The sequence below is a fragment of the Eublepharis macularius genome, chromosome 14 (genome assembly GCF_028583425.1).
Source record: "Eublepharis macularius isolate TG4126 chromosome 14, MPM_Emac_v1.0, whole genome shotgun sequence".
NCBI lineage: Eukaryota > Metazoa > Chordata > Lepidosauria > Squamata > Eublepharidae > Eublepharis > Eublepharis macularius.
The window spans coordinates 18,558,411-18,701,441 of record NC_072803.1 but is presented as its reverse complement, the minus strand read 5'-3'; the positions used below and the strand labels follow the sequence as shown (position 1 = coordinate 18,701,441).

At 42.1% G+C, this 143,031-nt stretch overlaps 8 protein-coding genes across 9 annotated transcripts in view; 2 read left to right on the top strand and 6 right to left on the bottom strand.

The window, feature by feature from the left end:
* Positions 1–677, bottom strand: part of NPM2 (nucleophosmin/nucleoplasmin 2) — a 4,009-nt gene extending 3,332 nt beyond the window's left edge. The window contains exons 1-2 of the mRNA XM_054998026.1: positions 614–677; positions 428–513 (exon numbers count right to left, since the gene is read on the bottom strand). Coding sequence (XP_054854001.1) covers positions 428–513; positions 614–677 — 150 coding nt within the window. The remainder of the gene's footprint in view (positions 1–427; positions 514–613) is intronic.
* Positions 678–28,362: 27,685 nt separating this feature from the next.
* Positions 28,363–32,358, bottom strand: LOC129342694 (prostate stem cell antigen-like). The gene is made up of 3 exons (XM_054998592.1): positions 32,295–32,358; positions 30,623–30,742; positions 28,363–29,364 (listed from the first exon to the last, which is right to left on the bottom strand). The coding sequence occupies exons 1-3, from the start codon at positions 32,356–32,358 to the stop codon at positions 29,231–29,233; spliced, it is 318 nt and encodes a 105-aa protein (XP_054854567.1). The 3' UTR covers positions 28,363–29,230.
* Positions 32,359–35,397: 3,039 nt separating this feature from the next.
* On the bottom strand, positions 35,398–49,083 carry CHEK1 (checkpoint kinase 1). The gene is made up of 13 exons (XM_054997753.1): positions 48,932–49,083; positions 45,895–45,979; positions 45,375–45,598; positions 43,789–43,853; positions 43,636–43,705; positions 43,059–43,247; positions 41,877–41,981; positions 41,415–41,510; positions 40,210–40,318; positions 37,720–37,897; positions 37,157–37,288; positions 36,886–36,987; positions 35,398–36,278 (listed from the first exon to the last, which is right to left on the bottom strand). The coding sequence occupies exons 2-13, from the start codon at positions 45,957–45,959 to the stop codon at positions 36,183–36,185; spliced, it is 1,431 nt and encodes a 476-aa protein (XP_054853728.1). The 5' UTR covers positions 45,960–45,979; positions 48,932–49,083; the 3' UTR covers positions 35,398–36,182.
* A 4,581-nt stretch (positions 49,084–53,664) lies between these two features.
* STT3A (STT3 oligosaccharyltransferase complex catalytic subunit A) lies at positions 53,665–73,117 on the bottom strand. Of its 2 annotated transcripts, none has more exons than XM_054997956.1 (18): positions 73,034–73,117; positions 68,017–68,138; positions 67,709–67,769; positions 66,805–66,926; positions 66,308–66,453; positions 65,206–65,296; positions 63,807–63,913; positions 62,386–62,550; positions 61,663–61,843; positions 60,630–60,785; positions 60,133–60,224; positions 59,526–59,681; positions 59,093–59,281; positions 57,545–57,661; positions 56,444–56,546; positions 55,903–56,091; positions 55,488–55,603; positions 53,665–53,932 (listed from the first exon to the last, which is right to left on the bottom strand). In XM_054997956.1, exons 2-18 carry the CDS (start codon positions 68,102–68,104, stop codon positions 53,894–53,896), a joined length of 2,118 nt encoding a protein of 705 aa, XP_054853931.1. In that variant the 5' UTR covers positions 68,105–68,138; positions 73,034–73,117; the 3' UTR covers positions 53,665–53,893. The 2 variants fall into 2 exon arrangements, with proteins under 2 accessions (XP_054853931.1, XP_054853929.1); XM_054997954.1 differs by lacking the exon at positions 73,034–73,117 and adding an exon at positions 72,895–72,973.
* Positions 73,118–76,478: 3,361 nt separating this feature from the next.
* Positions 76,479–103,341, bottom strand: EI24 (EI24 autophagy associated transmembrane protein). The gene is made up of 11 exons (XM_054998138.1): positions 103,198–103,341; positions 92,405–92,552; positions 89,985–90,130; positions 89,256–89,316; positions 87,461–87,527; positions 86,119–86,243; positions 84,425–84,544; positions 83,297–83,408; positions 81,479–81,590; positions 79,623–79,697; positions 76,479–78,780 (listed from the first exon to the last, which is right to left on the bottom strand). The coding sequence occupies exons 2-11, from the start codon at positions 92,444–92,446 to the stop codon at positions 78,618–78,620; spliced, it is 1,023 nt and encodes a 340-aa protein (XP_054854113.1). The 5' UTR covers positions 92,447–92,552; positions 103,198–103,341; the 3' UTR covers positions 76,479–78,617.
* Positions 103,342–107,958: 4,617 nt separating this feature from the next.
* On the top strand, positions 107,959–111,788 carry LOC129342579 (PI-actitoxin-Aeq3a-like). The gene is made up of 3 exons (XM_054998419.1): positions 107,959–108,065; positions 108,939–109,115; positions 111,609–111,788. The coding sequence occupies exons 1-3, from the start codon at positions 107,984–107,986 to the stop codon at positions 111,617–111,619; spliced, it is 270 nt and encodes an 89-aa protein (XP_054854394.1). The 5' UTR covers positions 107,959–107,983; the 3' UTR covers positions 111,620–111,788.
* Positions 111,789–119,385: 7,597 nt separating this feature from the next.
* On the bottom strand, positions 119,386–122,932 carry LOC129342246 (actinia tenebrosa protease inhibitors-like). The gene is made up of 2 exons (XM_054997919.1): positions 122,855–122,932; positions 119,386–120,830 (listed from the first exon to the last, which is right to left on the bottom strand). The coding sequence occupies exons 1-2, from the start codon at positions 122,919–122,921 to the stop codon at positions 119,809–119,811; spliced, it is 1,089 nt and encodes a 362-aa protein (XP_054853894.1). The 5' UTR covers positions 122,922–122,932; the 3' UTR covers positions 119,386–119,808.
* A 4,350-nt stretch (positions 122,933–127,282) lies between these two features.
* Positions 127,283–135,519, top strand: LOC129342050 (pulmonary surfactant-associated protein C-like). The gene is made up of 5 exons (XM_054997522.1): positions 127,283–127,330; positions 128,493–128,630; positions 131,053–131,190; positions 131,735–131,851; positions 135,397–135,519. The coding sequence occupies exons 1-5, from the start codon at positions 127,283–127,285 to the stop codon at positions 135,517–135,519; spliced, it is 564 nt and encodes a 187-aa protein (XP_054853497.1).
* Positions 135,520–143,031: the final 7,512 nt, after the last annotated feature.

Genomic DNA, 143,031 nt, shown 5'->3' with positions numbered 1-143,031 from the left:
GCCCAGCATGAAAGTGAAACTACATCAGATATTCTTTTCTCATTCAAAACTAGGAATAAGCAAGGGTTCCCCTGTTCCTTTGTTTTATTTGTTGAAAGTTTTCAGTTCTCTGCCTTTTGCTATTAGTTTTATAGAATCCCCTGCAATTAAATATGCACATTGTATATGCATTTTTTTTAAAAAAAACAACAACAGTTAACTGGGTATACTATGCAAAGTATACATTATTGGCACATGTGCAGCACCAATATATTAATGCATCAATGTTGGAAAATGTATACATTTCACAGAATTCAGAGGAATAAAAAATTACAGGTTCAATTTGCATGAGAGATTAGCAAAATCAAAACATGGGTTCTCAGGCTAAAACAGGGATGAGAAATTCAGAGTCCATCTTACTCAATATTGGCCAACCCCATACACATACCGTCCTTAAAGCCAACTGCTGCTCATAGGACCACTCTTCTGGGACATCAAATGTGTAGGTTGGTGTCTCCCTAGTTAGCTCACACCCTGTATATAAAACAGATGTTACAAGTGGCTACTTAGCCTTCTCACCCCACCCTGCTGTATTTCATAGCAAAAACCAACACCCAGAGATGAAGTCTCTTACCCCAGACCAAAGAAACAGTTTTCTCTGATCTACAGCTGTCATTGGTGCTGCTTTCCAAGGCCATTGTTTTCAGGGACACTCCTTCCTAACAAGAAAAAAAGGCAGACACTTCCATAAAGCCCATATGTTCTCGCCTAAGGACTTTAAGCACCGTTCTAATACATTTAGTATATACACACACGTCCCTCCTGGCTCTGAACACATCTTTATTCACTGTTCAGTCTTTATAGCCACAAATGAGGAAATTACAAGTATTCCAGATGAATACTTTACATTCTTTTAGTTTTATATCTACTTCTCTATACAGAGAGAAACTAGAGACAACCAAAAAAGCAGGGCTGGGATTTTTGTTTTAAACTATTGCTACGGAACTAAGCATAACCCTTCACTTCCACATAATACAATATTGAAAAGTAAGTGGTATTTGAAAATAAGAATATGAAACTCACCAGTTGGTCTTGAACAACTTACTCCCACAATTTCCCCACCTGAGTACAAAGGGTTGTTGTTAATTTTTACCCCACTTATTTTTTCTGAGGAACTCAAAAAAGTACATACAGGCTTCCCCGATCCGTTTTATCTTCATACCATTCCTGTGAAACAGAATAGCTAGATGTGGAGGGGGGGGGGATAAAGAGCCCCTCTCTTAATAAGCATCAGAATATGGAGAAATTTTAATTTGATGTGGCAGTTATATAACACTTGGTCTCACACTTAGACTAGCCTTTTAAGTTACAGCTCATAATATAATTTCTTCCCAAAATACTGTTCTCATTAAAACTGATGAACTTGCTTCCAAGTAAGTTATTCAAAAACACAAATAAGGCTGCATGCATCCAATAACAAAACACAAGCAAAATAAATGGTAGTACAGCTTAAATAATACTTTATCAGTTTCCTCTAAAACCACTACTTTTATATATGCAAAACAACCATGAACTAGAGAAATCCCCTTAGCCCAAGTTACAACTTACCAAACTCACTCTCAAAGGGGGAGAAAAAGGCTAATCAAAAGTTCATACACTAGAAGTGCTATATAAGGGATAAACAGGTGAGTTAGGCCCAATTAACTCAGAGACAAAATGTGGATCTTAAAGAGGAAGAACTTTGGCAAAAAAAAAAAAAAGGAAAAGACATCTGTGCTGGATCACATATTTTGGCCTATAAGAGGGAACAGCCCTGATCTTCTTGGGTTCTAGAGTTAAGGGGCAAAAAAGTCATTTATTAAAATAAAAGATGGCATGTGATGTAATGTACACTAACTGGTAAGTAGTGGCTCCCCCCACCCCACCCCCGCATCACTAGCCCCAACAGTGATTTGCAGAAACTGGATTTAATAAAAATCTGCCTTACAGACCAGTTGTATGTCTGTTTACTCAGAAATAAGAGTTCAATAAGATTGGGCCAATACATCTCAAGCATAGGCAAGTTACTTTCAAGTAAGAGAATGTACTCCCCTCACACTAGTTATACTCTTCAGACAAGACTTCTACTTGTAGTGCCTTCTATTAGGCAACAGCTAATTTATAGGCTCTCTCAGGGGTGGCTCCAGTTCTTGGCATGGCCTACCAGACTGGATGCAGAGGGCACCTTCACGGACTCCATTTAGGAAGGTATGCCAGTAGAAAAATACCCTGCCCCTTTAATAGAGATTTAATTGTGTAAATGGGCAGGTGAATTTTCTTGGCATGGAGGTAAATAACATCCCATTAAGCCTCTATTCAAGGGACAGTAGTCTTTTTTTCCTCACGGCCGCTGGCAACACTACATGTGAGACAGTTTTATCTCACAGGGCATTCAGTAGAAGATAAACTGCTTAGGCAGATCTGGCTGCGGTTTGCATGTTTGTGTAGTTATTTTAATCTGTGTGTTTTAATCCTTGTTTGTAATTCATAGTTTCTTTTAAAAGTTTTGTTTGTGTTGTTTGTTTTCATCTTGTTCATTAAGTTATAGCATGTTTTTCTGTTCTTGTAACTTGTTTCTGCATTGTAACTTGCCTTGAGTCTTAGCAGATAGATAAACAAACAAACTCTGCTTAGCTTACCAGATCTGATAAAATTGGATACCGTGCCACCTTTCCTCCTGAGCTCAAGAATGGTGTCTGGCAAAAGCAGAGAATGAAGCCTAGAGAGAGGCAGCTTGTTTACTGTTGCCTCTTGCACATTTTCTAGTTGAAAAGAGCAAGAGTCCAGTAGCACCTATAAGACTAACAAAATGTATGGTAGGATATGAGCTTTTGTGAGCCACAGCTCACTTCTGCAGCTGTAGCTCACGGAAGTTCATACCCTACCACAAATTTTGTTAGTCTTATAGGTGCTAATGGACTCTTGCTCTTTTCTACTGCTACAGACTAACATGGCTACCCATCTTGATCCATTTTCCAGTTGTAGGCTTTTATAAGTTTTCCAGCACTGCTTTTCAGCCTGTGTAGCTGCTGCTGCTTCCAGGCAGGGTTGCTAACAGACTTGGAGAAAAATCTCCTATCCCTTTAAGGTAGACTTAATATGTAGAAGTGAGTAGCTGAAAGAAAAATAGCAGCATGGAGAAAAATAGCAACACCAAGTAAATAACATCCCATTAAGTCTCTATTAAAAGGATAGGATATTTTTCTTTCTCCAGACAGCTGGCAACCCTATTTCTAGGGCCAGATTCAGTCATGTTGATACACTAAGCTATGACAAGTCTAAGAGGACCCATAATGCATTTTTTAAAAATTTTAATTTAGTAATTTTTAATTGTGCATGGAGGAGGGATTGGATTTAGAAGCACATTTAATGGATAGCCCAGGTGAGCCTGATCTTGTCAGATCTCAGAAGCTAAGCAGGGTCAGCCTTGGTTAGTAGTTGGCTGGGAGACCTCCAGTGAAGACCAGGGTTGCAGAGGCAGGCAATGGCAAACCACTTCTGTTAGCCTCTTGCCATGAAAGCTCCACGAGGGATTGCTACAAGTCAGCTATGACTTGAGGGCACTCTCAACCACCATAATGTGAAGGTCCTAAACTGTAGTTCACTTAGTTTGTGCATAAATCCATCTCTGGCTGTTTCACTAACTTGGGAGTAAGTCTCATTGAACTGAATAGAGCTTATTTCTGAGTAACCCTGAATAGAATTCATTTTACCAAGTTAAATTTTGCCCTGAGAATCTGCCTGTTAGTTTAAAAAAAGGAGAAATTTGGATGGGCTTAACTTTTCAAACCACTGACAATTTTCTTATCTACATCCAATTTTCTTATCTACATCTTTCTTCATATGTCTCCATGTACCAGTGGTTGCTTGCCACATCCGAGTTGTTCCCTTGCTTGAGGTGCCCCCTTTGACATCTACTAAAGCCATCTTTAAGTGTTCTCATGGAGACGAAGGGTGCCATTTGGAGATTTTAGGAGGTGCAGTAAGGCCATTTTATTTAAGATGTGGGCTTTTAATAGGATATAAGATCATTGTTATGAGGAAGAGAATTAACAAGCTTTTACTGCATTCTGTATCCTTTTTATACTAGAATTATATGCTGCCCTGAGGGAAAAGTGGAGTATAAATATTATTATAATTTACAATTATAATAATAATTGTGCAACTTGTAAAGCACAGAAATCTACTGGACAGAGCAAACCTTAGGGCACAAAGAGAAATCTTATCACACTTCTATCCTGTGCTTCTTCTAAGGAATTTTCGGAGGAATACATTTTATTCTCACATGGCACCTGAGAAATAGGTTAGCCTAAGAGAGAGAGTTTGACTGGCTGAAGGTCATAAGAACATAAAGAAGGGTCTCTGCTGGACCACACTACTAGTGGTCTATCTAGTCCAGCTTCCTGTGGTGTGAGGGGATCATCTTCATTAGTGAAGCCATGGGCCCATCACTTTTACCTCCTGTTACCTCATAACATTCTCTCCTCAGACTTGTTGACCCTGACCAGGCATATTCCCTGCCTCAGTTCTCAGTGTTCCTCATCCCTGCAATTTTTCAGGGTTGCCAACTGATGTGGATAAAAGCATCCTGTCCCTTTAACAGAGGATTAATAGGATTTGCCAGGTGATGTTATTTACCTCCATGTCAAGAAAAGCTTCAACTGCCCGGTCCCACACATTTAACCTTTATTAAAGGGATGGGACTCCCCCCCCCCCCCCGCCCCACACACCAGCCCTGTTGGTAAGCTTCCTTTCCCCACAGCTCTGCCTCCTAGTCTGAAATAATTGGCTCTTTTCATTTGTATGTTTTATTTTATATCATTTATACTCCACTTTTCACCCCAGTGGAGACCCAAAGTGGCTTTTAACATCTCCATTTTATCTTACAACCATTCTGTGAGGTAGATTAGGATGACGGTATGTGACTGGCTCAAGGTTACCCAGCAAGTTTCCAGGGCACAGGAAGGATATTGAGATATTGATAAAATGGTAATTGAACTGTGTCGAGTCTAAGCTCCAGTGATGCCTTTGGCTCTCTTCTTCCATCAGAGAACAACCCAAGAGTCAGCATTTCTGTTATTACCAATCATGCACCCCAATGCACTTCCGTAAGGGGCAATTTGGTGCATCAAAGGCTATATCATCAGTGCAAGGAATTAGTTCTGTACAAATTGTGGAAGCATCTGGTGCAGTGATACCCTTTGTATAGAGATTTAATGGGTCATGGTGGAAATGGTTTCCAGAAGGAACCAGATGATAACTCTTATGCTTTGTGTCAGGTCAATGATGGACATTTTTCAGTCAATCGGTTCACAACCAGCAGTATGCTCTTAGAATACAGGGATGTAGGCATCTGAGCATGAGGCACTGAAGGCAGACCGTGCTGTGAAGAAAATAGCAGAGAGATTGTCACAAAGAATAAGGCCTCCACCCACTACTGCCCCCCCCCCGCAAGACAAAATTCTAGCTGCTTATTTCCAGATGCTGATAGAAATGATTGAATTAGAAAGCTCTCTGCTGAGAGAGAGAAGATGGTTGGACTTCTTTGCACCTCCTCCAAAACAATGCCTTAAACACCCATACATTCTCACATTGTAAATTAACACCACCACCATGTAGCAGAGACTACTTTTAATAGGCAATTGTTGTTAATTAACATGTCCCACTAAGAAACTCATTCTTCAGAAAAGAGCAAGAGTCCAGTAGCACCTATAAGAATAACACCTGAAGAAGTGAGCTGTGACTCATGCAAACTCATACCCTACCACAAATTTTGTTAGTCTTATAGGTGCTACTGGACTCTTGCTCTTTTCTACTGCTACAGACAGACTAACACGGCTACCCATCTTGATCATTCTTCAGAGAGTGATAACAATTAAGTCATCAGGAGCCAATGGCTGACTTTTCTAATAAGTGACAGAAACTATCATTAAAAAGTTGTAACTGTGATTTCTTCAGTACCAATTTTTTCCTCCAAAAATACAGTTCCTCAAAGCACATAAGCAGTTAATTTTTCACAAAAATTACTACAGCTACAGTAATACAAAATTTAACCAACCTTAACTTCGTAGATGCTCTGCCAGAGGCTGAATGGTTTTAATTCCAAGAGTTTTGGTTTTAATTGGTTTCCAATGGTTTTAATTCCTAATGCTCCAAAGGGAAGGAAGCATACTTTCTAAACAATACCTAATGTGTGGGAGTGTTTTAAAAAATAATTCTCACAAGGAACCAGGAGTCATGAAGAAATGTATCCTGATGCTGATAGCTGACCTGCCCTCTGGACGTCCCAGAAAGTAGCTCCAGCAATAAGAGGTCAATACAAAAGCACCCACACAGGAGGGGGTGTGATGAGGGCTTTTTCCTTAACCATTAGCTGACCCAACAAATAGCTCACAGATCCCAGAGTATTCCTCCTGTTTGTGGGCTCTCCTTTATTCAAGCAGCTCCAGGAAGAACACGTGGGATCGTCGATCACTTCAAACTTCTGCAAAACTTTCCAAAAACCTGAAAGAAATTGTTACTGTCTCTACAGAAGAGCAGCTATTCACAGACCTTCTTGTCTCATTTTATCTTCCCAACATTCTTATGAAGTATACCAAAGAAGTACCAAAGACTAGTGATGGTTTGAGTGGGAGGCTGAATGTGGGTCTCCTTGATCAAAGACTAGCACATCTATTAAAAAATTCCATACAATGCAAGTGAAGCAGAAATGCATCAAGAGGCCAAAACACAACATGAACTGCTGGGGCAGAGATAGGTTCACAATTCTTGTTTTGTGACCATCCTGACCTCCAATCTTGAAAAGGTAGCAATGATTGCTCCAAGAGTAACCCAAAAGACAAGTGAGTTTGCCATTGCCAATGATGCACACCAATGTGCTATGCTCAGGGACAGCTGGGTGCATTGAAGGTTACACTGTTAGCCCAGACAGAAAATACTTCTGCATGAAACACCAAAGCACATGGTAGAATAATCATGTGTTTCTTACAGAACCCTGAAAGGAGCTTTGGGTCATGTCAGTTATTGAGTGGCAAGTTTTTCAATCAAACAGTTCACAACCAGCAGAATATCAGGAAAAACAGATGTTGGCATCTGGGCATGATGAACTGACAGGGGGACTATGCTTGTGAGGGACAGCAGAGATAAATTCATAAGGGACAAGGTCCGACTCCCCAGTACTTCCAATGACCTGTTGGTCTTCTTCTACCCACTCCCAGATTGATGCAACATGCATTTCAAAATTCCAACACCATGGCTTTATTATGTAAATGAACAAACTCTAGTTTAGCAAGCATAACAGTTTTCATTGCAGTCTTTGGATTTCCTTTCTTTAGTATTTGATTATTTTAAATTCAGAATCCTGATTTAACATGTTTTAAAATGCTAAGCTTTTAACATCTTAAAATGGGTCCAACAATTTCTCAAGCAATGAAAGACTAGCCCTTTGCATACACTCTGCTTTATTACTCCTGTAGTCTCCCCTCCACCATAAATCCTCACCCTGCTGCAGGGTAAGATTAAGCTGAGTAACTTCTGCATGGCTGAACTGGGACTTGAAACAAGGTCTCCTGATCTCCTTCAGGCTTCCTAACCACTATATCACCACTAGCCCACAAAAGCAGAAGAGCGTTCTCACATGTTGGACTGGGCAAGACTAATTTCAAGCAGGTCTTATTAAAAGTTCCAGGGGTCACATCAGCCCTGGTCCTGAGGATATAAAAGAGGAGTTGGTTAGCTGTTTCAGAAGATCCATTTTCTAGCAAAAATCTAAGAGAAAAAGGAGGAGCAGTTGCATCCAAAGCTGCTCCTTCCATCCAGGACAGAGCTATCTGGGCAAAAGTTCCAGATTGGTCCCAAGGGTGGACATGTTTGAAATGATGGACAACACCCTTAAAGGGACAGTCCACTCACTGAACACTGCTGGCTTTCCCCCTTCACTCCACACAATGCCGATTTCAAAACAGTAGCAGGCTGTTTGGCTTCCATTTTGTTGGCACCTTTTTGGAGTCCACAGGAAAATGCATTCACAGAAAAGGCTCCAAGAAAACAAAAGCCAAAAAGCCTGCTACTGTTTTGAAATCTACATGTGGAATGAAGGGGGAAAGCCAGCAGCATTCAGTGAGGGGGCTGTCCCTTTAAGGACGTATGGCAACGACTGATACCTGAGCATCCACCAAAGAATCCTCTCTCATCTGACCTTGATTCTAGTAGCAAACAAAAAACAAAAAACTGGTGGGCCTGGCAGATTGCGCTTACAGAGAGAAAGGGAGGAAAGGGGACAAGAACATATTTGCATCTGCTGACTTCCAGCCTTTTTGTTTCCAACTTCTCACAAACCTATTCATTGCAATAGTCACTGTAACAGCAAATCGTCTCTTGCCACATGAAGAAATCGGGCTGATGACTGTCCTGACAGCTTGAAGTACAGCCAACTTCAGATTTTATACATGTATCTCCTGCAAACAGAAAAAAGTCAGCTGTCACAGACCCGGTATAGTGCATAACATTCTATCCTCCCTATCCTTTCATCTGCTTCTAACCCATCTGGCCTCATTCCTATCAGCCTTCAATTATCTGTCTGGTGGCAGTAGGCAATGTTTCATCATGCATCCAAAATGTATCACAAAAGCTGCCATTTTGAATGCTTTGATAAACTGAATTGATTGACTGATAGTTGTCATTAGCAAATTTGGCAAAAAAAATTTTTTTAACTTATTTTTGTCTTCTTGTTAGCAGGTTTGAGCCACATGGGAAAAGGCAGAACACAATAGCTTTAAGGCTTTTGTGATTCCCTCAGTCATTTAGTTAAAGATTTGTTGAACTGGTCCTTGGGGATGCTATGCAAAAAGGGCATTTGCACAACAGATGGGATGTTTTAGAACTGTAAGTCCAATCTGGATGTACCCTTGCTGTGTTAAAATCAAAGGTATCTTTCCTCCCCATGGTACAAAGTAAATGTCAATGTGTGTGTAAAGAACTTTTTATCACTTGTGGCTCAGAGTGGTAAGCTGCAGTACTGCAACGCAAGCTCTGCTCATGACTTGAGTTCGATCCTGGCGGAAGCCGGGTTCAAGTAGCCAGCTCAAGGTTGACGCAGCCTTCCATCTTTCCAAGGTGGGTAAAATGAGTACCCAGTTTCCTGGGGGTAAAGTGTAGATGACTGGGGAAGGAAATGGCAAACCACCCCATAACAAAAAGTCTGCCAAGAAAACATCATGATGCAACATCCCCCAATGACTCGGTGTTTGGACAGGGAACTACCTTTACCTTTGCTATGGAAATATGCAAAGTGCTACAGAAATAAGGGGGGTGTTACAAGCATGTGTCTGTTTTTATTTGGGAAGTGTGAGGGATATGTAATTTGCAAAAACAAAGCATGTTTAACATAGGGTAGAAAGAAGCTTGCAGTCCAGGTGTCCTTTATGATGTGTGCTTACCAATATAGAGATTCTGTGTATAGCAGCCTCCTCCTTCACTTGCCAAGCAAAATTCATGAAAAATAGGACAAGCTGCATCTGGAAATGGCTTCTCACAGTTAAAACACCAGATTGTGCTGGCTGAAAAGGAGGGGTGGTTTAAATCAGTGTATTTATTTAAAAGATTCATATCCCACTTTCTCCAGAATCTGCCCAAGGAGGCTATCCTAGGCTGTGCAACCGCATACTGCTGGATACAGTGTTATCATTGCACTATAGCAGTTGTTTGCAACTGGATTTTCTTGTATGGACAAGCCAATCAGCAACTTCTGTTTTTTTGTTTAAACTGGACCAGATTCTTTTGAAGCATCCATATGATGTTGTCCCATGATCATCCAAGCTGCAATCATTCCCAAACCTAATTTGGAAGAATAGTTCAGGAAAGACCACAGTCAAAGCACATTTGCATGCTGCATATATAGGAAGCCCTGCATGTATGCGGGTTGCATAATTTTCCTTGTTCAGTCCCCCCACAGCCACCACCCTTAAGAATTTTCATTTTTTTAAAAAAAAATCAGCCTTGAAATATAACTACAGTGAAATAAAATTACAGTCATGGTGGTCTATCAGTTACCAGTTTTAACCTCCAGTGCGCTCAATGACAATTTGTGACATTTAACCACCCAAGTCTACCTTTCCTTCCCTCTCCTTAGATTCATTCTAATCTAGTACCATCCAGAAAAATGACTGGATAAACTAACCGCTGCATTGAAAGGCATTAAGCCATTTATGCCACACTCATCATATATCTACATATGACATTAGAATTCACAACTTCTACTGGCACATGAATGGAGGACAGAACACCATTTTAAATTCAGTGCAATTTTCACATTTGTTCTGCAGACTTAGAAATATGAAATCAGATTCAAATCAGGCATGTGAATAATAGTGCTCTGATTCACTGATGAATTTTGGCCCTAATTTTTAAACTTCTATTGCCCTTTCTAGGGTTTTTTTTTCAAGACTTACCAGGGGAAAGATTGAGAAGCATCCACAGTCCATATGCCAGAAACTTGTTCATAGCTCATATGCCAGAAGCTTGTTTAGTCTAGGTTTTATGAAACGCAGGAGGCTTCCAAGCTGGTTCATAGAATGGTCTCTATGAACATACAAAAGAGGAGTTTGGATGGGTCTTTGCCAACCCTTGCTACATACAAGCTTCTGGGACAGTCGATCGTCAGGTAAGCAGATGATTTTCAGGCTAACAGAGACAGCCTGAGCACAATCGGCACTGTCCAAGTTACGTGCCTGAATTTTTCCTGTGCCTCTGTAGTATAGCCCTAAAGCAGAAAAACAGCAACATGGAAATGCCCCACAAAAATGCCACAGAATTAATCTATTTGAACGATTTAAGGATAGCAGCTAGCCATGCAAACATTCTGCCTTCATTGCCCACACTGGGTACACAGGGTGCCCGTGCCACCCACAGATCACATTGTGCATACAGCGGCATGCATGAAAGCGGGCGATAACATCAGTGCCCATAAACTGAAGAACACCATGGATGGGACGGTTTGGGAAACAACCCCCTGCCCTCGCTGAAAACGGAATTTAAATAGGAGTTAGGACTTGCTTAAATCCATTTGTGATGGGGATTAATCACTTATTGATTTTAAAGTTTGTATCCTGCACTTTCCAGAATCTGTGGCATGCAGTTTAACCTACTGGCCAGAATGGTGGTAGAGAGTGTCCTCAAGTCATAGCTGACTTATGGCAACCCCTGGTGGAGTTTTCATGGCAAGAGACTAGCAGAGGTGGTTTGCCATTGCCTGCCTCTGCAACCCTGGTCTTCACTGAAGGTCTCCCATCCAATAACTCCCATCCAATAAGGCCAACCCTGTTTAGCTTCTAAGATCTGACGAAATTCAAGTTTACCTGGGCTATTCAGGTCAGGGCACTGGCCAGAATAATCACTTAAATTACACATGTAGCTAGCACAAAGTCCAAGGTATTTTGCCTCCTGAACCCCAATATGCCTTCTCTTTTGGCAAGTGCCTGGATTAATAAATAGTATATTTCTAAAGCAGCCAAAAAAAAAGAAAAAAAGGAATGGTGGTGATAGAAATGGTCACCAAAGGAACAACCCACTAAATTAACGTGTGGGTCTTTTAATGAGAGGAATTAGTTGTGCAAACATCCTAGCTCTCTTTCCCACATTTAGCACATTGTGATGAGTATACAAGTTGCTATCCACAGATCACATTAAGGAGTGTGATAATAATCCTAGCCAGCAGACAGAAAAACACCATGGACTGGAGTTTGCTTAACAAAGACAACAATCCTAAACACAAATCCTACCTGGGTTTATTCTGTGGGACTGACTTCCAGGAAAATGTCATTGATTGCCCTGAAAGCCTGTTATCTGGAAACAACCACTGACATTTTTTAAAAGACAGTGCCTGGATTTCCCTTCTTGATTAGTAAAGCCAAGACACCCTGCATCTTTCTAACAACGTAGCACTGAGGATAGATGTTGATTTCATGACATTTTAAGGCCCATTCTTTATGACAACTTGAAAAGAATCACACCATTTGGTGACAGCTAAAAAGAAATTCTTGGGGAGCTCAGCTACACATTTCAGAGTACACAGGATGGGTTCCTACCCCATATAAGAGTCGGGTCTGAGTTGCGGATTCTCCTCAATTTCCACACATGTAGTTTCCAATGGGGACTGTGATGCACATGGAGAAGGGGCTCCTGCTGCAACCTCCTCTCCCGGTTCCCCAGCTTTAAATGGTCCGGGCTTGCTAGCCATTAACCGCCATTCCTATATAATCCATGGAATACTGAAACTATGTAGAATTCAGTAACAAAAACAGAGCCTGAAAAGTTGCCCCCAAATCTTGCCCATTCAAAACAGCAAAATAGGCTACCTGCCGCTACCCTCCACCATAACATAGCTGCCTACACTCGAGCTTCAATCGCATTGCTCATGCTTCAAAGCACACGGCCTAAAACCTCTCATTTCTCTTCCGCTCTCCTTCCTGCTCATTTTTTTCTTCTCTGCCTGAGTCCCAGAATTCCTCTCTCTGAAATCTGTCCCATTTCCCACATCCAGGCCACCAACCACATTCCTTCTCTCTCTTCTGACCCAGCAACTCTCCCCTGTCCTCTTTTCCATCCACTCCCCTCTCCACAGCAAGTCTTCTCATCTCAGTACCACATCCCCAAATCCTTCTATGGATTCTCGGCACTTGTCACTCCCACTCTTACTCTTTCCACTATCGTATCCCCCAACTTCTCAGCTAGTGTCTCCCCCACCACCACCCTGAACCCCACCAGTGCTTCTCTGCTTGGGGACATTTTTCATCCAACACCACATAGGTAAAACCAGGGGTCATTTCGTAGAAAAAGAGCTGGAGGAACTCATTAGCTTAACTCATTAGCATATGCCACACCCCTTGACATCATCGGAAGTGTGTCGTTAGCATAACTGATTTGCATACACCACACCTCCTAGCATCACCTATCCTGGCTGTTTTGGACCCAATCCTGGCCATTCAGGGCCGAAATTGGGCCCAAAATGGCAAAAAGGGGCTGAAAATGGGCGAAAAGGGGCCCCAAATGGTTAGGATTGGGCTGCTGCTGAGTGGGAGAGTGATCCACCACCTGTCAGAGGCCCGATCCGGGCCGTTTCGGCCCCAGTTCAGGCTGAAATGGGCCCATAATGGCCGAGGGTCAGGTGGGCGGGGCCACCTGACATGTGACCTCTTTGGGGAACTGCCAGAACTGCGTTCCTGCGCGTTCCCCCTCGAAATGAGCCCTGGGTAAAACATGTGGTGTGGGTTGTACACCTACCACCATACTGTTTTATGTGGCACTGCACTCAAATTGCCTCTTTTCCTATATCTCTATTTCCATTGTAGCCTCTTCCCCCATAAACACTCCAAAATCTGAAATAATAATCCACAGTTTTGCTATCTTATTTTTTTTCTTCCATGCAAATGTACAAAGGACAACAGAGACATTAGAGTATTCAGCAAAATTATTATCACAAGTGTAGAGTTTAGAATTTATCAAATGTGTCAGGTTGAAGCAGCTTGCTGGTAGCTGGAATGCCAAACTGTAGGACACAGAGGCCCTTATAAGGGCAACAGTTTCTAAGCCAAGGCTATTTAAATCACACAAGACAGCATAATCAAGAACAAATCTACACATTGCATACTGGACAGTTCATACTGTTAGTGGCTATAATTTTTAAAAATCTTTCTCCCATGTTAAATACAACAAAAAATCTCCTCAGGTACAGAAAACCAGCACATTAGAAAGAAAGGGGAAGAAATGAAGTTGTCCTACTGAATCAGGCAATTCATCTTCAATGTTAGTATTGCCCACCATAACTAGCCGCAGCGCTCAGGCAGAGGCCTTTCACATTATCTGCTTCCTACTCCTTTTAACTGGAAGTGCTGGTGATTAAACCTGGGGCTTTTAACATGCAAAGCAAATGTGCTGCCAGTGAGACCGGGACCCTTCTCAAAGGTATAGCTCGATTTTCTTCCAAAAATGCCAGTTTATGATATGTAGCGGTGACACCACAGAATCAGAAACGACAAGAGTCCAAAATTCTGCTGCCTCACTCTGCAAAACATGTAGTGCAGGTTCTGTTCACAACATCAGATGGTTCTTCTTGCAGACTCTGGGTTCATGTGCGTGCAAAGAATCGTTCCATACGGGTCCATGAGAATGATTTCAAGGGGAGTGCCTGGTTGGTCTTAGACAAAAGATAGACAGTGTTTTCCCATGGAGAACTGGTTTGAAAGAGGAATTGTTGTTCAAGGTGTGTCCATCCATTCATTCCACTTTTGCCTCTGGTAAGGAGGTTTGCAGACGCCTGGTTCCGTCACTCCCAGTTGCAGAGCTCCCTTTTACAGCAAATGACTTCATGTGATAGGAGAGCAGTAGCACTATTGAGGGGTAAGCTTTCATTCTCGCATTGGTGAGTGCAGATTCTTTGAACATAGATAAGTGTATCAGCTAGGAACCATAAGATAAGATGTCAGAATATGAAAGACATCTTCCACTCCAGTATAGAAGTTTTCATTAATGTAAGCTAGCCTTCATGCACAAGACTACAGGCCTCTTAGCTTGTAGCTCCAAGCCTGCCATCTTGAGTGGCTGATAGTATGCATATAGGATCAGCTCAGGTTATAATCTATTTTACTTTTATTCTCTTTGTACATTTTATTGCTCTTTATTGTACTTTGCATTTTTCTGCTTATTTAAATTTCATTTTTGTAAGCTGTAATAAGTTACACTGGGAGGGAGGGAAACAGGGCAAGAAGTTACTCAATAAACAAACAAATAAATATGGCTAAGTAGCTAATATTCATAAAGGCTCCTTGGCAAACTAATCTATATGGAAAGGGGCTTCACCTCAAGGTTGGAATTTTGAAAAACACTTTTAAGAATAACAGGATCCAGATACAGGAGACCCAAATACAAATCCCCACTCTGCCGTGGAAGCTCGCTGGGTGACCTCGGGCCAGTCACACACACTCAGCCTAACCTACCTCACAGGGTTGTTGTGAGGATAAAATGGAGCAGAGGAGAATGAGGTAAGCTGCTTTGGGTCCCCAGTAAAATTTTAAAAATAAAATTAAGGGTCCATCTAATTCACTGGTCAGTTTTCTGGTCAGGCACCTCCCAGCAAGTCACAACAAGCACAGCAAAAAGGCAGTGGCCCTTCCTCACTGTTTCCCCTGTCAACTAGTAATTCAAGGCACCATTTAACTGTCCCAGGTAGTAGCCCTTACTAGATCCCCCCCCTTCATGAATGTGCCTAATTTCTTTCTAAAGCTACCAAACCAGTGACCACTGCCACCATGTCTTCAGATCTTAATGGTATGAAGTACTTTTTCCCTGTAAAGTGTGAACAGGGTCAAGTAGAAACTTAATCCAAACAAGGTAGGGATATTGTTTACTTAATAGATTTCCCTTCCACAGCGCAGGAGGAAGAGAATATTCAACAATTTGCTTTTCATTAGTAATAGCCCCCGCTTCTACCACTTGAAGTAGGCCACCTTATCTGCCCCCAATAACAAGTGAATCTTTTCAACGTATCTGAGGAGAAAACATGAGAAAGACAAAAAGAAAAAAAATGGAGAGGGAGGGAAAGGAAAGGGACACTTCTTCCTATCACTACTAAAACAAATTAAAAAAATAACAGATATTTCCCTGAGGCAGAAATCAAATCACGATAGTTTTGCCATGTCGAATATACAGGCCAATATCAGGCTTAAGAATCTGTTTGTCTGCTGGCATGCCCTTAAAATATGGGCACTTACCACTATAAAGTCGTCCGGTACTGCAACTTGTGTTTATACCAGCCCAGCAGAATTTCATCTGGCCAGGCGGGCATTTTGGTTTTGGCATCAGCATGTCACACTTGTAACACCAAATAGCTGTTGCTAAAAGGAATAGGAGAAAAAGCCTCATAGTCTTTTCACAGTTAAATACAAGTAAAAGTTCCCTCTTTTTAAATATATTCATATACAAGCCAAACCTTTCAGTACTCTGATTTTCATTCTTGCTTCTGTTGGTTGGTTTGCATTGTGTATACATGCTGTATTTTTTTATATAAGCAGGTACAAAATATCTGCCCAGGCAAGCCTGATCTCCTCAGATCTCAGAAGCTAAGCAAGGTCAGTCTTAGGTAGTAATTGGATGGGAGACCTCCAAAGAAGACCAGGCTTGCAGAGGCAGGCAATGGCAAGCCACCTCTCTGAGAGCCAAGCTACAAGAGACACCTGACACAGGTTGGACACTTGTCAGCTTCCCTCAAGTTTTGATGAGAAATGTAGGCAGCTTGGCAGAATGTTGGACAAGTGACAGTTGAAAAGTCCATTGGACAGCAGTCGGAGAGCCAAGCTGCAAGACCAGGATGCCTACATTTCCCATCAAAACTTGAGGGAAGCTGACAAGTGTCCAACCTGTGTCAGGCGTGACTTGTAGCTTCGCTCTTAGTCTCTTGCCATGAAAACCCACCAGGGGTTACCATAAACCAGCTATGACCTGACGGCACTCTCTACCACACAAGGTATATCTCATACGCATGTAATGTAAGTGGATGATGCGAGGCTCAACCAATATCGAAAAAATGAGTACATTTTACAAGAAACAGAATGTCAAGCACATGAATCTGCCTTTTACTGAATTAGGCCATCGGTCCGTTTAATCAGACTGGCTCTCCAGCATATTGGTCAGAGAGGTCTTTCACATCGTGCCTGGAAATGTCAGGGACTGAACCTAGGACATTCTGGATGCCAAAAAGATGCTCTCCCATTGAGTCATGGGCCCTCCCCAAAGGCTGTTGTGAAAGAACAGAAAATGGTTCAAAAGTAACCACAAATTCAATTCATGCAAGATAGACAGCAAATCCAAACAGGGATTTTGGCATCAAAAGAGCAAGGACAAGTGGTGTGAGTTTTGAATTGTCACCTCATGAAATCAAAATTTCTGATACTAGCACAGAATCTGGAACAAAGTTCTCTGGGCTGAAGGAAGAACTTACAGCATACCAGGGATACAGATCAAGGGTCTGAACAAAAGCTTTCTGTTTACTGGAAGTACAGAGTGTAAAAGATGATGGAGAGAGATAGACACAGCCTTGTTCCTTGCTACCCTGGAAACTGGGCCAAACCATTTGGGGCAGCAGGTAATGAACCCTTCATCCACTACGTTCCAGGCTTCTTTATTGTATACACGTCAAACTGTAAATCATCATCTGCCAAAAATACCAGTCCTCTGAGCTTTCAATGTTTAAACAGCTTAACCTCCTCTCATATTGTTTTAGGGACTTACCAGTTGAAATAAAGAGCAGAATCCACAAGCCACAAATCAAAAGCCTGTTCATCGTCAGTTTAGTTTTCTTAAACAATGGGCAAAATTCTTCCGTAGGGTCATATATTGGGTCTCTAAATAAAGCAAAAGGTGGGTGATACTTGAAAGCACTTCCTACTATCTGAGCCTCTTGAAGGACTGTAGGAAGAACTAGTAGCTGAACATAATGGAAATTCTACTTAACTGTGCGGGGGAAAGAAGGCTGTGTGGCTAAAAAGGACACAGTATATACCTGATTAAAGAAAAGAATGTTCCTCCTTCAAAGGCCAGGTGCGGGTGACTCTTTTCACCACCTTCTCTTCCTGCAAATCTACTCCAGCAACTGCAGAAATACAGACTGCCTTACATTTAATCATACGGTAGGGTTTGGGTGCCATGCTGTTGTTGGAAAGGATTAAAGTTTGGTCCTGGGTCTGTAAAGACTGAGGGCCATTGCTGAAGTAGGATCATGTATCTAACCAAGGAGAAGGCTTGTGGACAAGCTAGTCATGCCCCTGGGAGACCTGTGAACAGGACTTCCATTTTAAAAATGGAAGGGCAGGTTTGCAGAATTGTATGTAAGGGGATTCACCTTTTTTTACTCTCCACCCTTCACTCCGCACTGATAAACTCTAGAAAGGAAAAAAGGTAGATACCTTTCTCTCTGCTTCAGCTCCAAGACTCCCTGAAAGCATCCTTTTATGTTCTCCAATGTAAGTGAACCTTTTCCATACACTTATACACCCCCCCATCATTTCTTCAATCTGTATAGATGTTTTTGAGTTTTCTTCTCAATTACTTAGAAGGAGTCTGTTGCAATGGTTTTGCCTGAAGTGATGCCTGTTGGAAGTCAGGAGTCTGGCATGTATTAATATTCCTTTAACATGGGTAAAAGAAGTAAAAACCTGGGAATTCAAGCGCTCCCAATGTTGTCATTTATTACAATCAACTGCACAGCTTGATGTAGTGGTCCAGGTGTTGGAGTAGAATCTGAGAGACCCAGGTTTGAATCAACACACTACTGTGGAAGCTTGCTAGATGACCTTGGGCCAAGCACACACTGGCAAGCCTAACTTGCCTCAGAGAGCTGTTGTGAGGATAAAGTAGAGAGAACCATGTAAACCGCTATGGGTTTCCACTGGGGAGAAAGGCAAGGTATAAATAATAAAGGCATGTCTAGCAATGAGGCAGAGACCAATACCTGGATTGTGTGTGGAACTGTCAGGTGGGGGAGCTGGACTAGCTAGAAAGGCAAGAAGGACATTTAAACTGGAGTTATCTGAAACAGAGAGGGGGGTGGTATTTGCTACCAAAAAAGTGCCAACAAGGGAAAAGACACTTATGAATTGGAGAGGGGTGTGCACGCGCGCATGTATACACACATGGACATATCTTCTTCCCCAGCTGATCACTTGCCTTTGCAAACCCTTCCAAATTTTGACTTGTGAACAAATCTGATTCTACTGATCCAGAAAACATTAGGTGAAGGAGGCTGCGGAAGAAAAGCATGAGGAGGGGTAATCAAATCTCAATCCAACACCATCAGTTCTCTGTAAATGCTCCACGGCCACCGCCATTTGCAGGTTGGCAGAAAGCTCAAGAACTGGAATCCACCAAATTTCATTTCACTTTCTATTTACCATCCATAGAAACCAGGAAAATCTGCCACTTTATCATATGCACACTGGATTCAGATCAAACTCGCTCGTAGTTTTCAGGCTATTTGATCAGGAGTTTGTAGCCTCTGGCACAGATGTTATCAATTCCTCACATGTCTAATATCTTGCTCGTACATAGTGGCCGCATGACCTGTTGGATGATGCCGTGTATATCTGTTTTTATTCCACTTTGTATGTTCATTTATTTCTGTCACGTCATTCCATCTTTAACTGGCTAGAAAAATGTTTCTGTGGGTATATAACATTTCTGCAGGGCTCATTGCAGTATTTTTAGTTCCTTACTTTACAGTCTATTCAAAAATAAGGTATTGTGGTCCACAGGTTCAAACTATACATTACACTTACCATGTGATTTACTACCAGCCACAAGTTCCCTATGGGAGCTAAATTCAAGAGTTCCACGAAAATCTGATGTGGATTGGGATTTTTTTTAAATTTATTTTTTATTTATCTTCAATTTCTATTCCGCCCTCTCCGCACCAGTCGATTCAGGGAGGATCACATTCATAAAATTTTAAAAATTACATTCCACAATTTAAAACCACTATAAATACAATATAAATATTTAAATGGCACCAGGAGAGGGGCACCTCCCCCTGCGGAGTTTTCCAACCCAAACACTTTATCCTCGGCTGTCAAAGTTACCACATTCAAGCATAAGTTATGTTGTCACCTTTTAGACTTAACGGATTTACAGTGGTCAGAGCTTTGATGGTCCGCAGGACACTTCAGATTCACGACGCAAATCAGCAGAGGATATAATTACACATGCAAACCACTGCTAGACACATTGTGATGAGACTAATTTAATATTTGTAGTGGATAAAAAGTGTCCCTGTTTGATCCCTTGTTGATACAATTACAAATTCTAATGCAGAAATTTCACACTGGAGTTTCTCTTCAAAGGATGGGGTCCATCAGGCTGCCGGATGCTGTAAGACCAAAGCTACTCTAACACAGGCAGCAATGTTCACTTCAAGATACTCATTGAGTTACAGTATTCTGAAGTGCAGCACCAAGTATAAACCCTGTATTTCCTTTTAACCCAGACCTGAGTTTTGCAGAACGTGGCACAACCTCTTGCAACATTCACAGACGTTCCCACTATGAAAGAGAGAAAAAGCAATTAGTATAAAGGTCCTGTACTGCAAATCATTTATTTTTCTGATGTATGTTCATGCTTCAAGAGTTCTGCCCAATATAAATAGAGCAATTATTATGAACTTTTTCCACAAGCCCAAGAACAAATGCATCAAGGGAGCTGGATTGCAATCTCTTGGACTGTTTTTGTATGTATTATCTAGGTTTAGCTGTCTTGTTTTCTACTTTTGTAACTTATTTTCTGTATTGTATATAGTATATCATGATGTGATATACTGATCTGTTTTTTCCTTCCTGCACTGTCTTCTACCATTGTAAACCTAGTTCTATTGCATTGTTCACTGGATTTCTCATGCATGCGGTCTGATTGCATTGTTTTAATATTTTGTAATCCACCAGGGCCGATTCCAGACTGCCCTCCGCATCCCGAAACGTCACGCGTCGTTGCGTGGAAAACGTGAAATATCGCATTTTCTCGCGCGAGTTTTGCACGAGGTCGCACAAAACTTGCGCAAGAAAACGTGATATTTCGCGTTTTCTGCACGACGACGCGCAACGTTTCGGGATGCGGAGGGCTGTCTGGAATCGGCCCTGGACTATCAGTGAAAAAGATGGGCTAGAAATGAAGCAAATAAATAAAGACAGAATTTTTACTCTCAACAGTTTTCATATTTGCCCTGCCTTCACATCCCAAAGGTACAGACTGAGAAACATTTCTGGAAGCAGCAAAGAACAGCTTTAAAAATAAAGTTAAGAATAAGTAGTTCAGTTATGCTAATGAAGATCTGACTATCAGAATGAACTGCAATAGTCCTCACATGGAGACACAGACTGGCCCACCACTTAATCCTGTCGTTCCAGAACAGACATTTAACTTCCACAGGAAAAGATGCACCAGACTTGGAAACAGCGCCCTCTGTTCGAGAAGCCCCTCCCGCACCGATCCCTGATGTGTGGATAATGTAGTTTCCAGTCTCCATTCCTGGTATATTACCCCAATTTTTGCCTGTAGGTTATGCCTCGTTAGAAATTTTAGCATGAGATGTTTATGTTCTCATATCCTAGGGTTCCGTTGCCTCACCAAAATCTATGGACATTCCATTTCAGAATTAGTGAATACATCTCATTTCAGTTCATGTATGTAAAGAAGACACCATGAATCAGACATGCTGCCCTTTTACGTACAAAGGCAGATTTTATGACCAGCAAGGGGAGTAGAGAAGCACTCAGGCAGTGATCCTTGGAATTAGGGTATTGCAACATCTCCCAATTTTCATCTGTGATATGAAAGAGGAGACTGGATTCCCTAAATTGACAGGCTGTGGTTTGTAAATGCATTCTGTACCTCCTCAAGAGCTCTTCCATCCACTTTTACTTCACAAGGTATGATCTAGCAATCAAAGCAAATATTATGGCTGAATCCTCCTGCAAATTAAGCCCTGTATTATGTATCTGCTTTGGCCAGTGTAAGAAGGAAGACAGGCTTAACTTGCTGTTTAAGACTATTGTGAAAGGAACAGCAGCCATGCCTTCAGGTAGACCTGGTCATCCTACCCAAGAGACATTTGTCTACATGAAGCTTGCCTGCAGGACTCACTTTTAAAACGTTTTCGAATGAAGCAGAATCGCCCTTTGCCTATGGTGCACTCATATGACTTTGTTTTACACCTGTTATCAGGTCCAACATTAGAACAGCCAAAGCATTTGACACCTCCAACTGCAGGAGACAAATGGGGAAAAAAAGTGTATCAGAGAGATAACCTAGCCCTAGTCAAAGGTGTCACGCACAGCGGAGCTTAATGTCTTGTTCCTCAGAAGAACAGGCAGAAGCAGCAAAGATTTAAGGTGCATTTCTGTTTTAAAGGAAGAGACCATAACACCAACCCCATAATGTTTCCACAAAGCATCCCCTCCCCCCGTCACCAAAAACAAATCCAGCTGCGAACAAGTACCATAGAAAACCTACACATTATGCAGGTCAGTTATGGAAATCCTGAAGATCAGACAAGACAGTCTGGGAGGACAAGATCTTCACTAGCAGAAGCAGATCAATAAGCTAATTTTATCAATCCACATTTAATTCTTTTTTCCCCCTCCACCTCTTTGCGGATTTCCCATTAAAGAAGACACAGGAATGTACGTGCCATTCCTACCAGCCCCATAACACTGCAGGATCACTTGTTATGACCCTTTCTTTGAGTAGATTTTTCCTTTAATCTTTCTCTTATACCCTCTAAGTAGATTGCTGCCACCAGGAATATTATATTCCAAGATATTTTATTTAAATTTCCCTTTTGGTAATGTGCCCAAGGGTCAGGCTTTTCATAGTACTATGTGATATAGGGATATAGGAATAACTCTGGGATTAAATAATAATAATAATAATAATAAACTTTTATTTTTTTAAGAAGCACATCAGCTTCATATTATTTCTAAAACTTGATGGTTTCAAAAAAGTAGTTCTCAATTCTTAAAGCTACTGTACTTAAACTCGGTCACACAGATCTTCTCTCAGGCTTCACACACAGTTTGCCTGCTTTTGATAGTAATTTCTCTCTCAGTTACAGGTAAGACCTTTTCTCAGGTGCACACAGTTTGCCTGCTTTTCCCTTACTGAATGTTCTTTCACAAACACACAGTTCAGGCCAGGGCTGACATGTCCGTGGAGGTGGGTCTGGCAGCCGCCTCAAGTGCTAAGGCACCAGAGGGGGCGGGGGTGCACACCGCAGAGCTGGTGGTGGCAGCACTGGCGGTTGAGCGGAAGAGCTGGGAAGCCACCCGCGCACCGCCCCGGCCACCTGCCGCACTTGGCCTGCAGCTGCTGCGCCCGGCCGGGAGCATGTGCTGGCGGTGGCAGCGTAGGGCAGTCTGAGCAGGCAGCCTCCCAGCTCTCCCACTCAGTTGCCCCATGCGGCTACTGCTACCTGCACACAGCTGGGAGGCCACCCGCGTGCCATCCCAACTGCCTGCCGCACCAATGGGGCTGGCTCACAGCAGCATGCTGTGTGATGACATCACACGCAGTGCTGTCATCACACAGTTCGGGGGGGTGCACGCATATGCGTGCTTTGCGTGCACACATGGGGGCAGCAACAACCCTGAAGCTGCCCCCAGCCTCAGGTGCCAGAAACTCTGGCACCGGCCCTGGTTCAGGCTACCACACAGGTTATATTTCTTTTAGACAACATACACAAGCTCAGGCTGCACACAGCTTTCCTGCTTTCTCCTGACTAAATATTTCTCTCAGAACTGCTTAAAAGTACTAAGGCTCCACACAGCTTGCCTCTCTTTCCCTGACTGACTCTTTTTTCTCCACTGCATTCACTCCGCCCACACTCTCAGTCTTCAGCCAATCATATCACTCACTTATCCCTCTTTCACCCCCACACTTCATCTATACACCAAGCATTTAAAAACACACACACACATTTACTTAAAATCATTAGTCACATTTTCTCTGTTTACTGTGCACAATTGCTGGACCAGACAACATGCAATTGAGAATGGAAGCAGAAGTTGGCTCTCTAAATTACTATGTAATACAGTGGAGTGCTGGATCAGGATTCAGGAAGTCTCAGGTTAAACTGCATGAGACTAAGAGACAATTTACATATTACAAGCAAGTGCATGGAACTAAGCCCCATATTTTTTTTAAAAAGAAGAGCAATCTCAGCAAGATTAAACTCTCTCTTGCCAACAGAAAAAGACAGGAATGTGGATTCTATTAGCTTCTAAGAATCACTTTATATTAACTCCATTTTAACATTTGCTGGATCATTAGATGTTTGTGGTTAGATAACCTTACTTGGATAATTTCCATATTGGAGTCAAACTAGGTGTGATGGCGGTCATAGGATCTCCACTGGTCATTGCACTGGGAGATTGCCGAATAGTTGGGATATCTGCAAGACAACCTGCTAGGAGTATTTTCATACACTATCCCAAAACTGGCATATGAAACCATTCTATTTCCTACCCCCGTATCTTCACTAATCTCTGGTTTAGGCACCATCATTACAGAGTTCTCCTGTCCTTAAGATAATGCCAACATTGCCCATCAAAATTCATGTTCCTCTTGCTAAAATCCTCCCCGATAACTTGCATTGCAACAGTTTCATCTTTCTTCCCTCCTTTAATGACCTACCTATTTCTAAGAAGAGTATCATTAAGAAACAAAGTGCCAAAATATTGTTCATCTGAATTTTCATTCTGAAAAATGGAAAGAACAAGAGCACGTAAAATATTCAAAGCTTCTGACAACAGATTATTGCAAAGATGGTCTATTTTCATTTTTGGTTACATTGATATTAATATTGCAATGGATCAGGTATAATTGCAAGCTTGAGAAGCCAATATTGCGCTAAATGGACCAACAATTAGACTCTATGTACAGTAGCTGGGGGAGGGGGGACAGGTACACAACTAAAGCATATTACACTGATCAGATAGCTGATCCAAGCATTGACTACCATTAAGTATTTTCTTAGATTTATGTCTCAGACTTCATACAGCGCTTCGGAAACTACCTGTTTTAGATTGTTAGCCTTGCAGATTTCTGGTTCAGCAACATCCGTAAAACTGCAAATAAATGAAGCTAGACTGACTGAAGAGAGGGGAGGGGAGAGAGAAAATGTGTCATGGTTCTTTCATTCTTTAAAACTGCAGTGATCCTTAACTTCGGGTTGACCCAACAGTTGTTAATGCCTGAAAACTACAAACTAAGAAAAGAATGGGAGTTTCTCCCTTGGATAAAACAAATAAAGGAATGTTATCCAACGACGTGGTGTTGGACTACTCAGCAGTGTTCCCATTCTGTACTGGAGTTACTGTGCAGATTTTGTACCACAGTCTTCTGTATGTTTAGCTTTATTCCAGCTGTACAGACTTTTAAAGCAGCATTACAATTTGAATTAGAAAGGCAGCCATGATTGTCAGGAGTGTTAATCCTACAAAATAGGAGTTTGTGATATTTACCTTCCATTGACTCCCAAACAGAGTTTTCAGATTTAGCCATCAATGATTTACAGTGCAATCCTATGCGGAGTTGATCCAGAGTTACTGGGCCTTCTAAATTAATGGGCTTGGGCTGGAATAGGGCTTCATAGGAGTGCGTTGTTAGTGATCAAATAGATTAAGACAATATTTACATGTACATTTAGAATCCACCTGTGAGTTTTTTAAGCACAGAAGAACTAGCTTGGGCTTCTTTCCTGTCTGTACCTGAACAGATTAGTATACGATCTACCTACTGTATTTTGATATATACTCTTAGTCTTGTTTCTTTTATCATTACTGAACAACATATACAACTGCTCATGATGTCCTTCCCAACCCTTGCATGAGAAAGATCTCCTTATAATACTGGAACCATTTTATAGAACAATCTACAAATTTGATTTCAATGCGAATTACTTCTTGGGCTGCCTTAAGACATAGATGTATTTCCCCTCAATACTTCTCTTTTTAATGTGAGGCTTGAACTTTGTACATTTCCTTTCGCTGTAATGCAATTCTCATTCCATGCCGGTTTGCTTATCTAGGAAATGCAAGTCTTCTTCCCACCAGGCTTCCTCAAATAAGCAAGCAGGACAGAAAGAAATCAACCATCTTTGACAGGCAACAGCAATGGGTACCTGCCAAGCAACTCCCACGACGAGCTGGTCCGAACATCAGTAGATGCAGTCTGTACTGCTACCTTGAAGAATATGAAACAAAACACTGCTTCCATTCCATAAATTATGAAACATTCAGCCAGTGGTCAAACAGGCTGATCACCTGAAAAAGGTCACTGTGTGGGCAATCAATGCAAGTGGGAATGTCTGTAACAAATCACCCTGGCAACATTACTATCTCATTCTGATATTATTATTAGCCAAACTCAATAAACTACAGGCGCTCATCTCAGTAATCGCGTGGGCTTGCTTAGCATACCTTAGTACATCTGGTAATAACAAACCAACAGCAGTCAATCTGTACTTTAGGTTAATTAGATGCTAAGGTGGTCCAGTAAATACACCACCAGTTTTTGATCTGCAGACTTACAGTCGCACCCCTCCTCAGCCACTTGGTTTCAAGCAAGTTCTTTTTCATTTCCCTTCTGAAAAACTGGAATGAATTGCACAGGCTTGTTATCAGGAAGAAAAATAAATATTGTAACCAGCACCCACTATATTAACAACTATTTAAAATGTTTAGCAATGCTATTTTTATAGTGCTAATTTTAACAATTGATTAACTTTGGACCAGACCAACCATTGTACTTATTCATGCTTCTATATTCTTCAGCTTCTTCCCCACGCCACTTTTAATGCTAAAAATTATACATTTTGACAGTACTAAATTCTACGTTATGCTTTTCAACCTATGGTTCTAATATATTTGTCACTGTGTGGTCTTCCACAAGAGTTGAAGTTTAAGACTGAGAGCCAAAGGTTGCATGCCACTTAGCTCTATAAGAAACGCAAACAAGTAAGCATAACAATAAACTTTTAGCACAAACAGTGTGTTCTCTAGGCCAAAATCAATTCAGACTGAACTCATGCAGATATCGATAGTCAGCTAGGTGATGGTGGGCGTCTATGTAATTGGTCACAATTCTTGCCTGTGATACTTGAATGCAAAGAACAGGATAAATCTGAAGGCAACAGAGTACTTTGGGATGGCTTAAAAGTTAAAAAGTTCTCTTAAAGCAAAGGTTCCTATCCTTTCCCTAGAGGACCAGATTTATAATGTTCCAGCCTCAAGTAGACTCAAAACTTGCTGAGAGTGGAAGGGATTAAAAGGGGGCTGCCGTCGAGATCCATTCCCGTCTAAATAGAAAAAAGCACCCAATGTACACGTTATACGCTCTGGTGGTATGATTCTATAACCATTTCAATTAAAGATGGCTTAACAGAATCATCATGTTGTCAAGACACACAGGCATCTCCCACTTTACCCCAGATTGGAGGTACTTCTCCTGCCTCTGTGCCCCAAATATCCACATGCAATTCCCCCTGCCCCAAATATTCTGATTACATGATATTGCAACAGGAAAAAATGACCTGGGTCTTCCACATTTTTGTTCAAATTATATAAAATTCCAGCAGTGGAAAGAAGCAGAATTCTATGCAAGATAATTTGACTGACATTTCAAGTAGAAACATCCCATATTATATAAAGTGTTTGTTTGGGTGTGTGTGTGTTTCTTCCATATTCACATTTACAAATGTACCTTGTTGTACTTTTAATATGGTCAGTCAGAAGCATGGTTCCTGTCTGAGGATGAGAAGAGGCTTGCAACACCATTAAACTGACCCTGAGATTTCTACCTAAAATATACTAGAAGCAACAGAAAGAAATCAGAGTGATATTCAACTCACCCCAGACTGTTCACGTTTCTGTTATAGATGCTCAACGGGCTTTAACAGATTTTAAGCACAACTGCAGACTATTATGAATTAGTAGAAATGTTAAGGAGGACCTATAGCATTAATTGTAGCAATTGTTTTATGTTTTTCTTAGGGTGAATGAAAAAGAAAAAAAACCCCTCCAGGAGTATAGTTTTAGTCAGATCCCCACAATCTGTTTCTGCTTGACAGCCACTGTGTTGTGATTATCATCAGACTGGCATCCGAGCAACGCAGGTTCGAATCCTCAATCTGCCTTGGAAGCTTGCTGGGTGTCTTTGGGCCAGTCTTACAGAGATGCAGCCTAACCTACCTCACAGGGTTCTTGTAAGAATAAACTGGAGGAGAGAAGAACAATGTAAGCCACTTTGAGTCTTCATTGGGGAGAAAGGTGGAATATAAATGAAGTATACAAATAAAAATCCATCCATGGTGTTCGTAACCTCATCCTTGAAAGTATTTTTGATAGGAAAGATTTATCTTGATGGACATTTAATTCTCTCTTATTTTTGCTGTGGCTTTTTGCTAATGCAATAAAGATTGATGATGATCAAAGCTGTCATGAAATCGACTCTTTTCACTATTCACTTCATTTTTGTTGATTCCTAAATGACTGTGGGGGAAATCATTTTTATCATTTTACTATATTTTTATTCCATTTTAGATGTTCATTTTTGTTTAAGTCGCTATGTAAGTAACTAGCTAGAAAAACAGGTTTCGTCTGTGCATGTGTTTGTGAACATAAAAGTATATTTTTGCATGGGACGTGACAGTATTTTTCATTTTCTACATTAGAGTCTATTAAAAAACAATGGACTATGACTCCAATCAACCAGAACTCAACATTTTAATAAAGGGATAATGCACACCTGTGGACAGCGAAGCGGAGTTTTTCCAGATACCAGCCCATTCAGATACCAGCTCACCAGAAGTGCGCACGCTAACACTGCACTAGATGAACAGGTACAATTTCTTTGGCAATCTATTTTTATTGAATTCAATCAACTAGAGAATACGCAGGTTTTTTTGAGGGAAGGCAGCGTTGCCGGTCCATTGCTAGATATCAACAATGACAAACTGGACTTTATTCCATTACTAATAGCATTTTAAAAAAATTATTATTCACTTTTTTGCCTGCACATGGCTCACTGAAAAGCATGCTTGTATTTGCCTACTATTAAACAGGTAAGAACTGAAAGACAGTAGCATAGGTGAGAACAAATTTGCCTAAAACCAACATTTCCCTCCCCACTGGCCCAGGCTGCTGATTGAGATACAGTCACAAACAGACCACTGGAATGACAATATACACCAGCATGTTCCAAAATTATCATGAAACCTATATTTACTCCAATGCAAATAGCCACTATTTCATCCTTCGCTGCCAATATAATAATGTTCAGGCATAAAATCTTGTTGCTTCTTAGGCTAACAGATTCTTTGTGGAAAAAGCTTTGATGGCCTGTAAGATGCTTCATCAGATCCATGAACTCAATCAACAGACACACACCCATAGATACGAAGCAAAAAATACTGTGAATGGTGAGGTTAAAAGGCTACAAGTGAAAGAGACAATCACCTTTCTATGATAAAACTAGACACATTTGTAACACCGGTGGTTAATCTAATTTAACAATGAGTAACACAATTAACATTTACTGAGGAATTCCAATTTAGCAATTTCATATTGGAGACTGTTTGAAGGACGAGGTCATTACACTGCCACATGTTATGAATAACACATGTTTAGTACCAGACATTTAGTTTGTTACAGTAATCTCTATAGCAGCACCAGGTATTAACTATGTAGCCGTATTTAATCCGGGACTCACTTCTGCAAAATGAGGTGCAACCTCTTTGGATTTTCACAATTTTTTGCACTAGGGATAAAAAAAAAAATGAGAAGGAAGTCAACATGAAGGCTCTGGGATGACCATCTCTTGCATCATTTTTCGGTTGATGTTTGTATTCTCTGTTCAGGTTTTGAGAATTCTGCCCATAGTTAACAGAAAAATTATTGTGCACAAGAGTAAATGCATCAAGACTCCCTAAAACTATGATATAGATCTGTGGTAAACTGGAAGCATATAATTCCTCTATATCTCCACTACTAGTTACACACATCCACTTCCACATGCTCAGATACAACAGCACATAACAGGATGGATATTCAATACAGATATAATTGCTAAATGATTGCATATGAACTGTAAATATATGTTATTTAGGATTGTATGAATGTATAATAATTTAGAAAACATACTGAATGTAACAATTGTTTATAGATACTTATTTTTGTAGAAGTTGTTGGTGATTTTGAAAACAAACAATTTTGGGGGGAAAAGACTCCCAATAACTATCACATCTGCCCTGTCTTTAAGTCCAAAGGTACAGATTTGAGGGGGGAAATTGTTTTAAAAAATTATATCCTATTTTACAAGACAGCTAACAATGCAACAGCAACTTACAAGGGCACAAAAACATAGAAGCCCATTAGCAAAATAAAAAATCACGAAGATTAAAACATGTAGCCAGATCTGCCAAAGCAATTCACCTACCACTAAACGCCCTCTGAAACAGAATGGTCTTGTACACCTTCCTAAGTGCAATCAGTGAAGGCTCGCTCCACACAGGAAAAGATGCACCAGTCCAGAAACAACACCCTTTACTCTAGAAGCCCCTCATCCATTACTTAATGTGTGGATAGTGTAATTTTCAGTTCTCTGTTCCTGGTAAATAACTATCCTGGATTTTGCCTGTTGTCCATGCCTCATTACAAGTTTTAGAATGAGGTATCAAATATTATCATATTCTAGGGTTCCGCTGTGTCACCCAAAATCCCAGAAGTCCAGTTTCAGAATGGGTAATGAGTGCATCTCATATCTGCACATGGATATAAATATGACACCATGGAGCAGATGCCCTGCCATCTACACAAAGTAGCTTGTAGGACTGAGTGTAGAGGAAGTGCTTAGGAAATGATCCTTCGAATTAGAGTGGTGGAAGTGTGACTTGATTTTCATCTGTGAAAAGATGGAAGCTAGGCTTATTTCCCTGCCAAAAACAATAGTGAAAGGAACATTTGATCATCCGACCAAAGAATCATTTGTCTAAATCAAGTCTTCCTTCAGGACTCACATTTAGAAATTTTTTTTGTGAAGCAGAATCGCTGTTTGCTAGCACTGCACTCGTATGGCTTTGTTTTACACTTGTTATCAGGTCCAACGTTAGCACATCCAAGGCATTTAATACCTCCAACTGTTCAAGACAAAAGGGAAAGAGGAATATCAGAGATATTTAGCCCTAGTCAAACATGTAACATGCTTAATATCTGGTTCAGATTCCTCAGAAGAACAGGCAGAAGCACCAAAGAGATAAGGTATCAAGGTATCAAAGAGTTATGGCACTTTTCCGCTTTAAAAGATAGCTTCAAGAAGTTGCTGTGTTGGTCTGCAGTAGAACAGCAGAATTTGAATCCACTTTAGAGACCAACAAGATTTTCAGGATAAAGCTCCTTTCTTCACATACTACTGAAGTCGTATAGTGAAAAGTTTCTCACTCACAATAATATGCTTCCCAACACAGACACAGACTCTGGGACTAGGGCTGGAATAAACCAAGATGCTAACTCTGTCCCCATATTCACTCCAACTACACAATCACCAGACCTAACAACATCAATTAGACCATCTCAGGTTCATTCACTTGTTCATCTTCCAATGTTATACATGCTACCAAGTGTCAGCAATGCTCTTCCACTCTCTACACGAGACAAACAGGTCAGAATGGGCATAAATCTGACATTAAAAATTGTAACTCAAAAACCAGTGGGAGAACATTTTAATCTTCCAGGATATTCCACTGCTGACCTAAAAATGGCTATCTTCAAAGAAAGAAGCTTCAAAGGCAGATTACAATGTGATATTGGTGAACTTCAGTTCATTCACAAGTTCGGAACAACGGAACTCTCAGGCTGAATAGAGACATAGGATTCTTATCTCACTACAGAAGCTAATTTCTGCTGAAATCCAGCTGCTTTGTCCTTTTACATACTGAATCCTTTCTGTGCTTCTCCCCTGCCACCTCCTGACTGGGACATAAAGGCTCAAGGATTTCAACTCCAACTTGTATCTTAAGGAGGGAGCTTTGACTCTCGAAAGCTTATACCCTGAAAATCCTGTTGGTCTCTAAGGTGCCACTGGATTGAAATCCTACTGCTTTAGAAGAGACCATAACACCAATCCAGAAATGTTTCCATAAAGTTCCCCATAACTTCCCCAATCCAGTTTTGAACCTAAGTACCACAGGAAGTCAACCTTTTGATGCACATTATAATGCAGAACAGCTTGTGGAAATCCTCCAGTTCTAAAGATTAGTCCAGGAAAACAAGATCTTCACTAGCAGAAGCAGATGTCTGGGCCGGTTTTATCAATCCACATGTGTGGATTCCCAAATATATAAGGCAGAGTAATGGAGATGACACTCCCACCAGCACCAAACGTACAATACTGCAGAACCAGTTTCCCATAAACTATGCAAAATAGCTAGATCAGGTTAATACACAAGCAGGTATGGCAGATACCACTGGATATCTTAATTGGATGCTGCCACACTTGGGGGTCAAAACAGGTAAGATGGAAATCACAGATCTCCATTTTACATCGAACTGTAACTCAAGCACCATCAGTTATTTCCTGTTCGTAAGATAAAGCCAATGTTGCCCTTCTGATCTCATGATTCTCTTGCTGAAATCCTCCTGATCAGTTATGTTGCCACAGTTTCACTTTTCTTCCCTCCTTTAACAACCTACCTATTCCTAAGAAGAGCATCGTGAAGAAACAAAGCACCAGGATATCGTTCATCTGAATTTTCATTCTGAAAATGTGAGTTCAAAAAACAGAAAGAAGCATACATTTAAAAAGCACATGTACCATTCAGAGAATCCAACAGATTATGGACAAATATGATCTACCTTCAGTCTTGGCTATACCAATATTAATGCTGCAATGGAACAGGAAGAACAGTCAGCCAGAGAAGCCAATAATGAGCTAAATGGACCAACAATCAGGCTGTGTGTGGTGGAGTCTATAGCGCAGCGATCAGACAGCTGATCCAATCACTGCCATTATTATCAAACATTTTCTTACATATACAAGCTCAAGATTTCACATGGGACTTCATGAGCACCCTTTTTAAGATTAGGATTTAGCCTTACTGTTTTCTGTATCAGCAACATCTCTCAAACTACCAATAAAATCAAGTCAGACTGATTTATGAGAGGATGAAAAATACGGCAGGGCAGAAAAAAGACAATTCTTTCATTCTTCAAAACTACAGAAATCTTTGACCCAACAGAGCAGCTGATGCCTGCAAAATGGTAATCATGAAATTATGAGAGTTTCTCTCTTATGTAAAATAGTTCCATGCATGTTATTCTTACTTGATGCGCAACTGCCAAGTAGTAGCCTCATTCTGAACAGAAGTCACAAAGCAAAATAAAACTATATTTTCTGCTTTTTTCAGTATACTTTTAGTTTTATTCCAGCTGCAACTTTTAAGACAGCCTTGCAGGTTGGATTAGGAGGGCAGCCAAGGCAGCCAAGTGGCTAATCTTATAGAACTGGACATCCTGGTATTTACTTTCTATTGACTCATGAGCATATTTTACAGATTTTGTGACCAACACCGTTATGCAGAGAAAGAATAAAACAATACTGACATGGACATTTAGAATAGATAGACTTTATTAAATCTAGAACTAATTTTGGTTTGTCTATAACAACACACAAAAATGCAAAGCAATTAATATAAGCTGTTATAGAATCTCATTTCTTAAGTCATGTTAATTTTAGCATTATTGTATATAAAACATAACAATCACTGATTATGAAGTACTTTTTTCCAACATTTGCACAACACAAAAACCATATGCTAATTTAAACATCTATTTTTTTTTTTACTTTAGGGGAAATTACTTCTGGGTATACCCTAAGACACAGCTAGGTCTACCCTCAGTATTTTTGTTTTTAATCCAAGGCTTGAAGTTCATACTTTTCCTTTAGCTAAAACAACTCTCATTCACCTGAGTTTGTATTCAAAGTACCTAGGATATAGTTGCTTTCTTCCCATCAGGCTTCCTTAGATAAGACAGCAGGACAGAAAGGAACCAACCATCTGATAGCAGCAACATCAAGTACCTGCTAAGCAACTCCCACAACGGGCAGGTCCAAATCTCAGCAGATGCGGTCTGTACTGCTGCTTTGAAGAATGTGCAACAAAATGCTGATTCCATTCCATAAATTATGAACATTCAGTCAGTGGTCAAATCAGCTGATCACCTGAAAAAGGTCACTGCGTAGGCAATCAAAGCAGGTGAGAATGTCTGTAACAACTCACCCTGGTAGCATTACCTTCTCATTCTGATATTATTATTAGCCAAATTCAATGTACTACAGGCACTAATCAACTGTGATCCTGTGATCTGGCTTAGCATACCTTAGTATATCTGGTCATAATCAACCAACAGCGGTCAATCTGCACTTCAGGTTAACTAGATTCTAGGGTGGTCCAGTAAATAAGCCACCGAGTTTTGATCTGCAGACTTATAGCCATGCCCCTCCTCAGGCAGTCTTGGGCAAGTTCTTTTCATTGTCCCCGTCTGAAAAACTGAAATGGATTGCACAGGCTAGTTATAAGGATGGAAAATAATTATTGTAACCAGCACCCACTACATTAATAACTATTTAAATGCCAAATGTTAGCTCTCCGGGAAATGCAAAAAACAAACATATAAAAATCCTAGCACTTAAAATTATTTGTTGTCGAAGGCAAAATCAATTCAGACTAAACTAATGCAGGTATTAAAACACCACTAGAAGGGCTACATAATTGGACACCGTGATACTTGAACATAAGGCATCAACAGGATGATATGAATGCAAGCAATACAGAGCAGTTTGGGATGGTTTGAAGCGAAAAGCTCTCTTAAAGCTTCAGCAAATGTATCAATTTCTATCCTTTCCCTAAAGAGGACTAGATGTACAATATTCCAGCCTCAAGCATAAAAACGGCTCATTGATCTAAAGTGCATGCCTTGCTTAAAACACAAAGCATCCTAGAATCAAAAATTTCCAGTGTGGAAAGGATTAATGGGGACTTCCACTGAGATCCCATCTAAACAGAAAAAGCATTCGGCATACATATTATACCCTCTGGTGGCAAGATTTCATAATAACTTCAGTTAGAAGAGGTGGCCAAACAGAATTAGTCCACTGTCAAGACCTGCAGGCCTCTCTCTCTTTACCCAATATGGGAGGAGGTGCTTCCCTGTCCCTCTGTGCCTGAAATATGTCCCTTCGCAATTTTTCCCCAAATATTTCTCTGATCACCTGATATTAAAACAGGAAGAAATTACCTGTGTCTTCCTCATATAAGGTAGAATTCCAACAGCAGAGGGAACAAAAACCAGAAGAATTATATGCAAAATAATCCGACACCCGTTTCAAGTTGAAACATTCTTTATTAAGTGTTTGTTTTCTTTCAAGATTATTTTCGTTCACACACACATTTTAAAAAATTCACATTATTGTACATTTAATATGGTCAGTCTCTGAGGGGAGGGGGACAAGGCATCATTATAGTATCCCTGAAACATCTACCTGAAATACACTCAGAGTAAAGAAAATGATGGAATGATAACTCATCCCACCTCAGACAGTTTTATTGCAGAGGCTCAACAGTTTCTCTCAGATTTGAGTATGGGGGTGGGTGATGCAGATGAATATGAACTGAAGGTAGAAAATTTAAGGAAGACCTGTATTACTCATTATTGCAGTTCTGATTCATGTTCTTATTAGGGCAGAACTAGATAATATGGCAAGCAGAGTCTGTACAGGAGCATGGCATTATTTTCGGAACACGGTGGGTGCACTGATTCATCTGGGGCACGGGAGATGAGGGTCTCCTTCCCCCGCACACATACAGTTTTTTCAAGAGCCAGAATGGCCAGCCACACTAGCTTTTGAAAATCGGTGGGGGAGGGGGACAGAAGCTGCTTACCACCCCCACCCCACCCCCCGAGCTGCTGCATGTCCTTGCAACAAACTCAGGAATACAGTATTGTTTAGTTTGGCTCTTAGAGAGAATGAATAAAAAAAGTGAAGAATTAGAAGTATAGCTTCATTCAGATATTCACATTATTATACACCAAAACATGTCATATTAAAGACTTCATTCTACATTTCAAAAATTTTGTATATTTTGGGATTATGAAATTTATAAAAAAGTGAACTTTTGCAAAAATTTAAAAAAAAGAATGCTGCAGCTTGTCCCCAAACTTCAGTTGGGCAGTATTTTGTGACTGCAGCAGTTTGGAGAAAGAAGGGAACAGAGATATTTGGGTCTTGACTGACATACAAAAATAATTCAAGCTAAGAACTTCCCATAAACTAAGGCACTGGCAACTTTGTCATGATCACAGTCAGATGTGAGATACAGTAGCAAACTTTCCCCCCATCACAGCAGTCAATGCTTGGTATTATATGCAGATTACTTATATACCTGACACAACTAAGCGAGTTAACCAAGTAAACCACTGAACATCTGGGTTCAGACTGTGGCAGGCATAATTGTCTCTCAGCAGAAGACACCAAGTCACTGTGACAAGATCCAACACTGATCAGATCTCAACTCGACACAATCATGTGGGTGGAAGCCACAGCTTCTGTATGCTGACAACATCACTAAGTTTCCCCTTGATTTTCAGGAAATGCCTCTTGAACTCCAAACCATCACCCTATAGAGGAAAAACACAACACCACAGCATCAGTGAATGAGTGCAGGTGTATATATTACGGGCAGTCAAGATGGGGGGACCAGGGGGGACAAAACTTCAGAGGCCTTGATCATCCCAGGAGCCCCACATTTTGGGTTGGATATGGATGATGTGAGCCAGGGGACAGAATGACTCTCTCAGGGCCCAACATGGCTTTCAGCAGTCCTACAAGTATTTGGTGGAGTTTCTATAAACTGGGAGAAAGCAACTCTGAGATAACATTTTATACTATCCCACACCAAAAGAGCACTTTCTTAATTGGAAATTATTTCAAATTTTTATCAGTTGTGTTTACACTGCTGAAGATCTGCCATTGCTTGAAACACTATTCATAGCTTTCTCCAGCAAAGAAAGATTAGCATCCACTTTTCCTCAATCTGTAGAATTTCTAAGCAATTTTGAGGAACAAAGACTGGTCAGGTCAAATGAAATACCAGCTTTATGTTGTACCACATAAGATGTTACTTTCCTGTGATTTCACTACATTTTGTTTGATAGATAACCTCCAGTGTCAAGAGCCAAAACTTTCCCATCCTTAGAATTAAGGCTACTGTTTAATTTGGCATACCTTCGACAGACGGAAATCCACAAGAATTTTGTCTTCCATTTCCACCAGATTTGCCTTGAAAATTAGTTTGTTGTTTCTTCTATCCATGGTTGAAATAGTGACCTTGCAAAGGAAAATAATTATTGGTTTATTAGGAGGAGGGAAAGACTGATGAGCAAATACTGAAGACATTGAGCAATGACTGAAGACGTTGACTGAAGGTCTCCTTGCCATTCAATATTGTGTGTAACCATCTCTCAGCCAAAAGATGTAAATTTCAAAGTGTCTTTACCTGGTTTGTGCAGCCTTTCTTCCAAATATAGCCCATCTTTTCACAAACTTCCTTCAAGATGCTGTAGGACTGAGCAGCATCCAGCTTTAGAAAGAAACGGGTCATTCTCTTCACCAACCGTTGCCATGGGTTCTGCAAGGAAGACCAGGATTCCGCAAAGCCAGTTAGAGGCTGAGTAATTAAAATATTCTTCTCAAATCAATTTTTTTTTTTAAAAAATGAAATATGTATATCAAGTTTTAATCACAACTGCACTCTCACCCGCCACCCCCTCCCGCAAGGTTTCAAGAAAAACTTTTTGAAACAAAAAGTAGTTTGTGCAGGCAACATGTTGGGTGATTAAATGAAACAAAACTATGGCTAAGAAGTGAAATACAGACACCCGTAAAAGCGTCAGCAACATCATTAGCCAGCTGGCTAGCAGTACCATTCTAAGCCCATATACTCAAAGTAAATCCAAGGGAGTTCAATAGGACTTACTCTCTAGTAAGTGTGCTTAGGATTGCTGCCTATGTTACTGGATTCTGCATAAAGCTAGAGCGAGATACTACAGGCAAACTTACCTGTGAAGAACTCGGTGTGCCAAGCAACTGGCTATTCAGTAGCATGTGTTCAGGGCAGGCTGGTTGGGAGAAGCTGATCCCTTGAACTAGCTTGTCAATACTGGCTGGACTGCTGTCCCACAAGGAGAACCCAGTGCCCAGTTCTGGCTGGGAATTGGAACATGTCATTCTTTCCTCACTGCAGCAATTTAAAAACACACACACAGACAAGCAATGACATAAACACAATGGTACATTTTCTAAGGCTATTGACTCTGAAGATCACTGCCATATGGTTATCATCAGATTTCTATCCTGTTCTACTTCCAAGGAGTTCACCACTCCTTTTCAAAAAGTCCTCACAACTCTGTGAGGTAGATTAGTTTGAAGAAAGCCACCATTGCAATATATGTAACTTTAAAGCTCAGCTGTCTTATGCCAAGGAGAGAGGGGGCTTTTTATTCAACTTATACCCTACTAATCCAGAGTCAAGTCCAGAAAGCAGCTACACATTTAGAAGCACAATAAAATTCAGCTACATCATTAATAAATGTGCCCGGTACCAACAACACAATGTCACCTCACTATTTTATTCAACCTATAAACTATTAATTCTCAGCTGTTTGTAGCTCAACAACCTAGCTTGTCCCCAAAGCTGCTGTAAACAGAAAAATTCACAAGGCACCCAGCTCCTTCCTTAACGGGACAGAAAATTTCCAGGCCACCCCAATTCTTCCAGATTATCCCTTTCATCAGTCACCACCACCACCCACTTATTAGGTAGAGTATAACTGGCTGAAGGAGAGCATTTCCCTTTCAGAGCAAAGAATGTATAACTCGTGCCGCCCCTCTCTCCCCTAGGTTGGGACGATTGTTTATTTCTTCCAGTTTTGACAAAAGAAGATCTTGAACCCCTTCCCCCAAAGAAGAGGGATTTCTTCCTCCTTTGATCTTCCTATGGCAGAGCCTATTTGCATGCCCCCTGGATTGATTGCCCTTAGCTGGGTGTCATCTTACAGCCTATTAGTTTGTTCCCAGCATTTTTCTAGCCACGAGGTGGACATTGCTTTCTTACAACAAACCTGCAAGGTAAGCCAAGCACAGTTAACTCTAAGAAAACTGTGGGGGTCAAGGGCCATTCTCTACAGCACGATTAAAAAGTTAAACATATATCCATTCTGATACTGAATGCAAAATTGACAGCTATAGATCTGATCTCTAAACTCATTTACTTTTACTGAAGATGAGTGGGCACATTAGCCAACTTTTCTTGTTTTGTACATATGGCACATTATAAAGAGTCACACACATTGTAGCCAAGTCTGACTATGCTGTGTGCCAAAAACATTCTGTGGCAAGGACAGCCACATTATGCACCTATATACATTAGTAGAAAATGAAGTCATTTTATTTTACCTCTGCTACTTAGGAAGAGCAAACAGCTATATAACCCATCCCTGAGATCACAACACACTGCCCCCATACTTATCTATAAAGTCTAGAGACTGACACAAATTGACACAAATTAATTCTGCATCAACAAGAATAAAACCTGACATAAAACACAAAATAAATAGGACTTATAAAAATTCTAAAAATACAAGGGACCACTCCGAGTTTAAAGAAAAACTAAATTTTAAATCTGCTTTTCTGTTAAAAGAAGAACAGAGGTATGAATTCTGAAATCAAAGAAAAGGCAAAAGCTCTGTATTACAAACAGCAGATGTTCTGGAGTAAGACTGGGTAGTAAAAATCCATTATTTAGTTGCATATATGTTTTCTTGCTTATATTAACCAATAAGTGTTCAAGTTTGTTCAAGTGTATGGAATAAAGAGCTAAACATTTAATCCGCATTTTAAATTGGTCTTTCTTCCTTAATGGTTTTATGCTACGTTGATTTAGAACCAATCTGTCCTATTCTGTATTGCATACACATGGTTATCACACATAGCATTTCCATACATTTTAAGGGAGGATAGACTGTAACTTTGTTAATACAGTATTTAAATATTAAAGCTAGTAAACCTCTCTCAACTAAAAGCCTCAGAAAGTAGAATTGTAAGATATTACAGCCCGCATTAAACTCTTACAAGTGGCCCAACCCTAGAATTTGCTAAAAGTAAAATGGGGGGAATACTTTCTGATACAAGACATATGGATTCATTCATCTTTGAGGTACTGACGGGAAGTCTTTTGGGGAAGTATTTCAGGAGCACTTCGTAGCATGCACAGCAGTGTTTATGCTGTCCATCCTTTAGGGATGTCAAGTCAGGGAGGAAGGCAAGAGCACAGCATGACAGGAGAAACAAGAAGCATCCTGGCCTGGCTAAGCCACAGCCCAGGTCCATTAGACCTTTCAGGTCCAGTATGTCACAAGCTTATCTCTGCTTTTGCCACAGATGGCATTTGCAAGTCAGCCACATATGCCTTAAAGAACTTTAGGCAGCTAAAATGATTAATTGTGAAATATTAACCAGACCCTACAAACAAACAAACAAACAAACATTCACCTGTGTGCACTTTTCACGGGTGAGAAGTCCATATCAGATCGAATGTGCTTAGAAAAACCTCCTGGAGAATCTGAAAGTCCCCCAGAGGAGACCCGAGGTCGCTTTATACCTAAAAGGCAAAAATCAGTATTCAGAAATTATTTTTCATTCCTCCTTTTTAAGGGCTGAGCAAGCAAATCATCATTACTTTTTGATGTTGGGCAACAGGCTGCAAACTCTACTAATATCAAGGAGGTAGAGACTCTCTGTGGCTATGTGCAAGCTAATTTCTGTCTCTCTTGCTACGTGCCAGAAGGAGCTAAACACAGGTCTTGCCATTATTTGTACACAACTCATGTCAAATGAGCCATGCTGAACTCTCTCAGCCTCACCCATCTCACAGGGCGATTGTTGTGAGGATAATGATAACACACTTTGTAAACTGCTCTGAGTGGGCATTAAGTTGTCCTGACGGGTGGTATATAAATCGAATGTTGTTGTTAATAGTGATGGGACCAGCTCTGCAGGCCAAACAGAAAGGAGGATAATGACAGTAGGGTTATCACATTGGTCTTCTTTCAGTTGTTAAGAGCTAATAAGCCTGTAGACACAAACTGCGTAAGCAGAGACTGAAAACCAATCCATGTCATAATTTTCCTTCAGAGAAGTATTGCCAAAAATCACTTATGGGTGGGGGTGGGGGGTTGTAACATGGGAAGGATTTACACTTTGACCTTCTCTCAAGCCAAACAGTGTATCAGGGACCCAAGAGGAGCCCTTGGTAATAGTCATTGAGAAATTAGTCCAATCAACAAAGAAATGAGTGAACTAAGAAAATCTTAGAAACGAACTAACCTTGATGGAAGTTAAACTGGATTCAGAATCCAGTTTCTAGACTTTATTTAAAAATCTTGAAAATATTTTCTGAATCTGGTTGGATCCAGACTAGATTTTCCATCAGAGGAAAGAACTTTCCTGCCTCTCCCCTCCCTCTAATCCCTACAAAATATGGCTCTTGGGGGGATAAAGGACCTTGATGAATGACAGGGGTGGGGTCTGCAGCAAGAAAAGGGAACTGGTGGAAATTGCCAGTTTAGTCTGGATCCAACCTGTAATGTATTTCTTTCCATGATACACGCTAGAATGCTAAGCAGAATAAGAAATCCGTTCAACTGTTTCCAGACTTGTCATAAGATATATACTGACGGATGTTTCAAGATGCTTACCTTTCTTTAGAGGTTTTGTATACCATCTGTCCTTTTTTATGTCTGCAATAGTAAGCCTTGATGCAGGATTCTCAGTTAGTATTTTGAGAAGTAAAGCTACAAAAGAAAAAAATATGGTCATATATGACCCACAAGTAGTCCTAACAGATTCCACAATAGCTGTCAACAAAATTAGTATCTCAAGTTTCAGTGAATTTCTATTTACCACACTACTACAATTAAACATTTTAAAAGGTTCCAATAATCAGGCTCTTTTGTTCTCAGTGCTGCCTGAAGGATATGATCTACATTAAAAAACAATCGTGTGGCATAATACTTAACATTTGTTTAGTGCTTTTAATGACTGAAGCACTTTCCATATATCATCACATAAGGAGAGAGAAACACCACTCCAGTGACTCCACTTCCCTAAGAGAGCCACCAACTCAAATCAATCAGATCGCAATTAGTCAAATGAGATACCCAAGGGCAATGAATCAATCTTCTTCCATGGTGTAAGGTATGTTTTCTTTTCTTTCCAATCACAGTACTCTTGACAAGTGTCACTAGGCTGATCCCATGGCAATTCTGCAAGAAAAGAAGCCACATTTCTTAACAAACCAGTAAGCAGTCTGGGAGAAAAGCATATTTAGAATGCTGACTTTCTGCAATAAGGGATTTTATCCTATCAGAAAAAGGTACTCTAGGGCTTTTAAAAAGAGTCATTAACATCTACCATATATTAGCTTGAAACGAAGTCACCAACTTCAAGTCACCTCAGACAAGGAAATCTGCATGAACACAAAAGCTGATAGTAATATAAGCCCCTGGCCAGGTTAAGTGGGCAGTTAAAACTTTTACAGCCTATCAGAGGATGTGGTTATTTCACAGTAATCATGTTTGTGGGCATTTCTCATACGTAGCAGGATAAAAGGAGGGAAGATTCCTTCTCCCCTCCCTCTGCCCTACCATTATTCATCCCCCGACTCTGTTTCTCCAAGTCTCTACTGATCCATTTGTTTAAGAGTAACTATGCAGCAGTAAGAAAGACGGTTTAAATTAACATTCTGCTTTGGATATATATCAGATGGGGAAACTGCGCCCAGTTTTACTGACTATTCCCTCAAAAAACAAATAAATAAAAGATAAGGTATACTGAAGAAGGTAGATTAGCTATTATGAGTTTATGGGGTTGCTACTAAGAGAGAAAGATATGGGGTTGGATCTCCAGACTGAAATTTTCAACAGGGGAGTGGAACTGTCTTGCCTCCTCCTCCCATGGAAGACCACTTATCTCCACAAAATGATGACAGGGGACCTTGGGGAATGACATGGGATCAGGGAGCAGAGGGAAGGAGGAATTGGTGGAAATAGACAATTTGTTCTGGATCCAACCTGCTGTCTAGTGTTAGATCTGGAAACAAGCTACATTGAATAGCCCAGTCCTCTAGAAAAAGAAGTCTTTTGGTCCAATGCAATACTACAACCTACCTAGGAAACTGAGAATATGGCTTTGATAAGAATTTTAAATTTACAGACATCCTGAAAATCCAGATGATAATACAAAAATTTTACTGCTAATCTGTACCACTGTTATGAAAACCAATTAAGTGCATTACACAGTTAAATCCACGTCAGGAAAACTAAAACTTGAGCATCCCTTACCTCCTGCCAACATAGCAGTGAGTACTATTCCACAGGACCAGACATCAACTGGCTCAGCATTAAATTCTTTTCTTTTAAGGACCTCTGGAGCAATATATGGGAGTGTGCCACACATCTTGTTCAACAATCGCTCATGACCATTATATTTAAATACAGTTGCTAGGCCAAAGTCAGAAATTTTGAGGTTATCTAGGTAAACAGAAGGAGAGAATTGGTGTATCATGTACCATCTTACTGCTTTATTAACTTTTGCTCCAAATGCAGCAAGGTTCTAATGAAATCATCTGTCTAAAGAGCCTCAGAAATGGAAAGGTAGCATGGCTCCCTGCGCTGGACACTGGGGTAAAAGAACAGGCAAGAATTGTTGTACTGTTTGTGAGGTATCAATTTGGCTGGTGATTGATGAAGACAGAAGGATGGCCTGAATGATCTGATCTAGTAAAACGTTAAATTCCTCCATCTAAAATCTGGAATAAATTTATCTAAATAAAACTCAAAGGTAAGCTCATCATTTCCTATTTTCCCAACAGTGCATATTTTCAGGCCATTAGTTTAGAACTGTTTTTTTTTCTCTTACCTCTTTCATCTAGCAAGAGATTCTCTGGCTTAATATCCCTGTGGGTTACTCCTATACTATGGAGGTAGACCTTTAAAAACAATACAAACTTATTAATTTCATGTTCTTCCTGGAGAGAAAAAAAGTTTAGAAAAGAAGCATGAAGAAACTTACCACACCAGCTATAAGTTGGTGGAAAAACTTTTGGGCATCTGGTTCAGGCATTCCTATATCAGGCTCTGTTGGAAAATACCTTATCAGGAAGAAGCTGAAAGTTGTTGGGTTTTTTAAAGTTTTATAAAGACATAATGTATTAAAACATTCTATTTTTCCCCGAAGCAGCTGTGTTTGTAGGTTCCAGAGCATCATGTACAATAACAAAGATTTCAACTGAAAGATCCAACTGGAACTTAAACATTCATAAGTAAGAGCAGTTTGCTTTGGATGCATTTACATAGCCAATTTCAGCTTTCCCCAGCTGTTCCGTGATCATGGGGACACTGACTACTGCAAAGCACCTGGATGTCAATTTGCATCATACCATAGGTGGTGGCTGATGGTATACAAGTGCCTTGCTTATGTGACATCAGTATCTTCCCAGGTCAGAAAAGAGAGAAGGAAACCACCAATACAGGAAGCTAAGAGAAAGACAATTCCAGAGGTAGACACAGGAATTCATTTGTCAGAGCCCAGTGAATTTGAATCAAGCACAACTGAACCAGCATTTTCAGAGAAACTGCTTGAATAAAAAAGCAGCTCAGCTAAGAGTACAACTGGAGATCACAGTTTCCATCCTCTCCCCCAACTCTTGCTTTCATTTCTGGTGATCGCTAGTCAGGAACGAGAAAATTCAATCCTCATTCACTCCTCACTCTCCAAGTGGCTTTAAATACTATGTAGCTGTCTCCTGGATGAGGGATGAGATTACGATAACAGACCAAGGCAGTATTGGAGGCCACTGCCACCCCAATCGTCTGCCCAAGGCCAGCACCTCACTTTATTAGAGATGGCCATGTTGACTAATAAGGATTCACACAGCTTGTAGGAAAGGCTGTTTAAGCATATCCTTTGAAAACACTGGTTCACTGCTGCGGAAGAAACGCCTTCCTCAAAACACACTGGGCCCTAACAAATGAATTCTTGAGACCTGGATTGTTATAACTGCTTTCAAGTCCACTCACACACAATTAATTGCAGCATCTTCATTTCCTAAACATTTCCATTGTAGATATTAATTGCATGCAATAAGTGACACTGAAAAATGCAGGCCCATTCTTTAAATTACTTGTGGCAACATTAAATGGTTACAGCACCTGAGCTACTCACAATATTCACAACATTCCAGATACAGAATAGTTTAGCGATTGTGCACATAACCAAGGCACAGCCTGTCTATGGAGCTTACACAAGACATGGAGAAAGATGAATTTATTTTAATGTTTTATTTGCCACATTCCTAAACTTTAGGGGAGAGTTGCAATCTAAATACAACACAAATAATACACAGATAAGAATCTCAGACCCAAGTAATGAAGCAATGCCAGAAAGAGCCCAAGTTTTGAAAATATGAGCTTCACTACCGCAATACCGTCACTGAGAATGCTTCTTTTTCTGCTTTGCAACCAGGACTTCGTGAACAGATGGGAGTATCAACAGGTAAATCTGAGCAGATTTAACAGTAACTCTCTACATAGGAACTGAACCCAAAATTTCACCATCACTACAAGCATCACCTTGTAAGCCCACAAAATACCCTGTACCTATTCGGTCGAAGAGTTCTCCTCCACTGCAGTACTCCAAGAAGAGATACTGAATAGTGCCTTCTCGCCGGTGCCCATAGAATTTTACAATGTTCTCATGATTCAACATTTTGTTAATGCAGATTTCCTTCTTAATCTGATCTGGGCACTCCGCTGCACGTTTCATGTCAACAATTTTCACTGCAACTGCCTCTTCAGTGCGTCTGTTCACAGCTAGCTGAACTCTAAAACGACAAAAAGCATGATCACAAAGGAGAAAGACAGGATAACTTGTTAATCCCTGCTACAATTATGCATTAGTCTAAACCCCATCCACCACCCACAGCCCATCCTTTATCTCTTAAAATGGAAAATTGGCTCCACAATCTGAATTCAATTTCTTCAATATTTTTATTTTCCTTGAAAAAAAGAATTTAATTGTACTAAGAATCCACCGCTCACAGTATCTGTTTATTCTGCAGACATACAAATGTTTTCTGCCTCTGAGAGCCATGCACAGTATTTTGCTGATTATACTCACTCTCCATAGGCCCCTTCTCCAAGGGTCTGCACTAGGTCCCAGTCCTCCACAAAGGGCACTGCCATTTTTACAAACACCACATATGCTACAAAAATTAAAGAAACAATGGATTAAATGACTCTCACAAGAGCAGTCTCTTGTGTCCCCGCATATAAATGTTCCTGAATCAGCACTAAATAACCTAACAGACACCTCCAGGATGTTACAGCTGTAGTCCTATACAGAATTTCTTGAGAGTAAATTGTTCTTAATCAACTGGGACACTGGATCAGATTGCAAGTCTGCCTTCACATGCATGTTTAAGAAAAAATGATCAACCTGGGCCCATTAAGCCCGCATGCAGCCCAAAATTTTACTGGTGCTTTTGAAGGTAGCTTTGCCTCCAGTATATCTGTGTTGTGGTCCACTGGATCCACCTGTGAGTGGGCATTACTTTTAAACAGTAATGCAGATGGAGATTAAAACCTCTTTGACTGAAATAAAGCAGTACATGTATCACACTACTGCTTGGTAACTGAATAGTCTCTTAAAACATTCAATCTTTGCAGGGCTTATCCCTCAATCTGTAAGGGAGATGTTAAGATTTTATTTATTTGTTCCAGGTTCAGAGTGAAGTATTCCCCGGCCAATAAATGGCCAAGCTACACACAATAAAAAAATCTAGCGTTAAAAAACAAACCGCTAAGTTTGCCACATAATCACTAAAACAATTGTATTAACTATCAGCCTCAGAACTTTAAAAAATGTGTTGCTTAATGGGCAGTCTTTTAAAAAAGAAGCAGAGCTCCAGGAATGCAATGCTATTACAGAGAAGGTCTCGCACTTTGCACTAACAGACCTTTCATGGGAGCAGAATCAGGAGTGTGGCCTTACCTAGAAATCTGACTTAGTGAGGAATATAGTTCTTTTCACATATTTGAAGCGAATAAATATACAATGAACATCTGTAAGCACTGCAGGGGGGGGGCTAGGTCAGTGGCAGCAGGCTGTACCCCTGATCTGCATGAGCTGATGGTAAAACAAGGTGTATGTATGTGTGTATGGCATACATACACTCTCTACACTTTTTGAAATGCTGCTTTTAAAAAAAAAAGTATTCCCTTTAAATTTATTTATTTAAAACATGTTAAGCCACCTTTCCACCCAGCTAAGATTTCCCGCGGCAGTGAATAAAAATATTAAAACAAGTTTAAAAACACACAAATATATAGAAAGTTAAAAGCAATTACAAGAACACATGACAGACACATGAATAAGAAGAGGCAACAGGAATCAGTGAGGGAATGCCAGACAAAACAGAGAAGTCTTCATCCACAGGTAGAAGACAATTAACAGAAGTAGTCAGATACATCTCTCTGGGAATTCCACAATTCTGGAGCCAAGACCAAGAAAGACCTTTCTTTAGTTGCCATTTGTCTAGCCACACATATGCAAACAGAATTCTTCTTGCTGTACAGACAACAGGTGTGCATACAGGGCAAGCATACAGAAAGGGAACAGGAGTGAACGCAGTAGCCTTCATAGGCACAGAGCTCATGCACACAAACTGTACAAGCTCAACCTCATGATCAGGATTGCTTCTCCCAATCACAGAGCACAGTTTGTGCCCACATGAAGGCCAGGGGACAGGGACAAAAGTATCTTCTTCAGGTATCTAAAGAAGTGAGCTGTGACTCACGGAAGATCATACCCTACCACAAGTTTTGTTAGTCTTATAGGTGCCACTAGACTCCTGCTCTTTTCTACTGCATGCTTAATTGTATTCCCCCTCTCTATACAATGATCCTATACACACAACTGTACAGAGCAATAGCTTGTTTACAGCAGATCCTAAAATAAAAGATTAAGATTCAGGCCCTGTAGCACCTTAAAGACCAACTAGATTTCCAGGGTATGACCTTTCAAGAGTAAAAGCTTTGACTCTCAAAAGCTCATACCCTGGAAACTTTGCGCTTCTATACTGTTTTTGTAGACAGATTAGTGCCCCACTCAGAGCAATGAACAAAGTCAGAGTTATTATTGCTCCATGACAGAGCTGGGGCTGAGACTAGTGGCTTACCCAAGACCACCTGCTGAGCTCATGGCAATAGCAGGATCTGAATCAGGAAAATGCTACACAATTTAGTTGGCCTTTAAGGTGCTATTGGACCCAGTCTTGCTCTTCTACTGCAGACCAACATGGCTACCCACCTGAAACCAAAGTAAGAGCTTATTACCCTAATCAATAAAGGATGCCACACCCTCCAGTTTGCAAGATCTGAGCAAGGCTATTGATGATAGGAAGGTTTGGAGGTTTTTCATTCATAGGGTTACAATAAGTTGGAAACGACCTGATGGCACACAACACACAATCCCTAATCAAGTAACAGGGACCCCGTGCAAGCAATTTACTGTTCTCACCCTCCCTCCCCTTACACACACACACACCTTGTACAAGTAGGTGGAGAATTAACTCAATAAAATCACGTTTTCCCAGGCCTGCTCAATGCAACAACCAGGGAAAGTGCAACACTTGAAGCGAAATATCTTGAACAAGCACAGGGCTGTGAACCATCTATGGGGGGGGGGTTAAAACCCCTATCTAAAATTTTCAGTTTGCGAATTTACCACCGCAAATTGAACCCTAGGATCTGCCATTGCGAACAAAAACCGCAGGTATTACTGGGGTTCTCAGATTGCAAGTCAGGGCCCCAAAGTTTGGAAGCCACTGCCCCATGGGGGGGGGGCGTAAAGTTCGACCCTCCCACCCTCACCCCCCCCCCCGCGCCGCTATTCTCCCCCTCAAAGCCCCTCTTAACGACCCCAACACCAACAGGACAGAATTCGTATCCGACAAAAGGGGCGTAAAATAACACCCGAGGGCCCGAGTCAATAAGAAAGGAAGATAATGGGGGGAAATACGGGAAGGGGAGAGAACGGGGAAAGCGAGCAGCGGGGCCAGGCTTCGGGCCGGGCCTCGGACGCTTGTGAGGGATGAGGCGCGGCCGAGTTCTCTCCCCGCCGAGACCCGCACACGCCACCGCTCCCCGCGTCTCACCCGCCCGGCGCTCCTTCAGCGAGCGGCGCTTCCCGCCCAGCAGCACCAGCCGCCGCGGCGACCAAGCCAACCAGAGCCGGGCAGGAGGTCGAGGAGGAGGAGAAGGGGAAGGCGGCAGGGAAGAAGAAGAAGAAGAAGCCGCCGCGTCGGGATTCCGGCGCCAGCCCCGCCTCCTGCCCGCCGCTCCCCCTGGCCGGCCAGGCGTCATGGCGGCCCGCCAGCCCAGGAAGTCTCTCAGACCCGCCAGCCTCGTCTTGTCCCCTCGCCGCGCGCGCCAAACGGGCAGAGAAGCCACGAAATGGCGGCATAGAAATCTTAGAGAGATCGCGCTCGCATCTATATGTGTGTGTTTAAAAATCCCGCCTTTCCGCTGAGCGGCATTATGGCTCGTCTCTCTCTCCGGCTTTCTTCTCAAAATAACTCAGTTTAGAGTAAGTGCGATGGACGGACTATTACTGTTATTACAGCTAGTTTCCTCACTCTTACTTTGCAATACCCCGCTAGGGTTGCCAGCCTCCAGGTAGTGGCTGGAGATCTCCCAGAATTATAACTGGTCTCCAGGCCACAGAGATCATTTCACCTGGAGAAAATGGCTACTTTGGCGGGTGGACTCTATGGAATTATGCCATGCCAAGGTCATTTCCCTCCCCAAACCCCACTTTCTCCAGGTTTCTCTCTCCAGCTCTCCAGGAATTTCCCAACTTGGAGCTGGCAATCCTATACCCTGCCCTCCGCCTGGATAAGAACCGTTTCCTTTTCCCACTTTTTGTATCTGAGGAAAGGAGCTCTGACTCTCTAAAGCTCATACCCTGGAAATCTGGTTGGTCTTTAACTTGCTACAGGAACCAGATCTTGCTCTTTTATTGCAGACCTATACAGCTACTCCTCTGAAACAGTGCAATCCTAAAACGTTGCCCCACTCTAAGCCCTATTATCCATGGGCTTGGACCAGAGTAACTCTTGTTTAGGGTTGTACTATGAATGGAGGATCTGAATAAAGATTTTCACAGCACCAGCGCAGAGCGGTAAACTGCAGTCGAAGCTCTGCTCACCACCTGAGTTAGATCCTGGCAGAAGCCAGATTCAGGTAGCCGGCTCAAGGTTGACTCAGCCTTCAATCCTTCTGAGATCGGTAAAATGAGTACCCAGTTTCTTCGGGGAAAAATGTAGGTGACTGGGGAAGGCAGTGGCAAACCACCCCATAACAAAAGTCTGCCAAGAAAACGTCATGATGCGACATGCCCCCCTGGGTCAGTAATGATTCGGTGCTTGCACTTTAACCTTTTTTTAACCCAATAGTAGCTTTTCACATTGTTCCACCAAAGAGAAAACATGCCAGGGAGACTTTTTTAAAGAAGCCCAGGCTTCTACCATTGGTTGCCAGATGGAACCTGAAAGTACAACTGATCTCCAGCTGAGAGATCCTTTCTCCTGGAGAAAACGGCTGCTTTAGAGGGTGAACCCTACTGCATTGTACCCTGCTGTCCCCCCAACCCCACCCTCCCCACCCCAAATCTCCCAGAATTTCCCACAGTTGGCAGCAACCCTGCTTCCACCAGCAGGATTCAAGTCTTTGCAGACTAACAAGCTTTCAGAATATAAGCTTTCTAAATTCAAAGCTTCTCTCTTCTCCCTGTATCTGAAGAAGGGAGCTTTGACTCTCCAAAGCTTAAACCCTGGAAATCTTGTTGGTGTCTCAGGTGCCACTGGAATCAAAGCCAGCTGTTCTACTGGAGACTAATACACCTACCTGAAACCGCTCCTACCAGACCTGCTAGTTTTCTGTGAAGGAATTTTTGTGCCTGCTTCCAGTGTTTAACCAGAGTTCTAGTCCATTCTACCTCACGTACTAATAGTGTAAAGCGATTTTTGTGCTTGTGAGTGTTCATGAGTGGCCTAGACTTCTGCCTGACATGCTAGGGTGGTTTTTTTTTGGCAGGGGTAGGGGAACCCACTTGTCATCTGAAATACTGTGGGTTATTTTTTATCCCCTGCTGAGGAGCTTAGGGCAGCACCACCCATGGTTACCCACATAACAAGCCTTTGAGGTAGGTTAGGCCAAAAGAGCAGAGACAGACTGGCCCAAATTGAGCCAATGGACTTCTTCACAGAGTAGCAGGGGGCTGAAGATGCTTACCAGAGACACTTTCTAATTACAGGTGTCTCAAATAAAAGCTCCCTTGTTGACACCACTGCACATTGGTTCCCCAACAAATGTCTTCCAAACCTTGCCAGCAGCTTTTTTATTGAACAGTCTTATTAATCAGGATAATGAAAGGGAAAAGCATCTCCCTCAGAGAGATGGAGATGCAGCCCAATTAAAGGCCACCCCTCTTTTCACAGAGCTTGCTAAACACTTCAGAAAGCCCTGTTAACTAAGGGTACTTTCTGTTTTCTGGTAGTCATACCTTGTATACCTCTACCCCTTATTTGTCATTCCGGACTGCTTTTTAGCAATGTTGGCCTGCACACTTAGAAAATTGCCAGTTTTTAGATTTCAGCTCCCAAGAAGTTACATCTTCAATTACATATATCTTGCCTCTAGGATATATGGAGGTAAGTGCATGTGCGCAAACAATAAAGCTGCAGAATTATGACTTACTGCTAGTATGATTCATTGAATTCAGAGCAACTCTAGGAACAGGCTGCCATTGCTTTGTAATAAACACTAATACACATAAAGCACAAAATTAAACCTAGGGATGCAGGTCAGGCAGGCACTTGAATCCAGCACTTCATCCAGATGGGGGCAATAGCCAGCTGACCCTTTCCTGGAAGAGTATGACTCGGCCACAAGTCACTGATGCCTGTTCAGTCCTGATCAGTTTACTGTAGTATGTGCTGCCTCTGAAAAGCATCTGGAAACAACTGGCACACAGTGGAGTGGCCGTTATCATTAACAGGGACAGAGGGATGGAGCATGTCATGCCACTATGCCAACTTCACTGGCTACCAGTTTGATTTCAGCCCATAGTTTTTACCTTAAAGGGCTGACAGTATGAGACCAGGGCATTTATAAGGCTGCCAACTTCCACATGAACCTCCTGCGTATTAGAATTTGCTTCAGACCATTCTCTGTGTATCAGTGATTTGATAGATAGCCATAACGATCCAAGTCTTCCTTTCAGAGTTATCAAAACTGCAGGATTTCTTACTCAGGAAACTTTCCCTGGTACTATTAGTGTAAAGTTAAAGCTGTTAGTCATTGCAAAGCATTTAGGATCCTCCTTTACCTATTTCTTTCTACTCAATATTATCCAAATGTTCTTGCAGTTACATTAATTGAATAGCTTTCTCGTTTTGCTCTGTTACACTTCTTGTGGCTATTCAAATTCTGCTGGTCTTGTTAAGTCTGTTCTAAGTTCTTTCTTACATAGCTTGAAGCTTATAAACCAAAAGGCAGAACCGACTACCATAAATATCTTGAGACTTTCCTCTAAGTTAACATTTATAGAATTGGGCTATGCAGTATTACATTCAGCAGAACAGCACCTACCGGTTTTATTTTGAACCATTAGGAGGAGAACTGTAATAAAGTATTTCTTCACCCAGAAGTACATTTACAGACACATACTTTGCTTTTGGAGCACGAGACTAGATCACTCTGCCTAGATCACTCCTTTCCTGGTTGTCTGAATGCAACCATCACTGCACTTCTTCCTTCCGCTCAAATGCAACTATGAATTGGCGTTGAAAAATAAAGCTTTTCTGCAAAGTGTCTCTTTATTTTTCTCTTTTGTGATCACACACACCTAAATCTGTAAACATACTTTTAGGTTCAGAGCAAGATTTTAATGTACAGGGAATTTCTTTATGACATTTTATATTCAAGCAGCACCAGGCCCCTTATACAAAAGATAATGAAGGGGAATCAGGCCTTTTACTTCTACCATAAAAAACTGATCTAGCTTTATTTAAATATTCAACCCATAGAGGTAGAAAGGTTAGATGTGAATGCAGTCATAAAACTTCCAAGTGTGAGCTCTGAAACCAGTTAAATAACCGAAGCTAGAGGTTTGAGAACAGATAAGCTAGGTGGTAAGTTTAAGTGAAAATTTACAGATACTGTTACAGTCCAGGCTATAATTTTATACTGGTGACTGAAAATGTTCACTTAAACTTATCACCTTGCTTATCTATTTGAACTTCTGACCTCTTTATTTGTAACTGCTATTCAGTTTCTTCAGATACACAGAAGTCACACTTGGAAGTTTTATGACTGCATTCACACCTAATCTCTACCTCTCCCCCCACCCACCCACAGATTTACACTTGAAAGTTTCATTATGGAATTCACATTGACTTAACTCCTCCTTCTCTCCTAACCTTCTCCCTTAAGCATGAGCTCCACATATCCGAAGTAGTGAGATGTGAATCAGAAAAGCTCATCCATAAATGTTAGTCTTTAATTCATCACTGGACTTCCATTGCCCAACCTACTTAACAGGGACCCTATCTGGGAGAAAAGTGGAGTATTAATGAAGTAAATTAATTTATTCTTTGGATGGCCATGACAGCAGGGAAATTTGCTTCTTAGTATGGCATGTAAATATTCACACAGTATAAAATTTAAAAAGCAAGAGCCCAGACAATTTACATAGGTGAAAGTGAGCGAAGGGGACAGAAAATGAGAGGGCTCAATTGTGACAGATCTTCCCTTTAAATTATAGATATTCGGACTACTCTTGTTACAAACCGTCATGTGAAAAGGGAGAATGAACGAGAACACACACTTTTCCATACCCTTTTTTAATTATACCCATCACAAAAGGTACTAATTCTGATTGGGTAGCCAGTTCATATTTATAAAAATCATTCCCTCTAATACAGACTCATTGCATGAGGATGGGATTTCCTGGGCAACTGAATCCCCGACTCCTTACTGACAAACAGTATAAAAAAAACCATCTGCTTCACAGGCAAAGGCTCCATCAGTGCTCATTCTGGTATAGCAGAAACAAATTACGTTCTTGACAATCCTCGATTATCCAAGTCCTTTACCTGTTAAGACAAAATTGAATTTTTCAGCTTTCTGCAGTCCAGTATCTTTGGGGAAAAGTCCCCAAGAAAACACAACCAAAAGTCTCCTGTGAATATTAGTTGTGATTATTAACCAAGCTTATATTTATGTTAGGCTCTGTTGAGAAACCTATTCCTCTAACATACTCCTCAATGTTGCCCTCCTCGCTTTCTCCATGTTGTCCTGAATGGCTAACTTCAACTGGAAGAACCCACACTGGTATAGCAAGTAGTACAGTTTACACTCAAAGCTTTCTCTCAGGAGGTAGTGATAAGAATGATATTTTTGTTCAAATGTTTATTCAACTTCTGCCTTTCATGGTCTCAACCTCCCTTCAAATGCTCTCACATTTAATGCTTCAATTCACTGTTCATCTTCTGCATAGTTAGGCAAATCTCAGTCCTCTAGTTTTAAGTGACTTAGGCACGCTTAACTACCTAGGACTGAATTCTATCTTGTAACTGACCATCTTGTAACTGTAACTGTGCAGGGAACTGTACACTTTTCCCTCAGCATGTTTAAATACTTTCTCAGGTCTAATACAACAGTACTTTTTATACAACTATCAACAGTTTGTGTGCCCCCTGGTCCTAAGATATGATTGGAAGGCACAAGACAGTAGTCTTGCCAAACTAAGTAAGGAGGATGAAATTCACCCAACCCTTCAAGATCCCATGGAGGTGGGACAATAGGGTACAATACGGAAATGGCCCAGAAAAGCCCTGTGGAGAACACATCAGACAGACCAAATCAGCCCGCCAGGAAGGGATAGGATCTGCCTGCTGACATCATGCAACTGGTCAGGATGGTAGTGTGGTCCAGCCCTGCAGTTTCTGGATGCTGGGCCTGACAACCAGAGAGGGTGAGTAAAAAGTCAGGAAGAAAGACCAGCAGACTGCGGAAGGGACAGAGTCAAGAGGCAAAAGGAGATATAAGAGAGAAGAAAGCTGATAGAAGTAGATGGAAGATAGTGTGGAGATGGGGAGAAAACAAGGCACAGGAAAGTCAAGACAGGAGAGAGAAGGGGGAAAGGTCAGACCACAGGAAGAGAGAGGAAGGAAGACTTTGTGGGCAAAAGGAGCCCAAGCCACTTGGGGTGGACAACTGAAGACCGTGACAGTAGCGGCCTTTCCTTAGTCAGACCAGGATGCTGCGAACCATCCTTGGCTGCAAAATAAAGCTCTTCAAAACAGGCAACAGATCAGGAAGTCTTGGGGCAACACAGTAAGAAGGTTCATGTGTGTCCCTCGCAGTAGATCCCACTGCCGTCAGTTCCTGGATGAGAAGACCTCCTGGAAGCCCTATGTACCATGTCTTGAGTTTTATGATGAAAGAACGGCAGAACATACATTAAATAAATGCCCAACTCAAAATATGCAGGCTTTGCTAAAAGCAAGGACATTTCTAGGACTTCAGCACTGTGCAAAAAGACACAGAACGTATCTTATGCTAGCTGCTTGGAGAGAATTTCCATCTCCCAGTTGCCTTCACCTCTCCTCCTCTTTAAGCAGGTGATACCGCTCAGATCTTGCTTACCTTGTATATTCGGACCAACCAGTGTTCTGTGGTGTACGCTTCTTCCAGTACATCAAGTTCAAAGTCTTTGTTACCAATCTCAGCATTTCTCACTCTGTCATAACCTGGAGGACGCTCTAGAAAAAGAGAGAGAAAAAGCAACAACTCAGCTTCTGTCAGATCTTGGTACCCTCCACCACCCAATATTAACTCCATTTTTTTACACTATTTTCTAGCCAGTCTTTCACCACTTAACAGCAAAGTCAAAGGTAAAAGTTAGGAAAGCAAAGGAAATCCAGTTATGCTATAAACTCTGCAAGGTGACTGTGTGTTCAACAAAAGATCAGATACATGGGAAATCAGAGATTTGGTCCCAAAATTCAATTTCTAAGACAACTCTTCCCTCTTCTTCCATTTTCAGATAAAAGTCACTTACTGGCTTCTGTGTAGACCTGTCCAAAGCGGTAATAGCACATTTTGTACATAAGGCAATTGAGTAGCACAGGAGAGCCTTCCCTATCCACACGGAACTCTCCTGTGGGTGTGTAGTAATCATGCTCCTTTATATGCTTGCCAGTGTCTGTGCTCCCACCAATTCGCACCATCCACAGAAATTTGTTGATATCTAAGGAAAATAAAAGCAATATGATTGGAATCCTCCTCCAACTGGCCAACACTGCAGAGCAAAACAGTGAGGATGTTCACTCTGCTGGCTTATAAGAGAGGGGAAAGATAAAGACTCAGTCGGCAAACTAACCACAGGGGTCAGGAACAGGAAAAAAAATCCTGTGTCTACGACATTGCTGGGCTCGTTATGCATAAAGGAGGTATTTCTTAGTATCTGCATTGTGCTAGTACATGCAAGCTATGTATTTGTGCTCCCAAATCAACAGGGAACATCAGTAAATCAGTGAAGACACACAATTGTTCTTTTAGTGGAAAATATACAATTTGTATACGCGGAGGTACAAGATTACCGTCTGAGGAATATCCAGTGAGTCCTCCAAATATTACCAACACATAACTGACATCTAGCTCCCTCATAATCTCATACGCTCGCTCTTCTGTGGATGCCATAGCCTGAAAATGAAAATAAGACAGCATTTTGTAAGTTTACAGTTATGTTAATTACCACACCTGCTGAATGATGACTAATTTAAACGGAGGGGCTACACCTTTCATTCATTATAGGAATAAAAAACACAGTGTATCTCCATTAATTTCTCAGGACTACACTGAAGAAAAACTGAGACTCACAGAGAAGCAGCAACAATGAGATGTAAAATTTCCAGAATTTTTGAAGCTACAGGAAAAGCTTTTTTCTCTTCTTTCCAGGAGAGGAAAAACCCAGAAATTTGGGGAGGAAATAGAAATATATGCCATATTTGCTTTCCTATCAAACCGAAACCTGTTTTATTAATTTAACAATGTAAAATGCAGCATTTATTAACATATAAAATGTTGCTATTTGGCGTACTCATGGAATTTCGAAGTATAAATGCCTTCATTTTCTGTAAAAAAAAAAAATGTAAGTCTACCCAATACTTGAGAGAGAGTGCTATCATAGCACATAAATTTTAATTTTTGCCATCTCAATGGTAAGGTGGAGAGGAGCTGAAGGAAAAAGAAGCAAGTTCTGTACTAAAAGAAAGCATTATTTGGACAGAAGCACAGTCCCAACAGGTAGGACTACTGACATATGTGGATACTGTTAAACTTTACAACAGGAAGAAGGGTGAACTCTTGAGAAAGTTCTGATTTTTTTCATGCTATGAAATGAGTCAAATGCTTTTTAAGAGAACATTTTCTCACTCAAAAAGAGAAAATATAGGAGTTTTTTGCCAGTACTTCCCAAAATCTCTTCAGACTTTTTAATGCTATACATTTCGAGTGTGAAAAGCCATGCCTCAAGAAGCATTTCACTTATTCTAAAAGAGAAAATATTTCATAGGTTTTTTCCAGTGCTCGCAAAAATTTCTAAATTTTTTCAATAGAAAAACTGAAAAAAGAACCTGGGGGGAAACCCCCCTCAACTTTTCCAATTCCCCCCCCCCAGGCCTTCACATCTCTACACCTACCTGACCAACTCGGGAAATGTGAGTGTTATTCCAAGTGTTGTTGTCCACAAGAATTGTTCTGTTTGCCATGGCTGTTATTTGATATCCATAATCCCACCAGGACATAACTTTTGCATCCTTAAGTCAAAACACAAAGAGGCAAATCAACATACAGTACTTCCAATAAATGAACAGACACACATTTGAGTTAATATATGAAAGGGGAGGTGATACAACTGCTAGAAGAACTGTTTTTTCTGTGACAGTATTACAGGCTTGCTGGCATCCAATGCATTAAAACCAACACCATAAGAACTTTACAGTAACATTTTATGTCAGGTCTCGACAATTCCAGGCACCAGGGTACAACTGCAACCTGCAGTTTGCTCTTAACTCCTTGAGCTCCAGTGGCCCTCAGCCTGTAAAGTGTGTTACAGAATTTAAAAGAAGAGGGGTGAGAAATGGGGGGAGTCAGCCCTTAAAAGAAATGCTCTGCAAAACTTTTTAACATACAGCTAATTTGTTGCTAGGATACAAGCACTGCTGCAGAGCTAAATCTCTGCTGGCGCTCCTTTGCCTTTGTTGGGAACTTCTGCTCTCTTCTGCCTCAACAGGGGGAAAGCTGAAGGAAGCAGGCACATGCCCGCATGAGCAAAAGTAAGACCCCCCCACCCCACCCAGGGGTTGAGAGCAGGGGACAGAGAAACTGTCCTGGAGAGTCTTCAAGCCAACTTTTCAGTGGTATTTGAATCATTCAGAGCACAGATAATAAAGTAGGTTGTGAGCAGATTCAGGTTTGGTGTATGATCCAAATTTATTCAAGTCACTGAAGTGCGGGCTCCTGTTTGAAATCTATTCACACCCCCACACCCAAAGGATTCCATGCTTGAACTGAAAAGAAAGTAATTCTTGGGTATTTGTCTTCCTTTACTTCCATTCTAGTTAAGACAGCTGTCTAGTGAGACTACTAGCCCTGTCTTACAACATTAACTTAAAGAGAAAACACTTATGCTACAATACAGGTCTTTTAGGGGTTTTTTGACGCAGTTAAGATGGCTATCCCACTAGTTTAGGCCCTGTAAGTATATTAAAAAACTAGGAAAAAATCCAGAGGTGATGCTGACAGCAAGCAAGCGTGTTTCCCCCTTCAATCTGAAGGTCCCCCAATTAAGTAAGTGACGCCACACATTCCAATAAAGTTCCATAACAGGCAGCATAAAGAACATTAACCAAACTTCACAATAGGGAATTATCCCTTCAGATAACAGCAATATGAATTTACAATGGATTTAAGCAGTAGGGGGAAAGCCACGCAATTGCTCATCTTCTGCTACCTCCTGAAATTAAAAAGTAATATATACGGATGTCCTTAGAATAAGCTTAAGAGGTATCCAGGTATTGGCTTCAACCTCTCTGACCACTATGAAGGATAACAATGACTTTGTGAGGGGAGCACTAACCTGCCTAGGAGAGCGATATATAAACACAGTTGTTGTTTCAATGCCTGCTCCTTCAAGATTAACAGCACTCTTGCCTCTTCGTTGCACCTAAAACTCTGAAGAGATTTACCTCTGGTGTGTTATGACGAAGCCAGTAATAAGCCTCCCTGAAGTCATCAAAGATGATTCTGCTACCATCACCACCGCGAGCAGAGAGCACAATGGAGGGAGAAGAATAGGCTTCACTGGTTACCCAAGTAGAATGAAAAGTGTAGGTGATCAGAAAGAAAGCCATGACGAGAATCATGCCACTGGCAACCTGAGGAAGCAACGGGGGCTATCAAAACACATGGAGGCTGAAATTACGAAAGCAACAAAAACCATCATCATGTAGAAGGAAAGCCCTTCAAGAAGTACTCAGAAGCTGCCCAGCTGATAAACAAAACAAGGCCGCTACAAAAGATATTCAGTAAAGCCCACCCTAATGTACACGATACCCCTGCTGTGCTCCTCTTATTCCTGCATCCTCTCCCTCTTTAAGTCATCCTCATGCAGTCACTCACTTCATTTTTGATCGGATAAGTGGAATCCTGTTGCTTTTTTGACTTCTTGTCCGGTCGGCTAATATCCAGGTTTTTCATGTAGGTTGACAGCACCTGGGAGACTCCAATACCAGAGAGAATACACATAACTGGAGCTAATACCAGCATAAGACGAACCTGTAAAGGAAGCACCACACTTTGTAGATAAAAACAAAAACTGGAGGAGTCAAAGAAGATCAAAACATTTCCCCAAAGTAATGAAGTTGGGCCTCTTTCCTTTTCACCATCGAGTCCCCAAGTTACTCAGCCACAGACTGATGCTCAGCTAAACAAAATGGAAATTGAACGAGTGGTGCTGGAGTAGCAGTCTTTACCTCCTTTCACCATATGATGATACTATCCTTTCAACTTGGGTAATGCTCTCAAAATAATATGGCTGGGTTAAAATGGAAGCATGTTTAATTTTGTATTGATGCATTTGTGCAAACACTTGCTATACGAACAAAGTCTCTATAAGTTACAAATTGCTGAATCAAGCAAAATGAGAAGAACTAGTTTCTAATAGTTTCCTCTACTGACTCACTCCCAAACTGGCAAACCCCCCGATAAGTCCACATTCAGTCCTCACCATCACTGCAGAAAAGTACATGCTGGTCACACCATACATGATGATAAAAATGCGGGCGTCAGATAGGTTACTGAAACAGTAATACAGACCAACTGTAAGAAAGGGAGAGAGAGGTCAGCTGTCAGCCCCATTGTTCCCACACAAGCAGAAAGGAAGGCACAAGACACCAGAGTACATTCTATTATACACTTATGCAGGGAAGACAGAAGAATTACAAAATCAGATTCTCAACATTTCTAAGTACTAGCACCTTCTAGCCCACTCTGCATTTCTCTGACCCAAGCCTAAACCTCTTTCTACAGCAAGATCTTCAACCCTGCTGTCGCTATCAATTAACTTTCCTCTTACACTATTTTCTCCTGGATTAGTCTTGGAGGAAGAGAGAGAATTTTCTTTTTAAAAAGTCATTGGGTTCCTATCGCTCTTGAAAAAGATCAGCTATTGAAAAGACAGAATATAATACAAAAGCATTTATTGAATAGCTATACTATACTCACCCGGGAACATGAAAACAAGAAGTTGTAGGTCAAAGTAGTAAGATGACCATGTGGTTGGCTGATGCTCAGAGACTGAGGCAATGATAGGAATATTATTCTTTGCATAGGAAGGATCCAGCAGTGAGTAGAAGCGACCAGTCCATGGAGAAATTTTTCCTGGCAGAGTCAAGAGATCCACATTTTCATACAGATAACTGAAGTTTTATTACAGGGAATGAAGCTCTCTCACACCAACTCCATTTCAAATCACACACAGAACTTAACAAATAAAAAGTGATGGAGCCCTGCTAACATTTTTTTTCCTCAAAAAATTCCAAGTAACATTCAGTTTGTATCAAACAGATGTTTTTTCTCAACCCATCGATGAGCGAGGAAATCAATAAAGGCTGGCACAACAACAGATTCTGCAGCTAATATGTAGCCATTCAGGTATGGCACCTTCAGGCCTTCGTTTCTCTAAACTGAAATTATTTCAGTTTATATAGCTTAATGCAACATTTCTCAAACTGAAGGCTCCTATGTATCTGGACGTTCTATCTATGTAAGGACAGAGGGTGTGCCCTTCTCATGCCCATCCTACTAACATGAAAGAAAGTGGGCAAGGACCGTCCACCTCAGGGAAAGGGGACAGAACCAGCTTCTCCCTCTTTCAAAGGTGCAGATCCAAATTGCCTCCATGTGCAGTCACCTAGCTTCCAGATCACTGGCCAGAAAACATGCTCATTGACTGCTGGAAATCACTAGTTCAGCCTCAGGGACTCTAAACTGGCACCCAGGAAGTACAGTCCTAATGCAGCCATCATCATTATTTCTGGTATAGGACTGAACTAGTTAGTTCAGTTATCTGCTCACATATACATGCAGCTCCAAGCAAAGTCACTTTTAAACAAAGACTTGATACCACAAAATATTCCTAAGGTTGAGAAACTCTTCTTGTTAAGAGGAAAATGGTTCCTAGTCGAGCATTCCTTGTTAAAAACATAGAGCAAGTATGAAACTAGAGTGTGTTTTAGGAGCAACAAGACCACCGCACCTGTCAGCATCAGAACAGCTCCTATTGTTAGAAGGGCAAAGCCAACCAGGGAAATCACACTTCTGAAGAGAATCTCAAACTGCTGAGGGTTGAGTTTGCTGCGCAGGTAATCCACAAAGGCATGGATCTGACATAGGCCAAAGACACCCAATGCAGCCATGTGTTCAGATGACAGGACAGGCTGAAGGGGGAAAAAAATGAGCAGGCCCAGTTAAGCTGTATTTTGCAACACTACAACAGTTTCTCTTTTGCCAACAGTCTCACACAGAAATCACAAGCTATACCTTCAGCCTCTGCCATAAAATATTTATCACTAAACAGCTGGGTAAAAGGACAACTAGATCAACACTGGTGCAAGTTTACCCACTAGTCCCATCTATTCCTGCCTGCTACAAACATGATGTCCTTTCCTTCTTTGCCACCACAACTCCCTATTCCAGGGCAACAGAATTTATCACACCATGGCTGGCAGTCCAAACTCATGATGAAGCCGAAAAAGAACATGTAGATCTGTTGCTTAGTAGAAAGGAAAAATATCGCCAGAATTGTGGTGTTTGGGAAAGAGATGTACTTTATGAAAGAATTCTAGACAAAGCAATAGCCCTCTATTGAACAGGAAGCTTTATCTGGAAGCTGACTCAAATGCACCAGCTTGTATTTCCCCTTCCTACAGATGCTAGAGAAGTCACTTGCACAAAATCAGTGCCGATTATTTCCCCTCACCTGGAAGCCGACAAAAGAGATCTGCATTGATAAGATGGTTCCTAGACAATATACAGTGCAGTAAGCCACGTATATCCGATGGGAGAACCGACCAGTCAGCATCAGCACCAGGACATGGAGAGGGATGAGGTTAATCAAGAACACATAGCCACCCCATGAAGAGACCTGTGGGGGGAAAGACAAGAGCGGCCCAAGTAATCACTCCTCCAGATGCAATAAGGGCCACTGAATTATGGCAGTGACCAACACAACACTGTTCAACAAAATCATTTTTAACATCTCAGAAGTGCAGAACAGCCCGCTGCCTTCCATGCTAAAATATTACAGATGGGACGCTGGGACAGACATAAGAGAGCACTACCGGATCACATCAATGGTCCACGTAGCCCAGCATCCTATTCCCCCACCACAGCCAAACAGATGTCTCAAAATGCCCCAAAGCAGGGTACAGAGTACACACTTCTCCATGCTGTTGCCTCCCAGTGTGTGTTCAAAAAAGCTCCATTTAACCCTAAAGGGTAACAGACACCTGATCTCCAGAATTTATCTAATATCCTAAGGCCATCTAAGTTACTAAGCCACAGTATATTCTGTGCCTGTGAGTTCCACAAACTAACAACGCTTTATATGAAATCCTTCATTTTGTCAGTTCTGAGTGTACAGCCCATCAGCCACTTTCTCTATTCTATGCACAGTTTCGTAAACCCCTGTCATGTTTCACCCTTTTTGAACTGAAGTACCTCAAACTCCTCAGCCTTCCCTTACAAGAAAAGAGCACCTGCCCCTTGTTCATTTTAGGTGCTCTTTTCTGTACATTTCCCAGCTCCAAGATTCTCTTTTTGAGATGGGATGACCAGAACTGTACCCAATATTCTAGAGACAGCTGTACCATAGATCTACTCAAAGGCATTATAACACTGGATGTTTTTATTTTCAACACTTCTTAATAATAATACCTGGCATGGAATTTGCCTTTCAATACTGTCGCATACAGAATTTTCATTGATCTATCCACCCCGACCTCAAGATCTCTTTCTTGGCCAGCCATAACTAATCAAGTTAAGTGGCTTGTCTAGCAAGTTCGGAGTTCAGGTGAGAATGGAATGTACTGGTTCAGAAGTCAGTTTAAGTCTCATAGCACCACCCCTACCAGCACAAGAAATGTAGTAAGAACAATAAATATGACAATGCAGAGGGTTCTTTATAATTAATCTACAGCCCACTTATAAAACTAACTCCCTGGATAATTTGAGGAAAGTGGAAGTCATGACAGCTCAGCCAATCCACACTGGTTCCAGGAGTGCAAGACACAGGCTACTCGAGCGGCACTTAACCTAGCCCTTCCTCGTGGTATCACAGCAACACCAAGCCAGGTGCAACTCTTCAAGAAACTCGGAATATTATAGAAAACTCTCACTCACCATGTAGAAATAGGCTAGTGCACACATGGCTGCCCAATAAATTGAGCCTGTCTTCACTGCTTTGATCCACATGTAGTATGTCAGAAGCATACAGAATATGGCAATGCCTGTAAATTAAACAAATACAGGAGTCAAACTTGAAAGATTATACCAAACAATATGTACACAAGTCATCTCCAAAACTTGTAACATAGTAAGGCATGCTATTCCAAGCAAAGTTGTTTGGGTTATCCCCTGTTCTCCCTGACAATTTAGTTTATACTTTTCTCTTTAAAAAAATAGTTTTACAATATATTACACCAAATATTATACTATTATTTAAAACATGACAAAACTACTTGATTTACCATATATAAAAAGCATAAAAATAATGTAGCAAATCTTGTTATTTACATTCTTGGTAGGAAGCTCAGTGAGTTAGTTATTAGAGGAAATGCCCATCTTAGAAAGGGTTATGCTTTCCTTAAAAGACCAGGTCACACAGTCTGTGGATCTCCCTGGACCTAGCTTTGCTTCTGGAATACAAATTAGTGCTGTCACCATGGATGCCTTTATCATCTGAGGCTGAACCAACAGATGTGCCTGCTACTGGAACAAAATTGCATTGCTGTCATTTCTGCCTTGGAGACCTCTATATTAGACTACTGCAACTACTGCAACACACTCCACATGGAGCTGCCTGTGACCCTCTGGAAACTTCAAGTGATCTAAAATACTGACGTTTGTTTACTACCAGCCATGTGCAAGAGAAAGCAAATTACACCAGTGCTCCATCACAATTCAAGATGCAGTCTTGTCCTTTTCAACCCTAAAATATATGGGTAACCACCCAAGAGAATTTCTACTCCAATATGAACCCTCCTGATCTCTAAGATTTACAAATCAGACCCTGTTCAAGATACTTCCCTGAGTGGATGTAAGATTGGCATCCACCATGGAGAAGTCCTGTTCAGCGGTTGCCTTAACACAGTCCCTGTCTACATTCATCAGTTCACCCCCAGGCAGATGAAGAATACACTTTCACCAGTCATCTGGACAGACTTCTATTGTCTGTTTTTACGAGTCTATAAACTAAATTATGTTATATATTGCTAGTTTTGTTATTCTATTGTATTACTTTTAATATGATTAATGTAAAAACACTGTGGCTGTGAACCACTCTGAAAATTTTATCTAATACAGCAGCATGACGGACTGTAAGCATACATTCATCATTTAAAGGTAACAGGTATATTGCTACATGTTTTATTCATGGGGATAATCACACACATGGATGAAGATCTGAGGACCAATCCACCAGCTTTATCTAGGTTCCAATTCTTATTATGGTTAATCACATTTGATCTCCATCATGGAATCTGCAGTTGTTGGCATGAAGAGCACTCTCAAATTCACTCACCTTCATTGTCGTAGGACCCAGCAACAGAACGAGAGATATATCCTGGCACCACAGCGATCATTGCAGCAGCTAAGAGACCTGCCCCAGCATCCTAGTTCGGAGACAAAAGAAAAATAAACATATCAACATTTCAATCATTACCAAGATCTGTAACCACAGATATTAAATGACCATGAATGTTATTACACACAAGAAAGGATTAACCAAATCAGTAAGTTTCCCTTAACTCTTTTACTCTAACCTGAGGGAGAAAATACCCAGAAGGAATAAAAATGTATGTCCCAAGGGGATCCAGTATGGGAAGAAGTTCTAAGATAAAAGGTGTTTTATTTCTAACTTTTGACCAACAATCAAAATAGAAGGCTTTCCTACTTCAGCATCCATAATATGCCTTACTTTAGTATGCTGCAAAGAACAAGCAACTGCCCATGACAACCTAACATATACAATTGCTGGGACAAACCTGTCACTCAGTTTTTGAGTCCAAGGGTTAAATTGGAAGCAATGATGACAAATTTGTAAAAATGTTTTTCTAAAAAAAGTGTTGAGTGCTCAGGCTGTCCTTCAATGTACACCAACAAAAAGCTTCTCCCCTCCCCCCTCCCCTGCCACAAACACAACTGATGTGCCCATTTAAAATCTATAGAGGCCCAAAGTTATTTCCTTCATTCACATAGCCTTTGGATTTGAAAATGGTTGCAATATGAAGACCCACATTAAGCAAAGTAAATGCAGATCTCTTCTGGAACAGGAGTCATATCACAATATGTGATGTGGCTCTCGAAAGCCTATGCTACAATAAAGTTGGTTAATCTTAAAGGTGCTACTGGACTCGACTATTTTGTTACTACAGGCTAACACGGCTAACTCCTTTGGATCTATCACAATATATAGATTTGAGGCCATGGGCATAAAATGAACTGCCAGATAAATCTTATTTCAGCAGCAAACCTTCAGCAGCAAGTAATCAATAGATGGCAAAGTAGCAAACATTAGAGAGCAACAATTATAGCCTCAGCTCTTTTGCAATGACATGCAAATAAATCAAGCAATGGAAACCACTGCTTTAAAACCAGAAATTAAGCTCCACCCTTGTTTTTACCTTGAGTTCTTTGGTGAGATGATACGTTACGATGGTTGTGAAAGAAGAAAAAAGGGGAGCCAGGAACACACAAACGTTTCGAATGTCAATTGTTATATGGAAGAAGTGTAGAACGTGGTAAATTGCTGCAGATGTGATCATTAAGCCTGAGACAAAAGTAAACAGAAGAAATGCCATTGGCAAAGAGGAACTAGCAGCAGAAGTTTATTATTAAGATTAGAGCAAAGCTGAGCAGCTGTACAGGTCATACGGAACCAAGTTAGAATGGAATCACTGCCCCCTCAAGTGTCTGATACAAATACTTTGATTAGGCTTTTTGCTTTTTTACTAGAACCAGTATATCACTAGTAGAGTACCCAGGGCAGCATTTCCCTAATGTCTCAAGTAGCTTAGCAAAGGAAGATAGTCAAAAGACGGAATGAAAAGATCTATGCTGTCTCATGCCTTAAATAGACATGCCTTATGCCCCTTCCTTCAAAATATATTCTGACTTTTACCTGGGTAGATAGTTCCACCGATGATCCTCCCCAGGGGGTACCATGCTCGGTCATCAAACCAGTTATGGAATTTGTAGAAACCCTCTTCTGCCAGGAAGCGAGTTGTGCGGTAATTAAAATACCTGCGATATTGACAGAGAACTGAGGCTCTTTCCAGCTGGACATTAGAAACACCATTCACTGCTCCTCATATTACAATCTCAGCCTTCAGCTAAGGTGCTTATGTAGAAGCTCTGCCAAGTCGAACATGCAATCAGCACAATGCTGAAACAACTTCCTCTTTCAGGAAATGAAATCCTTGCTGGATCTAAGCAAACACACACTCCAGATGCATAAACAAACACTTCACTAACGATCAGTTCTTCACACCAGGCAACCAGAAGCACCCACTTCAGTTCATTTCTCAGCAGCTTGTTCTGCAACATGTACGACCACATGCCAAAGAGTGCACTGCCTTATGCAAGCTTCCCTTAGTCTTTCTGGACATCGACAGTGAAAGCACCATCACCTCCCTGAAGCATTTTTCTGTATTTCACTGATTTTGAAGCCATTCCTTGAAGAATGGGATTTCAATCGGCCTTTGGACATTACTTTTGAAAATACTATTTCAACTATGTTTTCATCTTTTAAGTTCCTAAATCCACTCTCTATTAGATCCACGTGGAACTGACTAGAATTGATACTACCTCTACCACTGAACCCTCTGAGGCAAACGCTATTACAATTTCCTCAAGAAGAAATTCTCCATCACTGACACATTTTGAATCCCTACGATTATGATATCTGCTCTATTCTTTTTTTACGTTTAGCTCTACAGGAGGAAGATACAATCAATACCTTAACACAGAGAGGCAACTGATCTCACAAATCAAAGAAGACTAACAGAGGAAACTGGGATACTTACGGATCAAATTCATGAATGACACTCTCAAATCTTAGGACAGAGAACAGTCTGGTAGAGAAAGCTGCAATACAAAAGAAAGGAAAATTAATGCACTATTATCACAAATAAAATGATTATCTTGTTGTCTGTGACCCAGAAGCTTAACAGCTAGAAAACTTTAGGGCCATCAAATAAGCATCTAGTTAAGAGGCAGGAAAATTGAGGTCCAAGCATCCAAGGACCACCATGTAGCTTAAGCCAGAAGGATGCAATAATACCAGGCACATGCCATGCACCATTACTTCAACATCTCAAAAACCCAAACTTACACAGCACAGCTGCCATCGACAGGATGAGGAGCTTGAGGAGAGTGTCTTGTTTTTCATAGGACAAACGAAGGAAACCTAACTTGGTCATTTTGGCAAAGGCAACAAAAGGCAATACTTAATACCTGGAAGGAAAACAAAAAAGACAGATGAGCAAGGTCAAGAAAAGCTGAACTATAGCAACCAATTGTTCAAGCTCTCCAAACTGGATAATTACAAGCAAATGTGTTTTCTAAGCACACCGCATGTGGTCTGGGAGATAAATGCCTCTTTTTCCAACAGTGCCAACCTAAAAGGTCGTCAGTTTAGCCACTTATACCAATGACACTTCCACACAAAGACTTGCCTGTCTTAGCAACTGATCCAGTACCATCATTCATCCCTTTAAATAACCAAGTCCCCATCAACTGTTCCAATTGCTTTACCTTCCTTTCATCACTCATCAGCATAGCTGCCTTCAAATTATACACAATAAACCTGCCAGGTTATGTTTTTAAAATCTGTAAAGGCAGCCTGAATGAAGATTTTCTTTTTAAATTCTGTGCACACATGTACTAAAAGCAGACAATGCATCTACAACGTTTCCAAATTAGCGTTAGGACAGACAGTTTTTAAAAGAAAGCAAAATATCACACATACTATTCATAATAATTGCTTTCACAATATTGCTTCAATTATATTTTCCCCCACCCAGTGTCTTGTGGAGGAATGCCAGTTGTCATAAAAATCATCATCTAAGCAAGGCCTTTCTTGTAGGAACTTGACAGCCTATAATTTTCAAAAGGACATGATAACAGAACATACCTAAACCAAGATGAAATAACTGGATGCAATTTTTTAAATACAGCAGATGTGCATGTCAATGTTTAGGAGACCGTTAACATTACGTAAATATGTGCTGAATAGCCAAACAGGGAATTGGAGTAAGATACACGTTCAGAAAATGAAATCAAAGTAGAAAAAAATAAATGTTCCTAAAAGGGCTTTTTGTTGTCAACAGACGCTTTATAAAAGCCTAAAAAACTTAGGCAGCCTTCTGCCTGCTGTTACAATCTGAAACCCCCAAGTAAACACACCAAGTACTGTAATTATTTTGTCCCTGAAGATTTTTTTAAAATACAGCCACAGTCTAAGATTTTAAACTGGGCACTGGTATGAGGGGGGAGGGAAAAAGTACTATCAGGGCTTTTTTCTGGGAAGAGGTGGTGGAACTCAAGACCGCACAATGACGTCACTTTGGGTCAGCTGGAACATAGGGGTTGTTTTTTAAAGTTTAAACTGCCCTGGGCAAAAATGGTCACATGGCTGGTAGCCCCGCCCCTGATCTCCAGACAGAGGGGAGTTTACATTGCCCTCCGCGCGGAAGGGCAATCTAAACTCCCCTCTGTCTGGAGATCAGGGGGCAGGGCCACCACCATGTGACCATTTTTAAGAGGTGCTGGAACTCCGTTCCACCGTGTTCCTGCTGAAAAAAACCTGTGGGTATTATTTAACTCTTTATGCTTGTGGCATTTTCCACTGAAGAACACCACCTATTCCAACTGCTTTCACTCTCTCAAATCATTTGGAAAAATAATCACTGAACTACATGGAATGGGCCCTCTAGGGTTCCTAATCAGCAAGCCCAGATGGAACCACCCGGCTTAGCTGCTGGAGAAAAAAGGGAATTAAAAGGAGACAATTCTTCCACTAAAATTTACAAATGCTAAGTGGTCTAGCAGCATTTTCTAGTAAATGGTAAACAGAGAAAGCTCTGCAGCACCACTAGAAACTGGTTAACTAAAAATGCAAAATTTAACCAAGTGTCAATACACAATGCGCCAGACAAAGTCAAACTGCCCTGCAGTACACTCTGCAAACACAATGATTTTTGTGCTCCTTTTGGTCACAACTATACCAGGAGGTTAGAGAGTACAGTAACTGCAAGACCTCAGAGAATGCAGAATAGGGAAATTCCTGGGCTTCCAGCTCCTCTGGGAACAATGATAGCATCAGCATCATTCAGAAGAGATGGCCCACCATGCTAAGTTTGTATTAGATGTACCCCCAACTCAGCAGCAGAACTCCACGGAACTGCCCTGTTTTTCAGAGTGCTCTCTAAGTCAAACAATGAAGCCACTAGGCAGAAAGTTAAGCAAGTCAGGTCTGGTCTATATCTGGATAGGCAACCTCCTGGGCAACCAGCTAACCCATTTTAAGTTCAAAGATGGAAGAAAGGTGGGACATAATTGTACTCAACGCATCTAGTATGTATGGGAAGTCAGTGAACCAGTATGAGACAAAGTATGCTGACCATTCGAGTCATCCAAATATTCACTTCCCTCTCCCAGGGAAGGGAACTTTTGATAAAATACAAAACTCTGTTCAACACAAGCAGCCATCTTTGGACCTAACCTACCCCATGTGTTGTTGCATATAGGATCTACCTTAACATCCTTGAAGAAGGATGAACAAGATGTAGCAACTCCAATACTATTTTTAAATGTGCAACAAAAACCACTGCAACTCCTAATATCCTCAAGCTGACACAACTGAATTATACTGGAAATTCAAGTAGTGAGACTATGCAGCATGCTCTAATCTCACAAGTAATATCAAGCAAGATACAATCAATCATGCTACTACGTACCACCCAGTCTGGCTGCAAGCTTTTGTCCATTATCACCCAGGGAAAATAATCAAGGAAGACCAATTGACAAAAGTCTACCTCTGCAAACAAAAAAATTTAACAACTCTTATCACACCCCAAGTAGAACTCTTCTTTATCTACATTTATAAACTAGCATTCTCCCCATTTTATCCTTACAACAACCCATGAGGTAGGTAAGGCTGAGATTGCGTGACTGGCCCAAGGTCACCCAGCAAGCTTCCATGGCAGAGCGGAAATTTAAACCTGGGTCTCCCGAGTAGGGGGGATTCTACAGTCTGTAGGGTTCTGATCTCCGGCAACAAAAAAGGGCACATCTAGCGCATGTGATGCTAGAGCTAGCCCACCCTTGAGACAGCAAGAGTGAAAGAAATAACATTTGAGACACTGTGGAGCAACATCACAGAAATAAATTTTACACACCAAGATATGTATTTTTAATCTTCTTATGAAATTGTAAGTCCTATTACAGGGAGCTGCTGGTGCCACATGCTGTAAAAGCATAGAACTATTTCTTTTGAGCATGGATTTGTTACTGATGGCAGTACAGTACACTGACTAACACACAACAGAGAAATGTGTGTGCAGTAATTATAAATGCTGATCTACACACAGAAATGTTACATACGCAGGAATTTTCTCATGAGAGTTCTTACATAGTTCAAGGATGAAAAAGAAATATAGGCTGTGTAGCTATACAAAACAGGGAGGTGGAAAAAGGGGAAATCTTTGCAGAAAGAGGACATGGGAATGTGTAATAAGAGCATATAAAAATGTCAAACTGCCTTACAATGAACTACATCATCGATCCATCTAGCCCAAAAGCATCACCTCTGACTGGAAGCATCTCTTCGGGACCTCAAAGCAGATATCCTTTCCAGGCCTTACAGAAGCCTTTTCAACGAGGAGACTGAATCTGGGATCTCCTACATACTTTTCATGACTGAGCTGTGGACCCTCCAACAGTTCACAGAGCTGATAGACTGGCAGCGCGATGCTAAAAAGCAACATCACTCTATACCCATTGACTTAAAAGAGTATAAACTCGGGTCAGGAAATGAGACTAAAAAAAATTATTTCAGCATAAGCGTTCAATAAACTAGAGCTTACTTTTTAAGATGCAACGAGAGAATCCTTACTATACCACACTATTATGTAGTGGAGTCAGCAAAACAGATGCTAGTCTCTGCATTTTTGTTCATTAGATGAGAATTTTACATGATTACATTTCCATCCTGTAGTCCCTACGTTTCATGGCTCCGTGATTCTGCTTTTTTTCTCTCAGTAACCACTCATACAAAGTCTTTAAAGTGCCAGGAGGTTTTACAGTATTGGTTTTTGCTGCAATAGAATAGCAGGGCTACCTCTCCAGAATTATTACTATGGAAGACAGGAGTTATTCCCTTTCTAACGGCATTAGAGGGAATCTAAACTAAGGCTAGGGAATAAAGTCCTGAAACCACAGGACACACTGCACCATTTCACTGTTGCATTTTTCACACTGATGCTCTGCCTTTCTTCCATCAGGAAACTCAAAAGCAGTTCCTGTCGGGTTCCCAGGCAGTCTCCCTCCCAAGGAGGCACTGAACAGAGCCAAGATCTGCAGGATTTTTCAACGGTATAAGCTTTCAAGATACTGAAGAAGGGAGCTCTGACTGTCAAAGGCTCATACTCAGAAAATCTTGTTGGTCTCTTAAGATGCCACTGAACTCAATCCTGCTGCTCTTATGCATAACAATACGGCTACCTACCTAAGATCCTTTTGCTTTCAGGCAGGCAGCTGTTAAAATAGGAAGCCCTAGGTTTTAGTGGGGAGATTAAGCGAGGCCGGAGAAAGAATTTCTCCAGCGCTCTTCTTCCACCTTTTGAGACTTCCCCGCAAGCAGAAATAAGACCTGCACAGGCAAGGGGCTGCTTTTCTACCTGCAGGAAAGTTTTCATTGCAAGACAACTGTGAACTGAGAGGGGGGGGGAATGCAATGACTTTCATGTCTATCCCTCCCCAGAAGAAATCGTGAGGGATCTTCCCCCGGCATAAGGAGTTCCCCCGTACAAGGGTTGCCAATTCCTGGAGATTTGGGGGTGGAGCCAGAAAAGGGGGAGGCTAGGAAATAATGGAGCCTCAGTGGCCTTCAATGCCGCAGTCTACCCTCTGAAGCGACTATTTTCTCCAGGGGAACTGATCTCTGTCAGCTGGCGGTGAGATGTGACTCTGGGAGATCTCCAGTTCCTACCTGGAGGGTGGCAACCACCTCCCGACCACTGCTGCTTGCCTCCTCAGGCCTTTTCTCCCTCAGGACGCCGACTCCCCCACCCGCCGCTGGCCCTTCCACGCCATGCGCTGCTTTCTACCACAGGCGCCGTTTTCCTCACCTGGGGCTCGGGAAGCACTTTCCGCCCCGCTCCTTCAGCCATCCGCTCCACGCGCACCCACCCTTCCCTGCAGCACTGACCCGCCTCTCCAGCCTGAAGTGCCGCAACGCTATTGGTGTGAATTGGCATCCATCACACTCAAGGGCGGGAAACGCCCGCTTTTTCCCTCAGCCCGTTGGATGAGGGCCTGTTCTTTCAATTGAGAGGAAGTTTGAGGGACGGCCGTCGACAGCCTTGGGCCCGATTGGCTGGAGAAGCAGGCTGGACTAAGAGCGGTTGTGGAGCGGCAAGTTTGGTTGAGAGGCGAGCAGTGACGTGTCGGTCTACGCTAGTATGGACGAGAAGACACTGGGAAGGGGCGTGGCCACATGTCGTCATGCGATGGGGGCGGGGTAAAAGCGGCCGTGAATGGGCGCTTGGCGCATGAGGATTGGCGGCGTTGCTGACCCAGGAGAAATTACTATTTCCTAGATCCGCAGAGCATTTGAAAGAAACTGTAGTACGACATATGAACACAGCGGTTCACGAAGTAGGATCGGCATTACTAGGTGGGAGAGTGGAGCACACATGCAGTCCTTCATGATCTCTTCCCTCTAAGAAGGCAAGGGCATTTAGTGAAAGTGTTGAACTTGAACCTGGAAGCGGGGCAGACATTCCCTCTGAAGCACAATGCTCACCAAGGACTAACTGCCGTATTATACATTCTGTGAGAGGCCACATAGGTAGCTAGGAGTGCCATGCTGGGCTATGTAGCCCATCAATTCTCCAAGGTGCTGCACCCAGGGCCGTTTCAGGACAGGAAAAACCTCCTCTTCCCTGCGCACCACAGTTTCAATCTGAATCCGGTCTGCACAGGGCTGGAAATTAAGTCCCAAGCGAAGAGCTCCCAGGCCACATCTGTCAACAGTTCCTGTGTCCACCACATGGTAACATAGGAGAATCAGCCCTGAGCGATCTTAGGCCACTCAACATCTGTCAGCTAGGTGGAGCTCAAGGGAGGGTGTCCAAATAGGTTAACCAGTGGTTCTTTGAAAGAAGGCAAGTTACAATTAGTGTACTAAATGCATAGTAAGATGTGTGACAATGCTGCCCAGTGCTTTGGGGGAAAGAGCAAGTGAAGGAGGGTATAAAAGCAACCAGGACTAGAAGGGGTGCTTTCCCCACTCCAGATCCTCCCTGAGTGGCCTTGCTTCTTGTCTAAAATGAAGCATATTCCTCTCTCTTTTGTGGATTTGTTCCTCCTAAGAGGAACCTGCAGGTTACAGCATACGTCTTAACTAGCTATAGTTCCTATCGGCAACATAAACCGCCACCCCTGCTTTTGAACCTACTTTCTCCTAGAGATTGGGGACAGAATTAGAGTTTACTACAGATTTTAACCTGAGCCCACCCAAAACCCAAACCTCTGCCTTTAGAGACTGAAACATGGGAAGCAATAAGAAGTGTACTACTGAGTACACACACTAAGACTGCTGTTCCCTGTTTCCCTCAGAATAGCAGCCAATTCAAATTGATGCAGGAAATAGCTTTTTATTACAATCATAATCAGTCAGTAAACCCCCCCGCCCATCAAAAGAAAAATTACTGTGATAGAAGTTGAGAGAGACGTTCATTCATTTAGGTATGAAATTTCAGTCTGAATCTCATCTTGCTGGAGATTAGTAATTAGAGAGCAGAACTTCTACTGTCCTATGGCCAAGCCAGAGGTTATATTAAACATGTGCCGAATCACTAAAAAAAAACAACCCAATATTTGGTTCCCGTATCTCCTAAAACCAACTACAACTTACCAGTATCCTGATTTACAAGACTGTGCGCTTGTCTGCCTCCATTGCCTTCTACATTTTTCTGGAGCACGAAGCTCAGCATGCACTTCCTATTTACAGCAGAAGCGCATATGAGTGTGCCATGTAAATCTGGCTCTTAAAAGCACAGCACCTCCTGCAGGAGGACGGAAGCTCCTCTTTAGGAACGGATCACTAGCAGATATACTTCTTTGGCACATCTTAATTACAACTTGTTCCTAATCCTGTTTACTCAGGCATGGCACTCCATAAAAGCACCCTCCTGGCCACCAGTGTAAAGGATCTTTTCCCAAGCCGTCAGCTGTCTTTTAAAGGTAGAGGAATTTGTTGCACTGTGCACTTTAAAAACATTGTAGCTCTAGGCCTGCAGGCACTTTTACTTTTCATTTTCAACCCAGCGCTGCTCCATACCTCAAAGCAACTCCAGCTGTCACTGGGGATTTCTTTCTGCTTCCTTTCTATCCTAATAGCTTCTCAGCCTGAACAGAGGATGGAAAGAGAAAGCTCAGCTCCACTTCAAAAAGCAGCTCTTTTATTGTAATAACTGCGCTTATATACTACTCTTCTAGACAGATTATTGCCTCACTCAGAGCAGTGAACAAGTTAGTGTTGTTATTATCCCACAACACAGCTGGGGAGCTGGGGCTGAGAGGAGTGGCTTCCCCAAGGCCACCTACTGAGCTCATGGCAGCAGTGGGATTCGAACCAGTAGAGTGCTGATTCGCAGCCAAACCACTTAACCACTGTGCTACAGCAGCACGTAAGGGTTATTTCCCCCAAACTGAAATTATCTTCCTACTGATGTCCACTAAAAAGCAGACCCAGGAGGTTTGTGAGTGTGTGATCGTATGCATACTCAGAAGTAAATCAGAAGTCAACCCCAAGTAACTGCATAGGCCCACAGCCTTGAACACGACGCTTAGCCAGACTACTGGTCCACTGGACTCTGCTTTGTCTACCCAATCTAGCAGGCCATTACCAGGTCTGCTACCAGAGATCCATTTATCTGAAGACACTCGCACCTGAACTTGGGAATCTGCATCCAAAGCACGTGTTCCGTCTCCCCACTTTTAATCTTGACAAACCCTTTTCTGAAAAAGTAGAGTGTTCTCTGAACTCTTGTCCTCAAGACTGTGTGTGTCTTTATGGTGCCACCAAAATTCTTGTTCTTGGCAAGCCTTGTTCTTCATTTTTGCAGTAAAATTCTTTTGGACAGAAATTTATGTGTTATACTGGCCCTTTAACAGCCAGTACATCGTATCTGTAACAACTTCTCTCACTGTCCAGCATGACTGAAGACCAACACGACTACCCATCTGAAACCAGGGCTTTTTTTCAGGGGGAACGCAGGGGAACAGAGTTCCGGAACCTCTTGAAAATGGTCACATGGCTATTGGCCCTGCCCCTTGATCTCCAGACAGAGGGGAGTTTAGATTGCCATCTCCGCCACTGGGGCAATCTAAACTCCCCTCTGTCTGGAGATCGGGGGGGGGGGCACCAGCCATGTGACCATTTTCTCTGAGGGCAACCCACTTCCACCACCTCTTTTCCCAGAAAAAAAGCCCTGTCTGAAACTACCCAGTATGTATACTTTGGGGGTATGAAGAAAACTCCAAAATGTAAAGAAGTTCTAGATTGACCCAAATTTCTTAACATTTTATGAAAAATATCCTGTGCCAGAAAATATTCAAGTTGTATAAAATCTGAACTTGTAGAAAAATTTGCTGACAAAAAGTATTAAGAATTTGAAATGGCAAACCAGTCAAAGTTACAAAATTAATCACAGCTTAAAAGAAAAAACTATTCCATTTGTTCAATAGTTTAGATATGACTGAAGACAGCACACACTGAACTAGCAAGTTTAATTAAGTTTAAAGAATTCCTTGTTCTCTATTAATACAGTTAAAAGGTACTATTAGTCTAAGAATCATCTTATTTTTACAGATAATATTGTGGTGGGATTGGATTTAAATTAAAGCTGACCACCAAACTCAGCCACAACTGGTGGATGCCTGTTGAACCCTGTTCCACTGAACGCAGACAGACACATTTCCAAGCTATTGTGTGCAACTGTAGCATCAGGAGACACAGGCTGTTGTTCTTTAGGTAAAGATGCCCCTCATCTCACTTTCAGATACGGATGCAGCCTATTCAAGAAGAAATATCAACTCATCTCCTTGGATTCCCTCCCCTTCCTCTAACACAGCAACAAAATCTGTTTCTTGATTTGAGTCACAAAAGCACTTCAAGTTGCTTTTATTTTCATTTTCATTTAATATTTCAGTGTGAAAATACTAGAGAAAAAAGTATCTGTAGACTGACCTCAGATCTACAAAAAAAGCCAAAGGGCTTTTTAAAAAAATTGTTTCCAGTCCTACAGAAGTCTGACATGCATGAGGAACACTGTCTAAAATCAGGATCAATTGTTCTCCCTTTGTGCATACACCGTTACATATGTACACACATACAGACATACACAAAGATCACCTCTATCCTGAACTCACCAGTAATTAGTTTCAGCTGCAACTACAACCACACAGGAGCCTTTCAACTTAACATCATTCCAACTTGGCTTGGGCAAAAATTGCAGGGCAGAATGTGAATTAGTATCTGAGTTGGAGACTTTCTAACCACAACTCAGACAATCCTTTTTTCTTATAAAGACAGATCCACTGTACCTTGGACATAGCAAGATAATGACCCCTTTGCAACCTTGTGCACAAACCGTGTAGAAGACTTGTCATTTTTTCCCCCACAGATACCATTTGGAGCCTTCATTGTTTTCTCCCCAATTGTCAACAGGATACATAAATACACTAATTTTTAGAAGCATCCAGTAGTTTCAAGACCAATAATTATACTGCAAACCTTACAACCCCAATCACAGAGGTGACATGTTTCCTGACCTTACCCGTACACTTTTTGTACTTCCCTTTGAAAGTTCAGAAGAAGCTTTTTCAAAAAGCTCTAAGGATGAAGAATGTTTTTTTTTTAAAAAAAATCTATACATTCTGCTGTTAAGGTTAGGAATTTGTTTCATCCTTCAGAAGCAGGTCACTTCCAGCATTTTTTTAAAAAGATGTTAGTGACACCTGCCCAGGTCCTCCTTCGGGGAGACACAACCAAAGTTTGTCAGTTGATGAGGCTGGATGCCGAGGAAGGGGAAGTCCCTCCCAATTCACTTTTCAATCTTGCGCTTACAGTTACATGATCCGCTTTCTTTCCTTGTTTCAGCGCAACAGCAATTACAAAATCCTGACCTGAGTTATATAATATACAAAGAACTATGATCATCAAGAAACCCAACGCTTGCGGTACAGTTCACTGTAAAGACCCCATCAGCATCACAAAGCTATGACGAAATACACATTACAAAATCCATTCATCCGGGGGTGTGGGAAGGGGGGGGGGAATGGCACTGAGGGAGAAGGGGCTGGGGGGAGAGAAGAGTATACAAAAAACAGTATGGGCTCAAGTCCTGTTACGCACTATAAAACGAGCAAAGAACCTGGCTTTTTAAAAAAAATCACAAAGATGTTTAAAAACCCAGAATCTTCTCCAGCTCCCTTCCCCCCATCCCCCAAACATTTTTACTAAGTGCGACCAAAAAAAAAAAGCCTGTGCCCAGCTGGGGCTTACAATGATAATCAAGGTGTGTGGAGGAGAAAAAACACACAAGCCCCCTTGGCAGAACGGTTACTGCCCTTTCTTGGATCACAGGAGCACACATACAGCAGCCGGGAACGGTGCTCTCCTTGCCTCCCTACTTTGGTTAGGGTTCAGTGCACTAAAGCTGCCTTTTGCCTGGCAGGTGATGGGTGTGGCGAGGGCAGTCGGTCGGCTGACGAAGAGCTGCTCAGGGTGGACTGAAGGTAGACCGTCTTGTGAAAGAGTCTGTTGCTAAGGAAGACCACCAAGGAAAAGAGGCGCAACTGGAAATGGCTGAAACACAAAGACAGACAGTGATTAGCTCCCGTTCCAAAGACCGTTGGCCAAGGGACACATGTTTTGTCAGCCATGGCCCAAATTCTGCTATACTCAGCTGTCCCAGACCACAACTGTTGAAAGCCTGAAAGCAAGACATACTACAATGCCTAGACACTTATCACAGTAGAAGCTTTTGGCAGGAAGTTGCCTTCTTTATGAGAACGTTTTTCTGGTGGCTAATTCCCCACCTCCACAACAATCCCTCAAGTTACATAAAAAAACCTTCTCCACAAGCTCCATTTGCATTCACTGGAGAGTCCTGGCTCTGTCCCCAGTTAATCTAAGCAGAAAACAACCACCAGTCATTTGTCAATCTAGAACATTTTAATCCTGCTTTTCCTCCAAGGAGGTCTGGGCAGGTAGGGTACGTTGTTCTCCCTTCCTCATTTTAGCCTCACAACAAGTGAGGCTAAGTGAAGTTGAGGACGAGACAGAGAGCCCAGGACTGGCTAAAGGTCATCCAACAAACTTTGCGGCAGAGTGAGGATCTGAACCCACTAATCCAGCACTAACTAGTACTACATCGCACGAGCTAACTCAGTTTGACTCATGACTCAGTTTCCCCAGCTCAAAAAGCAAACACGCCCTGGCAGCCCTTCAGATCAGATTGTTGATTTACTCATCCAGTGCACAGAGCAAGCTAGTTCACTGCATTATTTGGAAAAATCAGCTAGAAAGATAACCAGAAGGGAGCTGACTCCTTGGTGAACCACCCTGTTCAGATTTTATAATCTACTTACTGACCCCTCCCCATCTACCTCAGAGTAATAAATGAGGGGGGGAGCAGAGATACATACTATGCTTTTCCTGGAGTCTTTGCTTCATTGGCGCTGATAATAAACAGAGGAAAAAGAATAGAGAAGAGGCAGCCACTGAAAAGAGAATGGTATAATCCGTTAGAGTACCCTTATACTAGGAAAAGGCTTTTATTGACATAGATTCCAGCAGCAAAATAATAACAAAATTAGTGCTAGGAGGCTGTCTGTATGCCTCAGTAGTTCTACAAACAGCTAGCTTTTCAACAACTTTAGCTCGAGTACATTTATACATTGTGTTATCAGGCAGAAGTGAGCCAACTGCTCATGCAGATTCAGAATAAAAAGCTATTGCATTTTACACACTTTTTTTCTTCCTGCCTTTTGCTAAAGACTCAACAAAACCGCCTGCGGAATACATTCATTCTCCTACCTCCAAGCACTTAACCAACATCAATGTGGGCATATTATTAAAACTGCTTACACTAATCAAGCAACTCATTACTTGTGTCCATGATGAAACTGTTGGGGAGAGGGGTGGGGGATAACACTAACACTAACACTGGGATCATAAATAAGCAGGTTCCACTGTATCCCTTTTTACAAGTTACAGTGAATGCAGGAACATTCTGGCTGTACATGCGTGAGCCAATGTGTGTTCACTTACCTGCATTAATAGGGGGTTTCAACAAAACATTCAGCTGTACATACATTGAATGTAACATGGGAGTTACTCCAAGTCCACACACAAGTCCTGTACACAGATCGTATGTGCATTCACTGCAGGGCTTTTTTTCAGCAGGAACGCAGTGGAACGGAGTTCCGGAACCTCTTGAAAATGGTCACATGGCTGGTGGCCCCGCCCCCTGATCTCCAGACAGAGGGGAGTTTAGATTGCCCCAGTGGCGCAGAGGGCAATCTAAACTCCCCTCTGTCTGGAGATCAGGGGGCGGGGCCACCAGCCACATGACCATTTTTGCCACGGGCAACCCACTGAGTTCCACCACCTCTTTTCCCAGAAAAAAAACCCTGATTCACTGTAATCTGTGTACATGGCTAGTGCCTATGGTGATTACCAAAAGAGTAAAGCAATGACATCAGTGTGCAGAATATGGATTCTCTCCCCTTGGCCCCTCCCCCAGACATTCTACCATTGGGACTTTCTCAATGTTCATCACGGTATTTTGCTGTCCCTGGGAAGCTCTTCTCTAGTCGATGCACTCTTCACCATGTAGTCCACTGCACTAATAAATATTCAGTACATGAATCCCTGAATGTTGGCAGCATAAACTAGGTCCAAGGAACAGGCCAGGGTTCCCATCACAAAATGGCTGCCATGAGAGAAAGGCCAATCACATGTCATGTGGGATTTGTGGGGTTTGTGTCCATGACAAAACCAAGGGGCACAGCAAAGATGCACTCGTCCTGGATGAGCTAGTTAATAGGAAATGACCAAAATCTCCCAGCTTTTCCCCTATTCCATTCAAGACTATTTGTATTTTACTCCCAAGAGTCAAGCAGCAAGTAGGTGTAAGGAAACATGTTGGCTGGCACCACATTGGGGAATCATTGGTCTCCTGTTAAAGACTCTGGGGCTCATCCTGAATACCTTTCCATAGCAAAACCTCTTTGACTCTTTCACATCCTGCCTTAGGTTTGATCTATTCATCACCAATAGAGCCTAGCATCATAGAAAAGAGTATTTTCCTGGTGCAGGATGGAGGAAAATATAGTATGTCTGCCATTGTTTCCAAAGAGATTTTCAGCATTTTCTTACCAATCCCACTACACTTGCCTCTCCTAGTTCTGCCCTGCCCAGTTTCCTTCCAGTTATTCAAGGAGTTTACATTTGCCTGCTGTTCTAACGTTTTTTAAAAGAGAAAAATGCTCCCAGTCACCTGATAATGTAAGATGACTGCATTGCAGTGAGAAAAGCCAGTGGTAAACCAAATCCAAAGTAATAGGGCCAGTTCCTTTCAATGTTGGATAATCGTTGATGCATTTCAATACCTGACAAGAAAAAAAGCCAAAGTTCAAAGAAATAAACAAGTAGAGATGTTCAATCTCATTTTCTGAGAATGTGTTGCAACATCCAAGCTTCAGAGAGGCAGGAGCTTCTCGGGGGCCATCTATAGCCTACAAATCCAGGCTGGAGTGATAATGCAAAAGCAGGGGCAAACTGTGTGCTGCAGGGTCCTGTAGGCTCAGATGCTGCCAGAGATATATAAATTCCCAAAACTCAATTCATGTTGTTTGGAGTCACATTTTCTCCACCAAAGAAACTTTCCAACACACTTTGCTTGAACTTCACTAGTTGTTTTCACTGCGTTGGATCCACCAACTCGCCTCCACTAAGTGAAGAATCTTACTCTGAAAGAGCAAGGCTCCTCACTTAGCAGAGAGCAGTTGCGGGATTAAACCCATTATTAATAGAATATTTTCATGATCTACAGAGGCTATGCAGTCCTTATATTTTCACCAAAGATTCAAATAATCGGTGAATGCATTCTCTCTTCCCTAAATGTTTTCCAATACATTACAATATAATTTCAACATGACCTAGTATCCCAAAACTTTTTTCAGCAATAACACCATCTTTGTTAGAATGTATTCTCCCCCCTACAAATAATTCATTATAAATAACTTAGCTGCCAATTGAAGGCTACAAGTCAGTCCTACTTTTTAACATACTACTTCAGAAGGCCAAGGACATCAATGGGTCAGATCCTGTCTATATTCCGCATGCAGAAGTGTATCTCCCCCAGCTTTCTCCACCAGAAGCAGCCCCAAATGCCCCTGAAATGCTGCTCCTGGGGGAATGGGGGGCCTCCAACAGCAACATGAGGAGGAAGTTGAAGGGGTGCCATTGCCCCCTTGCATAACTGTCTCTTTTAAATGGGATCCAACCCAACAGATTGATCAGATCAGATTATTTATTTACAGTTAATAACCAGTACAGACTTATAAAAACATAAGTGAGTATCATACACAAAATACACCACTTTGTAAAAATCATTATATAAAAACTTGGCAATATAAATACAAAAGCGTGGGCTTTCAGGATTAAAAATAAAAGCAGATGTTACTCCTTTGCACATTCCCTGCAGATTCTACAAGCCGTGGCTAAAAATCTGGCACCTAACAGGAGCTTATTAGTTAGCTCTGTGTCAGGGAGGCTTGAAAGCTTCTTCAATACAGGTTGGATATGTTTTATATGTATTTCGTGGTAGAACTTACAGGCAAGCATAATATGCTCAATTGTTTCTACTTTCCCTGCCTTGCATGGACAAACTCGCTCAGCCATTGGGACCTTCTTATAACGGCCTTCAAGTACTGCAGATGGGAATGTATTACATTGGGCCAAATATAATGTATGTATTTTATTATGTTGTTTACCCGCTCTGAGCCCACTTGTAGGGGGAGCGGACCACAAAACAAATCAAATCAATAATCACAAACCACAAAGGAGCCGCGGATCATGTGGAAAGCTCCCACAGCAGCACCTCAATCTCTCTGGGAATGTGAAACCTTTTCACGTGATTCACCTACTGCTGCAGCACAGGAACTCAATCTCAGGAAAGCAGAAATCGTGGCAGGTATCATGAGCTATTCTGCATCTCCTCATGATCTTTTTGGACATTTTAAAACAAAACTCCATCTGGTTTTATCACACCATGCAAGAGTCATTGGACCAGCAGTGGAAGAGAACTGCTTACCTTTGTTAAACCAGCGGTACTCAAAACAGTACAGTGAGTAGAGCAGCGACATGTGAAGCAGGCTGACCAGCTGGCCAATTATATCAATGGGAAACAGGCTTACAATCATCCCCTGAGAAGGAGGAGAAAAATGGAGTTGAGGTTTCCATTTTTATCCTCTGCAAAAAGGTTTTTTCATACCACAGCAGAAGCACAATCTATTAGCTATCACTACCAAACCAAGAAGCAAAATAGCAGAAAAAGCCTTTATTCCCACCCACCCACTCCCATCACCTGTTATTTAGGGGATACTAAAAGTTGAATCACACTAAGTTTCTAGTCATCATCCTTGCCTCCTGAGGCAATCACCTATGGCAGGAGTCTCCAACATAGTGCCTGTATGTGCCATGGTGCCCACTGACAGTTTTCTTGATGCCCACCAAGTGTTTTTAGAAGGAAGGAGGGGATAGGTGGGTCTCTTGCCCAGTAAGGCTTCTGATTGGCCACTGAAGGTCCAATTGGCTATGTAGATTAAAATGACATTATTTCCAAGGCAGCTGTCACCACAGTGGGTTTTTTAAAAAAATTTCTCCCACTCCACTTTCCTAGTGTATTTTTTAAATTACCATCTTCCCTGCACTTGGGCTTCCGCTTCCACCATGTGTTTGCTTCCACTTCCTGCAGCAGCCATGTTGGGGTTGTGAAGCCACCGTGTCAGAATTCCAAAGGTGTCCACTGTTTCAAAAAGTCTGGAGACCCCAATCTATGGCATACACTAAACACATGAGCAATCAACTTAGTCTGATGGTGCTCCTAGGGACGTGACTGTAACTCTCCCTTGGGCAGGCTTTGCAAACATCCATGGGCACTGACAGACTGTTATATTTTGGGTTGGAGAAGAACCATCAGCTAGGATGTATGAGCTAGCAACCTGGCGGGGCAAGAGGAAAGAGGGAGGCTTGACTCACTCTTGGAGTCATCTGGTCATATTTTCTCTGACTGGGACACTCCTGGTTGGAATGTGATGGGTAGATATCTGAAGGTGACATGGAGGCAAGCCCTCCCAGGAAGGAGGAAGACCTAGAGGACTTTCTAGTCCCATCTGACTGTGAGTGCCTGTTCCCTGGTCCTGGCCTTGTCTGCTCTTACCTGGATAAGGAAAAGAGCTTGCAGCAAGAGGTTAAACAACATGTCAGCAATTATTTTACTGACACTGGGGAATGGCTGAGGCTTCCTCCCCGACACCTCAAACGCCAGATCAGCAATGTCCTGAAATACAAGCAAACACTTTTAGCAAAACAAATATTTAAAAAGCTCTTTTTCTTTCAGGAAAGCATCATAGGAAAATGGAAAGACAGATGTAAAGCCAAATGCTTCCATTCTAGACACTGGCAAGTATGCAGCTCTTCCTAGTAAATGCACAAGCACATCTTTATTTTTATTTATTGATATCATTTATAGTCCGCCTTTCTCACTGAGACTCAAGGTGGAGTATACAGTGTGAGATTAGTACAGTCAATATCAGGAAAAATAACCCATGAACTGTAATATTCTGAAGATGCTGTTCACATATTTCATTAATATATTTTCAAGTTCAGATCTACAATGTTAAGTGCTAGGAACATATGATTTAGAGAGACAAAAAAGCCAGGTGCCTCAACTTTAACTTGCCTCCCTGCCCACAAGAAACACCAACGCCTCTTAGAGACTGCAGGTCACTTATTGTTGGATTTGTATGCAGTTTCTGCAAAAGTGTGATTATAGCCTCCCTACATACAAAGATTTATGTTGCTGACATCATCTCCCAATCAGACTACGTCTACAGAAGCACACTCCCATCACAAATCTCAGTACTGTTTTTTTTATTCCTAATATTATTGTTTCCTCTCATCCTTGTACCCACCTAAGACCAAGAGAACTGCAGCTTGCAAGAAGTCAGGAATTGCTGGTAGAAGGAAAAGGATGACCAGACAGCATTGAGAAGCTGGCCTCAGATGGGCAAAGCGTGCCTCAGGTGGAGCAGTTTTGGCTAACAACCCTGGGCTACAGCAGGGCCAGCAGAGATCAGCAGGTGAGAAAGGTTGTAGTAGCAGCAGGTAGGCCTGGTTACTGCTGGATATAGGCTTTAAAAGTAGCAACAAGAGGCTCTTTGGGGTAGCTGATGTAGGAAGGTGAGGATTTTCAGGACAAGCTGCAGGAGGGGTGCTGTCAACCACTTCTTTGCATTGACTGTACAAAGCCCTGAATAAACATCTGATATCAAACGGATTGGTGAGTCTGGCATGTTCTTGGAGGAGAAAAGGAGGGACTGGCATCTGAACCTTCACCTCATCTACCAAGAACTCAGAACTCCAAGACTACCTTGGGTACTGCTCAGCACTGCCACACATAGCACGGCCATACTGCATTTTTTTTTTGCAAAATGCTGAATTTTCAGTGCTGTGCAAAACTTGCTTCTTCCATGGGGGCAGAGGGCACATGTGAAAAGAGCAAAAACAGCAACAAAAGACAGTAAAGTTTAGGGCAGTGTTCAAGTAAGGATAAGAACAAAACTGAAAAGCAGTCTGTTAGGGAAGATCCCATATAAACAGACATGTATTTAATAAAAAAGAGCCCCATGGTAGATGGAGACAGCAGAACAAGAGCCACCCTGCAAGCAATGCTAAGAGACACTACAGTAAAGCAGGTACCTATTTAGTGAAGTACTTTTTTCAGGATTTTTAAAAGAAGGTGTCACATTGGGACAGGACACATTTCATGCTCGCTGCACAGCTGGGGGTGGGGAAGAAATCACACAAGAACTGGCTGATGTGTATAAACTTTCTCAGTGTGAGATCACCTACCTGAAACCAAATGGCATTGACAACTTTACTGAGCACAAAGAGAGGAAGGACCCAAAGAGCACTGAAGATGGAGGTGAGGATAAACTCCAACCAAGACCAGACATCACCATGTAATGAAGGGTCACCTTCCAAACAGAGACAAAGCATCCATTAGCAATACGCAAACAGATGCATCTTGACATTAAAAGATGCCTGCCTTCCCTTCTCTTTGCAGCTGATTACCTCCTGCAAATGTTATATTATGGCATCTGTACAAACTGTTGAAGCAGACAGGGATGCATTTATATCTTCCCTTCATTAAAGAGCCATGCATCACCCAGCTCATTTACTTGATTCCAAAGAAACCCTAGCAGACATACTTCTGTTTTGTCTAACCCTATGAGAATATGTATTCTACCTTCCTAGCAGTATGTTTATTTGTGGCATAGTTCAAAGACACGGGAATTACAAAGATCAGAGAAGGTGCTTCCTGTTCCATCTTTAGTGGGTCCCCTAAATTGCAGCTGTACACTCACCAGAAAATATGTCCCAAGATACTAACTAGGACTTATTTTCAAGTAAATTTGCATAGGATTGGTCAGGTGGTGTCATAGGTTTATTTTCCAAAAGGAGAAAGCATTTTGCCATGAAAATGCCTCCTGGTAGAGCACAGGTGAAAAGATGTCTCACCTAGGGCTGAAGTAATGCTCTGACCAAACACTACCAAAGCGGCAGGTTTCGGCTCTCAGGAATTCAGAGCACTCTGCAAAAATGATGAGATTTTCCTCAGGTTTTTTGAGAGACTGTAAAAATAGAGGAAATCAACCGCAATGCTGAGAAGAATTTATACATGGATTCTATAGAGTTCAATGCAGCCAGAAGCAAACAGTAGTTCCATTAATGAATAGCGCAGAGGAAAAATTATACATCCATGTTATCAGTTTTGAAATTTTCCCTCCCGTGACATATACATGAAGCCACACAAGCTTCAGTACAATGCAGACACAATACTAACAGCATCCTTTGGCACAAAGAAACAGACTTTCAGATTCTGAGATGGATGAACCAAGAATGTAAAAGATCTGGGCTAGGATATGAAGAACTGTTTTAGACACACCTTTTCCCTTTGAATGGCTGTCCTTCTCACCATACTAGAAAACCTTTTTTTGAACCTTCCCTCATTTTCCAAAGAGGGTTGTAATGTCAAGGGGTAATGTTTGAGAAACAGAAGCCCCAAACTCCCTTGAGTATGCTACTAATTATCATTCCACATACACATGGACTAGCTAACATGACAGAAGGAATTAGCTGATTTACAAAGACAGTCGCATTTAAACATTTAAAATCACAAGTTTGCACTTACCAATGATGTGTGCTGTTGCTGACTGAAGGACAGGTATAAAGACCCGGTAGAACAAAAGGAGACTAAGCTAAAGGAAGAAGTGAAGAAGGAAGTCACTACGTAGACTTTATTAAAAGGAGCATAACTTTGTGAACTCGTTTATTTGTCCATAGTCCTGAGATACAGGGATAGATTTGCATGTTTGCTTGAAGCTGCCCTGTTCCACAGCTTCCTCCAGACATGTTTGCTTGCCACACTGAAATGCATGAAGGAGAATACAATTTCCAGCAATGCACAGAGAGATGGTATTGCCATGCACTTTACCAAAAAAGGACTAGAAAGTACTCCGTCGCTTGTTCAGCTGCAGGAATAAGGAGATAACATTTGGGGTGGGGAGGAGAGGGTAGGACAAACAGCAAACAACACTGGAGCGCTACAACCATATGCAAACTGACCCTGAATCATGTCCAACAACTGGGCTTTTGTGAAAACAGACCTTCAGACCAATTTCATAACCTTAGAAGAGTTCTCCAGTCTCTATTTAGTGTCCCTAGCCCATCTTACTTACAGAAATACTAACTTTGCAATACCAGTCCAAAAGCCATTTCAGTAGCCTATTTCAAAACATACCTAATATTAGACACACAGCGTTTCAACTTCAAAGAGGCCTTTTCCTTCACTCTTCAAAATGCTAACATCTCTGGGAAATCCAAAGCCTATACTCAGTCTCTTTGTGCTGCGAGAGCACACACGCCCAAGTCATTTCTGCAATATTTATGGGGCTGAAGTATTGGAAGGGGCAGAAGGATGGATACCTAATGGAACAGCATAACTGGAGGGACAGACATGGGAAGGAACAGCCTGCAAAACTGGATTAACTCTCTGTCCCTTGACTTCTGGGCACCTTTGCTGCTACGTTCAGATTACATTATCCACACAGTTTAAAGATCTGTTATGAGTACCCAACCGTCAGGGCTAGAAAACCTACTTTGCACTTTTTAAATAAAAGCCAAGATGTCTGAACTGGATGTGCAAAGTTTCGTGTTGCATATCCTGAGCCCTCTGTGCTGCTCACCAATAGTTGTAAAGAACTGCAAGTGTTCATTTAAATATTTTATACAGACCTCATGTGTTTTGTATTCAAATATTCAACAGAGAGCACTAGAAGCAAGAGTACTGAAAATGTTCCTCTACATACAGCCAAAATACATAATTGAACAGTCTCCTTTCAGCACTTCCACACAATTTTCTCACCAGCCAGGACAGATTTTAAATGGGAAATGAAATTACTCAATGAATTATCAAGAGAGAAACATCAATTATGCCAACCACAACAAGTGAGAATACAGAGCAAAAGCTCTATTGAGTTCAGTGGCACCCTGCTGAAAACTGCTTCTAGACTGAGGAGAACAGAAATATTAATTGCTGATGTTCTAATAAGACAATTGCAAATCGCTGAAGTCTAGGTTCAAGTGCATTATATGGGTGGGTCAACTGGTTACTGGGGCAAAGACTGCTAGCTGCTAAGCAGTACAAAAGACTTAGTTTGATTTCATTTCCAAGTCAGGGTCTGAATGGAACCAAAATATAAAAGAAAGAATATCTGATTGGTGCATAATTGGACTCTTGAGTTCAATTATATATTTTAATGACTACTTCTTTAGGCAAGACAAGGAGATTTAAGACACTAGTTTCATTTTCAGTTTGCAACGTTAACTAAACAAGCAGTACAAGCAAACTGCATTTAAGCACTGAAGCATTTCAGTTGTTTCAAATGACACCCAGATCTTTTTCTCAAAAAGCTGCACAAACTTACCCAAAATACACCTCCATTCCATGCACAACACTGAAATATTCGGCTTACAATCCGGGGTTCACTGGAGAGCAATAAAGGAAAATGGGTGAGCCTACACAGTACCAGAATGAATGAAAAACCCATTCTCACTCAAACAAAAAAAAGAACCATAGGAGTGTCTTAAAATTCTTATGTCAAGTGCTGCATCGCTACCTGAAAGAAATGGGTGTTCTCCCTGGTCAGTCCATTAGCTGGGAGACCACAAGGACCACTTGACTAAATGTCAAAATACAAAATAATACATGATCAACCTAAAATATATTCATGGGGGGGGGGATCCCCAAGATATTTCATTTATACTTCACCTTTATCCCCAATAGGGACTCAAAGCAGCATATATCATTCTCCTCCCTTTTATCTGTACCAAAAGCTACATTTTACAACAAGAACCAGACATCTTACTTGAGCAATGTTATAAAGTTCGGCTATGAGTGTGTGACTGGCCTATAGTCACCAAACCAGCTCCCATGGCACAGTACGGATTAAACCCAGGTCTCCTAGATCCTAGTCCAACATTCTAAACCACTATACCATACTGGATACACAATTCCAACATCCATTTATCCCAAATGTTGGGATAAAAATCTCTACTCCCGCTCTGGCTGGGAAATAACTCATGTTCGTAAATAAGATACATGTTTACAGAACAGAACCGCCAACTCCTCAAACTTCCCTCATTCCTGTACTCACTTCTCCTGCTTCCTCTCCTCACTCTGCGCTCTTCGTTGAGCAAGGACGCTGCTTGCTCTTCTTTTTCGTTGCTCTTCCCTTTTCTGCTGGATTCGAGCATCCAGCTTGGAGATTGTGCAGATCCCCCATATGGAATCCTTAATTCCCTGTACACACAAAGAAGCACCAGGTCCAAATTCAACATGCCACATGGAATTGTGAAATAAAAAAGTGAAGAGACATTTCCATAACTTTTTAGACAAAATAAGTACAGCAGGAACTAACCTAAAGAGATATAATGTGATTAAATGACAGTGGTGCTAGTTCGCTAGGTCACGCCTAAAAAGGATTTGAACCAATATGGAATCTCAATAATATGTTCTCTACAAAGAAAAACAAAATTCTGCACCAAAAGCTACATTTTACAACAAGAACCAGACATCTTACTTGAGCAATGTTATAAAGTTTAGCTTAATATCCAAACTTGGTGGCAGTTCTACCTATGTGTGACTCTGATAGACTTTCTATCCAAACAATACACTTCCTTTATATACTATGGAATTATTTTTCTACATTCTCTACTTTGTTTCCTCTCTCTCAGATGGCAAAAATTAAGAATACATGTGTCAGGGTAGCATAGGTTGGAGCAGTCTCTAATCCTTTCTCATGTAATGGGTATATTTGCAATTTTTCTTACAGAAAAATAAGATGTTTATGCTTTTAAAGTCCATAAATATGCCAAATAGTACTATTTTATATGCTAAGTTATAAATTATGCATTTTACAATGTTAAATCAATAAAAGAAGTTTAAGTTTGATAGGAAAGTTAAGTATTGTATAAATTGCAATCTTCCCCCAAATTTCTATTTTATCCTGGAGAAACCCCCCCCCCCCAGGTTTTTTCTAATGCTTCAATAGTTTCAGAAATATTGAGTTATTAAGTCCTATATACAGTTTCAGGTATCATCTAGGAGTAGGGAGTCTAAAAGATCCAATCCAGTATACCACTGACCGAACTGCAGCTCCTGAATATCTGAACAGAATTTGGAGCACTTGGCTCTGTATTCTCTAACAGGCAGTTGGGTAACTGCCAGGGCCTTCCTGGCCAAATGGGGGCACTTGCCCTTTCCATTTTAGGCAGAGATCAATACATGTGCAACATGGCCTTTGAGCAGCCCACTGATCCAGAATAAAAGCATTAGTTGTTCCAAGCACAAAATGAGCATTAGAAAAGCATCTAGTCTCTCTTCTTTTGGCAAGATGTTAATTCCTTCCAACTCTGATGTAATCTAACACCTCTTCTGGAGCCAAAGATTAATTTCCTTTCCATTTCTTCTATGTGATGAAAGAGGACAAAACTGAAGTTTAATCCATAGGTGGGGTTCTTGCTAGGCATCAGTAGCACATGGCCCACAAGAATGCAATAGTTTATTTAACATTTTGAAGACTGTCAGCTCTGATAAGTAAGAACCCAAGAAGTCAGGCAAGGAAGCTTTACTTGTTTGGGCACTTGTTTCATAGAACAGTCTGTATGTGGACAGGTGGACCAGTAACATACATAGACCTTTTTATAAGGCAAAGGAAGAGGCACATTGACAAAAATACTATCATTTATTACTTCTGACAGCAGCATGCCTAGTGTTGTTCAAAATATAGAGCAGAGAATCCAAAATAGATTTGCAATCTAACAGCCTGGACATGCTTACTCAGAAATAAAACCTACTTAATTCTGTGGCACCTGTTCCCAAGTACATACGCATATTATTACTGTCTCACGGAGACAAAGTAGCCAAAGTAAAAGGAGATAGGAGGAGAGATTCAATATAGGGTTAAAACAGATGCAACAGAGGGGGTCCATGACCAACTGATTCATCTATTACTTTAAAGCACCATTAAGACGTTCCAATTTTGATTGAGCAGCGGCATTACCCCTTGATTGAGCAACAAGGTAGATGGAATTCCCATTCATGGGGTTAAGAGTAGAGGAAGAATAAACAGGAAAATGAGGCATTCCACATAAAGAGTTCAAGCTCGCAAGATGATACCCACTCTTGTATTTTGGGTAGATGGTGGGTAGAGAAGAAATATTTTCATTTTGTGAAACTGCATAGCAGGGATAAGGGGAGGAGAGGCTTAAGGAATGTGCATACACAAATGGAAGAACTGAGTATAAACCCACATACAATTTCTCAGAATGGAACTCCAGGGACATATGCATTGGGAAGGATTTTGCTTTATGCCACTTGCCCCCAATCAAAATGCATGAAAGAATTGCCTAACTGAGGCAATCAGTCACTGGTATTACAAAGCTTTCAAGTACCCTCATCCACTGATCCTATAACCAAAGCTGTAACAACTGAAAGACTTGAAACTCTAATTTCAGCCCACAAATATTTATTGCCATCTAATTTGTTATAGAGAGGGGTGAGGAAAAGACTTACCCTAATGAGATCATTAAGGAAGATCTTGACACTATCTGCCATCTCTACTCCAGCATCACTTCCAAATCCAAAACTATCAACTACAGGGTGAAGGGAAGAAGTGTACCCAATCCTCTCTCATGGTGAAGAGATGGGAATTTGGTGGAGTCTGAGAGAAGAAGGGAGAAAAATACAGGTTAACATTATGGAATCAGTAAAAACAATTCACACATGTGAATTATAACAGGATGGCTTAATCTGATTTATTTCCAAATACAGCGCATAAAGTTGATGCCTGTCTCTAAAAGCAAACCCGTAATAGCATGTCTTCCCTTTGCATGAAGTTCTGAGATAATTTTTAACCTTCATACAAAATGCACCTAAATAAAATGCAACATACTCAAGGTTAACAGCCACCACGGTACAGTGGATAGGTAGTGTGCTGGACTAGGATGTAGGAGACTCAGGTTTGAATCCCCACTCTGCCATGGAAGCTTGCTGGGTGATCTTGGGCCAGTCACATACTCTCAGCCTAACCTATTCCACAGGGCTGTTATGAAGATAAAATGGGAAAGGGGAGAATGTTGTAAGCCACTTTGGGTCCCACTGGGAAGAAAAGCAGAGTATGAATGATGTAAAGAAAGATTCCAAGTGTCAAAGCAACACAACTAGCTGGGCATGAATACATCCTAATATCAAGCTTTCATGTTGTTGTGGGGTTTGGGACGGGTTGGGAAAGAAGCCAGGGGGAAGACTTGAAAGTATATTGGCAATACTTTGGGACCACTCAACTGATGCAGAGGATTTCAAGTGTGGCTTTAATATTCCCGCAGATCTCTCTCCCTGACAGATATACCAAACTAGCCTCAAACATTCTTGCCCTCTAAACTCTAATCTTTGCATTTTCTTTCTGCTTGAGTCTTCTAAAAATCTATCTGAAGATTCTTTTTAAATTTGCATTCTCAACTAAAACTTCATGAGGCAGCTACATGCGAGTTATTCATCTTGCATCATTTCACCTGAATGCAGAATTTGTGGAAGGGGGAAGCACAAGCTGAAGGCTCGAACACAAGCTCTGAAATTCTGTCTTTCATGCACCTTTGTTGTGAAACATCTCAGTCCAACTCCAATCGCAGCCATCACATGAAAGTGGCAAAACAGATGATGAACTAATGATATGAAGAAGTGGGGATGACCAAGGGGAAAAACTTCTCAAGAGGATGGCACGTGCCTGTGATTTATTCAACCAGACATAAAAGTATGAGTAGAAAGTATCTCACAGCACAGCTAAGGCATGGGTGGCTATCATCTTTGAAGACAATGCAAGAGTCCAGTTAGAATATGGCTGTTGTAGCTACCATTATGTAGACAGCATCATTCCTGTCCCATAGGGCAATCCTAAGCAGTGTTACGCCTTCCTAAGCCCACTGACTACCGTGGATTTAGAAGAGAGTATCTCTGCTTAGGATTGTACTGTAAAAGTCCCCACCACAATTCCAATACGAGCTTTCATAGAGCAGAATCCACTCAGTCAGATTTTATTTAGTTAATTTGTATCCAGCTTTTTTCCCCAGTGGAGACTCAAAGCAGCTTTCAGCACTCTACTCCATTTTATCTTCACAACAAACCTGTAAGGTTGTTTAGGCTGAGTGTGTATGTCAGGCCCAAGGTCACCTAGCAATCTTCTATGGCAGAGTGGGGAACTGAACCTGGGTTTCATAGATCCTATTCTGACACTAATAATATCTTGTTGCCCCAAAACTGCCACTTGTTTTTACAACTACATCTCTGAAATTATTATCATCTTTGTATATGGCACTTTGCAAAATAAAATAAGCACCTGCAATGTCTCTGGAGAAACTTACAATCTAAACTGCAAAGATCACAGAGGAAGGGGAAAGAAAAGCGACAGAAATAAAAAGTGAATGTCAGCAAATGCAGTTACTCATGTTTAGGCTTCGGTTGGGGATGGGAACAAAATGTTTAAGGCCTAAACTGCACAGAGAAAGTAGATACCAAGGACAGATCTGAATGAAAGGTAAGCAACATTTTGGAGAGGGAGTTCTAGACAGAGGGGCTTCAAGGGGAAACGGGGATGAACCAAGAAGACACTGTTAATTGGGGACTTACTCAAAGACTCTTCTGTGAGTGCAATGTTATTGACACAATTGTTCAAGAGGAGGAGACACACATTCAGATATGGTGTGAAGATCACCAGATGACCTTTGATCAGTTCCTCGCTCCCACCCTAACCTACCTAGCAAGAATGCAGTTAAGCATAAAAATGAAAAAGAGAGAAACATGTTTGGCACTCAAACCTCCCTGGAGGAAGGGCAAGATAAAATGTAACAGACAGGAAGTGGGTCAACATTCATGTGAGTCACACCTTTATTCATAGCGTAACTAATACAACCCCTGGCAAATAAACGGTTTCCTTTGACAATTTGGCAAAGAGAAAGTGAAAGAATGAAGTCTCAGACTGAAAGGAAAAATAGACTTCTGGCCCATCTTGAATTTTAAAAAGCATAGTATTCATAACCTTACACTGTTGTGCATTATTAATAAATATCTGAGTACTATCTTTCATTTTCAGTAGTAGGCAAAGGTTATTAGTAAGCTTAAACACAAAATCACTTTCTACTAATATCAGGATAGCGCACATTCCATGTTTGTTTCCATAGTGGGATATTTTCCCCCTTTGTTTCATGTACTCAGCATTCATTTGAACCAGTTAGGCCACTAATTGTGCAGTAAGAGAACCATTAGATGCTGGTTTATTGACACCCCTCTGACATGGCTATTCTACTATACATTTAAATCAGTTCAATATTCAGCTAACTGACAGCTCCCAGTGAAGAAGCCCATGAGAGTCATACTTCTATGAGGGAGCAAAGGTTATCAAAGTTCTATTATTTCCACAATATTTATAAGACTCTCTGAAGTAAGGTATGAATGTTAAATCAGTTTCAAAGTAGTAACAACTAGCAGTATATATGCAGTATATGTGCAGTTGTACTGTCCTGCACTTACTCCATTCCATTAATTTCATGCATGGGCCATGAATAGGGAGGGGCCAGGGCTCAGTGGGAAAGCATCTGTTTTGCATGTGGAGGTCCCAGGTTCAATCCCTGCCATCTTCAATTAAAAAGACAAGGCAGTAGGTGATTGAAGGACCTCTACCTGAGACCCTGGAGAGACCCTGCCAGTTTGAGTAGCCAGTACTGACCGTGATAGACCAAAGGCCTGATTCCATATAAGGCAGTTTGATACGTTCACTAAGTAATTCAGACTGCCTGGGTCTTGCAAGCCTTAACAACTAATTGCAAACTTAAACACCTTTCACCTAGAACCAGTTTGGTGTAGTGGTTAACAGCACAGGACTCTAATCTGGAGAGCAGGGTTTGATTCCCCACTCCTCCATTTGAAGCCAGCTGGGTGACCTTGGGTCAGTCACAGCTTCTAGGAGCTCTCTCAGCCCCACCCACCTCACAGGGTGTTTGTTGTTGTGGGGATAATCCTACTATATAATTCCCTTAGCGTCTTCCCGATGATGCACATTTATGCTGGTGCGCCTGCGCGGGGTGCACCAGCATAAAAGGGTGCCGTGGAAATCCGCTTCCGGAGGGTGCTGCAAGCGGCGGAGGGCCGGGCGAGTAGGCCCAGCCTGCTGCCGTGGGCTTCGAAGCCCAGTTGGAGGCAGGTGGCAGTGCGGGAAGGGTAGTGCACCAGCAAGGCCCAGGGGAGCCGTGGCGGGGGAGGAGCTCCAGCCGCCCGCCGGCCTCTGACCCCCCCGCCCTCTGACGGCACCGGAGCTGAGCTGCGCCGCTTTCGGCAGGGACAGGGCAACAGGGCGAGGGCGAAGCGCTCGCTGCCGCGTCAGCCCTGCCGGAGCCAGGCGCTCCGCTCTGCACGGACCAGGGGCGAAGGGGCGTGAGCAGCGCGCCACCGCCCTGCAGGGCCCCTGGAGCCGTGGCGCTCTGCTCTCCGCTCCAAACCCTCAAACCTCCACTCCAAACCCACAAACTCCCTCCCTACCTGCCATTCCTCCCCAGACCCCTCCTGCCTCTCCACCCTTCCCAAACCCCCATTGCCTCCCTACCTGTTATTCCTCCCCAGACCCCTTCTGCATCTCAGCCCTTCCAAGACCCCCCTTGCCCCTCTACCTGCCAATCCTCCCCAGACCCCTTCTGCCTCTCCACCCTCCCCAAACCTCCATTGCCTCCCTACCTGCCATCTCTCCCCAGACCCCTCCTGTTTCTCACCTCGCCCCAGACCCCCCTTGCCCCCCACCTGCCAGCCCTTCCTAACCACCACCCCCAGCTTTCTAGAGCCCATTGTATTTATTTGCACAACGGGCTCTGTTTGTAAACCACTCTGAGTGAGCATTAAGTTGTCCTGAAGGGCAGTATATAAATTGAATGCTATTATTATTATATTATCAAACTTTTGTTCATATTTCAGCAGAGGATAATGCTTCTGACTTATCACTGCAACGAGCTTTAAGAGGTACATGACAAAGAACAAGAACTATGGGTTCCCATAAGTCCGCACTTACAGGCATCACCTATGCTCTTCAGACTAACAGTGCAATCCTATGAAGAGTTACTACAGTCTAAGCCCATTGACTTCAATGGGCTTAAACTGGAGTAACTCTCCATAGGATTGCACTGTATGTGACTGTCCAGCTTCCAACTATGAAATGTTACCTAAGAATACCTTAGAGATGGTAGTATAGACAAAACTCACTGACTCATCCCTTTCCTCCCACTTGAGAACAGATGGTTATGCTGATCTCATTATTCCTGTTACAAAAAAATTAATGTTGTTCCTTGCAAGTTTATGCATGTTCTGGTGAAAATTATGTCCACAGCATAAACAAATGATGAATGCTTCTAAACATTAACCTCACTTCAACATAATAATAAATACAGAAATGTTCAAGAAGACATTTTAATAAAGACATTAGAACTGTAGTAGAATAGAAACAGTCTGGGAGGGCACCATTGTAATGGGACAGAACTGAAGTTCACTGAAATGTATCATATTGGTATCATATTGCTTTTACTGCATTGTTCTACCTTTGTAATTCCACCTTGCCTAGTCAGTTGGGTTCACATAATCTACTAATTAATAATAATAATGATGATGAGGGTGATTATATACTTTTCTTCTAGACAGAGTAGTGAATAAAATCAGTATTATTATTATCCCCACAATACAACTGAGGAACTGGGGCTGAGAGTAGTGGCTGACCCAAAGCCACCTGCTCAGCTCACAGAAGTAGTGGGATTCGAATTAGCAGAGTGCTGATTCACAACCCAACCACTTAACCACTATGCTACAGCAGCTCCCTTAATCTGTAACCCTTGTCCAATTATGTTTTTCATTGGATGTCTTATGCTGTAATCCACTTTTGGTCTCAGCAAGAAATGGAGGCTGCAAATAAAGTAAATAACTACTAATACTTAGCATTTATCTCAACAAGCTTTACAATATCACATAAGGTAGGTCGGTATTATAGCCAATGTAGTAAAGAGACTGAGCAAACTTCATGGCTTAAGTGAGACTTAGCAATGGAGAACACCAAGACCTTGAACCAAGACCTCTAGATTCTGGCTTCATCAAACCAAACTTCCTCTGCCTTTGCCTTCCACTCCCCTTCCCCAACATATCACAATTTTTTATTTTGAAAGCATGTGTCTTATATTTATTAATACACAGCACCTACGAACTGCATTGTGGGCTGCATTTTAATGGACACAAGCTGCTTTGGGATACAACTTTTGTTTGAAAAGCAGGATAACAACAGGTTTACACATAGTAAAGCAAGGAAAAGTGATGGATTTGACTGGATACACAGGGGAGGATTCTTCAAGGCAGAAAAGAATCAAAGACATGAACATGGAAAGATTCACATCTCATCAAAAGAGACATTATCTCTGGAAAGGGCTGGAGCACAGTAGCAAGCACATGTGGTTCATGCAGAAAATTTCAAATTGAACCTGTGGCACCTCCAGTTTTAAAAAGACCTCAGGTGGAAGGTTTTAAGAAAGGCATTTCTCTGCCTGAGACCCTAGACAGCCCCTGCCATTCAGTAATACTAAGCTAGACAGATCAATGGCATGGCTCAGTATAAGGTATCTTCCCTTGTTCATTAGGAGCAACAGTGCCTGTAATATCAATATGCTGTGATACTATTACAGCAACTGCAGACATTCTTTAGGGAAATCACCGCCTGTAATATAAATGCTATATGGCTATAATCTCAACATAGGAAGCTGCCTTACAATGACAGAGGATATTAATATATTATGCTGCTACATATATGGCAGCTTCACATGTTCATGAGAAGCAACACCATAGCCACAATCCTGCTGAATGAGACCCTTCTGTCTATCCTGAACAGACTGCCCATCAACTGTAATATAATATAAATATTGTATATTATGTGGCTGTGGGGCAGCTTCATATTCTCAGGAGCAACAGTGATTAAAATAGAATTTATCCCATATTGTCTCTCTCTAATATAATGACATTCTATGTTCTGTCTAATTTATATGGGGGGGGGGGGCTCCAGAGCAAATACTTATATGGACTGTGTAATCCACCTTGAGTTTCAGTGAGAAAGGTGGACTATAAATAAATGCATTAATGAATAAGGGAAAGAACAGGAGGGGGAATAAGGAGGATGAAGCAAGGAGGGACAAAAGAACTGAGGGGCAAAAAGAAGCTTGCAATAGAGAGGGGGTGGGTGGGAATTATAGGGTTGCCAGCCTCCTGGTCGTGGCTGGAGATCTCCTGGAATTACAACTGATCTCCAGGCCAGTTCCCCAGAAGAAAATGGCTGATTTGGAGGGTGAACTGTATGGTGTTATACCCACATTGAGGTCCCTCTCCAAACCCCGCCTTCTGCAGTCTCCACCCCCAAATCTCCAGGAATTTCCCAAGCAGAGTTGGCAACCCCTTGGAGGAAAGGAGATGAATGCCTCTCCTCCCTCATGGGCTTTGATACTTGCCGGCCCGGGGCCCTCGGAATCCGTGGTGGCGGTGAAGCTGACTCGGACAGTGAAAGACTGGAAGGACGGCGGGCCATTCCGGCCACCAGGAAACTGAGCGAGCTGAACCACAGCCTCTGAGGCAAAGGCAGCGACAGGAGGAGGCAACGCCGACCAGACAGCCACTGCGCACGCGCGCCCTACCACTCTGCCTCCCTCAGGTATGCATGGAGCAAGACAGCCACCGAGGACGGGGGCGGGGTTACTACGAGGAGGACGCATGCGCCCTTCCGCGCGACTTCGAAGGAACAGAGCAAGCGCAATAAGGAATCAGAAAGAGGTGGCCTTTTTTGCGCCCCCCCCCGCTCCGAAAGAAGCGGGAGGAGGGGGTGATGCAGTGTTACTATGGAGACGGGTGCATTTACCTGAGGCACAGTAAAACATCAGGAACTTATTCCTTTCAGAAATATTCCTTTCAGAATTTTAAATAAACACACTTAAGTTTCATTCCTTTTAGAGAAAAAAAGGAAGAATAAAGGCCAACACTAAAATCCGTCAAATCAAATATCAGAATTATTCCAGATTAATCCTTTCAGAATTTTAATTACACTTAAATTCTGTTCCTATTACAGAAAAACATTAAAAAAAGGCTAATATTAAAATCAGTCAGAATTATTCCAGATTATTCCTTCCAGAATATTTTTAAAAGGTCTTAACATTTTATTCCTGCTATTCCTGCTACAGGGAAAAAAGAGCAGGAGTCCAGTAAGTAACACCTTTGAAGAAGTGAGCTGTGGCTCAGGAAAGCTCATAACGCACCACAAATGTTGTTAGTCTTATAGGTGCCACTGGACTCTTGCTCTTTTCTACTGCTACAGACAGACTAACACAGCTACCCAACATAGGGATGCCAGCCTCCAGGTAGTGGCTGGAGATCTCCTGGAATTACAACTGGTCTCCAGGCCACAGAGATCAGTTCACCTGGAGAAAATGGCTACTTTGGGGTGTGGACTCTATGGAATTATGCCATGCCAAAGTCCTTTCCCGCCCCAAACCCCACTTTCTCCAGGTTTCTCCAGGTTTCACCCCCCAGATCTCCAGGAATTTCCCAAGTTGTAGCTGGCAACCCTAACCCAACATGATCTATCTCTACAGGAAAAAAAGAAGAGGAGGAATGGCCAATACTAAAATCAGTCAAATCGAGTTTCTGTTTGGATAATAATGCTAATATTAATTTATTCAGGTCAAACGGCAGACTTTGGGCAAATAATAATGGCACATTCATCCACAAGCCTTACATAAGTGATAGCAAATGATATGTCAGTCATGTACATGAAAATCTTTCATTACAATTACTGAGAACACACACATGAAACTGCCTTATACTGAACTGACCATTGGTCCATCAAGGTAAGTGTTGTCTAGTCAGACTGGCAGTGGCTTTCTCAAGGCTCAGATGTACTGTCACATCCACCATAAAAAAAGTATTAACATTTCATTTTCTTCCATAAACATCCAATTCCATCTTTTTACTATTTAAGTCACCCTGCCTGACAAAAAGGTTGTTTATGTAGGAGCAATCCTAAACAGATCTACTTGGAAATAACTCCCACATTATTCCATAGGGCTTACTTCTAGTTTAGTTTTCTTAGGATTGAACCTACAATCCTAAAGACACTTTTTTTGAAGGTAAATCCCATGGAATAACATAGGAGTTATTTCCAAATAGACCTGCTCAGGGTTGTTCTTTGTGTCAAGGAATAATAAACTGTGTAGCATGATTTTACCTATGTACTCTGTAAATGGGACATCTCCACACTTCCAGAAAAACAGAACATCTTTAATAAATGGAGGAGGGGGCTGCACAGTCCTACCTACATGTTCATAAGGTATGGAAAGACAGGAAATTTTCAGTTTTGCGTCCCTGTGCTATCAACAGAATAACTGGATAGGTTTAGGGAAAGAAAAAGGAGGTTCTCAAATACAACAGCCTTTTAAAAATATTGTAACAAGGTATGGGGGAAAACCCTACCTCATTAGAGTAACATATAACAGATTAAGATTAGCAGCTCAGTATCCCAACCGTTCTTGGGAGACTTAACTAGGACACAACTTCATAGCAGATCACAAACATCCTAGAATTGCAACATAACCTTTTAACAGGTTATGGCTATCTTGTAAACAGGAAGCATCTTGAGATCATTATCTAATTATACTACAAGTGGCCAATCAGTGAACTGCTAGCTTGTCCATAGACCCTGGGATGATAAGGAAGGAGACATCACCCCATCCTTCCTCCACAGCCAAGAAGGCATTCACTATTTGACTACTGTTTTGCATTAATTTTGGATATTGTATTGTGGGCTGTAGTCAAGGAAAGTTTGTTTATTCCACAACAAATGTTTGTCTTTACGGTATCACTAGATTTCTGCTTTTTCTGCAACATAGCTACCTATGTACAATTGTTAAAGACTAATCCCCTCTGAACATAATGAGAACAAGTTGTTGGTGAGTGTGTTTTTTAAAGAACAGTTGTTGCTAACAAGATACCTCCAAACTCAAGCAGGACAGTGGAGAGGTAGCATATATATTCCCCAAATAAATAACTTCTGGAGGAAACTTAGGTAGTAGCAATGAGTGTAACATAAAATCTTAAAAATTGCACTCTAGGGTGCCATTCTGTGGTAACTGCATATCAGTAGAGACAATGCAGCTGGGAAATCCTGCATCAATATATTACAGTAGGCTTCATTATTTTCAAATTCCTTCTGGTCTTGGAATGTTATGATTTTTTGAGCATTCATAGAGGATAGATCTATCGGTGACTATCAGCTACAATAGCTAAATGTTCAGAAGCAGTTGCTGGAGGGCAGCAATAAGGGAAAGGCCCTTGCCTTCATGCCCTGTTTACAGACTTGCCAGAAGAATAAGGTTGGTCACTGTGAGAAACAGAATGATGGACTAGAAGGGTCATTGGTCGTATGTAGTGATAACATATTATAGAAGAAAGGGAAAGAGGGAAAATGCAGACATTCAGCTACATTGCCTGCAGTTTCAAAAACCTAGTGATGACAATACGTTTGAGGCAAAACAACTTTGTTTCATTTTGTGTCTGTAATTAAGCCCTAGCTTTAATTATACACAACTAAGTTTACATGGTTGCTACTTGCCTCTGAGCAAAAGTTTCAACCTCTTATTTAATCACAGAAAGAAAGGATGTGCAAACTTCTCTGTGCTAAACCAGAGCTGACACTTTAATTTCTTGAATCTCTTTTTCAGTGATATTATACATAAGCCATAGGCTCAATAGTTCGCCTAGCTGAATGTTTCCCCAATACATTGGACAGGTGGAGTGTCTGTCCCACACGTCATGAGATTCCATCAGGGAAAAAGCGATAACAATATCTAGCTGTATTGTTGTTACTATGATCTTGAAAAACAAGTCAAAATTATTTTGTTTGGGGGTGACATGCTTTTCCTATTTGACACTACATGTCTAAATGCCTATAAAGACATAGCCCTTGTTACATTTTAAAAAGCTGTGCCATTTACCCACAAGGGCAGCGTTATTTCTGCACTCCAGAGAAGAAGCATAAACATCAGCCCACACAAACCCTTCATATTCCACCACGCATATACAAAAGGTGCTCTGATTCTCCAAACACAACTCCGTTAACGCGTCCAATCTTTCTCTTATCTTTCATGTTTGTCGTGATCTTCCAACACAACACCCAGTCGTTTTCCCCACCCAGCAACAGACACGGTGTCAACCTCCTCTCTTTCTTTCTGCAGCCCCCCTGTCTCCAGCTTGAGACTTACCTTTTAGGACTTTCCAAACAGCCCTCATCCAGGTTAACACAAAGCTGTCAATCTCCGGCGTGCAGACGAATAGAAACCTCTTTTCTCCCAAATCTATCCTATACAAACAGCTCCCCCATCCGAGGCCCGGGACATCTTGGTACACAGCAAGTGCCCACTGGGAAGTGTAGTTCCCAACCTTGCTTTGCATAACACGAAGGCGAGTCAATGACGGACAGTCTTGAGTAGTTGCGGAGAGCAGTCTGGGAGCTGTAGTTCCGTTCGGTCCTTCTCTCTTTCGCGGGGCCAATGAAATATGCTCGCAAAGATCAGTTCACGCGCACCTCTCCAAAATTAGCACCCTGCTTGCAGGTTTTTTTCACCCTTGCTGAATAATGCACTTTCTATATACTTTCAGTGGATTTCGCAACTGGATTTTACAGTGCGAAACGGGAAAATCGGCTTGCAAACGATCGCTCAAGTGAATTGAAAGTGCATTTGAGATCAAACAGTAATGACCACTCTTGAACTCTCCTGGTTCTGTGTTATATTCTCAAATCTGTAGCAGAATTCCACCCCACCCCTGCTCCCATAAGCATGTGGGAAAGTGTGGGGGAAGTCCAACTAGATTTTCTAGGTATGAGCTTTCAGAGTCAAAGCTTCCTTCATCTGACAAAGGGAGCTTTGACTCTCGAAAGCTCATACCCTGAAATCTAGTTGGTCTTGAAGATGCTAGTGTACCTAAATCTTGCTTTTCTACTATAGACCAACACGACTACCCACCTGAAACTATCAAAATTCATTGCCACTAACTGACATTCTGCAATGATTCCTTGATAGCAACTCTTTCTCTTATGAAATGCTATCTTCTGTGTCTGTATACAGTTAACAGTTAAACCTGTCTAAGTCCATTGAAGTCAATGGGTTTAGAACAGAAGGCAGACTGGTTCTCTCACAACAGGGAAGTTAAATGGGGAGGGACTCTTCAGCCTCACACTAACACATAACCTAACTTCTGGTGCAAATCAGGAAGTGATGTCAACACAATACTCTAGGATACAACCCAAACTCTATAGTTTAACCATAACGTTTAGGTTGAATCTTAGAGAGTTGCTCTGACAGGATGATGTCACTTCCAGTTTTGCACCAGATGGTGTGCTCTTTTCCCTCCTCACCACTAGAGGCCAAAATAGCAAAGTGGAGTAATGTAACCTGCTCCCAGCCCAACAGAACAACTGTTCCATTTTCAGCAAAATTACACTTCCTTCTATTGTATAAGGACGGGCTATTGCACAGGAGGAGTTGGAACAGCATATTACAAGAAACTGAAAGCCATGTTTAACTTTCTGCAAGCACTCTACCAAAGTTCCTCAAGGGTCTTACAAAAGTTTTGATACTCCCGGACACAGGCATCAAGAAAGCAAAAGTTATTGTGGTTGCCGCCACAGCCACCATAACTGAAATGCTTATCAAAATAGAAGCATGGAAATGATCCTTTGTACTTTCCAGTAGATTTAAGCAAGGTGCATTTTTAGGTAAAAGGAATGAAGACAAGGATAACATACAAGTACACATACTTTATTTTCTGAGACACAGAAGTCAGAAATTCAAGAAGGTGTCACATTTAGGACTTCACCTCCTGAGCTAATTTCTTCTGATGTGCATTAACGGAATATTCGCACAGGGACTTGCTGTGTAATCCTATACAGACTTATTCCAGTTTAAGCCTATTGATATCAGTGGGCTTAGACTAAAGTAACTCTGCATAGGATCGCACTGCTAGTCATAGTGATGCATGGGTAAAATCAAAGACCAAAGAACCTCGTTAAATGTATGTTGCTGTTGGGATTTCTTCCAAAGCCCTGCAATAAAATTTAGCATATCACCTGAGAAAATTTAGTGAAAACTTGTGGACTAATGATGGATAAGGGGAAATTATGTGAGGAGAGAACTCAACCCACATGAGGTAATAATATCTGAACAAGAGCTGCAATATAATTATTACCCTCTTCTGGCCAGAGACATGCTGCTAGTTGAGCCAGAGTGCAAGAAGTCCAGCAACAAGGACAAGGAGGACTACGTAATTGCAGCTCATGGGCCGCCAAAACAAACTGTCAATAGGCAAAGATACCCTGGAGCTGCTCTGACCAGAACAAGGTACCATCCTGTGTTTAAATAACTCACGTTCCTACAGACATATTGGAGCCCTAAAGTAAATAAGTAAAATCTCTACATCATCAGAAAGAGTGTAGGTTCTATGATACAAAGCTGCTCTTTTGTTATGCAGTTGTCCCATTCTTTATTAAATGCCACGTCAATGAAATATCAGGGCAATTGTTATATGCAGGGCTCATTTGGAGGGGGAACACACAGGAACGCAGTTTCGGCAGTTCCCCAAAGTGGTCACACGACAGGTGGCCCCACCCACCTGACTCTCAGCCATTTTGGGCCCGTTTCGGCCTGGATTGGGGCAAAAATGGCCTGGATCGGGCCTCTGATGGGTGGTGGATCACTCTCCTGCTCAGCAGCGGCCTGACCCTGACCATTGTGGGCCCCTTTTCTGCCATTTTCAGCCCCCTTTTGCCATTTTGGGCCCAATTTCAGCCTTGAATGGCCAGGATTGGGTCCAAAACAGCCAGGATAGTTGATGTCAGGGGGTGTGGCATATGCAAATCAGTTATGCTGATGACACACTTCTGGAGATGGCAAAGGTATATGCTAGCTAATGAGTTATGCTAATGAGTTGCTAATGAATTCCTCCAGCTCTTTTTCTACGAAATAACCCCTGGTTATATGTAATATCAAACATATCTGCAATGTTCTGAGGAGGGTCCCTGGAATCACCTTCTTGCTTATATTCCTTTCCTATGGTATTTAATGGGAATATAACATGTTGCATTGTATTGCATGTCAAAACTTTGGCCTAAGCTTCTAACAGGAATGTTCAACTAATAAAGGTTTTATTTTTAAAACTTTTCCATCCTAAGCATTCTAGCTTCAGGTAAAGGGATCCAGTATTCAGTAACTTGTCACAGATTTCATCCACTTACAAAACCAAATGCACACCTGGTACTGAATAAAGGCAAACGAACAGGGAGAGAACCTCCACCAGGATAGGCATTTATTTCCTTTTAAAAGTAACAATATTCAGGTACAAAATGCTACTACAACATTACATACAGTAAACACAAACAATAATATCATACATATAATACAAAATACATTTCTAGAGTAAATAAATAAGCAATCTACCTCCTCCTTGTTGGAGGAAGAAGAAATACCGGGAAAGGAGTCCAACAGGTAAGTCCTTCAACCAACGGAAGGAAAAATATATCCAAAAGGTAATAGTTTCTCTCTTTATCTTTTTCTTTGCTTTTTCCAGATGCTCTGGGGGATGATGACCAAACCGTACCAAGCCCTAACTGGGGCCAGCTATCAATCACACAGATTGGAAAATTACAAAGCCAGGCACTTTGGGAATTGCTCTCTCTTCTCAATACCATGTTTCGTTCTTGCATTCATTCATTTTCATTCTCACATTCATTCATTTATGACACTGGTTTGCTCTATGTTATATTGTTATATTGACCAAAAGAGTGTTATTCATGATGTATTCTAATGATTAAAGTTGTCTATTAAGTGCTGAGAGGTACAGAAGGTAGCTGTTGACCTTTGTTTGTTTACATTTATATCCTGCTTTTCACCCCAATGGGGACCCAAAGCTGCTAACATTGTTCTCTTCTCCTGCATTTTATCTTCACAATAACCCTTCCATGGCAGAGCGGGGATTTAAACCTAGGTTTCCCAGATCCTAATCCAAGCAGGGCTTTTTTTCAGGGGGAACGCGGTGGAACGGAGTTCCGGAACCTCTTGAAAATGGTCACATGGCTGGTGGCTCCACCCCCTGATCTCCAGACAGAAGGGAGTTGAGATTGTCCTCCGCACCGCCAAGCGGCACGGAGGGCAAACTAAACTCCCCTCTGTCTGGAGATCAGGGGGTGGGGCCACCAGCCATGTGACCATTTTCTCCAAGGGCAACCCACTGAGTTCCACCACTTCTTTTCCCAGAAAAAAAGCCCTGAATCCAAGATGTTAACCGCTACACCACACTGGGCTGAGTTTATTCCTTTTATGATTAGAGTTGGAAATTTTGTACAACTAAAGTATAGAAACTAAAGTATAAAGTATAGAAATTTCACGTGACAAAGGAATAAAGACAAGCTCTGAGACAACATGAGGGCTTGTTTGTATTATGTTTGGATGTGTTAAGGTAATTGATGTTTCTTCCTGAAGATTTTGCAATAAGAACCATTAAAAAATCCTTATTTAACACCTTTTGGTAAGACTTGCGTGTTCTCTCATCAAGCAAAACAATTCCTGCAGTTTGAGTGTAGGTATTTTTCAGAATTTAGAAATGCTTAACTTGCTTCGGTTAGCTAATTTGGTTAGTCTTTGGTCATGTTTGCTGTGATCACATGGACCAACGGTACTGATACATCAACCACTGCAAGTTAACAAATAAGACAAGAACTGACAATAATGAAAGAACTGATTTGGATCATACAGGCTGGACTCTTTCTTCCTGTCTCATGATTATGTTAACTTGCTTTGGGGCTCTAATATGTCTGTAGGAGAACCAGGATATGACTTAAGCGAGAACAGGATGATACTAGGGAGTTCTGGACAGAGCAACTTCAGGCTGTCTTTGCCTATTGACAGTTTGTTTTGGCTGTCCAAAGCCCCTCTCCATTTCCCTGTGGAGCCTTACATAAAGCTCAGCACTGTCTGTCCCCATCAAACAGCCACCATGAGCTGCAATCGCATGGTCCTCCTTGTCCTCGTGGCTGGACTTCTGGCAATCTGGTCTGAACTGCTGAGTGTCTCTGGAGGTAAGTGCTGCTCTGCTCTGATGTTCATCGATGCCTGCCTGCAACCCACCTACTCCCGTCCAGTTCCATAGCTGCAGCCTGCCTTTCAATGCCGTTTTCTTGTTTCTTACTATTTGAGAAGGTTCTACTTGGCTTCCCATAGTTTGAGTGCTGTAGTATGGTTTTTGTCCTTGTGGCTGGTCCTATCCCTTGCAAAAAGTGTAAGAGTTCCTTCCAAAACTGCTAGGTTTGAAATGACTGGGTAGACACTAGGCATTATTCCTTTGGGGTGGAAGGGCTGAAGAGGCATACATTTATGTTTGTCTCATGAAAAATATCATCTGCATGTAGAATTCATCTCTGACACAACCAAGTACTTCCTTTCTCACTTTATCATCTCCCTACGTGCCTCAACTCCTATTTTTCAGCTCTCTTAATTTTGGACTCATTTCATATTGGCTACCTTGTTCTGGGGTTGCCAAAACCCATCCCATGATACATTTGAAAGAAGGAGATCGTATACCTCCTTGTGTTTGCTCATACTTTCCTCTGCTGGTCCCTTCTTCCTCGTTTGTTACAATAAGGAGAGAGCCAGTTTTACACCAAGACGTAAGAGGTGGGTGGGAAAGGACTAGAAGAGGAACAGGATAAGAGATGTGGGAATTCATACTTTCCATCTTCCTCGGAATAGTTGGAGGTACGGGAAGGGTTTTATGGAATGAATTCTATCCACACAGCATTTCCCCTTTTATGTCAGGAATCTATTAGACTGTCGTATCAATGCTCCATCAGAGGAGATGAAAAGAGAACTGTAGTCATAAACGTGATCCCTTCTTTAGTGTGTGTATGTGTGTGCTTGTGAGATCTATGTCTTTATTCATCTTCCTGTTCCAGAAATACCAGAAAGATGCACCAAACCTGCAAAAACTGGAATTTGCAGGGCAGCATTTCCACGCTACTACTATGATACAGAGATGAAGAAGTGTTTAACTTTTACCTATGGTGGCTGTGGAGGCAACGATAACAACTTTCCTAAGATTGAGGACTGCCAAAAGGAGTGTGAACAGTCTGGTGAGAAAGAAGGTGTTTTTTTTAAAAGCACTTTTCATGGCTTGTCCAGATAACCAAGAAGTAACTCTAGTTTTTCATAACATGATTCATGCAGTTGTCTTCCTAATCCAGTTGTGCAACATCTTAACCATATAGAACACAAGGTTGCCACACTCCAATCTCCTCCTTTAAAAACCAAGTGATAGGAGATGTGGCTTCTAATGAAGGAGAAGGAATAGTGTAGGGGGGGGCATTCTTGACCTTTTCCCAGGATCCCAGAATCACTAAACCACACCTGGGCCATTTTCACACTGCTTACCAACCACGGAACATGACAGCAAGCTCTTGGAATGACAGCGTCTTCCTGGCATGATTTTACATGAGAATTCTCGCGCAAATCGTGCCAGGAAGACGCTGTCATTCCAAGAGCTTGGCACCATGTTCCGTGGCCGGTAAGCAGAGTGAAAACAGCCCTGTTTGGCAGGGGTCTGTCTGCCAGCATTGGTGGGGCAGGAAGCATTATCTGGCCTGCATCTAATCTCTGCCTCCTGCTCAGTGGACCCCCCCTTGCTGAGCCATGTGGCTTCCACATGATCGACACATTTTTATCAAGTATGTACCATATTTTTGTTGAACCTATCTAGCAAATGTCACACTCTTGCCTGAGCTGCTGTGCCTCATGGTGAAGTGAGAGCGGGAAGGCAAAGAGGGAAGCTCTTACCCTCACTCCAGATACACAAGGGTTGGCTAAGGTTCAGTACTGGTGGGATGTTTTCAAGGAAACATCCACAAAATGGTAAGATGTTGCAGCACGTGATAAGAACCCCATGGTAAGCTGCAGTACTGAAGCACAAGCTCTGCTCAGCCACAACCTGAGTTCGATCCTGGCAGAAGCTGGGTTCAAGTAGCAAGCTCAAGTTTGACTCAGCCTTCCATCCTTCCAAGGTCGGTAAAAGGAGTACCCAGTTTCCTGGGGGTAAAGTGTAGATGAGAGAGCCAGTTTGGTGAAGTAGTTAAGAGTGCGGGACTCTAATCTGGAGAGCCGGGTTTGATTCCCCCCTCCTCCACTTGAAGCCAGCTAGGTGACCTTGGGCTAGTCACAGCTCTCTGGAGCTCTCTCAGTCCCACCCACCTCACAGGGTGATTATTGTTGTGGGGATAATAATGGCATACTTTGTAAACCACTCTGAGAGGGCATTAAGCTGTCCTGAAGGGTGGTATATAAATCGAATGTGATGGTGATGGTGATGGTGATGGAGATGACTAGGGAAGGCAATGGCAAACCACCCTCTAAAAACTCTGCCAAGAAAACATTGTGATGCAACGTCCCCCCCATGGGTCTCAGTAATGATTCGGTGCTTGCTTTACCTTTATCTGCGGCAGGTGTGTTTGTATCAGTGGTTTTTCTTTTCCTAAAGGCAACATGAGCATTCCTGCCCTTCAGCAGTAGAGGTAGCAAATGCTCAGAAAATAATGCATAATAGATAAAAGTAATTTTTTTGAAGAAAATAAACCACAACCACATGAGGATGTTACAAGATGGTCCCCCATCTCTGGTGCATCTGCCAATCAGGGTCTGCAACACTTGCAAAATGCACATCACATGTAACTCACACTTACAGGGGATATGCTCTTGGAAAAAACTCAAGCAACTGCTACATGAAATGACATTGGGGTGAGATGGACCCAAATGAGAAAGCAGAATAAGAAACTGTGTTCAGAAGCACCTTTGAAAGAAATATTATAAAATGAGACAGAAGGGTATTTTAATTTGCGCTTTGATGGGGCGGGAATTACAAACAAGCCAAATGGTGGGAACAGAGCGAATGTCAAACTAGCTTCTTAGGGAAGGAAATCACAGAAGTGTAGGCCATTGGCATAACATCACGACCTTTCCATCACTCAGGGCATGGGCTTGTAGTTCCATAGAGGCTGAAAAACGAAGCCATGGATCAGGAAGCCCTAGAAGAGATTGCTCTTCTACCATGAACTCAGAAGGAACCCTTAAGCAGGCAGCTGTTTCTCAGCCCCACATATGCAATATGCAGATAATAAAACTGAAAAATCATACAAGGTTGTTTGAACAGTGTGATGTTCTAAGTTCCAGTAAAGTAACTACAATGAGAAGGTAACTTCAAGTATGATCTACACGGTAATGTCCCTTTATAGTTACCAATCAGGGTTTGCGCACCCATCTTTTTACAAGATTGAAAGGGAGATTCACTCTTAATCTAAGCGCTTTCACCCAGAAGTCACTTATCCACCAAACATAGTTCTGTGCCCCACCTAACAACAACAACGACAACAAGAGTATGCTTATATACTGCCCTTATGGACAGATTACTGCCACACTCAGAGCAGTGAACAAAGTCAGTGTTGTCATTATCCCCACAATACAGCTGGGGAGCCGGGGCTGAGAGGAGTGGCTTACCCAAGGCCACCTGCAGAGCTCATGGCAATAGTGGAAGTCTCATTGCATTGCACCATGTGATTGATTCTCCTTCCTTTTTTCAGCTAAACGTTGACTCTTGCAAAGTCTTCTGCCAGTAACATTGTCAGACCCATTCCTATGTCTTTGAGGTCAACAGTGGAACAAAAGGCACCAGGGAATCCATGATCACTTTCATTAATTTTGAAGGAATCTCTGCTGAAATCTCCTGCATGCTTTCCAATAAACTCATCTTTTCTTCTGCATCCTGTGATCTGTGATCCTTAAATGATTCTCCTACAATTTCTAAAGGTCATACAACCAGGGTGCCAATGTGGGGAGAACGAAAAGTGACAGCCTCTCCAAGGAGGGCTGCATCTACCTCTGGGGCAATGGTTTTAAAAGAACACAGAGTGTTCAGAGAAATATCATTTCACTACATACAGACAATGAAGAGGGTATGACTTTTGTTTCTTTGTTGGTTGGTTGGTTGGTTGGTTGGTTGGTTGGTTGGTTGGTTGGTTTGTAGGCTGCTCTCCCCACAAGCAGGCTAACATCCCATAATCACAATAAAATCACATTAAAAACTTAAAATTCAATCACCGTAAAACTCAAGGCAACAGCCCATTCTGCTTAACCTTACCAATTTATCCCATGGTATGGGAACTGAAAGCCAGTATTAAATGTGTTAGTGGAAAGAGGAGTGAAGGGGTTTCAGTCCCTCCTCAACAGCAGGAGACCAGCAAGGGCGCCCACTCACACCCTGACCTCAACCATATGTCTGGTGGAACATCTCTGTCTTACAGGCCCAGTTGAAGGATAGCAAATCTCGCTGGGCCCTAACTTCAACAGACAGAGAGTTCCAACAAGTTTTGTGCCAGGACCGAGAAAGCCCTGGCCCTAGTTGAGGGAAACAGCTGCCCTGGAGGAATGATTGCAGAAAGAGGCAATGAATTTAAAGGTTCCTTGCCTGTTTCAGATTGAGCGTTGTCCTAACACAGTGGTTCTATTGCTGTGCTTCTGGTGTGGCCACACTTCTCAGGAAATTTTTTTGTATATTCCTAGTATTTACTGCACAACTCTGGTGGGGTGGGGGGAGGCACTCAGGGAACCAGCTAGGCAATACTCTAGCATGTTCCAGAGTTATTCTGGCATATTGTCCCAGAGCATCACCATATCTCCCCTATGGCCACCTTCCTGTCCTCTTTGCTGGCACAGAAAGAGGAAGGCCAACGGTATGGCAAGAGTTAGTTCCTTAAGACTCTCTGGCACAGGAATGCCCTGCATACCTGGCATAAAATTTAAAAGCACGGAGCAGCTCATAGATGCCCATGCAATGATGGAGGCACAGCCCCTGCTACTCCCTCTTCCCCCTCATGCCTGTTGTAAATGAAGGGCCACTTGCCTCAAAGAAAACACACACACAGCTCTGTGGAAACAGCCACAAACTATTCAAGTTGCATTCGGCAAGGAAATGATTTTATGAAGACAAACACCGTGGAGGACAGAAACCTTCTGGCTCCACTGTCAGGAAGGGAAGAACAACATCTCCAGCCACAAGCCTTAAAGAGCAGTGGAGCAAAACGTTTTTGGGTTGGGCAATGGAACTTTGGCAGGTTTTTTGAGACCGAGCCCACAAAACTAGAACTGGCCCCATAGAGTCCCCACCCCCCACACACACCAGGTTGGGCAGCAAAGAGCAGACTTATCTGTAGGCATACCATGGGGAAGGATGCTTTCCCTCTTCCCCCCAAGGACTGAATTTATAAGACAGGGTGCAAGAGGAAAAGAGTATGCCCTTGAGGTCAGTGTTTGACTCCATGAGCCTCTTCTCTCCACTGCAATGTTATAAGTGACTCTTCAGAAATAATTTGTGTGAACAAATGAGAAAGGAAATTCTTTAAAAACTCAACATGCTCCTGAAAATTTGGCAATGCACCCTCTCCCCTCTTTAGAGCCTTTTAATGTTTGGATCAATCAATCAATCAATACTTTATTGCTTCAGCACAGCCATAGCAAATAACAAAAAAGGTACAATATTATTAATACAAATTACTACATCATAAAATAATGTTTGGATCAAAGCAGGGCCATTTCCACACTACTTACCTTCATCTGGAATGCTGCAGAACGTTGCGAAAAAAACGCGGAAGGTAGCATTTTCTCTCGCGAGAAGACACTGGCCCTTTTCACACTACTTACCAGGACGTGCAACGATGCAGAACATTGTGCTGCAACTTGGAAAATCACGTTTTCTCGCACAACATTTGTGCGACATTGCGCAAATCTCGCGCGGTCACACAAATGTTGCGTGAGAAAATGTGATTTTCTGCATTTGTAGCGCAATGTTCCACATTGTTGCACGTCCTGGTAAGTAGTGTGAAAAGGGCCACAATCTTCCATGTTTTTTCCGCAACTTTCCGGATGAAGGTAAGTAGTGTGAAAACGGCCCAGAATTTTTCCAGGTAGTAATCGGTGTGGTATACTGGTTAGAATGTCAGACTAAGCCCTGGGAGACCAGGGCTCAAATCCCCGCTTTGCCATGGAAACTCACTGGATGACCTTGGGCTAGTCATTCACTTTCAGCCTAACCTACCTCACAGGGTTATTGTGAGGATAAAATGGAGAGAACAATGTAAGTTGCTTTTGCCAAAGGAGAACTTTTTGTCCACTCTTGTTGACAGTGCAATCCTCAAAACACTTTTCTGGGAGGAAGCCCCATTGAATAGACTGGAGTAGGATTCTGAGCATCTTCCGATGGCTGTTTGAAAGGAGAGGCACAACCTTCTTGGGTGTCATTCTGCTTAGGATGGTAGTTCGACACTCTGCAAGGGTTTGGAAAAACAAGGTTGCTCCTATTAATTACAAATCTGAGATTCAGTTTTTCCCCTTTTGCCATGATACCCATCTATTTCGCTTGGAGGGCTCATACAATTCTTCTCTCCTCCATTCTGTCCAGGCCTCTCAAATTCTAGTACAACACTCTAACCATTATGTAAGGCTGCCTTTAGTCAATCAGAGTAAAAACACATCAAGGATCAGCAAGTTGTTTGATTTGTTCAAATGGAGAACAGCAATTGCTTCTGAACTTAATAACTTATCCTGATTTGAGCTATAATATATCTAGTTCTTCTTACTAAAGCCAAAGTTAAAATTTTGAAAAACAGATCCTTGTATTAAATTGATTTCTCTCACCACTCTCATCATTATCCTCTTCCTCTTTCTTCATCATTTTGCTCACCAGTTTCGCAAAGTAGCTATTGAGGATTTTCCCTCCATTTTAAAAAGATTGTAAAGTCTTCAAAAAAAGGAATTGAAATTATCTGTATTATTGAGTTGAACAATGCAGAATACATTTCACAAAACCTGCTGCACCGGGGCAAGAGAGAACTTTTGTGTGTGGAAACAATCCGTTAAGGATTCTATGCGTGTAACAGTTTGGACACAACCTGAGGGCCTAATTACATGGTACGCTTTTCCTAGATACATCTCCAGATTGTGTTGACAGCCATGGTTTGGGAGTTCCATGGTTCCCTACTGCATGCAAGTCCAATTTGGATCAGGGCCACAGTGTGTGAGTAGAGGGAGCTTCAGCCAACCCCACCTTGCTTTCCTGCCTTGGAGCAGTGCTGGGGAATCACTATTTGTCCCATTTAATGTACCCAGGAAAAGCATATCATGTATTCTCATTAAGGGAGAATATTGAGGATGTAGAACAACTGATGCCTTTATTCGAAACATAAAGGAGCTTCCAGGTAAATACTCTGAAGTGAGAAGGCTAGCGATATCTTGATGTTACATTGACTCAAGTGCCATATACTAGGAGTCAAAATGTGACTGATCCCAGCAGGTATACCAGAGTGTCACTCCTGTGGCGGTAGGAAGTCTCTGTAATGGGCTATATTGCCCCATTTAAAAGAAATAATAATCGGCTCCTATATGGAAAATCTGTCACCGGTATTCAAGCCTCTGCATTCACAGCAGTGATGAATACAAAACAGAGAATCTTTGCTATAGGGATGCAGCCTCTATCTCTTAACCCCGGCAGCCCTTTAAAGGCTTTGTGTTACTGCCATTGATTTTTTTGTCTGCGATCCTACAAGGGTCTCCCAGTTTGTAGTCCCCTTACCCAATACCATTATCCCCAGTTATGTTTCATGCGTGAGAAAAATTGATTTATGCTCCTGGAATTACAATCTGATTTTTTTTATCCTCAACAAAGAATCCAAATGTGATATGAGTTCAAACAATCAAGAATTATTGGCAAATGTCAGGCTTGTCATTACACTGAAACACTCTGGGTTTCTTTGCTTTTATATGATTTATATATACATAGTTTACCAAGTAGTTTCTTACAATCGGCTTTTACTAATTTAGGGAGCTATTTGTATGGTTGTGCCAAGTGTGAGGAGAATTTTACCACATATTTGAACTCACTGGGAAGGCTCTTCTCACAGAACCTGTTTTATCCTCAAAACAACAACCTTTGATATAGGTTAGTCTGAGAAAGAGTGACTGGTCCAAGGCCACTCGGCCAGCTTCAAGGCAGTGTGAAGAGTTGAGCCTGGGTCTCTGTTTAGAACTTTGTAAAAACTTGTCTTTATTCACCCTAAAGAGAGGTGGTTACTTCAGGAAAGCAAACCTGAAAATGTAACCCCAAATTTCTGGTTATATGAATAAAAGAGATATCCAGTTGGCCCTGAGTGGCCTCCTGTCAATGCTATTTCTAAAAAGGAAAATGTTCTGGGGCTCAATTCCCCCTGAAAGCAAAAATATCTGACCTGCTGAGAAGCTCTGTCTCCTAATCTTAGATGTGTGTAACTGTAGTCGTTGTGATAGGAGGAAATTCTTGATATATAACTCTTCCTGTCTTATGAACACATTACAATTTCCAGGGCTGGGCCCTGGTACTGATAAACAATGTAAAGACTGGTCGAATCCACATTCACCCATTACCCGCATGTTTATCGGATATCTTCCGTTTGCCTCCAATCCGTGATTTTTTCCTCTTCATTCACATTCCTGCTTCCAATCCGTCTTTCTCGCGCGTCCCTCCGGTCACACGGCCGCTCGAAAACCGCTTTTTTGGGCAGGACCTTTTTTTCCCGCCCATTTTTTAAAAATTTTTTTGAGCACACTTTTCCGTTATTTCGATCTTGCCTTATAAAGAAACATCATTGAAGATAATGATGCCTCTCTTTCCCGCACTGACAGCACTGATGGCTCTCTCCCGTTTCTTTTTTGGAAATTTGGAAGCATGTGGGAAGCTTTCGTGGGCATTTCCTATGCAGGACAGTTCAGTGCCTGAATTTTACTGAAGTTTCACTTCCTTGGAGTGTCATTATTTCGATATTTCATAATTTCGATATTACAGTAATATAAAATAAAAAAATAAACAGCTAAAAAGGAAGTTTCGCGAGTCCATTCTGAGGGTGGATTCACCCCAAATGATTTTTCAAACTACCAGATTTGATTCAGAAACAGCATAATCAATAAATCCAATGCTATGAAGTCAAAAACAGTCTTTTGCAGACTACGGAGCACTTGCAAGTTGAATCAGCCAATAGGAACTCTCGGAATGGCCGGAGAGACAGGAAGAGGAGTGGTTTTTAAAGAAAACTGCGTAAATTGCACATTGGCCCGTTCACGGCCACCGTGAAACTCCCGTTGAAAACCTGTGACCACATATTCGGGAGAAATGCGAATGAAATGCCTCTGTTTAATGAGGTAATGTGACCGGCACTCGGGATTGCGTGGGGAATGCGGGGAACATGCGACTTAGAATGAGTAATGTGGATTTGACCACTATGTCCTGTTCTATATGGAAAGTGTAGCTTTCACTACTGCTGGTAACTCTTCTTTCTCTCCAATCATGACTTGATATAGATGAACCACAGTTAGAGTTTCCGGGTTTGTTTACCGTCCGAGTAGGGAGGGGGGACCTGGCAGTTACCTGGAGGATCTTCTTGTGCTCACATGCAAAGAAAGAGCACGCACGCTTCCAGCAGGGTGTAATGATGTCACTTCCCCCCACCAGCAGCACAATGACATCACTTAAAGAAGTGACATCACAGTGGCTAGCAGGTGCACACACCTGCTGCACGCTGGCCCAGGAGGTTTTTTGCCTCCTGGGCACATTCTCTGGGCCTCCCTATCCCACTGGCCAGGTAAGTGGTGGTGCGGGGTTGATGTTGGGAGTGGAGAATCTCTGCCCCCACTGGGGGCCTGCCCCCACCTGGCAGCCCTACAATGCTTAACAGAGTGGCCAGAATTCGAGTGTGGCCTTGGCTCCATTGTGGGTTCCCCATAACACCTGCAGCAACCTCAAGCAAACCTGAGAAGCTCAAGTCACTTTGGACCACTTCAAATGTTTAAATTTCTTACATGTCAATATAGCTCTGAATTTAAAAAAGAAGAGTGCACTGAAGTAGAGTTGTTAGGAGAAAAAATGTGCAGCCCCTTTAATAAAGGTTTCATGCTTGGAAATGGGAAGCTGAATCTTTTCGTGGCATGGAAGTAACCAGGGTTTTTTTTCAGCTGGAACGTGGAGGAACGGAGTTCCGGAACCTCTTGAAAATGGTCACATGGCTGGTGGCCCCGCCCCCTGATCTCCAGACAGAGGGGAGTTTAGATTGCCCCCCGCGCCGCAGCATGGACGACAATCTAAACTCCCCTCTGTCTGGAGATCAGGGGGTGGGGCCACCAGCCATGTGACCATTTTCTCTGAGGGCAACCCACTGTGTTCCACCACCTCTTTTCCCAGAAAAAAATCTCTGGAAGTAACTAACACCCCAATAAGATCCTGTCAAAGGGACAGGGCACCCTTTTCTCCACGCTCTAGGTAGCAGCTGCTCTGCTCTGGATGAAAACTGTCTCTCCCCAGGCAGGCACTCCTCACTTACTTTATGAGAGTGAACGGTTATTACACCTGGGCTGGAACAACTGCACAGGCTACTGATCATCTTTTTGACTTATTTCCAAGTGCTTGTTATTATCTTTAAAGCTCTTTGTGATCTGAAGCTCACATCCTTGAAGGATTTCCTTTTTTGGCCACTGTGCACCCCTTGTAGATCCATCCTTTCTTTTCAGTGAGATTCAAGGCCAGTAGCATCTTAAAGCCCAACAAGATTTTTAGCGAGATTTGATTCATGAAAGCTTATCCCTTTCTCGCTGGTGCTATTGGATTTGAATCTTGCTGTTCTATGTGAATGAACATAGCTGCCTACCGGAAACCTTTCTTTTCAGGTAGCCTCCTCAACTTAAGAACTGGGCCTTTCAGTTGTCCTTCCATCACTCTGCAATGGCACAATGGAAGGCAGAAACTATGCCCCAAGAACCATCCTTATCCACTTTTAGAAGGGATCCTAAAACATTGTTATTTCTGAAGAATTTGCTGGAAAGTTTGTCAATGATTGTTGGTATTTCTAGACTTTGGTATGATTGTTTGGCATATTAACTTGCTTGAGAGGAACAGGCCAGGTCAGTTTATCATTTTAATTGATGTCTGTATATTTTAATTCTTTTTCTTTGATGCCTTAAGCCTTACTAGAAAGGGATTACATAAATAAATATAAGGCACAAAGAGTTCAGATTAATTGCCTGTTATCTTCAGCTGCACAAGTAGAGGTACCAATAACCTTGAGAAAAAAATGTCCTGCTCCCTTAAAGATGCTGAATATGATATTATTGCCCTTTAGAGATTTTAATAAGATGTTATTTACCTCCTGTGGGAAAAGAGGGCTTGCAAGTTGAGTGTCTCCGATTCCTATTTATCCCTCTTTTTGTGGCTATTTTCCCCTGCCATGAGCTAACCAATTTCCTTTTGAGGAATACCAAAGCGCTGAAGAATCAGAGACCACAGGATGCAGAAGAAGAGATGAGTTTATTGAAAAGCATGCAAGACATTTCTGCAGAGGCTGCTCAAATATGGCTGAAAAGTTATCATAGATTCCCTTGTGCCTTTTTTCATTGACCCCAAAGACAGAGGAATGGATTTGACAATATTTCTTTACCTGAAGAAAGAGAAGAGCATCAACTACATGGATGAAGACCAGTTCAAAGCTGTAGGACCTGAAAGTCTCCCAGAATTACAACTGATCTGCAAAACACAGAGATCAGTTCCTCTGGACAAAATGGCTGATTGGGTGGGGGGGGGAACGGGAATTCGTCTTTAGCAGGTAGCACTGATCTCTGCAGTCTGGAGATGAGTTGTAATTCTAGGAGGTCTGCAGGCCCCAGCGAGAGGTCTGGCAACCCTATGCCAAAGCCATAAATTGGCATTTGTCCTTACGAACGCTGCATAGTGACCCTGCCAATGCCATAACACTCCTGAGTGCAATCCTCCATATTTTGAAAGTTATTTGCATTACCATTACAGCCACCATAAATGAACTTCTCACACTTATTTCTTTGTGTATTGTAGTAGTAACGGGGAAATGCTGCTTTGCAAAATCCTTGCTCTGGGGGAAGACTGCAGTGTGTAGGTATATTGTTTCTCGATATAGTGACCCCACCAACGCTGTGGCACTCCTGAGCGCAATCCTCCTTTTCCAGAAAGTTATTTGCATTACCTTTACAACCACCATAAATGAACTTCTCACACTTGTTAGTTTGAGTATTGTAGTAGTAACGGGGAAATGCTGCTTTGCAAGGTCCTTGCTCTAAGGGAAGAGTGCAGTGTTTAGGTATATTGTTTCTAGATATAGTGACCCCACCAACGCTGTGGCACTCCTGAGCGCAATCCTCCTTTTCCAGAAAGTTATTTGCGTTACCTTTACAGCCACCATAAATGAACTTCTCACACTTGTTAGTTTGAGTATTGTAATAGTAACGCGGAAATGCTGCTTTGCAAGGTCCTTGCTTTAGGGGGAGAGTGCAATGCTTAGGTACACTGCCAGATGAAGAGCCCTCCTGGGTCTTTCTGTCAAAGCGATCACACTCCCAAATACAGTCACTGAAACTCTTAAAGTTATTTCTGTTGCCTTCGTCACCTCTGTAGGTGAACTGATGACATGTCTTCATTTGCACATCATAGTAGTAACGTAACAATCTTGATTTGCCCTTCCCATTTGTTGGAGGGAGTGTGCAGTGTCTAGGTGGCTTGCCCAGGGGAAAGTGCTCCTGCGTTTTCTTACCCAAGACCTCACACTCCCAAACGCATTCCTTAATATTCTTAAAGTTATTGCCTCCGGCTTGACAACCTGTGAATGGCCGGCAGGTCTTCATTTGCACATCGTAGTAGTAACGCAGTAATTTCTCTTTGCATTTCCCATGTTCTGGAGGGAGTGTGCAGTGTTTAGGCACGATAGCTAGGGAGGGATAAAGACAAAGACAAAGATCATATATATTATCTCATTTTCTGAAACATGGCCAGGTGTCCAGAAGATCGCACGAAACTAACGCCATAAAAGCATCTTCCTAGCGCAATTTCTCAGCACGATCCTGTTTAATGGCCCTTTTTCTGATGTCATTGGGCCATTGAAGGGGATCGTGTCAGGAGATCATGCTAGGAAGACGCTTCATGCTGTGAGTTTGCACGATCTCCTGAGGCACGTGTGAAAACGGCCACAGAAATTAGAAGCATTTGAAGATGCAATTTTTGGAACTCCATTTCTTGAGACTGTCACTTGTAAAGAGACAGTGATGTAACATCCCTCTTTATAATAACAGATAGTTTGCTTCCACACAAAGAAAATTCCTATTGTGTGCTCATTGCCTTTGTTGCTCGTTGCAACGTTGCTCATTGCAGACACATTCAGAATGGCAATATAAGGGTATTCTTTAGGGTATCCCCTCATACTAGGATTGCCAACTGCAGGTTGGGAAATTCCTGGAAATTTGGGGGGTGAAATCTGGGGACAGTAACATTTGGGGAGGGAACTCAGTGGGTTATAATGCCATGCAGTCTATCCTCCAAAGCACCCATTTTCTCCAGAGGAACTGATCTCTGTAGCCTGGAGATCACTCAGTTATAATTCTGGAAGTTCTCCATGCCCCCCTGAAGTTTGGCAACCCTAAACATACTTACCACCATCAACTCCCCGCCCCAACTTCTGGAGGGCTCTGTAGTAGCTTTTAACAACATTGGTGGTAAGTATACACTGCAATATAATGATGCTATAGCAATATACAGACTGCTTTACTTAAGCGAGCAAAAACTGCCTGTCATTTGGGGGAGGAGTATGGCAGATGCCAGATGAAGTTGGAGGTGTGGAAATCCACACCATCTCCTCCATACAAAGGACAATTACATGGCAATGTTGTGCGGAAATAAGCAAACATACAAAAAGCCAAATGGAGCTAATGTAAAAGCAACCCGTATCATAGACCAACAAGACCAACTGAGAGGACCACAAGTGACGCCTGACACAGGTTGGACACTTGCCAGCTTCCCTCAAGTTTTGATGGGAAATGTAGGCAGCTTGGCGGAATGTTGGACAAGTGACAGTTGAAAAGTCCATTGGACAGCAGTCAGAGAGTCAAGCTGCAAGACCAGGATGCCTACACTTCCCATCAAAACTTGAGGGAAGCTGACTAGTGTCCAACCTGTGTCAGGCGTCACTTGTGGTCCTGCTCTCAGGCTAGATTACTGTTGTGATTTCTGCACTAGCTCTTAAAACAGATCATCATAGTACAATTCATGCAAATGTGAGGTTTGATGCAATAGCAAGGATGAGGAATGTTGCAGTAATGGAGGCATTGAGACAACATAACTTATAAAGTCCTGTCTGTAGCCTGAAAGGCAAGCATTGTAGGTTACAACTGGAGTCCTGTTTGTTGTAACAGGTGACTGAGGAGGTGGCAAAGGGACCAGTAAAGATCTGGGGCAGTAGGCACAATGGCTGCATATTATCCTGATGCTTCAAAAACAGGTTCTGGTGGTAATCCTAGAGAATGGTAACCGGTATGAGTTAGCCCAAAGTAAGGGCTAAACGGTAGGTGTGCAGGCAGGCAGGCATGCAAAGAAGTGAGAAGGGAAATGTTAAGTGTCCCAGGGTCACACAACTGAATGATGTTTAATATAACACCTGACCTCTACCGGCCAATATCATACCCAGTGACTAAGTTTGGAAGGCTGCACATGCTGAGAGAGCTTCCAAGTGAGCAACATCTTCCTTGTGCCAGCCTCCCTGTGCCAGGCTCCTGGTTACTCCTCTTGTAAAAATGACCAGCCATGAACACAAAAAGCTTTCTCCTGCTCTCTAATTATAGGGAAACCAGGAAGTATGAAACAAAGAAAATGGCCTTGAAAGGAAGACTGCAGTTATGGAACCAGGTGGGGATAAGAAGGTTGTAGGTGTGCATCAGAGCAGGGTTGTAATGCCGTGCTTACCTCCAGAGACGCCCAGCAGTTCAGACAAGGGTGCAAGAAGTCCAGCCACGAGGACAAGGAGGACCATGCGATTGCAGCTCATGGTGGCTGTTTGATGGGGACAGACAGTGCTGAGCTTTATATAAGGCTCCACAGGGAAATGGAGAGGGGCTTTGGACAGCCAAAACAAACTGTCAATAGGCAAAGACAGCCTGAAGCTGCTCTGTCCAGAACAAGGTACCATCCTGTGCTTAAATAAATCATATTCTGGTTCTCCTACAGACATACTGGAGCCCAAAAGTAAATGAATGAAATCTTAACATCATCAGAAAGTGTTCATGTCATATGATCCAAAGCTGTTTTTTGGGTAGTTGCTGTCCTCCCCTTCCATTCTTTCTTAAATACTATGCAGTTGAAGTAACAGTATGGATGCTGAATGTGAGTGTGACATAAACATGACAAAGGACTCAACCAAATTACTTAACCAAAACAAGTTAAAAAGCCAGTTTTATTATGTTGCATTTCATGGTGAGGGGTAAAGTGCTTACACCAATGTTTCTCTCTCCAGCTTACAAAATACAATTGAAATATATAAACAGGGAGGAAAACCAAAATACAATGAATTGCAATTGATAAATATGATAAAGGAAGTAGAGATAACAAAATATGACATCCTGGATTGATCCCAGATCCACAGAACTGGTTCACTCAGGGTCACAGTCCGGAGCCAGTTGTCTGTTGTTGCCAAAGGAGTACAACTACTGTGCCTGACTCAGAAAATAAACCCTGGATCTTTTGTAAAAGGTTAAGATATAGTGGCCATCTTGGATTTTCAAAGTGGTTGATATTATTTTCAATGACCCTACCAAGCTTAATGATCCTCATGAAATCATGATTGTTTCTCCTGAGTTTTTTTGTATATATCTGCCTCACTCACAGGGATTTGTGCTGATCCTTGTTTAGGTAAACTGCACTTGCACTGGTAGAGTGCATGTTTTCACACACCTGTAAACACCTCTGGAAAATTGTGCAAAACTCAGGGCATGACAGCATCTTCTTAGTTTAATGGTTTGATTAATTAATGGTCCCATTTAATTAATTAAACGGGAACCATTAATGGTTCCCGTTTAATGGTGCGATGACATCAGAAATTGGGCCATTAAATGGGAAAGCGCGCTAAGAAGATGCCATCATGCCGTGAGTTTTACGCAATTTTCCGGAGGTTTTAGGCATGTGAAAACGGCCAGAAACAAAGACGGCTCCACAGTCCACATTCTAGCTGAAGGCTATTTTAGCACTCATGAACTCTTATCCTTGCTTCTTGCCTTTCAAAATACAATGGGCATAATTTTGTGGCTGGCTTTGGCTGTCTCCTCATGCCCTTAAAGAGACGGCCCACTCACCGAACTCTGACAGTTTTGCCCCAGAAATCCAGATGTCTCCATTTGCAAAATGGTTGTGGGCCATTTGGCTTCTGCTTTTTCGGCACCTTTTCTGGGAGCACACTTTCCGCAGTCACAAGAAAGGTACAGAAAAAACGGAAGCCAAATGGCCTGCAAATGTTTTGCAAATGAAGACGTCACCAGCGTTCCATGACTGGGATATCCCTTTAAAGGCGCCTGGAAACAGCCTTTGTCAGAGTGAGTCTAAATCTTTGCTTTAGGCTTTCAAACAAGTCTCAAATTCCTCTAAACAATCTAAAATGTTATTCATCCAGTAAGACTGTTTTGTATCCCCATTCATAGCAGAAAGAGACATAGGCCGTTTCCACATGGCTTACCTGCTTGCGTTATGTCCCGGCAGATCGTGCAAAAAACGTGGAAGATTGTGTTTTTTCGCACGATCTGCCAGGACATAACGCAAGCAGGTAAGCCAGGTGGAAACGGCCATATGCCTATCCATAGTAATCTCTCTTCTCAGCTAGAGGGTGAGAGCCAAGTCCACCCCCTTTTTCATCTCCTGTGGCATTCCACATGGCGCAATTTTATCCCCCATGTTATTTAATTTCTATGTAAAGCCTTTAGAAGCAACCATGACCGATTCTAGACGACTAACCTGAAGGCGCTGCATGCCGCCATGTTCCGGATCGCGATGGGGAAAACGCGAAATATCGTGTTTTCTCACGCGAGTTTGGCGTGACGTCGTGCCAAACTCGCGCGAGAAAACGTAATATTTCGCGTTTTCCCCGTCGCGATCCAGAACATGGCGGCATGCAGCGCCTTCAGGTTAGTCGTCTGGAATCGGCCCATTTGTAGTTTTGGAACTGAATGTCAACAATACACATTTTTTGTATTCATTCACCTATGTCACAACGTTTCTTAAGCTTTAAAAAGTGAGACTGTATGTGTGGTTATGTAATAATGGAAGCAATGGATTGCATTGTCTACATGAGAATGTATCTAGCTGTTGTCTGTAGAAGTCATGTGTATACACTATGAGGCCAGTGTGTGGTCTCACAGACATATTCTTTGCCTTGCAATGTGAACATTTCTCTGTTGACAAGTTCTGTACCTTCCTGGGACAGGAAATTCGTAAGGAGTTCAGCATATTGCTGATAAGATGGAAGCACATCAGTTTTTCATTTTTCATCTGTAGTAGCTGAGATGGAGATTTTCCAAGCAGCAGCATCCTGTCTTTACGTTGTATTTTCAAAATTAGAACTCTTTGCTCGCTTGTGTTGACAGGTTGGTTCTCCTTGCCAAGCAAATTCATATAATAGCCTTTAACAATGGAATTGTTCCTCTAAATTAAAGGGAGATGGGTCCAGGGAGAACATAACTTGGTATTCAAGATAAAAAATACCCAGAACAACCAATACCCTTTGTCAAAACATTCAAGAGGCTCCAAGTAAGGTAAAGAGGAGAGATGTTTGCAGGGAGGTGGTCTGTCTGCAGATAAAGTTATCTGTAGTGAAAATGGGGCCTAGATTCCATATTAACTGGTTCCATACTATTAGTGGAAAGGATGAACCGATATCTAAAGACCTCCGATGAACTATATACAGAGCGAGTGTAAATAATATCCATATGACTATGTCCAACATAGGATACTTGTGCCATATAAATGTGTATGTTAATCCACAAAAACACAGGTATCATTATATTTTGAAAAGTAAATATATGTAAATAAATATAAGAAATCATTTCATACAACAAAACACAAGCTAATGCACAGGAAAAGAATATAACAACAATACTGTGTGTTACACGTGGCAATAATATATCTACATGTGGCAATAATATATCCAAACTGATAGAAGCTCAAGCGCTGCACCTGATTTATATATGACACTGTGGGAAATAAGAGCAACTTTACATTTATCCAGGATCTTAAAAGTGAACTACTGTGGAAAGAGGTAAAAATTGTGTTATGAGTCAAATGTAGGGTAGCCAAACTTCAGGTGGGACCTGAAAATACTGGAGAAAATGACTGCTTTTGAGGGTGGACTGAATATTCCCACCTGTGCCAAAGCAAAAAGAATAAAAAGGGAACTTCCCTCTCTGCTTTCAAACCAGCAATGCATCAATCCTGTGCTGGACTTTAAAAAAATTTTTTTTTTAAAAAAGGAGAGGGGAGAGGGGAAGAATGGAAAGGAGAGGAGTGGCTGGCTAGACAAGAACAGCCAATCACAATGCAGTGGGCTGGCAGGGGGCAGGAGAGGGGGGAAGAGAGTGGAACCTCAACAATGGAATAAAGAGTATGCATGGGGAAACAGCCTACTGCAAAGCAGATTTTTTTTTTTAAATCAGGGTATAAACTCTCCTAGGAAAGCTGGTGAAAAGTCACATAGTGTCTGGAGTGCCTACTCAATGGCAGCAAATCTGGTGCAGACAGTCATGAAAAAAACACTGCAGTAGGGGAACTGAATTGGGGAAACTGACCTGGGCAAACTCAGCTTGTGTGTGTGAAACAAAAGAGATCCCTTCTGTTTAGCTCTCCAGCTGATGGTTCTCTACATCTTTGGATTCCTGCAGTAAAGTCCTCCTAACTACAATGACAACTATCTCTTACCTCATGAAAGTTGAACTGTGTAAGATTTGTTTGTTTGTTTTTTGTTTATGGAATGTTAGTGACATCACAGCAGCTCAATCAATCAGTATCAGAGATTTCACTACAGCAAGAACAATCCATATATAATAATCAAAGTTAGGGAAATTCTTTAAGATGGTTACGGAGTCACTTGAGAAAGCAATGTTTAAAATGTGACATATCTTGTTTTCTTGCTTTGCTTTATAAAGTCCTCTACGTGACAGACTGACACTGATCAAATGGAAATTCTCCCTCTAGCTTTAGGAGAGGAACATCCAGGTCAAACCAAATGACAGGTGATCATATTTCCCATGGCCAGGTTGATAAGAACCTTTCACCCCTATTCTGCACATAGATTTCGCCATGTAACTCTTAAGAGTAAACTAGCTAAGGCAGATTTCAATCGTACTTGCAGCAGAGATGGACCCGAAAGCTAGGTGTGAGCTCAGCATGGCACCACAGCCTCCTGTAAGTAGAAATATTCTTTTTTAAAAAAATAAGAGCAAAACTGTCTGATTAAAAATTGTATTTGGGCTGTATGAAAAAAACCCAATTAGGATAGCAGCAAAATGTAAAAAGGTAGTTACACACACAGTGTTAAAAACCCGTTTTGAATATTGCACACATTCTGTGCTTATAGAGGAAAACAGAACGTTGCAAAAATGTGAAAGTGCATAAGATGAGCCACTGACATTTTATTTCAGACATTATAAATTAGTAAAAGGAAGATTACTTGGCACTTGGAAATTACTCTTCTCACTCCTGGCATTTACACAAGTAACATTACGAGTATTTAATGTTTTTCTGCCATGGCACCTATAAGTATTACTGTCTTATGTCAGTGCACAACAAATTCATTTAAATATTATAAATGAATCCAACTTCATCCAAAAGGTCACTGAGAGAATGAGAAGGCAGAAAACTGCACAACCCAAATATCCAAAGTGCTGAAATTTGTGATATTCTTGTACAGAAACACGAGTTTAAGCAAATGATTTCTGTGTCAATTGTGAGAAATTCTGGTTTTCCATGCCATCGGCCTCTTTTGCCTAAGCTATTCTGTCTTGCAGTCTACCACCACAGTTAGGGTCGCCAACTTCCAGAATTCTCCAGGAATTACAACTGATCTTCAGGCTGCAGAGATGAGTTCCCCTGGACAAAATGGCAGCGTGAGAGGGTGGACTCTCTGGCATCACAATTCTCGCTGTGCTCCCTCTCTTCCCCAAACTCCACCCTTCCCAGATCTACCCTCAGATCTCCAGGAATTTCCTAACATGGAGTTGGCAATCCTAGCCTCAGTAGATTTTAAAAAATATTTTATTTTATTAAAACAAAAAAAGGAATACAAAAAAAAGAGGAATAAAGGAAGGGGACAAGAAAAACAAATATAAAGCTGTGTACTGCAAGGATTATCAACGTACAGAGTACAAAAATCGTAACCTTTAAAAGTGTTAGAATAATAATTAAAACAGTTTAGTGTATATATGTTCAAATAAAGAACAGGATTCAAACCTAGCCTCAGAATGAGGGCGAAACAGGACTTGTGAAGTGGGAATAACCGCTCTCTTCTTCCCTCAACAAACCAGAAAGCTTACATTTCCCACCTAAACCCCTGGCTTTCTTCCCCCAGGCCCTCACCTTTATACCCACAGTTCCTAAGAACAGGATACAACTGATCGTCATCTCAGTGCTGTTGGTGCTCTTGGCCATTATCATTATTGAAGCCATTATCATCGGAGTTTACATGACTCAGAAACACACTGAAAGGGTAAGTAGAGCATCTAACAGAAGGTGAATGCCGTCCATAAGAGTCCTACTGGGTTGGCCCAAGGTCTACCTAGATGAGCACTCCGTTTCCGGCAATGCTTGGTGGAGCTTAGAAACGGAGCATTAAGACAACTACCCATGTAGTGGTGTTGTTCAGATGTATATTGCTAGTGAACACAGAGGATCCATTTAGCTGCCTTCCTTCGCCGCATCTTTTATGCCGTGTTTGTTTAGCTTCACACATGTTGTCTCATCAGTCTTACAATAAGCTTCCCTGCTCCTGCCCCTATGCCTGAAACAACCCTGGGAAGTCACTGGTATGTATCCAGCCACGCCACTCAGCCACATTCTAAACATTCTTCCAGCTTTCAACATAAGTGGTTCTTCCAGAGCTATTTGCTCAGTTTGGAAGGGGGTGGTGTTTCAAGCTGGAAAAACAGCATGGAGGGAGGATTAACTGCTGTTCCCCATCTGTTATACTCTTAATTGGATCAGGCTTTCATAACCTGAGATTTAAAAATATGACCATGACCTGGATAGCCTAGGTGTGCCTGATCTTGTCAGATCTCAAAAGCTAAGCAGGGTCAGCTTTGGTTATTAATTGGATAGGAGACCTCTGATGAAGACCAGGGTTGTAGAGGCAGGCAATGGCAAGCCACCTCTGTAAGTCTCTTGCCATGAAAACGCCACCAGGGTTGCCATAAGTCAGCTATGACTTGAGGGCACTCTCCACCACCACCTCAATGCTGGGAGCTTCCACTGGAATTCACAGTATTTCATGTAACTGATTCCTAGAAGTCAGTACTGAGCATTAGGGCTGATTCACACATTGCAAAGCCCTTCCAGCTGCCACATGGGCTTTGGATCACACACGTTCTGGAAGTTCCAAGCTTCCCAGGTGTGCAAAATTCTAACTCAGATTGTGACTACAGCACATGTAAAGCAGAGATATGCAGGAAAGGCAGGGAATCCCCTCCTCCACACATGGCAGCTGCAAGGATTTTGTGTGAACGGGGTCTTATTATTTCTATATTGTGTCAGGAAGGTAAGGCTGAGAGATACTGGCCACCTACTAAATTCACAGTAGAGATAAGATTTGAATGCGGGAACCCCTGATTCATAGCTTGGTCTCTTAGCCACTTGTTACAGTAGTTCTTATAAGCACCACAGAATTCAAAAGCTACCTAAGCCCGTATTGGTCCCTTTCTCACCAATCTACCCAGTCAACCAGGAAAAAAGCTGGACTAGCATGGATCCTAGTTGCATGACCCATCTTGGGATGAATTTTTGTGTAATTTTGGTTTAGTTCTCAAACACCAAACTAGAAGGACTGTGCAAATGTGCTGTTAGAGCAGGTCTGAACAAATCTTTTGGTCCACGGGCCATACTGGGATACAGAAATCATTTGGTAGGCAAGGGCAGGGTGGGGGTAGGGGGAGAGAGGTCTGCCTAAGAGGTAGGGTTGGCAGCCAAGGAACTGGAGGGAGGGGCAGAGACGCGCATGAGCTGTATTGCATGATGCAGCAATGTCATTTCTGGGAGAAAATCCAGAAGTAATGTCACTGTGTTACATAAAAACCATAGAATTTCAGGGGACTCTTAGAACATTGCATGAGCTAGTGACACCACTACTAGTTTTTCAGATGGAAATGAAGTCATGGCATTGCACAACACTGTTTCCCCCCATCATTTCCCCCCCCCCATTGCCAGCAGAGGATGGGGGAGCACCACCAGGGGCCCCTTATCCTTGGCAGGAAAATGGCAACCCTACTAAGTGGTAGGGCTGCTCAACAAAACAGTGTTGGAGCTGCCAGGCCAACCTTTTAGTTCTAGATCCATCCCTTAGGCAGGACTTTCAGTGTGTACCAAAAGCTCTGCCTGTGGAACTGGATCTGCTCAAGAGCCTGAATTGGCAGTTCCAAACTGATTTCTTAAGCAGCTCCAGCCCTGCTTCTTTGGGGACCTAGTAAAAAGGTTCTGTGGGCTGAAGGTAGCTAGGCTTGCCCTTTGCCCACTGCGCAGGAGATGTCCAGCTCCAAGCTCCCATTGCCTGTTGGCATTCCAGTGACTAGTGGGAGGGGAAACAAATTAAAAATCACTGTTGGGTGATAGCATTATACCACATCTGGGGAAAGCCCAGATGTGACAACATGCATCTCTACAAATCACCAGAAACTCTATGGTTTTATGAGTTTCTGGCAATTCCTAGAGACATGTGATGTCATATCTGGGTTTCCCCCAGAAGTGATATAAAGTGGTCATCTGACAGCATCCCATGTCCTCCCTCTGACTTCCACTTGTTGCCCATATGCTGGCTAGAATCCTAGTGGGGGCTCACAGAACTTAGGTTGGACCCCACCTTCCTTAGTGACAAATAAGGCAAGGAACCCAGGGACCACTGCTTTGTCTTGTCTCCTCCATAGGTAATCAAAAGCATTCGTAACGGAAGTGATGGTGGAGTGGTGGAACAAACAATGATGGTGAACAACCAGGAGAGTGTGGTTGCACTCCATATCCAGAACAATATGACCTCAGCCACCGTTGTCTATGACTATAAACACGTAAGTACCAAAGATACTCCAGATGAACTTCTGATGCCAGCAAATAGCTACATACAGTGTAATTTTAGGGCTGTACTCCATGGGTTTGACTTTCAATCAGATGTTCCCGGCTAGGAACTCAATTCCCAGATACATGGTGGGGACATTTCAGGTTGGGACCACAGCATAACTCCTTTCGCACTGTATAGCTTTAATTTCACTTTCATCAGAATTAATGGTTGCCTTTTGCAGGCTCACTGCATTCTCCAAGAGATCTACCCCTCCCCCAAACATGATCAAATACAGAATCCTTCTCTTTATTTATTCTTCATAGTCTCTTAGGAGTCATTTTACTAGAGGACAATTTGCCCTTCAGTGAAATTGATAGCACTTATTTGTCTTCTGATAATATGCTTTGGACATAGATGCTTGCCCCACTGTGGTCTCATTCGCAACTGGGCATGTCAAATCTTCAATGCACGGTATGAGTCATATATTTGTAACCTGAGTGCCTGAGTTTTTTCTAAATTTGGCCTGAAATCTTTGATTCCTCATATGTTCCCAGAGTCTGATTGGCTTCCGAGTTCAGGACAAAAGCCAGTGTTCAGTGGTGGCAATGGATTCAGTTAATGTGCCCAGCATAAGAGAAATCACTCAGAGAATTGAGCATTTTGATGAACAGGTGAGAAAAGCTTTCCTGAAATTCATTGCAGGGTATTGAAGCTGAGAGTATATCGTAACAGACTTGGGACTGTTTCATTTACATTTCGTGAATGCTCAGAAACGAAAACTACTTTCCTCAGCTAGGTCAAAAATTGCAGATTAAGTATTTCTTCTAGGCTCAAGGTAAAAATAGATTGTCTTCAGTTGTTTCACGAATGAGAATATTTCCATGGGCCCTTTTCACACTGCTTACCTGCTCCTGGGACGTTGCAAAATATTGTGCAAAAAACGCGGAAGATAGCGTCTTCTCGCGAGACTTTTGCATGACATTTGGTATCGCCACAATGTTTATTAGCTATTTTTTTGAGACAGAGCGTATAAGCAACCACCAACAAGCTCTGCCTGTCTCCAGTGTGAGAAAACCAACAGAACTAAGGATCTTTTCCTGTTACAACCAGCAATTTGGTGCCTGAAGAATGCTGAAGCTGCCAACCCTGTAAGCCTATAGACACTTGGAATTTTGAGAAAGGAAAAACTCACAAAATGGTTAGCATGGAAGGCAGGACAGGGAGGGAAATCACGAAATGTTGGGAGGCTCCAAGCGAATCGTTGTGCTATGATACAGGCAGCTATCTCTGAATGGGTGCTCCCTACAGGCACTCTGAAATATCTCCTGCTCCACTGAGAAGGAGGACAGCCAAGAATGGCTCTTTGTTTTGGGGAAGAGGTGCTTTGGGGAAATGCATCAGCCTGCTATATGACAACCACAGGTGCCACATTGCGGATAGTGATTTTCCACGCAGAAGAATGGGAGGGGTTTGAGAAAGTTTTAAGGAAGAACGTTGTCTTGTTTGAATGACTTTTTAGGAAAGACAGTTGAAAGAGAATTTGGGGAAGAAATTTTGTAGAGGTTTGGAGGGAGACAGAGGAGCGGACGGAGCAGACATCCACTGGGGTGGGCGGGCTGAAGTACATTGGGGTGCAAGATCTCTTTCTCTCTCTGGGGTTGTTGGGGAAGTGATTGATTGCCTTGTCGGAGTGCCTTTTTGTCTCCACCTTAGCTCTACCTATATATCATAAATAAGATATATACGACAAAGACTCGGGTTGCTAGCCCTCAGTTGACAACTAGAGATGGGCCCGATCCAGAAAAAAAAAAAAAAGAACCATGCAGTTCATGGTTTGTCGCATTTCACGAACAATGGACCACGAACCATGAACTTCTGTGAACCTGCCCCGGTTCATGAACCAGTTTGTTTGGTTTATGAAAACGTCACATCCAGATCAGCAAACTGTCACTTCTGGGCCAGCAGAAGGCCACTTCCGGGCCAACAGAAAGTCTGCAGGAAGTCCATCCCCTGTTGCCTAGGAAACTGATTGATTGGCGCCAGGCTGTCTGCAGTGATGAACCAAAAAATGAATCAAAGGAACCAGCCTAAAGTTCGTGGCGGTTCATCAGAAATTGACTCTGACGAACTGCCGGTTCGCGAACCACGAACCAGCCTAGTTTGTCACAAACTTTTGTTCATATTTCAGTTTGTGCCCATCTCTATTGGCAACCTCTGGGAGACTGGTGGGGGCAGGACTTGCCCTAATGGCAATCTTCCAATGCCTCAGCATCATTTCCAGCTATGTAACCAGAAGTGGCATCACTTTGTTGCAGGATGCTCTAGGATACATCTGAAATACTATGAGTTTCTGGTGAATCCTAGAGCATCCTGCAACATGATGATGTTACTTCTGCTTACGTAGTTGGAAGAGACGTGGCATTGGAAGATCACTGATTACTCCCCCAATATCCTCCGCAACTCCATTAAGTGCCAGTAGGGGCGCATGAGCATCAAGCAAATGGCAACCCTAACAAAGACACCATAAACCTCCAGTGCTCTCTCTCCACCAAAGTCACTTTTAACCACTTAGAGAAGAAAAGATAAGCTTAACTATTTGGCAACAAGAAAAAGTCAAACAAAAACTTTCAATAACAAAGTGCAATTCCAGGTTAAGTGTAAGGGGAAGGGAAACATTTTTAAACATTTCCAATATACCATGAAGGTCTAGTTCAGTGGAAGTTATGGATGACTGCAGGCAAAACCCTGGAGCATAATCCTGTTTGGGGAGAATAAGTATAAGGAACTGAAAATGCAAAACCTGAGGAAGAACTAGCTCCGTGCGTTTCAGGAAGCAGGGACATACATCTGTGTGCTATCCTCAAACGACTTTTGTGTATCACAAACTAGATAACAGGAGATAACTGACTTTTCATATGACTAATTTATTTCCAAAGCAAATATTTATTTTCCATTTACTGCTTTTCCCCCTTGAGTAAGCTGGAACCTTTCTAGCATGGCTTTGTTTGTAATGCAATTAAGCATTTTTTGCAGTTCTCTGTCTCCATTTTAGGACTGAAAGGAACATAGGTCTGGCTAGGCAAGCTTTATCTAGCCAAGTAAACACTGTGACTTGAACAAGCAACATTTTTGTTGTTTGTTTCTTATTTTCCTGAAATTCAGCTTATCAAAGTTACTAAGGGTACTTTGAAACAGAGACTTCTCTGCAATAGATCAGTGACATTCACTGCACCTGATCTATTGATTTCACTGAGACTCAAGGCGGATTACATACTGCAGTTCAATACAATCAACAGCAGGAACATTCAATAAACAATGCAATATATAGATTGCAGCATAATCATTTTGACGTGGCAACAGTAACAGACAAGGCACAGTAGTATAGTCTACAGTCCATTATCAAAGCATCACTTTGAACCCTTTCCTTGTAGCACAGCCCTATTAAATGTGTAAGAAAGGCTACCTAAATAATTCAGTTTTGCACAATTTGCAGAAACCAAGAGAGTGGGAGCTTTCCTGACCTCTTCAGGCAGGCTGTTCTATAAGGTGGAGGCTACCACAGAGAATGCATGTATATGGGCACGTATATGGGACAGAGAATGCATGTATATGATTCTGCCCATTTGCAGGTTGGCACCTGCAGAAGGCTCTGTTTAAATGAACGAAACTGCCAGTGGTGAAGTATAGGGAGAGAGGCAGTCCCATAGTTATGAGGGACCAAGGCCATGAAGGGCTTTGTATGTGGTGGCCAAACCCTTGAACTGAGCCTGGTGACTGATGGACAGCCAATGGAAAGACAACAGAATGGGATGGGAGTAATATGCATGAATATGGGAGAGAATATTTGTATATAACATGTGGGTTCACTAGCAGAACCCAGCTAAATGCAGAGATATGCTGAGATTTTTAGTATGGTATGAAAGCTCTTCATTTTTGATCGACACAATTTGGCAACTATCCTGGCCTCTGGCAGCCAGTCTGCATTTGATTATTTTTTCCATGTAGGTTGTGCCTTATGCCAGAGAGTTTAATCCCTCCATCCCAAGCCACCAACAGCAGTGATGCTTCATTCTGTGAGATACGAATAGGGAGGTATTCCTCCTCCGCCCTTGAAAACCAATCTAAGCCAAGGATCCAAACTGTTTTTTAAAAACATGTTCCTTATTGTCATTGACATCTAAGTTCAGATAAACCATTTCACCTTGCTTCATAAAAGGTTTCAAAAGATGTCAGCTTGGCGTACAGCTTCGAGCAAGGAGAACTAGCAGATCGCACCATCCTTGGAACCACGATGAATATTCTTTGCAGTGATGTCCCTGTATACTGGGCAGAGAGGTAAAATGCTGCTGCTTTTGAAGTCTACCTCCGCACAAATCATCATCTGAGCCAGGGATTTTTTTCAGCTGGAACGCGGTGGAACGGAGTTCCGAATCATCTTGAAAATGGTCACATGGCTGGTGGCCCCGCCCCCTGATCTCCAGACAGAGGGGAGTTTAGATTGCCCTCTGCGCCGCTCGGCGGCGCAGAGGGCAATCTAAACTCCCCTCTGTCTGGAGATCAGGGGGCGGGGCCACCAGCCATGTGACCATTTTCTCCGAGAGCAACCCACTGAGTTCTATCACCTCTTTTCCCAGGAAAAAAGCCCTGATCTGAGCCATGGATAGACAGTACGATGTTCCCACATAAAATCCAGACAGAGTAGGGGGCTAAAAAAAAAGCTTAAAACTTGTCATTCCAAAACAGAGATGCCAAAGATATTTTTGAGAGTTAGGAATGAAAACACATTATACACAAATTACTTTAACTGATGAACCCCCTCCCAAAAGAAGTCACTTCAGGAGAGTAAATACAACATGGAATATCCCTGGAGGCTATTTGGTGAAGGCGGGCAGGAGGAGTGGGCACTTGGAACCTGCTATTCCTTCTTCTTGTAGGGCTGCCAACTCTTGGTTGGGAAATTCCTGGAGATTTCGTAGGTGAAGACTGAAGAGGGCAGGGTTTGGGGAGGGGAGAATGCTCAGCATGATATAATGCCATAGAACCCATTCTCCAAAGCAGCCATCTTCTCCAGGAGAACTGATTTCTGTTGTCTGGAGATCAGCTGGAATTGCAGGAGATCTCCAGGCTCAACCTGGAGGTTGGCAATCTTATCTCAAAATAACTCCCTCTTGAAACAACCTTGCCTGGAAAAGGGGGAGGGGTTTCAGGGCTTAATTAACAAATTTACATATTATGCATAATTATGCCCTGACAACTTCAATCCCTCCAGGTGGTTAAACATAATAATAAACTAAATAATCGAGAATTTGCTGCACTTTAAAGGTATGGCCAAATTCTGTCTTCTGATGTTGGGCCCCTTACCCTGCCTCATGGTACAGCCAGCCCTGTCCTAGGACAGGCCACTTTTCATACAAGGACAACTTATGTCGCTCCTTACAATTGCATTATTGTGTTTTCTTTATGCGCCCTCAAAGATCCCACTACAAACCTGGATGTATCACACTCCAGAACAGAGATAACAAATATGCTCCTTAGGCCACATGTCGAAATCTGCATGCAATCAAAATCAGGCTTGTCTGACTTGGGCCAGTTTTCTATACATCTGCATCCTCATCAAATAAATGCGTTCATGATATGATGAAACTCGTCTTTGGAAAGGGCATGTCAATTAAAGCCCACACTTCTAGTAATACATTTCCTTTTTTCCAGAAGCAAAAAGAGCAACGAGGATCCATCACCTGCCTGGGGATTTTGATTCATAAAACCCGCTTGACATTTCAAGCCCAGTCACATTTACATTTGGCTTTTATGAGCGATTTTCCTTATGCAGCTTTGACGCTGTGCTCCTAAAAAGTGAGATGCTCCTGCGGAAACATATTTGGGGTGATTTTTCCATAATACTCAACCCTTGCCAGTTTTGCTCCATGTCTATGTGTATCATCACACAAGCAGCGTAATGATAGATATCAACACGTGGAAGACTTGCAGCAACAATGCGGACCTTAAAACTAAAGGCTCAAGTGTCTATGAGGACACCCTTGCATTTAGTGGAAAGACAAGAAAGAAGATATCCTAGTGGCAGCAATACATCTTTCCTTTTCCCAATCTGCTTGTTGGATCAGAGAAAATGCCAGCATTTAGAAGAGAGACATCAAACAAGATGTAATGTTAAAGTGCAGCGGCTCCGCAACACAGCATCCGTGCATCTCGACTTCCTAGTCCATAACATCTCAAGAACTTGCCTTTGTTTTCTAATGTCAGGATGTTCCACATTTTCCCACCCACCTCACCACCATGAAAGGGCAAGTAACTTACTTTTTAAAAAAAAGCAAAGCTGGGCATTCAGAGAATCTGATACGCAGATTGTTATATCATTATAACAATAACATAATATTCGATTGCTGATGCTAAAGAAACTGAAAAGCCCTAGTGGCACAGGGATGGCCACTGCTGGAGGACTGGAGCAAGGAAACTACAGGGAAACCAGCCCTGTGGAAGCTCCATTGCCGCCATGCTGTATCGGCAGCCCAACTGGCAAGGCAAGTATAGAAGCCTGACCCAGTGCAGAAAACACCAGGAAAGGAATTGAGCAGGCAAGAATGCTGGCTGGATCCAACCCCTTGTTTGCCCCAGAGTTATAAAGTGTCAAAGTAGAAAATTTTTCATGCAAGAATTTTTTTCATGCAAGAAGGGTTTTTCATACATGGCTAAAAACATTTTTTGCAGCCACAATTCAACTATGGAATCTACACGGGCTAGGCTGAGAACCAACATTGATTTAAAAATGTATATTTTTAGAATAATGCTGATGTTAATTGGGCCTACATAGATCCTTGGTCTGTTCCAGCAGGCTTTTTCTTATGTTAGAAATGTAGGGTTGCCAGGTCCAGGTTGGGAAATTCCTGGAGATTTTGGGGGCGGAGACTGAAGAGGGTGGGGTTTGGGGAGGGGAGAGGCGTCAATGGAGTATAATTCCATAGAGTTCACCCTTCAAACCAGCCGTTTTCTCCAGGGGAACTGGTCTCTGTTGCCTGCAGATCAGTTGTAATTCCAGGATATCTCCAGCTATCACCTGGAGGCTGGCAAGCCTATACAAATTACATGTAAGCTTTCCTTGTGTAGACAGCATCCCTTTCAAAAATGCTATTTTTATGGAACACCACAAGCAGTTAGGCTGGTGAGTACCCAAAAACACTGTCAGAAAGATAGGAATCAGATCAGTAAGCACAAGCCTGAGCTAGTTTGCTCGCAAGTAAGACTTGAAGCACCTTGAAGGAACTACTGAGACTGATGTGGATTAACCTTGATAAAGTTTACTTAGGATTTCCAACAGCCAGGAGGAAAAAAAACATGCTGCCCCTTTAATAAGGACTTAATGGGGCATCATTCATCAGGTGATATTATCTGCCTCCATGCCATAAAGAGCTTCAGCTGCCCATTCCCACATGTTAACCTTGTATTAAAGGAGCAAGACTTTTTTTCTTCAGGCTGTCGAGGTAACCTTGGAAGCAAGTGCTGCTATACCAGAGACCTCAAGACCAGGCAGGCTAAAATCTCATTGTATCTGCATGCAGCTTACTGAACCTGTGAGTTTCCCCTGCTTGTTTTGCACATAAAAGTTTGTCTTCCCTCATTTACTACTGGGGAACTGAAGTGGCAAGCCAAAGGAATCTCAGCTAGGGCTCCTTTCCCTTGCTGCTGTTTGTCCTTTTCCTCTAGATTTCTCTCTCAGCTCTCCTTCCACACGGCTTTCTACTGAGTAAAACAAGCAAGATGGGAGAGCAAAGCCAGCACACACAAAGAGGAAAATTCTTCCTCTGGAATAAGTTTATGGCCGCTGGTTGGCAACTCCTACCATATAAACTTGTGGGGGTACCAACTTCTTATCTGACAAGAGGCTCCTGTGCAATGCATATTTGTGACGAATTTCAGCTCTCTTTCCTCCTCAGTACCTAGTGGACACACTGCATTTTTTTCTGTGATGGATCTGTTAGAGATCCAGAATCTCTGTTAGGGAAAAAAAATGCCAACTCTAGTCTCCCACAGGCACCAACAGCTGTATTCAAGTTTTCAGACTTTGAAATTAAAACCCAGATTCTTTTAACCTCCATCCCAGACTATGGCCGATTCCAGATGACTAACCTTAAGGCATTTCATGCCGCCCTCTTCTGGATCGCGATGGGGAAAATGCGAAATATCGCATTTCCTCGCACGAGTTTTGCGCGTCGTCGCGCGAGGAAACGCGATATTTCGCATTTTCCCTGTCGCGATCCGGAAGAGGGCGGCATGAAATGCCTTAAGGTTAGTCATCTGGAATCGGCCTATGTGTGGATAGGCTAACACTAAAGAATAATGAAAAAGCTTGGTTTATGACAACCACCCTGGATCTCATCTGAACATCTTACCTCAGTCTATAAACAAACAAAACTACAAAGTTATGTAATCCAGGACTTTTTTTCACCTGGAACACGGTGGAACAGAGTTCCGGCACCTCTTGAAAATGGTCACATGAACAGTGGCCCGGCCCCCTGATCTCCAGACAGAGAGTAGTTGGTAACCCTCAGTCTCCGCCCCCAGAGCTGGTGCGGAGGGCAATCTAAACTCCCTTCTGTCTGGAGATCAGGGGGCGGGGCCACTGGCCATGTGGCCATTTTCGCCAAGGGCAATTTAAACTTTAACAAACTTCCCCCTTGTTCCAGCTGACCCAAAGTGACATCATTGTGTGGTCCTGAGTTCCACCACTGCGTTCCACCACCTCTTTTCCCAGAAAAAAGGCCTGATGTAATCTATATATGTTTTGGTACAACTATCTGTGAAATTGTTCCCTGGGTTCTGATGCAAATATTTGTAAATCTTGTTTGCAAACGTGCTTTGTTTTTCTGGGTAGGAATGCAGAGAGAGCAAGCATGCACGCACCCTTGTTTCTTCTTTTGGTGTTCTTATGATGTAATGATGAGACTGTGCCACACGGGGCTGCTATAACTAGGCACTAGCAGTGACAGAAAGCAAAGGTCTGCCCTTCACAGAAGAGAGAGAACTGCAGCCTTTTAAACTCACAAAGGAGAGAATGCCATGGTGCGACTTGTAAACCTGTTTTGTGTTGGAATAAATAACTGTGGCCTAATTTGAAAAGAATGAAGAGTACTTGCAGATGGAAAGGGGGCTTGATGCTGTGTATAGTGTCAGTTTATCTGTTGCTATTGAACTGGCCCCTCCTTCCTGTGAATGAACATTCCTTTTGTGTCAGTGTTAAAAAGTCTGTTACTGTAACTGTCTATCTTATGTACAAGTCATGAACAACTTTCTCTCATAGTTTGCTGTTTGCTTTACTGTATATAGTTATTAAATGAAGTTCAATATTATCTGAACAAATACGTCTGCAGAATATTACTTCTCGCTGGATTCAACTATTGACTCTGCTATCCATCCATCCATCCATCCATCCAGGGGTCATTTCATAGAAAAAGAACTGGAGGAACTCATTAGCATAACTCATCAGCATAACTCATTAGCATATACCACACCCCTTGCTATCACCGGAAGTGTGTCATTAGCATAACTGATTTGCGTGTGCCACACCCCCTGACTTCACCTATCCTGGCTGTTTGGACCCAATCCTGGCCATTCAGGGCTGAAATTGGGCCCAAAATGGCAAAAAGGAGCTGAAAATGGCCAAAAAGGAGCCCTAAATGGTCAGGATCAGGCCGCTGCTGAGTGGGAGAGTGATCCACCACCCGTCAGATGCCCAATCCAGACCGTTTCGGCCCCAATCCAGGCTGAAACGGGCCCCAAATACTTGAGAGTCAGGTGGGCGGGTCCACCTGACATGTGACCTCTTTGGGGAACTGCCGGAACTGCATTCCTGCGCGTTCCCCCTCGAAATGAGCCCTGTATCTATCTATCATCTCCCTCACATTTTGCACCTAACCTGGCACTATCAGGCACTATGACCAATATTCTATTTTAAAACTGCAACTGCAGACTTGGGTTTTTATTATATCCTAGACAGCTTATTCCTCATCCTTAATTTTTTTTACTAAACATCCAGCCTGATCAAAAGTTCTAGAGATTGTATTATTTCATGACGCACACTATTTTATTATTATTTTGATTGGCCGGCCCTAATAAAGGCATTGCACAACTTTTGTTTTGGGAATTTGTCTGTGTGGCTATTATTTATGATTGCACTTCTAGTCCACTTTTGTTGCTGAGCCTCAAAAGGGATTACAAAGCATTTCTGTTTATAGAAGAAAGAACTCCGTGCATCTACCACTGGCAGTAACAAGAGGGTCAAATATTGTGCTCTCATACCCACCTATGGAGATTTTTTTCTTCAAATGGGAACTGGAGATCAAATTTGGTAGTTTGTGCACATGTATTATTTGGATCAGCCTCGTTCCTGGCACGTTTACACAGATGGCAAAATGAGGCAGTAAAATATGTGATACCATTTCAGTCTCTGGGGGGATCGCATGCATAACTCTTCCCTATGCCAATGTAAGCCCTTTAACGATATTTTATGTATTAGCATGTTTGTAGCCTGTTTTTCTCCTGCATTGTGGGTCCTGACCCTGAATACATCACCCCTCTGGATGGAGATTATTTCTACACAGGTATGTTGAGCAGTTGCCTGGCAATAGAAGGAGGAAGCATGATGAACTCCAACAGAAAGAGAGAAGCCATAGCTGAGTGTTTTTGCCTGATGGAGAGAAGGATTTCTATGGAAGATGCTCCAGAAAAAAATCCTGTCCAGCATCTTCTGGTGTGGGCCTTTTGTTCTGCTGGTGTTGTGGGGTGCAGTTGTTTTTTAAAGCCTGCAAGAAAGAGATCTTGCCAGGTACCCAGACCTTCCTGAGAGTTTTGAATTCAAGCCTGGAGACTAAAGAGATTTACTGCTCCTTTCACCCTTACTTTGGGACTACTGAGTAGTCAGCAGGGCTCATTTCAAGGGGGAACGCGCAGGAACGCAGTTCCAACGGTTCCCCAAAGAGGTCACATGTCAGGTGGCCCCGCCCACCTCTCGGCCATTTGGGGCCTGTTTCCTCCTGGATTGGAGCCGAAATGGCCCGGATTGGGCCTCTGACAGGTAGTGGATCACTCTTCTGTTCAGCAGCGGCCTGATCCTGACCATTTTGGACCCCTTTTCGGCCATTTTCAGCCCCTTTTGCCATTTTGGGCCCAATTTCAGCCCTGAATGGCCAGGATTGGGTCCAAAGCAGCCAGGATAGGTGATGTCAGGGGGTGGGGAAATATGCAAATCAGTTATGCTAATGACACATTTCCGGTGATGGCAAGGGGCGTGGCATACGCTAATGAGTTATGGTAATGAGTCCCTCTAGCTCTTTTTCTATGAAATGACCCCTGGTAGTCAGTATATTTTATTCAGTATATTTTATTACTAACACTGTTTTGTTAAAAACTTCCAGTTCTATAGCTCTAGTTTTCCCTGCCTTTAATTAAAAAAAAAAGTATTTAAGTGCCATTTAGGTTTTGAATGAAGCATCCATAATACTGCGACTAGTAACTTGGCCCCGTTAAATATAATATAAAAACAACAGGGCAAAAGGTTCTACCTCTTCTTTTGCATGATATGCTAGTTTTCTGTTTGCACAAGACTATTAACCTAGAGACACTTTTTTAAAAAATGTGATTCCCTTCCCAGCAGCCTGAAATGGTACAGTCGGTGTACCAGCAGGCGTTCTGCCACTTCATTCTGCAGCATATTTACAGCAAATCTGCCACTAACTGGAAAAAGCAGATCTTTTAGAAAGCAAACTGTTCAGTTATTAATAAATATAGCTTTCCTTTCCTTTTAACGTCTAGCTTGAAGAAGAGTTCTGAGCTTGCTCAT

What these genes read in the sequence shown, in the direction of transcription:
- LOC129342694 (XM_054998592.1), bottom strand. Translation starts at nt 32,358, where the DNA reads ATGAAAATTCAGATGAACGATATCCTGGTGCTTTGTTTCTTCACGATG. An exon ending in GATGCTCTTCTTAGGAATAG is followed by an intron (nt 30,743 to 32,294) that starts GTAGGTTGTTAA and finishes TGTCTTGAACAG; the next exon opens with TTGGAGGTATTAAATGCCTT. An exon ending in CACAAAAAAAATTTCTAAAT is followed by an intron (nt 29,365 to 30,622) that starts GTGAGTCCTGAA and finishes TTTTATCCCTAG; the next exon opens with TGCAAAAAATTGTGAAAATC.
- CHEK1 (XM_054997753.1), bottom strand. Translation starts at nt 45,959, where the DNA reads ATGGCAGTGCCCTTTGTGGAGGACTGGGACCTAGTGCAGACCCTTGGA. An exon ending in AGAACTCTTCGACCGAATAG is followed by an intron (nt 43,854 to 45,374) that starts GTACAGGGTATT and finishes ATTTTCCAACAG; the next exon opens with AGCCTGATATAGGAATGCCT. An exon ending in CCCGTGAAAAGTGCACACAG is followed by an intron (nt 37,898 to 40,209) that starts GTGAATGTTTGT and finishes AAATTGCTGCAG; the next exon opens with TGAGGAAAGAATGACATGTT.
- STT3A (XM_054997956.1), bottom strand. Translation starts at nt 68,104, where the DNA reads ATGACCAAGTTAGGTTTCCTTCGTTTGTCCTATGAAAAACAAGACACT. An exon ending in AGCTGTTCTGATGCTGACAG is followed by an intron (nt 60,786 to 61,662) that starts GTGCGGTGGTCT and finishes TGACTCTGCCAG; the next exon opens with GAAAAATTTCTCCATGGACT. An exon ending in ACAGGTCTACACAGAAGCCA is followed by an intron (nt 55,604 to 55,902) that starts GTAAGTGACTTT and finishes CTCTTTTTCTAG; the next exon opens with AGCGTCCTCCAGGTTATGAC.
- EI24 (XM_054998138.1), bottom strand. Translation starts at nt 92,446, where the DNA reads ATGGCAGATAGTGTCAAGATCTTCCTTAATGATCTCATTAGG. An exon ending in AAGCTCTTTTCCTTATCCAG is followed by an intron (nt 83,409 to 84,424) that starts GTAAGAGCAGAC and finishes CCTCCTTCTCAG; the next exon opens with GGGATGATTGTAAGCCTGTT. An exon ending in CAGTCATCTTACATTATCAG is followed by an intron (nt 79,698 to 81,478) that starts GTGACTGGGAGC and finishes TTCTCTTTTCAG; the next exon opens with TGGCTGCCTCTTCTCTATTC.
- LOC129342579 (XM_054998419.1), top strand. Translation starts at nt 107,984, where the DNA reads ATGAGCTGCAATCGCATGGTCCTCCTTGTCCTCGTGGCTGGACTTCTG. An exon ending in ACTGCTGAGTGTCTCTGGAG is followed by an intron (nt 108,066 to 108,938) that starts GTAAGTGCTGCT and finishes TTCCTGTTCCAG; the next exon opens with AAATACCAGAAAGATGCACC.
- LOC129342246 (XM_054997919.1), bottom strand. Translation starts at nt 122,921, where the DNA reads ATGGTCCTCCTTGTCCTCGTGGCTGGACTTCTTGCACCCTTGTCTGAA. An exon ending in ACTGCTGGGCGTCTCTGGAG is followed by an intron (nt 120,831 to 122,854) that starts GTAAGCACGGCA and finishes ATCCCTCCCTAG; the next exon opens with CTATCGTGCCTAAACACTGC.
- LOC129342050 (XM_054997522.1), top strand. Translation starts at nt 127,283, where the DNA reads ATGGACCCGAAAGCTAGGTGTGAGCTCAGCATGGCACCACAGCCTCCT. An exon ending in CTCAGAAACACACTGAAAGG is followed by an intron (nt 128,631 to 131,052) that starts GTAAGTAGAGCA and finishes TCTCCTCCATAG; the next exon opens with GTAATCAAAAGCATTCGTAA. An exon ending in TTGAGCATTTTGATGAACAG is followed by an intron (nt 131,852 to 135,396) that starts GTGAGAAAAGCT and finishes GCTTCATAAAAG; the next exon opens with GTTTCAAAAGATGTCAGCTT.